The following is a 114746-nucleotide window of genomic DNA, read 5'->3' on the forward strand; positions in this document are numbered from 1 at the left end:
TCTTATAAAAATGAGGGTTGACTTTGATTTTACCAGCTTTAAAAAACAAAACAAACATTTGCATAGCGTTTATTTCGTAATTATAATAAAAGACAGATATTACATGTGTTAAAGCTACACTGTGTAGGATTTTCTCCCATCTAGCGGTGAAATTGTTTATGACTACCAACTGAATATTACTTTCTAGCCCCTCCCATTCCGAGGGCGTTTTAACTCATAATGGGCCTTTCACACAGGACGCGGTATGCGCGGCGCTTGCCGCTGGGTTCAGCGTTGCCACTCAGATACAACGTGAAAAAACTGTACACACATTGTCTACCTACAAGTTACCTGACTGTTAAAACACAACTATTTTTAATGTAAATCTGTCTGTCTATGAGACGATCGTTCATACCATACGATGTCTTAATATAATTTACTTTCATCCATTTTGATGTCCGTGCTTGTTTGGATCCCCCGATTCTATTGGCCGCGCTGGTAATCGTCACAGAGCGCAGCGGCAAAAGTTGAACTATTTTGAACTTTGACCGTGAACTTTTATTTCAAATCTGCCGGCAGTCGCGAGTAATCTCCCCCTCGCATTCGTCACGGTGCCACTGAGTGTAAAAACGCGGTATGTCCCTCTTTGGCTAATGTATTTTCAAGATGGAGGCCCAACATGGCTGCCGCCATTCGAGCGACTCGCTTGTATATTCTGAATGGCAGATTCTATGCTTACGAAAATACTTGATTAGTTGGTAGAAGTAATTACACATTAATGAGCACATATCATTTTGAAAGAACAAAGTGTTTTTTGCTAAGAATCAACTTAAAAAATGACACAGTGTAGCTTTAAGAACATTCTAGTGATCATCTCTAATTCTCTTCTAAGTTTAAATGTTTGTGGAAAAGCTGTTTTAAAACTAATGCTATTGTAAAGCTGTTTTGTCCAATGTTTAAAGAATCATGTGTCAAAGGGCATTTCTGATGGCATATTTACTCTTGTTATAATCTGTTGTGCTATTAAACATCACCATTTAAGTCCATTTTGACCTAATAGTTTTGTTAATGAAATGTAAACATAAGGGCCATACAGATTCGTGCGATTAGTTGATCAATGGCTTTAGGAAAACTGCCAACTACTTGATGTTTTTCTCCCCTCCATTTACCCTTGGTGTTTACATTTTCAAGAGTGATGAGATATCCAGCCCAGGAAGTCTGTACTGGAGAAAAAAAAACACCTTCTTCCAGTTCAGATACTTACCTCTCTCACCTTCATCCTCTGACCCCATCAAGGTCGCTAGAACCACGAGTGAAACGTGAACCACTGGATCTTTAACTCTGGCTTTGCAGTGATTACAGCTGATCCCCCTCTGATCGCTGCTGATCCACTTTAGTTGTGAGCCCATCCTTCTTATTCTGTGCACACAAACTGCAATGTTATGTGCTGTTGTAGCACTTCACTGGAACATACGGATTCAGGAAGTTGACTGTGTGACCTGAGGTATGTTTGTCAGTCATATGATAAGATTTCCTGGATTTGTCAGGCTGATAATCCTAAATGTGAAAATGTAATTCTTCTGAAGGTCTTCTAGAACAGAACTTGTGTCTATTTTGGTGGGAATGCTTGCTAATGCTTGATGTGTAATCTTTGAGGGAAGATTTCATAGTAATGGCTTGTGGGTGTCTGTAAATGTCGCTTGAGATTATAACCGAATTCATGTGACTAAATAGCTTGCTTCTACTTGCCTTCTAGAACGCTTCTTGTCTGGTAGGGACGACGTTGTGTTTTGCTTAGCTTTGATGTTATATTTTCCCTGTACAAATACTGGGATCATTCATTGTTCTTATTCACACGACCCAGCCATGTTGGCGCATTGCTCCATCTCACTTCATACAATTTGTCACGTTGAATAGAAGAAGATCCCCTGCCGGAATGCTTTGTTAAAGTCTTGCTCTAAGTGGCCTTGTCTAAACTTGCTCTTTACTCCATCTCTTTCTCTGTTCTTCCTTTCTCACCCCTTTACAGACATACACACTCAGACAAACACACTCAGACAAACATCTTGTTTCCATTTGGCCTGAGCAAATGGAACTTGTTTGCTTTGTAGACAGGCATTATTGCAGTTCCTTTTTCAAGAGTATCTTAGACTGCATGACTGAGGGAATTTCTAGCCTTATACGACTGAGTCAGGCAGTAGTGCACAGACGTAAGCAAACCAGCAGATTCCCTCAAAGCAAAGTGCTGACTGGTGAAAGAAAGCGGGAAAATATAATGCAACCAAAATAAATCTGCTTAGTATAAGGTATCCTGAAGCCCTGTTTGCAAAGGTCTGTCTCGCACAGTGAAAGGCCCTTTTTTGGTGTAACAGTGACTCTGCTGTTATGTCGTGTCTTATGCTGGCAAAGACCTTTTTATCATGTGGTATTCAGATGTATTGTTGCTGCTCTGTCATCATCCCCTTTGAAAAACAATTTGGAAAACTAGAAGTGTAGCCATGATTTACACTTGCTGTTGCAGAAGATCATTAGATAAGACGCCACCTGGGAGATGGCCTTTTGCTGCAGAGCAGACCCATACAGAGAGGACATCATTAAAATTAAGCCCTTTTCGGACGGGACTAGTTTAACATGGAGAGGTGGGGTAAAGTAATAATTACCAGAGCTTCTCAGTGATTTTAGTCCCGTCCGAATGTGCCATCTCAGTAATAATTACGATCAATGTCATTAAAGATTACGGCGACTTTTACCTTCAGTAAAAAGGTCCGGAAAAATTACCTCAGGTAATACTAATCCCGTGCGAATAGACCCGCTGTAAATATGTACGTAAATATTTAGTCATTTCGTGTTTAAAAGTTTTCTGCGGTTTTTCAAGTATGGAGGCGCTGGCAAAAGTCTCTGGCAAAACTCAAGTGTTTTCCACATACCATTCAGATCAGAAAGAAAATTTAAAGCACTTGTTAGAGGCACGAAACATCTTTTAGCGTTAGGTAAGTGCCTATTACCAACACAATCCATTATGAAGTTAATTAATACATCGTTCGACCAGGCATAACTGTTTTATATATATAAATATAGGTTATATGTGTTTGCGCACGTGATATCAGGAAGCAACGTAATACGCACATGACGACAGGAGGGTGACGGCGATGCGCAAATCGAGTTAACCCTCCCACTTCTAGTTTTACTGAGATATCTTATCCCGTGTGAATTGGTCATTAATATTACAAAAGTTTTGTGGTAAAATTACATTACTCCATCTACCCTTGTAAAGTTAATCCTGTCCGAATAGAGCTTTAGTGTGGTTTGAAGACTTTCCAGGGCTCAAAGTTAAGGATTTGTTTCTAATGGCCTGGTTCAAATTTTTACTTGCCCTGCTAATTTTTTACTGGCCCCACCACAAAAAAGTAATAAACACATAAAATAGGCCTAGTTATTGTCTTCGTGATTTTTGTTTTTTAATAAATAAGGTTGTGAGTGTGACACCAAAAACTACTAGGCTAACTCATATAAATTTCAAATATAGAGAGTTTTAACTAAACGTCATCAATCCGGAAGTTGGCCATTTTGGAGGCACTGAACTGAACGGACTTGCAAATTTGGCTGATTATTGGTGCTGAAAAATGGTCGTGTTTTAGTCTGTACTAATCAGTCGCACCGAGAAAAAACATTGAGTTCTATAGACTGCCGAAAGTTAAAGAGAAGAGTGCAAAAAAACTGATGAAAGATGTCGTTTGTGGTTGATAGAGGCACAGCATCAGCCACATGTGTAAATGAAGTGTTGGCTATGGCTAAAATGTTGACGTAAAGTAGTTCACTATGGCTACATTCACACTGTCAGTCCAAATCCGATTATCTTTGTATCTGATTGGAATAAGATCTAAAATGATGTCCACACTGTGTATCGCAACTATTCAGATCCGATTTTTGTGTCCACGCACTCAGCTCTTTGACAATACGGCAATGATGTTGCGTTGATGGATGGGTTTGCACTTGCAATAGAAATGTCGTCTTATTTAAATTTTACAACATGGAAATGTGTAGCCACCGCGCTGGACTACTGCATCTTGAGCCTGTTGCAGAACTGTAGGAGGCTGGTATGCACAACTCTTTTTCCGCGCCGGTTTCAAAATACGTTTCAAAAATAATAATTTTCTGCTCGTCCGGCACTTTGCAACAACACAGCCTTGTTTCGGCAGCGACTTTCAGCATGTTCCCTATAACAACGTCTGATGTTTACATTTTACGTGGCGTGAGAAAGTCACATAAACCACGCAAAATCCGATCAGAGCATTCAGACTGAAGTGGATTTCCTGATATGTGATTTAAATAGGATTTCAAACCACATATGGATGTAGATTGAAACGGATTTCATGTGCTTTTTTTGGACTGACAATCTGAACTTTGTAGCTGCCTGGTTTAAGAAAGGTTGAACTCGTTTACTGATGATTCCCACACACTTTATTTGAATGTCCGTCATCACAGATTCGATCACCGTTGGACGACATGACTCGTTGAGAATCAACGTAAAAGCTTGTACAAAAGAAAACAAAATACCAAAATGAATAAACCTTGAAATAGACATACATCAAAACCACATAAGTAAAGATTAATGACTTAAACATACCTAAACATTATACAAAACAACCATTAATTTTAATACAAAGAAAATAAATCAAAACAAAACAAAGATAGCAGGAAGTCTATAACCGTACCTTGTTCTCCATTTAAACCAGGAGCTAAAATCCTTTTAAACTCCTTGCAAACCGTAAACCTTTGATACCACATCCATGTACATTTGGGTCTCGTTCCATACTGAAATGTTTGGACCATATGCGCATTATATCCGCTCACGCGGGCGAATAAATAATAAATAAATTTAAGGACTATATTATTTACATTTCAAAACAGACAATATAACAGTCATTAACACTCCCACCAAATTATGAGTGCAAATCTCATACCAAAATGTACAAGCACAAATAATTTCCTTTTATCCCCATTTTTTTTGCATTTTTTTCTGTTTTTCACCTTTTTCTATTTTTTTTTCCTTCCCTTTTTTCTTTTTTTACAACTCAACCTCAAACCAACATTAAAAATTCTAACCCATGAGTTAAATTAAAATGATACTCATTGACCTTTCAATATCTCAATGGGAAATGTTCGAATGAAGAACACTAATGTCCCTCCATTAGTAAAATTAATTTTTGCACTGGTCTTTCAATTATGGACGGTTTGTTAACACGCTTGCCTTTTGCATTAAGCTTTGGGTCGCCTAGACAAATCTTGGCTCTTCTTACAAGCCCGTCGTCACTAGAAATAATTTCCATTATTCTGCCAAGCCTCCATTCGTTTCTAGGCATTTCCTCTTCTTTGACGATAACAAGATCATCAACTTGAAGATTTCTCTTAGATACGTTCCACTTTTGTCGGGCGGCTATATTCGCAAGATACTCTTTGCGCAAGCGACTCCAAAATTGTTCCGCTAAATACTGCACGTCTCCATCTTTTTCGTGCAAATACATCCTCCCTGACGAAATTTCCTGGTGGAGGCAAAGCAGTAGTCGATTTTAACGTAAGCAGATGATTTGGAGTGATTGGTGCTAGACTTTGAGGATCAGTCAGGCAATCAACAGTGAGCGGCCTATTATTCACAATAGCCATTGCTTCATACAAAAAAGCTCGTAAAGAGGAGTCATTTAACCTTCCCAGATGAAGTGCAAGAGTAGCATTTAGCACAGATCTGATTGTTCTAATTTGACGTTCCCACACGCCGCCAGCATGACTTGCATGCGGTGCATTCATGATAAAGTCGCACTGCTTCTCTGATAAGAAGGTTTTCACTCTTTCCACATCCATTTCCTCAAGTGCATTCTTTAACTCATTTTTTGCTCCCACAAAGTTACTTCCTTGATCGGACCTTAACTGCTGCACAGTGCCTCTCATGGCAATAAAACAACGTTGAGCATTGATGAAAGAATCCGCTGTCATATCAGTGAGCATCTCAATGTGCACAGCACGGGAACTGAAACAAGTAAAGAGAAGACCATACCGTTTATGAACACTTCTGCCCTGCTGGATAAGAAACGGGCCAAAGCAATCCATGCCAGTATACGTAAACGGAGGCGACGGAACCACTCTTTCCATGGAGAAATCCGCCATTTTCTGTTCTTCAACAGGTCGCCTGTGCTTTCTACAAACAATACAACTCCTAATACAGGATGTCAAAATCTTGTTGATTCCTGGTATCCAAAAGCCATTAGATCTTATCTCATTTACAGTAAATCCTTTGCCTTGGTGCGCAACTTTGTTGTGAAAGTGAGCAACAATCATTTCTGTGATCTGATGATTTCTTGGAATTATTATAGGATGTTTTACAGAATCTGGAAAGGTTGAGCGGCAAAGTCTACCTCCCACCCTGAGTAAACCATCTTTATCCATGAAAGGGTCAAGAGAGTACAATGCACTCCGAGATGAGATATTTCTTCCACTCTTAATCACTTTCAGATCATCCTTGTAGGAAGTATCTTGCAGACATTTGATTATGTGAAGTTCTGCCTTTTGACGCTCAAGCATAGTACTGAGATGATTAGATTTGTCTTTGTTAGCTCTCCTTAAAAGACGAGCTATAGCTCTGATTGCTTTTGACCAAGAAGAAAACTTTGAAAGAAGGTCTATCAAGCTTAGATTCCTTGTGCAATCAGTATTCAAAGTACAACATATTTTTACCTCTGGATCTCCAAGCAGAAGTTCAGGAACATGTTCTTCTGGTACAGACATTTCTTCATCCCACAAGAACTTAGGACCAGTGAACCAGTTTGAGGTGAGTAACTCCTTCGCTGTTAAACCTCTGGATGCATGATCAGCAGGGTTTTCCTCTGTTGGAACATATTTCCACTGCTGGGGAGTCGTACTGAGATGTATTCTTTGCACTCGATTGGCAACAAAAGTGTGAAATCTGCATGCCTCATTACTTATATATCCCAATACTACTTTGGAGTCTGTCCAAAATGTCTCCTTGACAACAGCATAGTCCAGCTCTCTCTTAAGCATACTGCTCACTTTAACAGAAACGACAGCAGCTGTTAACTCTAATCTGGGGATTGTTGTAACTTTAAGAGGTGCAACTCTTGATTTCCCGACAACCAGTGCACAGTGAATATCTCCATCCTCATTTTTAAGTCTCAAATATGAACATTGACCATATCCATGGACACAAGCATCAGAAAAGTGGTGCAATTCAATTTGAATAGCTCTTCCGAAACTAGAGGGTGCATATGTTCGTGGTACATCTATTTCCTGCAGATGGTTTAAATCTTGTCTCCATCGCTCCCACCTTAGATTCAGTTCATTTGATAGAGGGTCATCCCATCCACTGCCACGCTTGCATACATCCTGCAGTATTCCTTTTCCACTCAACAGCACGGGTGCAATAAGCCCCAGAGGATCATAAACGGAAGCAACAGTAGACAAGATGCCACGTCGAGTAACAGGTTGATCTTTTAACTGAACTTTAAACTTGAAACAGTCCGATTCTCTTTCCCATTGTATGCCAAGAGTTCTTTCCAGGGGTAACTCATCAAATGAAAGATCAACATTCTTCACATCAGAGATTCTTTCTGAGATGGGAATGCTATCCAGCACTACTTTACTGTTTGACACAAATTTGTGGAGCCGTAGGCCACCTATAGCACAAAGCTGCTGTGCCTCATCTGCAACTTTAACAGCTTCTTCAGCATTCTCCACACTGATCACTCCATCATCCACATAGAAATTTCTTCTCACAAACTGTGAACCTAGTGGATACAACTCGCTGTTTTCAGTTGCAACATGTTTCAAACCATAATTTGCACACCCTGAGGATGAGGTGGCACCAAAGAGATGAACCTTCATATGAAACTCACTTGCGGGCTGATTGAGATTGCCATCTTTCCACCATAGGAAGCGCAGGAAGTCTCTATCAGATTCGTTGACATGAAACTGGTGGTAAATTTTTTCTACATCACACGAGTGCAACGGGATGTTGACGAAATCGAATTAAGATGCCATTTAGACTGTTTATCAGGTCGGGACCTTGAAGCAGGAAATCATTTAAAGAATACCCCTTATACCTGGCGGAGCAATCAAACACTACCCGCAATTTATCTGCCTTTTTTGGATGGAAGACACCGTGGTGCGGTATGTACCAGGTTTCCCCCTCCTTGCCGTTGTCACCTACTTCCTCCGCATCTCCTCTGCAAGATTTCATTCATGAATTCATTATAACGTTTTTTATACGTCTCATCTTTAGTCATCTTTCTTTTGAGATGGTTGAGTCTGATAATGACACCTTGTTTATTGTTTGGTAAGTTAGGTCTCACTTTAAAAGGAAGTGGCATTTGGTAATGGCCATGAACATTCCTCTGTATACCTTCCTTTAATTTTTCAAGAAAAAGGACATCGTCCTGGGAAACCTTTGCACTCTCTTCTTCAGTATCTTTAAAATCACTCTCAAGGACACGAATGACATCACCTGGCGTGATAGAAGGGAGCTCCTTAACCGCAATGCGGTGACACAATCTACTGATTTCAGGTAGATCAAGGTGTGGCGAAGAACAACCTACTATACTCCATCCTAAGTCTGTCCGAATGGCGTAGGGTTCATCATCTCCTCCCACTATTACTTCTCTGGGGATCATTGACCTTGAGCAATTGTAACCTATTAAGAGAGCAACATCACAGTTCTGTAATGGAGGTATCCTGTCCGCAATGACGGTGAGATGATTCCAGTTTTTAGCGACTTCACAAGTTGGAACATGACTACGATTAGCTGGTATGCAGTCTTTGGTGTAAGCAGGTGGTAAATCAATATAATTACCAGATTCGTATGCTCTCACTTGGAGTCCTGATACTCTCTCACTCTGCAGGATGGTATCTTTTCCAAGCATGGTGGTAAGCTTCAATTTTACTGGAAACGTTGTTGCCTGTAGAGCATCGCTCACTTCTCTGTCAATAAACGTAGTATCACTCTGAGAATCCAAAAGTGCATATATCAGTTTCTCACAACTTGGATTTTGTTTTACAGATACCCAGACAGGTACAATCATTGAAGTATAAGTATTTCGCTCTTCCGTGTTTACATTTAAGGCCACTGCATTCATTGTACCATCAGGGTCACTTTGAGTCTGAACTGTAGAAGATAAAGTCTTTACCACTTTTACAAAGTTGTCGTTGTGTAAACTAGTTGGATGCTTCCTTTTACAGGTATTACAAGTGAGACGATAACGACACTCCTTTGCACTGTGACCAGACTTCAAGCATCCATAGCAAAGCCTCTTCTCTTGAATAAATTTCCGTCGCTCCTCCAATGGTTTACTGAGAAAGCTGAAACAATTGTCAAGTTGATGGTTATCTTTCTGGCAAAGCATACACAACATTTTATTCACTGGTTTGACAGCTTTTTGACTCGATGTTTGCGTGAGTGGTGAAAACTTTAACTCTGTTTCTTGTAGTTTTCAGATTTGCCTTTTCACTGACAGGTTCTGCAACGTGAAGGGCATGAAATGAGGTAACTGGGTTGCAAGCAATCTCTGCTTCAGTAGACACAAAATCAGTAAATTCTTTAAAAGTGGGATACTCATGATTTCCAGAAAGAGATTGTGTGACTTGACGATTCCATCTGCCAATTGCCCAATCGGGTAATTTCAGCACAAGTTTCTGATTTTCCTGATAGTCATTTAAAATTTGAAGGCCTTTGACATGTGGCATGGCACCTTGGCATGCATTTAAAAAGTCAGAGAAGGTTTGAAGACCAATGGCATCCTTTTGATGAATTTTAGGCCAGCTTGCCAGCTTTTCTCTGAACGCTTTTTGTATCACGAATGGTTGGCCATAACGATCGTTCAGTCTGCTCCACGCATCTTTATAGGCTTCATCATCTGTTCTGAAGAATGTTCCTTCCAAAGCTTTCCTAGCAGGACCACTCACATATTTCTTGAGGTAAAGCATCTTATCAGCAGGAGAGACAGTTTTCTTGTCAATAAGTGCAGTAAAGGATTGCTTAAACTCAATAAAATGAATGGGGTCACCAACAAAAACAGGAGGCTCTGGCACCGGCAACTTACTCATGGTCAGGCCATCTTGAAATGCTTGAACAAGAAGAGGTATATCAGTTGCTGATGCTTTAACTCTCTCCCTTTTAGTTTCATGACACACCCTTTGAAACGTTTCTTGCTTTTTCACATTTGTTTGAGAGAAATCTGATTCTGATCCGTTTATGCTGCTACAATCTTTGGACAAGTTAGTCTTTTCTTTCTCAACCTCTTGATTATAAACTTCTAGTTTAGCTTGAGCTGCTTTCAAATCCTTTTGCGCTTGAATCTGTTCTTGTTCCTTCAACTCGACGTCAAGAGCCCTTTTATGTTGTTCTTCTAACTGCTTTATCTTTTCTTTTTGCTTTGATTCTTCTAGCAAAACATTATATGCAGCTTGCTTAGCTGCCACTTCTGCTGCAGCGTCTACACGTTTGGCTTCTAAGCTTGATACAACAGAGTGATGACTAGAGTAATTACTAGTTTTCTGACTAACTCGTGAAACCGTTGAACCAAAGATTGAATGGGCATATTGATGGTCTAATAAGGTACGAAGACGACTTCTCTCCCTTTCACCATCAAAATCTCCATCTAAACCTGTTATTCTTTCATAAATGATTTCAATGATGTCAGCTGTAACTGCTTCACAAGCATCCATTTTTCTCCTCATTTCAATAGCAGGTGATACACGCTCTCTAAAGTCTTTGTAAGCACTCAGAACTTTGTTTTTGGCCGCCTCCAAAGTATCAATCAAAATAGCTAATTGAGTCCCTAGTGCGTCTGATTTAAGATGCTCACGTGCACTATGAGCTTATATTTTCCATTGATTATATAAAGATACAATCTTTTTCTCCTTCTTTGATAGCTCTTCTTGCTAATACGCTAACATTTTTTCAGTAGGGACATGCGTGCGCTTTGAATGGCGTGTACTCTCACTTTGAGTTTCTACATGATGGCTATCAGTTTGCCTATCTGCCTCCTTTGCACCTGCATCTGATTTTGACATTTTCAGTTCACCAAATTACATAACATTATTCACATTTAAAATTCAAATCGATTTGTTAAAGTATGTTCAGCAAGTTCACTTTAACCACATGTGCTGAAACATAAGTTAACCCTTAAAAGTGAAACTCGTTTGATACACTTTAACGTTAGTCCTTTAGTCCATTAATAGACGATCTACACGCGGCAATGTCCATTCAACCTTTAAATCAGACACGATAAATGAGAAAAGATTTCTCTTCAGAGTTCATTTCATATCTTTGTCTTTGGTACTCACTGCGATCCACCAAACAATTTGGAACAGTTCACTTCCCTTAATCAGTTCATTAAATCACTTCAACTGCTGCCCGTAGGTTTGTAGAGCCGTTCGCTTGAACTTCACTTGAAACTTGATCCATATAGAAAACAGTCAGTCACCTAGTCCACGACGAGCGCGCCGACATTAAAGTTCCTCCATCAACCATGGCGTTCCTTGAAGCAGTACAGCGGTTTGATGATGGCAAGCTTTTACTGTAGCTGCCTGGTTTAAGAAAGGTTGAACTCGTTTACTGATGATTCCCACACACTTTATTTGAATGTCCGTCATCACAGATTCGATCACCGTTGGACGACATGACTCGTTGAGAATCAACGTAAAAGCTTGTACAAAAGAAAACAAAATACCAAAATGAATAAACCTTGAAATAGACATACATCAAAACCACATAAGTAAAGATTAATGACTTAAACATACCTAAACATTATACAAAACAACCAACAATTAATTGTAATACAAAGAAAATAAATCAAAACAAAACAAAGATAGCAGGAAGTCTATAACCGTACCTTGTTCTCCATTTAAACCAGGAGCTAAAATCCTTTTAAACTCCTTGCAAACCGTAAACCTTTGATACCACAACCATGTACGTTTGGGTCTCGTTCCATACTGAAATGTTTGGACCATATGCGCATTATATCCGCTCACGCGGGCGAACGTCAAAATAAAAGACCTCTGTTACTATAACACAAATGAAACCCAATATAAAAAATAAAATAAATTAGATACCATACAAAAATAAATAATAAATAAATTTAAGGACTATATTATTTACATTTCAAAACAGACAATATAACAGTCATTAACAAACTTAGCCAATGTCAGGATTAGAAATAGAAGGAAGAATTGCAGTAAGGACTAGAGAAGCTAGCTCGTTCGGATCTTTACCACATATTAACTTAAGTTTGTCAAAATTTCGTGCTCTTTCCTGCTTACTAAGTCCTTCTCTATATGATTTTGCAGCTTCCATGTGTTTTTTCCGTTGTTTAGACATCATAAATTAGTGTAACAATGTGTTCAGTAGTACATAAAACAGTGCAATCCATGCCGTTGTTTACATCCGAGTACCTCCAATATGGCCGTGCATCCGGGTAACTGACCAAATCGTGACGTAGGTGCAAACCCTCTATTGTTAAAGACAAGTAAACTGTCAGTAATAAAATAAGAACAAATACTCAAATTACGAGCAATAGCACTATACAGTAGAACAGACATACCTAAAAACATGAAAAGCAGTGTTTATTTTAATTTTGAGTCTAAAAGTAATTTTCAGGTAGAAAAAATAATTAATAAAATGTAAAATAGCACTGCATAGTCTCCACTGTATAAATTAAATAGATTAATCCTTGTTATAGTTACAAAAGTTATTCAGTCAAGAGCAGTGAGTGATTTTCAATTTAGCATTTGCACGCTGTCTGAGAAGCGACTTTCTGGGCATATGACTTCTCACTCTATTGAACTGATTTCTGTTTTGCGTCTTCTTGCACTTGAATATTTAAATTGGCAAGGCTTAAAAACTTGTGCAAATGATGAACTTTCGTGATGCAACACTGGCCCGATTGGGCAAGTGACCGTTGCGTCAACTGTTCTGAACGTCGTTTACGCTGGCCATGGCCATCGGGCAGTCCTTATTGTCGAGCCCTGCATTCCATTAAAATATGTCTCTAAAGTGTGCTACTTAATATGGAAGCAGCAGACCATCTGGGCCATGAAGTCATTGACTATGCATGGAGTTAGAGCTGCACAATTAATCTAGGGCTGGAACGACGCGTCAACATAATCGCAAATTAGTCTATTTGCGTGGAATGCGTCGATTCGTCGCACTGTTTATGTTCATCTCCAGTGATGATGGCTCCGACTCCCGGGCATGCTGAAAAGTAGCTGTTATTACAAAAATATCGAGCCTGATCTAAAGTGTGGAAATTTTTTAAACAGAGACCGAATAAAATGGTGCTCTGTTAAACTGAAATGGCATAGGCTTACCATAGCAGCACAACTTCCATACAGGAGCATCTGAATGGAAAACATCCGGGGCTGTCCTACCTCAAAATGACAAGACGCCAGCGTAAGGATTTGGACTATTATAGTGAATTTTTATACAACACTAGAATACGGTTGTTAGTCCCATATTTTGTGCTCAATACGGCTGCGTTCATACAGCAAATTGTTTTTTACGAGCTGCCGTGGGTGCAAGGCACTGCATTTACTTGTCTTTTGTGATGAATCGTATCATTAGGTAAAATTAGGTAAAAGTTCATACATAGATTATTTACGGTTATTATTTATTGGTAAATTAACCAAAGGATTATTCGGCTATTCAGAAAAGGTAAATAATCCGTTAGATTATTCGGTAGAAAAAATAATTGTTAGTTACTATTACATGTTATTTTGTTTTTGTCTGTTAAGAATCATGGGAGAATCGTGATCTTTGCTTGAAACAAAAAATCAAGATTCTCAGTTTATCCAGAATCATGCAGCTCTACTGTTCGTCTGCTTTTTATGCAAAGAAAAATTTGGGTTAAATGTAATTTAAAGGGCCCCAATTATGGATTTTTGAAAATGACCTTTCATGTAGTGTGTAACATAGCTCTAAGTGAATGAAAACAACAGTTTTAAATCTGAAAGTTCACCGTATATAAAGTTATTGTCTTTCAAAAGTAAGAGACGACTCTGAGTCAATGAAATGAGTCGTTTTTCCAAACGAGTCATAATCCGTTTCGTTGTGACGTCGAGATGAAACATTAGCGTATTGCGCGCAGACACCAGGGAAAACTTGAACCTCAAACCGGCAGCTGATTCCTATGGATACTGGTCTGGATAGCATCATGTCGAGAAGACGCTGTGCTCTACAATGTGAAGGTAAAGCCAGTTTTTCTCACTGCCCAAGGACGAGCATGTGAAGAATCACTGATTAAAATTCATCTTTACCATGATACCACAGCAGTATAATCCTAAACTTTTGCTGTGTTCCCTTTATTTTACTGATGACTGCTTCTCAAATCTCAGAGTTCAATGCAGGATTCGCAAACCGCTCGCTCTTGAAAGATGGTGTTCAAAATACTTAGTTTTGAGTTTTATATTGTGTAGGTCTCCTGCTAACTGACTAACTCACTGAGATACTTCTGCTGCTCAGTTGTGGGCCACTATTACCTAAAACTGTGTCTATTAATGCAGATTGTCTGTCGTTCTCACTACTTTGAGGAAAGATTAAGCATGGAGCAAGATTTGTTTTACCAACGTTTATGTTACATCAGTCATTCACGCTAGAGCTCGGCTAATGTATGCACTGTTATTGATACAGTTTCCACATGTTCACCGCAATAAAAGAAAAATACTCGGTAAATAATTAAGTATAAGTAAAATAATCGGTTCGTTGATGGACATGCACTTGTTAATGCTGATGGTGAGGAATTACAGTTGCAACATCCCATAATGTACCTCAAACTGAGTAGCGTATCACTGAGAAACACTTGAGTCCTGCTCGAGTCGTCCTTGCGATGGAGGTTCGGGTTGAATGAATAGTTCTTCCAATGTTTCATCATCGGACTCGTGCTTGCATTGATATGGTAAAATTTACGTCATTGTTCGTTACTGTGTTTAGTTTCCGGTGTAGGAAGCCTCAGGACAAGTAGAGCTGACGTTCTTATGGCAATGGGCATGTTGACCAATCACAACAGACTGAGCTGTCAGGCCGAGCAGAGTAGCTCACGGAAAGGAGGGATTTAGAGAGATCGATTCATCTGGCGAGTTGTTTGAGAATTATTGAAAATGTGGAGAAAATTAAACAGTTTTTTGACCTTTGATGCATGTAAACCTGTTGTAGGAGATTCCAAAACAACATTAGGAAACTTAAAAATGGCATAATAGAGGCACTTTAAGCATTTTGGTGCAGAAAATAATTTTCGTTGCCTACAGCAAAGGAAGTCAAAAGCAGAAATGTGACTTGCATGAATTGTTCAGTAGAAATGTTTATTAATTCATTTGTGAAGTTGTCTAATGCAACCATTTGAGGTGGGGCTACATTTTTCCATTTGGTTGAACTTCTGGTTATATTTTACAGAAAGACAAACATTCAGTGCAGTAACATTTAAATTTTAATGAACAGCTGTTAATGCCTCTGTTAAAACTCGGACATTCGGCTGCTGTCGATGCAACTTTTTTTTATTTTTTTTTATGTAGAGGTGTTCTAATCTCTTTTCCATCACACTATGGAAAATGTTGGCCAACCAACCAGTAAGTTTTGCGCTTTTTGTCACATGCCCAGGGCAACTGCTCTTACATAAAACAATGGCTTGGTGGCACTCTAGAAGTATTTCGACTAGTGTTTTTGTGGTTGTTCAATGAGTTACATAGACATAGACATGTTGGTAGACCAAGTGTCAACCTACAATTGTTATAAGGCAAATTAAGTAAGAGAATTACACAATACTATTAGAAGTATTATTTTGACTGAAAAATTGCTTTGAACTTAAATGAGTGTGAACTATAGTTGAATCTATTATAGGTTACTGTGAAAAAAAAAAAAAAAAAAAACCTTAAGTCCTGAGTGCTGACTACATTGATTGATTTTGCTTTTTGTCAAAAGCCTAAACCTCTCCCTCATCTCACAGCGAAATTATTTTCCTTGTACTGAACACATGTTGGAAATGATAAATAACTGTTGTTTTTTTTTCTTCAGTTGTTGTCCTAAATCTCTCTCTATATTGGTGTGTGGTGTTAGGGCAGCAGGTTGGCTCTCCTGTGGACTATTTGGACAGCTGAATCAGAATCCATAACAAACAGTTGAGGACACAGAGCTTTAGCTAAAGACATGACTGCTTCCTGCACCCTTAGTTTAAAGTTCATTCGCAGAGAGGCAGCTTGGGCTTGCACTGTTTTTATTGCTTTAAAGGAATGGTTCACCCAAAAATGAAAATTTTTTATTATTTATTCACCCTTATGTCGTGCCAAATCCAAATTAGTATTCTCTTCCATGGCACAGAAAAGGACAATTATTGAATGAAGAATCTTCACACTCTCTTCATTATGATAAAACTAGATAAAAAAGAACCATAAAATAGTCCTTATGATATCATCAGACTTCCAAAAAGAAGCAACTCAAGTCTCATTTTATTTCCTGCATATTCAAATGGCCTTCTCTAAATTAGGTAAAACCTGGCATTAGGGCTGCTCGATTATTGCAAAAATCATAATCACAATTATTTTGGTCAGTATTCTAATCACGAACACAAGCAGCCTATGTGTGGGCCATATGACCAAAACCTTATAGAGTAATTTATTTAATTATATCAATAAGGGGTGTAACGATACATCGCTATATCGAGATATCACGATATAAAAATGCGATATGTATCTTTGATGTAACGATTTGATTTGCGATATAAAGTTATTTTTTTCCAAGACTCTGACAGCTTACAGTATTTATAAGGTAGCTATGATTCACCCAAAATTTTTAATTCCGTCATTTACTCACCCTCATGTTGTTTTAAAGATAAGATTTTCGTTCAACTCCCAAACACAAATAAAGATATTTTTTATGAGATTTCTGTCCCTCCATTTAAACTCTAAAACTTAAAAGATCCAAAAAATGTCGCAAAGGCATCTTAAAAATAATCAATTGAGTCGTGGTCTAATCCAAATCCAAGTCTTCTGAAGAGACACGATGGCTTTCTATAATGAACAGATTTACGTTCAACAGACGTTCAAATGCTTGTGTGACACGCGAAATCAACATGAGAGTGAGTAAATGCAGATTTAAGAGCCTTGTAAAAATTCTTCAAAATATCATGAGGGTGAGTAAATAATGACAGAAGTACAAGTTAGTCTACATAAAACATTAGTGTATGAAAACCGTAAGTTTTTAATGTTGATGCATATAATCATTTCAGTCTAGACCCCACGTCTGACTCTAGTCTCTATCAGACAGATACATTTTTTTCATTATAAATTTTGCAATCAAAATGTTTTTTTTGTGCTGCATTAGCAAGGCCAGCTAAGGACGCACCACTAATAAACGTGGTCATCTCTAGCCGCTGTTTCCTGTTTTCCTGTGCAACGCAGGATCTGTGCCAGCATGCGTGTCTGCAGGTTTCTACCCAGCTTGACATGTTATTTGCTTTTTGTCTATAATGAACACTCTCTTCTCTGGCTCTCACTCTGGATATCTACCTCTGGCCATTTAATGGGTTGCTGGAAAGTGTTGTGTTGACTTCAGCATGTTCAAAAGTCCATGTAGTCTGTTTTTTCCTTCTTCTGAACCACCAGCAGTGCGGATAGAAAGTGCATGCACATCACTTTCTTGTTCACCTTCCAGGATGAGCTGAGGTTTGCCTGCCAGGGTTTTTTGACAGTATATCATTGTCAGCTGGAGATTAGTCTGGGGTCATGACGGAGGCTTGAAGTCATGAACTAATTTGCCTCTGTCCAATACATACACTTCTATTTCTCTAATGAAAAAAAAAGAGAATTGGGTCACAGTATTTTTTTATTTGTTTTATACATCTCTAATAGGAATGGCAAATTATTCAACCTTTACATTTATGAAAAATGCAAATTCAATGATCAATAAATCAAAAAAATCTAAATAATAACATAAAAAATATATCAATTCCGTTTTTACTAGTTCTGCACCAATTACTCATGCACATCCCAAACTGTAAAGTGAATTATAGCATTTTTATACTCAGTCTCACTTTAAAAAAATGGCGTGACTTGCAATTAATCATTTCATTATCATCTATAAAATGAAATGGTTGTTTCCTTCTGCAGTATGTTGTTGATTGTGCAAGAAGTTCTGTTTTTCACAACGCCCTTTCACAGAGATGATATTTCTTGTCTAAAAATTGACTTCTCATTGTGGCCCATGGCGCACAGATATTACAGATGTGTCTGTGTCGCCTTTCATGTGCCCGTTTTTGTTGTTGTACTTGGTAGATAATAATTCCACTGTTCGAGGACGGGAGATATCTTTGGGGATTTTCATTAAACATAATGAAAATGCATGAGGCCTGACCTTCCTCTCTCTTTTTTTTTTTGTCTTGTTCAGCAAACACAGCCCAGCACCTCTGCATGAATCATTTAGAAGGCCAGGGCAGATGAAGTGATATTGTTATTCTGTTTCCTAGCAGTTACTCTTCTCCTCTCAGGGTATGAAAACACTCATTCCCCTGAGAGGATAAGTTAGGCTTAACCAAATTATGTTTTTATTACAGTATTTTATATACAGGAGTTTATACCTGTGTGATCTTATGCTGTAGCCACATTGGACCAGCGGTTTGGAAAATGGATGGATGGATAATTCATCTGCGGGCGCCATCTTCTGTTCAGATGCGGGAATTCATTCGGTGCGCGACTCTCACAGTGCATTATGGGTTTTCTCTAGCCATTGAGCGTACATCGGTTGTATTCTTTTGCGGTGCATTATGGGATTGAATGAGTGCAGTGCACTCAATAACGTGCACTATGGTTTCGGACACCACGACAAATGGCTGTCCCCTAAAATAGTTCCATATTTAAGGTTATAGGGGGCGATATAGTCACAGTTGTGTGAGTTTAGTTCCTTTTGGTTTCTTATTTACATGTTGCATGCATGATATTTAAAAAATGGAGCTAATTTGTGGATCAGCGGACTAGAGTCTGAAATCTGATTGTGGTGTATAAAACCAGGCAAATTGTATTTTGCATACTGTATGTGTGTAGCTCCTAATGCACGGAAACAGCTGTTGGCATAATGAGAGACGCAGATCTCGGATTAACTGACCAGTTCTGTTTGGTGAACTGAGGTTTTAAAGGGGTGGTTGAATATGATTTCACTTTTCTAACTTTAGTTAGTGTGTAATGTTGCTGTTTAAGCATAAACAACACCTGCAAAGTTACAACGCTCAAAGTTCAAAGCAAAGGGAGATATTTTCTTTTAAAGAAATTGCTTTTTAAGGACTACAACAAACGGCTGGTAGGGACTACACAACATTCCTCCCGGGTTAGTGACATCACTAACCCTAAAATTGACATAAACCCCGCCCCCGGAACACAATTTATAGATGATCAAGACAGAATATGCTAATCAATGACTAGAAGATAACTACACATAAGCTACATAAATTCATCAACTTACCATTCAGAAATGTTGTCACTTCTTCTTGAGTCTCTCCATCTTTTTGACTTCGATTTGAACATAAAAGGCTAAAAGATTTTGAAATTTTCAGTGAATGTGTGTGGGAGGTAAAAGGACAAAAGCTGAAGCCCCGCCCTCTGTGCCGGGAGCAGCAGCTCATTTGTATTTAAAGGAACAGACACAAAAACGGTGCGTTTTTGCTCACCCTCAAAAAGTGACAACTTTAACACGCTATATAAAAATATCTGTGGGGTATTTTGAGCTAAACCTTCACATACACACTCTGGGGAGACACTATTTTTTATTGTGAATAAAATTTGTAATTTTTTTTATCCCTTTAATGTAAATTTGGGAGTGATTGCAGCTGACCATATTTAGCTGCAGTGTGGATGTGGCTCATTGTTTTTGTTGCTGAATTATTGTTGTGATTATTATTATTATTATTATTATTATTATAATAATATTTTCAGTATCAGAACATGCAAAACTGAGATTTGCGTGAAGAGGATGAACATTTTTAACAACTTCAGCTGTTACTGGTCTTGCCTGTGCTACAAGTGTAAATAATATTTTACTAGAAAGCTTTGACCAGACTTTGTATGACTTTTGAGTTAAATTTGGGATGAACTTAATTAGCAAAAAAAGTGTGTGTATATATATATATATATATATATATATATATATATATATATATATATATATATATATATATATATATACAGTGCAATGCATAAGTGAATACACCCATGCTAAAGTTGACTAAAAAGAGGAATAAAAAATCATATTTTGGACATTTAACTTAATGCCTTAATTTAAAAAATTAGGAAAAATCCAACCTTTAAGGACACCAATTTTCTTTGTGAATGAATAATGTATCGTAAATAAATAAATGTTCTTCCTTAAAATACATGGTGCATAAGTGAGTACACCCCTATGTTAAATTCCCATAGAGGCAGGCAGATTTTTATTTTTAAGTATTTTTAAAAAAAACATTTTTGGATACTATGCATCCTGATAAAGTTCCCTTGGCCTTTGGAATTAAAATAGCCCCACATCATCACATAGCCTTCACCATACCTATTGGCATGGGGTACTTTCCATAAGATCATCTCTCAATGCAAATCAAACTAGCTTTTAGGCTAACTGAAATAAAACCATGCCAATCTCTAGGTATGGTGAAGGCTATGTGATGATGTGGGGCTATTTTAATTCCAAAGGCCAAGGGAACTTTATCAGGATGCATAGTATCCAAAAATGTTTTTTTTAAAAATACTTAAAAATAAAAATCTGCCTGCCTCTATGGGAATTTAACATAGGGGTGTACTCACTTATGCACCATGTATTTTAAGGAAGAACATTTATTTATTTACGATACATTATTCATTCACAAAGAAAATTGGTGTCCTTAAAGGTTGGATTTTTCCTAATTTTTTTAAATTAAGGCATTAAGTTCAATTTCCAAAATATGATTTTTTTTATTCCTCTTTTTAGTCAACTTTAGCATGGGTGTATTCACTTATGCATAGCACTGTATATATATATATATGTGTGTATATGTATGTGTGTGTGTGTGTGTATATGTATATATATATATATATATATATATATATATATATATATATATATATATACATACATACATACATACATACATACATACATATATATATATATATATATATATATATATATATATATATATATATATATATATATATATATATATATATATATATATATACATATATATATATATATATATATATATACATACACACACACACACATATGTATATATATATATATGTGTGTATGTGTGTGTATAATATTATATTGTAATATTACAAGGATTCAGTGTATCTATAAGTAGTGAATGTATACATTTTATTTATATCAGATACACCTGCTAATCCTTGACTGCTCCTCCTTTTGTATCTGCACTTTGTTCCTTATCTTCCTGTCTATGCCTCGCCTCTTTCTGAGTCACTCTTCTGACTGTAACGCTATCTAAGAAAGGGTGTTTCCAACTTTGACTGCTTTGAGTCATTTCTAGGCATTTTGCTGGGGAATACTACAACATTTTGTTTTTGGTGGTTTGTGAAACCACAGAAGTCATGCATAGGCGTGTGGTCATAATGATTTGTCAGAAATGGAGATCGCAAGAGGAAACGTGATCTGTCTTATAGAGGATTCAGAGAAGTGCCACATGCAAATGAGAAACCTGCTTTGTTGTAAAGAGGTAGACTTCCCCTGGGTTTATCATTACAGCTCACTTATTTTGCAAAGCTCGGCGCGGTGAGCTCAGACGTCACAGAGGTTTTACAGGGAAGGATTTTTTTCTCTGTCGGGTGAATTCCAAGGCATTAATTAGTGTTACAGCTGTAAAAGGGAAGGCAGAAGCTTATACAACTGCTTCTGTCTACTTTACAGCTGCCTCTTCTACCTGAGCACTTTGACCCCAGGTGACACCTAGACAACAGTGTAACTTTGGAATCTACTAAACGTCTCAGAAGGCCGCTGAGATAAATCACAAGAGAATCCTGTCTTCAAATACCGTTATTTCTCCTGTGGATTTGTTTATGGAATTAGCGAGGACCTCAGTTAGGGTGACATCTTTCTTCAGGTAAGAGCAAAGTACACCTAGGAAATCCTAGATGGAGTAGGAGGATTCTTGCCTTTCTAATGTTACACTGTCATGGGCTGCTGCTCCTAGTTGTCTTAAGGTTTTTCGTAATGTCAGTTGACACAAGATTCTGCTTTGCGCCTTTTTAATGTCTTCACTAGGTTCAGTGCGATTCAGTTTTAGTGAGTCAGTGTTTTTACTACTGCCGTTCCGGTGGAAAGTACACAACTGTCCAAATATTCCCTTAGTCCAAACCTTCTAGAGGTCATCTTTTGAAAATATAGAATGACATGCGGCATCGGTTTCCAATCTACAGTGTACACACCTAATGAATGACCTAGTAAACCATTTTGCTTTTGTAGCTGTAAGGTATAAGTGTTTTATAAAACCCTTTACATAGCAGTTTAAAGAGCACTTGAAATGGCTTCACAAATACAGGTTTCTTTCCTGTGCTGATGTAGCCTATTTTTCATTGAAAGAGGAAGGTGGTCCAGGTCATATGTAAGGGTTTGTCCCGGGTTTTTTTGGCCATGAATCATGGTTTGATACTTGCTTTGCTATGTTAAGTCAGAGACAAGTATTTGGTTTTGGGGTAAGGGACTTGCTCATTTTAGGTGAATAAGAAATACAGCAAATTTCTGTATCTGCTAAACTATTTTCCCAAGTTTTAGGAGTACACTAGCATATATATGACCTCAAAGCTATAGACATGGAATAAAAGACATTAAAATCAAATCCAAGTCTTTCAAAGAGACACTTTTGAAGAGGATGCCAAACAAAAGTGACGTCTGATGTCATGGATCAGTTTTTGTCTGCAAAGGCTGTCTTTTATTGTCAGATGATTACAAAGGGTGATTTACTTATTTTTTATGGATGCTGTGCTTTTATGACAGATGAACAATTTTTTTGCCAAATATATTCAATCTTATGAGAGAAATGTGCTAAGACCAAAACTTCACTGACTTATAAAAGCCTTAAAGCCACAGTATAGGCTATAATGAATGCTTAATTTTACCAGACGTTTTTTTGTTTAAGACATTTTACCACCTATCCGTACAATGAAAGTTAGTGGTAACCAACATTCTTCATAATATCTCATTTTGTATTCTACAGAAGAAAGAACTTATTTAAATTGTTGGTTGAACTATTGCTTTAGAGTCTTAAAAATAGTGCTTGTAGGATTTTTTTGTTTTTTAGCACATCAACAAAAAATGTATATAAGGGAAACTGAACAATGAAACTGTAGGGTCCAAACCAAGTATGAAAACCAGTGTGTTTGTTTGTGGTAATATAAACTTTGCCACATTCAAATCAGTCTACATGCACATTTTGGACAGTGCAAAGCTGTTTTCACTGACCTGAATTTTTTCATACACAAGAATGTCTGTGTAAGGGAATTATCGGTCTTTCAGGCCATCCCAGCATCCTCACCAACAAAGCTGAAACCATTCCTCAAGTTTCAGTTCTTAAAACATCTCATTGCAGAAATGGCCTCAGTTAGTTTCACAGTTTGTAAGATTGCAGTAACACAAACACATTCTGCACAGATTTTGCTGTAATTATTTTATCCAGGATTAATTTAATATACACTCTACACAAGATAAAAGATTGGTAGTGTTGTGGACATCCTGCAACATTGTTGAGATTGTTTCCTAGATCTAATTCAGATGTTCTGATATACCCTTTTAATTTGTGTCTCATTGTTCAAAATATGAAAATGTAGCTTTACATTAATGTAGCTTACATAATAATATTGTTCTGGTTGGTCAAAACCTGCAGTCGCTCCTGTAGATTTTTATAATTTTTTCATAAACAAGAATGTCTGTTTTAATTTGTGTCTCATTCTTCAAAATAGCTTACATAATATTAGCATTATATTTAGTGTTTGCATCATTGCATCGTGTCAGAATCAGTTTACAATGGAAAAAAAATGTAAAGCGGTCTAAAAACTATGAAGTTGCTTTAAACACACTTTATCTAGAAGAGCATGATGATGTTAATTTTAAATATTAGTACATTTTTAGGCTAAACCCTGAAGTTTTCAAGTGATTTGACAAATCATGTATTATATAAAATCAAGAAGCACAATTTATAACAAGAAACGTCTCATAACATATCATTAGTTTAAGTTTTCTAAATTCAATGTAACAATTTTGTTTTCCCACTTAAATTAACGTAATTTTATTTTTCCACAGGTGGCGACAGACAAGGTAGCAGGCAAGCTGAGTTCGACTCTTTCATGGGTGAAGAACTCAGTGTCGCACACGGTGAGTCAGATGGCTAGTCAGGTGGCCACGCCCTCCTCGCTGCACACCACTGTGGCTTCATCCACTGCCTCACTGTCCTCGCCCTCCTCAGCCTCCCCGTCCCAGCTCAGCCCAGACGATGTGGAGCTGTTGGCCAAACTAGAGGAGCAGAACAGGTACGAGTGCTTCACCCAATGTCATCGAGATGATTTTTGTATCTTTAGTGTTTACCAAAGCACAACACTTTTAACCATTTTCCCATTAGTGAACAAACTCCATCGCACACCTGCAAGTGATGGGTGCGTAGGATAACAAGACCAAACAGGTAGGTCGTTTCAACAGATAAGGAACTCCCGCACACTATCGTTACTCGCAATTTAAAATAAATATTTATTAACACACAACGTTTCGGTCACACGACCTTCATCAGGAGTGTTGAAGGTCGAAGGCTCCTGATGAAGGTCGTGTGACCGAAACGTTGTGTGGTAATAAATATTCATTTTAAATTGCAAGTAACGATAGTGTGCGGGAGTTCCTTATCTGTTGAAACCATTTTCCCATTACCAGAAGCATTTTGGGAGCACTGTTTTTTCGGAACATTGCAGTGCTTATTGGGTATTAACACTGTCTATTTGGGCTGTGTTCGAAATATTGATTCGCTGATGTACCGTCACATACTCCTTGCTGATATGGATATGAATACCGATACAGAAGCAGATTCCGTAGCACATATGCACAGACTTGTTGGCTGCGCTTAATTTGAATACAAGAGCAGCATTTATAAAGGAATTGAAAAGTGTAGGGTTTCTAAATGAATGAACATAATAAATAATAGGGACGTGCGATTAATTTAATTTTTAGTTTCGATTTTGACTTCCAACGATCATTAAGATCGATAGTCGAGATAAAATGATTATTGCGCCTCATTCTGTTCTTTGTAGTGTGCTTTCACCCCTCATTAAAAGTCCAAACTTAACGTCCAAATTAGTCAAATCATGTAATGTGACTGTCTTGTTATGAAGTCTACTGTGGGATGTGCTTGATAATTAGGGCTGGGCAAAAAAAAAAAAAAAAAAAGATTTGTCAATTAATCGTTTTTTAAAATGTGGTCGATTCGATATTGATTTGCAAAAGCCATGAATCGATATTTTTTTCTGTTAACATGACAGATGCAGGTGCACCTCTTAGTGTAAAAGACATTCTGGACAGTTGAAGGAGCTGTCACTGTCCCAAATCAGTGAACGTAAACCATAGAGAAAGACAACATTATTTTATGCTGAAAAGCAGAAAGTTGAAAAGTCTCCAATTTTTTAATTTCTTTTTTTAAAGGAAATATTTTTGTTGTATTTGTACTTACAATTTGCCTTCAGTCTTGGATACTTTCCTTTTAAAGGTTGTCCAACCTTGTGTTGAGGAGCTCTAGTCTTGTCCAGCTTCTCTTCTGGTGTGGTCCAAATTTAGCCTGCTCTTTAATACAAACAGTGATATGTCAAGAGCACTGACATGATGTTAACACAGTGAAGCCTTTACTGGGGTGGCTGTGTTGTGTTCTCAGACAAGTGGTGACACAGTACTTTTCCAAATATAGAACCTGGGAGAGATAAAGGTCTGTGGAGCTGTCAGTCTATCAGTCTTCCTTTTTTGTCTCTGTCTTCAATTGTTTACATTATAACATGTATGAGAATAGCTCAACACAGTTTGAAAATTTGCTCCAAACTGTGATGTTCATGCGAGTGACACTGGTTTGAGTCTTGCCGGTGATGTATCCTGATCTTATTCTACCTCTCACTCTGCAGTAATATATATATATACTATCAAAGTTTAGGGTTGGTAAGAGAATGTTTTTGAAAGACGTCTCTGCATTTGTTTGTATAAAAACAGTGAAATTGTGAAATATTATTACATTTTCTATGTTAATATATTGCAAAATATAATTGATTCCTGTCAATAATAATTTATTCCACTTTTTTTGTAACAATGTAAAAGTCTTTATTGTCACTTTTAATCAGTTTCATGCATCTTTTCAAAAAAGTATTTATTTTGTAAAAAAAGAAAAGAAAGTCTGAATGGTAGTGTAAATGTTAAATGAGTAACTAACATTTATGGTAATGGAATACATGGGCCAGTATTTTAACTTATTTATTGCCAACTAATTTATACAAAATTTCATCCATGATTTGCTACACTTTTCACATTGGTTCGGATAACTTGTAGTTTAGTCTAAGAAAACATTTGTTTACCTGTACAGTTTTGCACAGCAAACTAAGGGAGGGAAAAAATCAACTATGGATGTGCAGTTGTACTTTTTTCCATCTTATTATTCATTTAACTTCCCTTTACCTCTGTACAGATAAAACGTAGTCAAAATGATTCCAGTTTGCATGGATCCGCGGAAGCGACTAGAAATTCTGCATTATGCAGGCCAGACATATAATTTCTGTAATGTAACAAATGCCAATTTGTAAAGAAAGACTACGCGCCTGCGCACATTGGCCTATATACAGTATTCAAACACGCATACACCTATAGACTAAACACATAATATGCATGTGCACGCCGTCACCATTTTCACAGATTCACGCTTTTGAAGTTTACACGGAGTTGATAACGTTTTTAAAAATATTTCTAAACTTGCACCTTGGAACCTATTTTAGGGTTTGCAGAATGCAAACGAGCAACCAAGCACTGTTGTCGTGTGTATGAGCGGCTGGAACACATTAAAAGCTTTCTGTTTTCAGTTAAAATGGTGTTGTGTAAGCGGCCCTTAAGTTAATAACTAATGATCTTTGCAATGGTAGTGAATCAATAAAAAACTAACTTTAGATGGACAATAACTTTATTCTAGAGCTGCTGTAAAGCCAACACAATCTCTGTTACTTTAATTTGTAATTAGTGTAAAGCTGCTTTGAAACAATCTATATTGTTAAAAGTGCTATATAAATGAAGGTGACTTGATTTGACTTGACTTCAGATTTAGTACATTAGCCCACTTTGACCTGCAACCTTTACTAAAAAGCAGAGTGGGTGTGGTGCTCAGGCTGGCTGACCTTTGACCCTTCATCAGGACAGCTGGAGGCCACAGCTGGTCCCAGAGATCACTAACAATAACCAATCACCCGCTGTCTTTCACAGTATGCATGCCATTAGTGTAATGCTGCCTGGCACATGTCAGAGAGTGTGTCTTCTCTCAAGTCAACATAAGCCTCAGCACTTTCATAATGCTCACGTTAGGCAATTCATCTGATATTGATAGCAAAGCAGAGTAAAAACGATATATATTTGACAGTCAGGCCTTTTAAAATCAGCTGAATTGACTTAAACTGCCACATTAGAAACCAGGAAGGAGACCTGCAATTAAATAAAGGCCTTTTCCTTCCTGGTTTCACATAAGATTTTTGTTACTGTATCAGCATCTGCAACTAATTTCCTAGTCTTTTTTAAAGTGTTAATGGGCATGTTGAACTTTTCGTGAGCATTTATTTGAATTTGTTGTTGGCAGATCAAAAAACCCTCCCCTTTCCTCATTGAGTATTGATTAGGTTGGAGACCCATTGCTTGCACCTTGTTGTTTTTGGTATCACAGACTGGTTTCGGTATTAGAGCGGAATCAGTGTGATCCGCTTGGGCGAATGCAACACCCACACAGAGTTCTCTCTGCAGCTCGAAAAGTAGGGCAGAGGATCTGTGGACTGTTTGGAGCTCCGATTCTTTACATGGCCATTTGAGCTTGTCTTACCACTGCAGAAATAGGGCCTCGAGTGCCACTGATGAATCTAAGTTAGGGCTGCGCTGATACAATCAGATATGGATATATCACAATTTAATTTCTTACAATATTACATTGATACTTTCATTTCTTATCCATATTTTTATTTATTGTTTAATTCATATTTTCAAGAATTCAAAAAAAAGCAGCTAGTCTAAACCAACATTTCTCTGTGAGGTCAGAGATACTTCTAAGACATGGCACTCAACAAAACTGAGGCACGTACAGCATTATTAGAGATTGATGCCACAGATGTGCTCTGTCTCTCTGACACACTGAGACTCTCTCTGGCGTATCTGGAAAAGTTTCAAACACAATTATTTCTTGACGTATTCAATAGTGACAAGTCTCTTACACTCATCAAGACTGATAATATTTTATATATATGTATGTACTGACCCTAAACTTTTAAATTGTAATTTATAGGAGCTTACTTCTACCTCTGGATAAAAAATAAAAAAGGTAATTGCTTCCTCAGAATTGGACTTTATAACTTGCAATTGCGAGTTTATATCTCACAATTCTGAGAAAAGAAGTCAGAATTGCGATATAAACTCTCAATTGTGAGGAAAAAGTCAGAATTGCTAGACAAACTCACAGTTGCTAGAAATAAACTTGCATTTGCGAGAAAAAATGGCAGAAATGCAAGATGTAAACTTGCAATTGTAAGACAAAAAGTCACAATTATCTTTTAATTGTTTTATTTCGTGGGGGAAATAAGCTTCCATAGTAATGTACATGGTCAAGACACTTCATACCATGGTCCAAAATGAAAGGCCAAATTAGAGAAAACAATTGACTGAGTAAAATGGACATTTTGTAACAGGTTATGTTTTACAGAGAGACAAAAAATGGCTGAATACAATTGAATATGCAAAAGAAAAAACTGCTAAATAATTCTGTTGTTTTAATGCATAATATGGGTTCATAGCCATTAAGAAATAAAAGCCAGTAATTATTTTGAATTCACCCACCATTAGCAGGTGTGGCAAACAGTTCATTTTTGAGCCTTCTCCATGCATACTCGCACAGATTTTAAACTCCACTGGGATTTTGCTTAGCCGCTGCACTGGTTGAGGGCCTTTGCACTTTAGATAAGCAGTGTTTGTGTGTGTGTTTATGTGGGCTCAGAGAGAGAGAGAGTAGGGTGAGACGGAGACAACAAGAGTGTGTGAGAGAAAATCAGGTTGTTTCACTTCTCACAGGCACATTTGGGATTACTTGGAGGAATCCGAGGAAAGACATGTGGATTGCAGAATGAACTTCCCATGGTGAGCAGCTTCACAGTAATACCTTTGATCAATTCTCTATCGCACAACACTGCAGATGCAGCGGAGCTGAAATTCACAGCCAGTTACGAATTTTAGTAGCGCAGTCTTTTTCGCTGTCAGTCTTGTTTTTTGTTTGTGGTTGCTTTAATTCATTCATAGAAAAAGTGCTTGGCTTTCTATCTGCTTTTACAAAGTAAAATATTTTTATATTTGTATTTGTTGTGGAATGTGTTGTGTTTGTTTCCTGTACAAGAATTTGCTTTGCACTTTAACCAGCAGTGAATCATTAACACAGAAGCAACAATTGGAATGCAAATTGTCTTAAATGCTCACTGAATTCATCAAATAGGTATATCCCTACAGTACATGTACTTTATTTAACATTTAACATAAGATGTTTTTTTACTTGCTTTGTTTTATTTGCATTTAATATAGCTTCTAAACATCTTTATGATGGCTTGCGAGTGGACATAAATGTGCAACCGTTTGCTGGGTTTTCCCAATGTAAACTTTCTGACCTTTGAGTAAATACCATCTTGATAGAGGTTTGCATCAGGGCTGCAGTGCAGTAGTAGCAGTGCACGCACATACTCTTGATACATTGGAGACAAGCAGGTGATGCAGGTTCAAGCCCTGCAAGTGACTGCAAGCCCTGCTCTTTCTCTCCAGTATTATTTCCCGTCCCCTCTTCACTGCAAAGATTTTGCTATTTCTAGATTTTGCATCTTAAACAGGCTTTCTCATTTGTGCCCACACAAATGCAAGCTTCATCTTGCCCCAAATATTATGTAGATTGTCTAGAGAGCTCATTATACACCTGAAGGGATAGTTCACCCAAAAAAAGAAATTTCAATGAAAATGAATTTACTCATCCTCAAGTTTTTCCAAATATGACTTTCTTTATCCTGTGGAAAATAAGAGAAGGTATTTTGAGAAATTGCCAAAACTGTTTGGTTACCATCAATCTTCAAAATATATATATTTTTTTTGTTAAGCAGAACAAAGAAAGTCATACAAGTTTGGAACAACACAAGGGTGAGTAAATGATAAGAGAATTGTAATTTTTAAAAAAAAAAAATTCTTTAGTAAACTGTTCCTTTAATAATAACAAATGTTCTTCAGAGTTTCCTTTCAGATATATTTTGGTATTGACTAATGGAATGCATGTTGTTTGCCCAATGCCTTGATATAATTATTATTCATACTAGTTAGAATAATCAGTTGATCCAAGTTTAGAGGTGACTAAGACAACCACAACCAATTGTATTACATTCCCATGTATCCCACTGCAACTTGTGACTGGAATTTAAAGTAACCTTAAGTTACTTTGTTTGAATGCAGTTTACAGTGTGCTTCTATCAAACATAGGTTTGAAAAGTTACATTTTGGAGGATTAAGGGCCAGAATTTGGAGAAAAACAGAGTCTTTCTTTTTCCCTTTCTGCCCACCTACCACCAGTAACTCATTCAGCATCGCAACCCCTCAGCTGTGAACCCCATGACTCTCTCTCACTGCCTTTCACCCCTAACAACCGTGGCCCCCCTTGTATGACCCAAAAGCGGCTGTAACTGGATCCTGCCTCAGAGCCTTGGCCATGACGTCACCTAGTGCTGCCTTTAGAAGCCCGGGGCCCCTCTCTTTTTCCGAGATCAGGTTTCCATGGCCTTGTGTCTGTGCTGTCAGCTCTTAAATTTTGAGGTTACTCACAAGCATTGTCTGCTTGTCTTCCAGCTGATCCAGGGTCAGGTTCACAATGATAGTCCTACCCGCTGACACTCTGTCAGAGGGGGACAGTTTTTAACTATTTAACATGCGTTTTACTACTTTACTTTTAATTACTGTTTTGGAGTTTCATGTTTTGCTGGAAGTGTCAGAAAGATTTAGAAAGATTTAGTCAGAAAGTCTCTTTTTTCATGCCTTGTTTATCTTTTTTCTTTTCTTTTTTTGGATAGGCTGTTTTATTATTGTCCTGTGAACATGCTAATGTGGTTAGCCTTGGCTTTTTTTGGCATTAGATATGCTTTAGAATCTTAGATTGGGTTTCCATTTATAGCTGTCTGCCAATGTTCCCAAGCTAGCACACTCATTTGGCAAGCGGCCCCCGTTTCATAAAAAAATACAGAGTTGTTAATTCTGAATTCTTGACTTTTAAGTCTTAAAATAGCATCACTGTAATGCTACTGTTAACACCCATTAAGCATTTCTATCTGCTCTGAATTGTAGGTTTTTTAGAACTATATCGAACAAACAAGCGATCCAGTGTTTTTTTTTCTCCCATCAAGCAAAAAGACTACTTTAGCCACAGCAACTGCTACTGTTGCCCGAAATACATCATTAATGTCAACATGAACATGTCGGTTCCCTAAGTTTGCCAGCAGTGACATCACAAATGTACAAATGTTTCAAAATGTTTCACAAATATAGAATGGCTGGAAATGTATTTTCTTTTTGCTGGCATCTTGCCCTCATTCCTGCCCCCAAAACCAGTTTGCCATTCAGTTCACTGATTATCAACTTAGAACACTTCCCTGATACTGGAAGGAAAGTTGACATAAAGTGTTGTGACTGTTATTGTGTTACTTAATGTGATCGCTTCTCTTATCTCTGTTCCATTTGTACACCAAGACTTCCTTTAAGGCAATACAACTTTTTCACTGTATCAATATTTAGTTTATGGTGGTTGGTATTAGGGTTGCAAAATTCTGAAATTGTCAAAGTTGGAAACTTTCCAAGGGAATTAATGGGAAATTATTTTATTCAACATTCATGTTTTTTTTTTGTTTTTTTTTGTTCAATGAAAGAATCAATTAAAGTTCTACTACTCACAAATAAATAACTCAAATCCTTTTTTTTTCTTTTTTTTTTTCTTTTTAAACATTTGTATTAGTTAACATGCATGTCTGCTTAAGACCAAACACAATGTTTATATTTTGTTTGTGTATATGATACAGTTTGTCTAAATTATCCTATATTTCCAATTAATTCCAGTAAATTCCTGTTAAGTTTCCAAATTGGAATGTTTTCAAAACTTCCCAGTTTAACTTCCAATGGAAATGAAAATTTTATCAAAAGTTTCCAGAAATTTACCAAAAATGTTCTGCCCCTTTGCAACCCTAGGTTTTTTAATTATGCAAATAAATTAAATATTTTCTAGTTTATCGTATTATTTGGAAATTTATCCAAAAGATATTAATAACAAATGAAGAATATTTATGACACCAGTGCAATAACCACTGCCTCATATTGTATAACACTTGAGTTAAAAACAGAATAATTCAGATTTTCTTATTGCTACATTACTTGTTTATTGAACATTTGATTTGTATAATGCTTAAGCAAACCTTCACCATGGTAAAGTCATACTGTCCAGGTATGCTTTCACCTGATGTAGGTTAACATTGAGTTCATATATCAGTTTTTCGGTTTTCTTTGTGCTTCTTTTAAAAGAACAAGCAAAAATGTTAATTTACTTTTGTATTAACTATTATCTGCTATGATTGTGTCTTTCCAGGTTGTTGGAGACGGACAGTAAGTCTTTAAAATCTGTGAATGGCTCTCGAAGGAACAGTGGCTCCTCACTGGTGTCTAGTTCCTCAGCCTCCTCCAATTTGTCGCACTTGGAGGAGGATTCTTGGATCCTGTGGGGACGCATAGTCAACGAGTGGGAAGATGTGTGGAAGAAGAAGGAAAAACAACTAAAGGTAAGCAGATATATTATACATCAAGCTACAGTGTGCAAATCAGATTTATGCCATTTATTATATGAACTGAACATATGGAATTCCAGCTATTATTATTTTATTTAATCACAACAGTACATGAGATTTAGAGAACAGCTGCAGCAACATCAAATATAGTGCACAAGTACACAGCTAAACAGATTTATTGCTGTTACAAAATAGTGAAACGCATTACAAAGAGGGTCATAAAATATATGGCCCAAATGAAATAATATGTGAGTGATTTATCGGTAATGCTGCTGTGTTCATGAATTAAAGAAAAACTGTAAATGTGCATTGCCATTGCTGAATGAGGCGACGGACAGAAGTAACAGGAAGGTTGGCGCACAGAAAGAAAGGATTGTATTTACTGATGACAGCCTCGGTCACAAAGTAGCTTTTTTAGAGCAATTATAATGATATATTTGAATAATAAATATTCAACATTTATTATACAAATGAGTTTATAAAAATGTGTGATGGAATGTGGTTTATAACCTTCATGTGTTGTTTGCTCCTGGTATGTAGCACATTTAGCGCCATATGAATGTTTTGACACCAAAAATGGCGAATATTTATAAGTAGGTCTCCAGAAACATAATCCAAATGATAAAAAATATATCATAAGATGGTTTTAAAACTTTCCTAACTTTCGAATGGCTGATTGAAATCTTTTTATCAAGTAGCCCTTTCCGAAACATTCCTCTAAAGCTACATGGAAACTTAGGCCTTCTGAAATATTTTCCATTTCTTCCTGAATTAATATTTCTACAGTGTTTTACACATCTCACTCTTACAATACCATTTTCACGGAAACGATGGGGAGAAAGAAAATTATTTAAATCACATATGCAAATTTTGCAGTTGCCTACACAATATTGCCACTTTCCAACAGAACTTACTGAGCTCAGTGAGACTGAGAAATGCAGTTTGTGTTTACTGTATGACTTCTTACAAGCCAAAAGGGAGGATCTAGGGCTCTTCTAGCAAAGCAGCAACAGAAGCCCTTTGTAAAGCCTGGCGTTTTAACAAAGACACAATCTCCAGCACACCCCTAGAGTGCTTTTGAAGAATCTCAGTGCTAACAGTGTATGTAGGTGGACTCGCATCTCAGACCCTCACAAGAATGAACAGCTGTAGATATCAGCCGTCTGAGCTGCGCAGATGAGCATAGGAAATCAGGTCAAACATAATTCGCTTACAAAAATATCGAGCTGTGCTGTAGAAGTCTCTGACAAGATTATATTTAGCAGCATAAAATGGTCTTATCCTGTCTGAGTTACAAACTAAACCCTTGGGAGAACATCTGAATGCTGACAATCTTGAAACCTTCAGTCATTTTAAGGTGTAATACTTCAAATAAACTAATATCTTCTTAAAGGGGTCATATAATGGTACATGCACTTTTACAAGTTGATTGTACTGGAATGTGTGTTGGCAGTGCCTGTACACAACCATCATAAAATGATAAAAATCCATCCAGTGTTTTTTTTTTTTAATCTTCTTATATGTTTTCCCCTCTCTCAAATCAAGCCATTCGACCGTGTGACGTCACACAGTCGGACGCCCCTCCCACGATTGTTGATTGACAGTAGCGTTTCAACACAGACCCGCCCTCGCTCGTGAGCGAGCTGTCAATCATAGTCCGCGCGTCATTGTTGATACGCTGGAGCACTGTCTATGAGCAGTTGTGGTGTTCTGTTCTTGGGTGTAATAACGAACACAGCAGTCATTTTGATGTTCCTAAATCCGAACCGCTGAAGACGCAGTGGCTGAGTTTTGTTTTCGAAGGGAATATTCCCTACGATCAACGTCAATGCTCTCATGTTTGCGCGAATTGCTTTATATATGAGAACATTGAAAAAGGTATTAGCTCCTGTCTGAGTATGTGTTGTTTATGTGCCTAATGACTGTCATAGTCTCACAGACTGCTTATTTTTTAAACAGATCAGTAAAATTTTAGTGCTTCAGCCCTGACAGTTGTACCTAACACTGCATAGATAACGTTACGCATCACTGACAAGCCTACATTTACCGAAAATAAGTTTTTCATGACCATTAGCTGTAACATCAATCTGTCAATGAACTAACGTATACATCAGTAAACACATAGCGTTCGTATCTCACTACTCTACTCTGCCAGTACACACAAAGATAGATTAAAGTGACATTGCGTTAACCAACCATTCAGAAACGTCCTGTTTTCCGACTCCGGTTCAAATTGATACGGTTGCACAGTGTCCTCAGAGACTCCCGCTGCCATTCTTCAAAATATACCCTCAACTGTTGTCAAGGCAACACTCCACGTGTGTTGTGGCAAAACGCCCACAGAACAGAGGGTCGGGGTGAGCAAAGCTCATTATCATTTAAAGACACATGCACTTAAACGGCTTGCTGAAAACAGAGCTGTTTTTGACCAGGTAAAATTAGTGTTTTCTTACAATACTAATGAGAATTTTTAATTAAAGTATATTACAAACTTTTAAAGAATCATATTAGCTTGTACAAAAATGGCATTATATGACCGCTTTAAACCCTGTAGATGTGGCAAGTCTGGGAACATGAGAACTTGCTCTTAAAGTAAGGCTGTTATGTCCTGACTTTCAGTGTTAATATTTTAAAGTGGTTTGTTGTTGTTGTTTTTTTTCATAGGAACTGGTCAGGAAAGGCATTCCGCATCACTTCCGAGCAATAGTGTGGCAGCTGTTGTGCAATGCCCAGAATCTACCCATAAAGGAGCAGTACTCTGAGCTGCTGAAGATGACCTCGCCCTGTGAAAAACTCATCCGCAGGGACATTGCCCGTACCTACCCCGAGCACGAGTTCTTTAAGGAGAAGGACAGTTTGGGTCAGGAGGTGCTCTTTAATGTTATGAAGGTAGGTTTTCTCCTTGCTTGGGCAAATGGAGCAATGATTTCCATTAGAGATTGAAAGAGAGAGTTTGAATGGACAGGGTGATAGCCAGGATGTCGACCAATTCATCAGCACATTGACATGAAATCTGATAATTTCAGAAAAAATAAAGACAAGAAATTTACTCCGGGACTGCTCATCAGTAAATTTAGTAAGATTTACTGCATCAAGATTCACACTGCATCTCTGTAGTTTCCCTAAAACACCTTGTATGCCAGGTTATGCATATAATACGGTGGCTGAGAGAGAGCTCAACGCGCTGCAACTGAAGAGAACACGTGCAAATAGAAAAAACACCCGCAAATTAAGAAAACATCTTCATCAGTTTTACAACACATGTGTGCTCCAAATTCTCAAAACACAACCAAATACAGAAATGCGCCGCAAAAGTTCACAACACAACCAAATACAGAAATGCGCTGCAAAAGTTCACAACACAACCAAATACAGAAATGCGCCGCAAAAGTTCACAACACAACCAAATACAGAAACGCGCGGCAAATAGAACAGACTACAACGGAAATGTTTCCAGGGGACCCCAATAAGTGACGAACCCTGCTGGGGCGTGCTTACTGCTCGTGAGCATCACCCTACCAAGCCATACCAAGGCTTCTAAACTCTTTGGCCCTACTCCCTTCGAAGGGCAGAGCCCTTGAAGTGGGGACTTTGGAGTGAGCAGGGCACTTGTGTGCCGTTATGTAGCCGTTTGGAACGCACTTGGCGATGGGAGCAACTAAAGACAATGTAATTTCCTCATTATTTTCACCTGGGATGTTCCCATGACAATGCAGCACTGTGTCCATCAGCTGAATAGCTGTTTTTACGACAGAAATGTCTTATTATTGCTGTTATCATAACTGTTGCAAATAAATATACATTTTATACAAAAAAGTTTTTAAAATATGCGTTATATATCTTTGTGTGAGTGTCTCAACTTTAAAACTTGCCGTCTCATCTTTGGACCCTACATTACCTAACATTTCTTAAGAAACTTATTTAAACATTTTTTTTATTTTTTTTATAAGCTCATTGTTAACTCTTCTTTTCTCATTTGTATTCTGATGACATTGAACATATTGGGCCCTATTTTGCACCCAGCGCAATTGACTTTGTACACCGACGCATGTATCATTCCTATTTTGCACCCGCGCACAGCGGACCTTTCCCTCCACAGACGCACGTCGGTAAACTAGGAAATACATTTGCGGTCCCCGGGGCGGTTCAGCGCAAAGAGGAGGTGTGTTCCTGCGCAAACATTCCCTGATGCTATTTTGCAGGTTTAGAAAACAATTCTGCCACTGACCAGGAAAAACCTAGTCTAAAGTCAGTGGCGCGTTGCGTATGTTATTCAAATGCTATTTTAAGGGCGCATGCTTGGCCATAATCAATGTAGCGAGTGCACAACACGCATGCACTTTGATTCTCTCATCTACACAGAAGCAGCAGTTTCCATTTTTGCAAATCATACATTATTACAATAGATAGATAGATAGATAGATAGATAGATAGTTTATTATAAAAGCATAAATCTAGCTTACACATTTACCCAAATTATCATACGCCTGTTTAACCGAAGTTAATTTGGGTAGGTTTCTCCATCCCCAATGTCACTTCTCTGTGTTTTACGGCCCTGACGAGAACGCCGGTCTCCTCGGCTGTGAAACGCTGCTGGCGCGCGCCTGCCTGGCAAATCCGCCGTTATAATAGCAATCCGCTATACAACAAGCGTGCCTGCTCTTAAAGGGGCATTCCACCCATAGGAACATTGTTTTTTATTGAAAGTGGGTCATATATGTAGTCGAAATGTAAAATAAATTTTGAATTTGGTGCCTTCGAGACCGAGGAAAGACAAAAAATAACTTCAGGACGCATTTGTATGAAAGACAACAACTCCCACAATGCACCACATTGCACAGCTCCGCAAGCCACTCCCACTAATCCAGAACAGCGCATATCTGCATATAAGAGAAATCACTCTTCCGTCTACAAGGCTAGCTACCACCAGAGCTTGAAATTCATTTCACACAAAATGTCTAGTTAGTTGGCGAACTCATTAGTGCATTACTCCTCGTTTTTATTTCTTTCGAAAAGGTGAATTATTGCATGGTACAGGGATGTTCAGTCAGAACATATGCGGTGCGAAACTAGGATAGTTCACAACACAAACGTCCGTGTCCTCGTCTGATTCAGAGATTTCGTCCAGGCGAAATTGTCATCGTTGAAATTCTTTGCCGCAGACGGACTCTATCTCTGTGTTCGTAGTTGCATAGTGAGATCACCGGCGCCACCAGTCCGCCCTAACTCGAGCCAGTCTGGGCTCCTCGTCCGCGGTAGGCAGGTCTTCTGCCTCGGCTGCTCTTCGCTATAATGCGGCTTGTAAAGGTAGCCACAAACACCTGATTCAAGCATCAGACTTCCGAAATCCTCTTCTTCTATATCATATTGAGTACTCTCCTCCGCTATTGTCATAACTTTACATCTGTCTCCACAGCGCCTGTTAGCTTAGCTTCAAACAAGATGGAGGATATTGCTTTCAGTTTTAGAGAGTAAAGTCCCACCCACTGATCTGTAATAGGTCTATAGCGTGAGCGGGTCCCGCCCCTGGGAAAGATTGGCGAGATGAGGAACTAGTGCTTGTAGTCTCAACAGAAATCCCCCCCTCTTACACTTCCTCCGAAAATGACGCAAAATGACGATTTTTGCGTCATTGTGGGAGGAAGTGTAAGAGGTAAATAACGGATTTCTCCCGTCTCAGGGGAAAATGAGAGAGTGTTGCACGACCATTCAATAGTATGACTGGGTTTCTAACAATGCAAAGCTTAGTGCAAATGGGTGGAGTGTCCCTTTAAAGGGAATGAGAGATGTCGCTCTGATTGGTTTATTTCACGTTATGCCCAAACCACACCTATGAATAATGAAGCTACTTTAGACCAACCCATTTTAGATTTGCTTCGGGCGCAAGAGTAATTTATCCCGCCGGTATAATAGCAACAGTGCCCAAGACCCGTCCACAAAGTTACTTGCGTTTCGCGCTTGATACTTGCGTTTCAGACCGTTAAAATAGGGCCCATTGTATACAAAGTTATATGTCATTAACATGTCATCTCTGTATGTTTAGTTTTTTTAAGTATACTTTGAGCAATAAGCACGTCCCAGCCGGGTTCGTCACTTATTGTGGTCTGTTCTATTTGCAGCGCATTTCTGTATTTGGTTGTGTTATCAGTATTTGGAGCACACGTGTGTTGTAAAACTGATGAAGATGTTTTCTTAATTTGCAGGTGTTTTTCTATTTGCATGTGTTTTCTTCAGTTGCAGCGCGTTGAGCTCTCTCGGTCACCGTAATATAAACATATTTTGAACATTAAAGTGGTAACTCAGAATGATGAATGCTGTTTTTATTTTCTTCCCAACATCATCAGGTCTAGCACTGACAATAATTGATATTATCCAATATTGTGTTTTGTCCATCATTAACAAAAATTGTACAAAAAAAAATGTTCTAGTTGTTTATATTCATGATTTAATGTGATGACACAGACAACAGCAGGAATATTAGGCTGCTGTCACTTTAAGACTGAATGCATGGACCGAATATACTGACACACATCCGGTTTCTTTCTCAGCTGTTCACTTATGACATAACTGTATTTTGTGTGTATGTGTCCGTTCAAGCCCAAGTAAATGCAAAAGAGGACTCAATTCGGTGTCCGAGCGCTGTCTGAAAAGTGCCTCTCTCTCTCGATCTCTCTCTCTCTCTCTCTCTCTCTCTCTCTCTCTCTCTCTCTCTCTCTCTCTCTCTCTCTCTCTCTCTCTCTCTCTCTCTCTCTCTGCGTGTGCGTGCTTCGGGTGTGTAAGGCTGTGCGCACAGATAACAGCGTGTTTCCCGATTTCCGCCTCTTCTTCCGCGATTAAAATCGTTTGAATGTGTAAATTGGCAAGAAAAACCATGTCCAAATGATAAACTTTCACTCTATGATGATTTAACTTAGTTAATCCGCGATTCACATGCCGTGGGGCCTGTTCCGTACATGTCACAGATCAACTGCGATCTATTGCACCCCTAATAATTAATGAACACACTTATCATCATGATTGCTATCTTACCAGAGATGGAGAAAAATCCTACTCCAGTAGGTAAACGTGTACCTGTCCAAAAAATGTTGGTACTCAGAAGCACTTCCCTCCACGTTTTCTGCTGCGCATCATTTATTTTTACCACCCATGCACACCTGCGCACCAGTTATGTACACTAGAGTGGCCCTTATTGGGGGATTTTTATTTATTTATTGGAAATGTTACGTAATGTATGCAAAATACATTATCTGCCTGTCATGTATCTTGTTGCCTCTATTTGGGTTTTACATAAAAACAGCATGTGGTGTCAATTAGGTACTTTTATTTTTTTAATTGACATGGCAAATTGTAGCAAAAAATGACAGTGCTCTAACAACAGTTGTTAGCTGAATACATTTATAAATAACAATTGACATTGGACATGATATAGATGTAATGAAGACCAGTGAAATAACTTCACAATCCTCTTTATGTCCTTCATTTTATGTGTATTCTGAGTGGCAGTTTCTCTCTGCAGATTATGAGGTTATGGTACATGACAGCATCTGAAATTGATCTGAAAAAATACACAATTGAGTTTAAAGTTACAGTGTGTCTCTTCCAGTTGATTATGTAAAAACAATTATGTTTATGAAGGCCAAAATTAGCAAAAATGGACAGTATGTGAGCCCTGTACCGTTAAAAGGAAGAAAAGGTTTGATTGTTTTTGTGACTTGGTTTATTTAGACGTAAAATAATAATTTAAAAAAAATCGAACAATATGGATCATAAATTCAATACCTCTGTTACTTACTTTGTGGAGAAGAGAAGATGAATATCCTTAACTGAACAGAGCTGCTCAATTTGCATGTTCTGTTAAACTAAAAAGAAAAAGAGACATGATTGGTAGGAAACCAGTTACAATTTTTAAAGTTATAATTTATTAGGGATGCAACGATACCATTTTTTCAGAACCGATCCGATCCGATACCAAAAATTCTGAGTATCGGCCGATCCGTGCCGATACCAGCGCAGTTTTTTTTAAATCAAGTAGAAACTCTATAACTCTGTGTTGAACTGATAATAAGAACTGAAAAAAAGAAAAACAACAACAAAAAATATATGATCATAATCTGACATAAATGCTATTATAAACTAGATTAGTGGATAATTCAGCAGTAAAATTTAGTCTAGAAAAATCACGAGTGCACAATAATTGTATAAAATGTGAACATTTTGTGGAAAAAAATGTTTAGTGGGGAACAAATTAGAGACAATAAGTGTAACACTAAATCTGGTAAAACTTTACACATTGCTCTTTGTATTGTTGTAAAATACATTCATGAAAAACAACAACAAAAATCAAAATTTTATAGCCTACAATAAAATTGAGACATTTTTTAAATGTATAGCACAGCTGTTTAATGAGGTACCAACATAATAGATAGGACAGAACAAGAACGGCTATTGATAATGTTTCATTGCGTCACTTATGATATGAAAGGCTCCAATATAGTGCGGCACAATATAGTGCGACTGACAGCGCAGCTGAGGGAAACGTTTACGTGATCTTGAATTTAACGACTTAAATATTCATTTATATCTCACATTATGATATAATGGCTTCAGAACACTTATAATATTGTGCACGAAAACTTATGGTGCTTTATAATGTTTGTGTGTCTTTTGTGGGGCTTAACAATAACACTGAATAGTATACGCACAATATCGGATTTGGATCGGCCTCGTCTGACCGATACCCGATCCGCCAAAAATGGCAGTATCGGAGCCGATACCGATACTGAGTATCGGATCGGTGCATCCCTATAATTTATAGACATTTTAAGAAAGAAATAATTTACCTGTTGAGAGTGTGTTGACAGTCTGTGTAGTTGACATAGCTGCGCTCCAGAAAATTAGTTTGAGGTGGCTTTGTCAGTTACAGATTTGAAAAACAAAAAGGCGGGAATAAACAACTCTTAACAGGAAGAACCATTACAGCATATAAAGGGTTCTTCAGGAAGATACTGTTCTAAATAGAACTGTTTATGCGACATTAAGACGGAATTTCAATTTCGTTGAGCATATCCTAAACGTAGTCCAATCTCAGTGAAATTTGGTTTGTTTCCATATCTCATGAAGGACAGCTGATTGGGAGGGTGAGAGCAGAAGATTTCAAAAGTCCAAAAATAAGGGCCACCCTAATATGCACCCCTCTTTACAGGAATAGGTCATTTGGAATATGAACCTCCAGATCTTTAGACACTACACCACCTGACAGTTTAAGTTTAATGTCTTTTAAAGCCAGCTCACCCAAACAAAACACCTAAAGATCACTTGAGGTTGTTTTTAAAGAGTGCATGGGTAACTCACAGGCTTGTCTGGGGGAAGAACAGAGCTGATTCTGCAGCTCTCACCAAATCTCACTTTTGTGTTTACAGGCTTATTCCCTGGTTGATCGAGAGGTGGGTTACTGTCAGGGAAGCGCTTTCATTGTCGGCCTTCTTCTAATGCAGGTAACAGTCAAATATATTCCACACATAAAGTATAATATGTAAGATAATGCTGAATGAGCAATGTAAAACATTCTTAATGTGATATGAATAATTCTGTGATGTTAATTTTATATATATATGGTTTTGCACTTATAATAATGATGATGATGATGATAATAATAATAGCTATTACATAATAATAATAATAATGGTTATTATTATTTCTTCAAATAAATGTATATCTGTTGGTACTAGTATGTTTCTAGTCTGTAATTATATGATGTATAATTGTCTTCTCACAGATGCCAGAAGAAGAGGCTTTTTGTGTGTTTGTGAAGCTGATGCAAGATTACAGGCTGAGAGAGCTCTTTAAACCCAGTATGGCTGAACTGGGCCTCTGCATGTACCAGTTTGAATATATGATTCAGGTCAGTGACTGTCTGTCAAAATCGGACTTTTAAGCTTAGCTTAACGCTCCCCAATAAATTAAATCAGTTTGTTTTATGAATTGCATTATTGCTTTCTCTCTGTGATTTTACAGTCTATTTTGGTTTCTCCCTGCAGGAGCAGCTCCCAGAGCTTCATGTGCACTTCCAGGCCCAGAGTTTCCATACCTCCATGTATGCTTCATCTTGGTTTCTCACCATTTTCCTTACCTCGTTCTCTCTTCCTGTAGCTACCAGGATCTTTGATATATTCATGTGTGAGGTAAGACACACACACACACACACACACACACACACACACACACACACACACACACACACACACACACACACATTTTAGATGCTAAGCTAATTGAGAACACAGAACACTGGTGTATTTTAGTGGTCTGCTATCTCCCTCTGTTGGCTTCACAATGCTACTGCAAATATTTTTGGATCATGAGTTTTCACCAGTAGGTGTCCTTACAGGGTTTAGAGGTAGTGTTTCGTGTGGGGATGGCCATCCTGCAGATGAATCAGGCTGAGCTCATGCAGTTGGACATGGAGGGAATGTTGCAGGTGGGGTATTTATCATCATTTTCCTTTCAAGGATAAACTTGTATTTGTCTTAATTATAGTGGTTATGTTAGCCAATACTTTCTGTAGAAGCTACCACACCATGATTAGAGACTGTTATCAGTTTCCGCTAAGCAGTATGCAACAAATATGCATAATTCAATAATAATACGCAGTTTTGTTATTTTCACTCTCTATTGCAGCACTTTCAGAAGGTTATCCCTCAACAGCTGGATAGTGGACCAGACAAAGTTATCCAGGCTGCTTATCAAGTCAAGTACAATGCCAAGAAAATGAAAAAGTGAGTTTACAATATGTTAAGTGAATTTCTTTTTTTAGTATGATTTTGGACACAAAAAAATTCTGAACTGTTTCTTTATGCCTTCACAGATTGGAAAAGGAGTACACTACAATCAAAACCAAGGAGATGGAAGAACAGGTGGAGATCAAGGTGAGACAGTCATCCCACCGTCCAGCTTGCATTTTGCTAAAATGATGCCTTTCCAAACATTTGATGATGTTTTTTTTTACAGTTATTGACATTGTCTATTTTTTTTACAGTTATTGACATTGACAAGTCTAGCAAAGCTTTTATTATTAAAAAAGTTATAACATTATACATTGTTTTAAAATACCTTGGCATTAAATTACAAAAAAAACAGCAGCCGAGGGAGCAATAGTAATATTGACAATTTGACTGTAATCAATCTCTCTATATTTTCTCCCTCTTTTGGAAAGTCGTGGAAATTATATATGGAATTTTTTTTTCTTTCACCACTGACATTTATCCAACTATGACTGCTTCTGCTTTTGAGAACCCCGGATATGTGAAAAGAGTCAATTGTCTATACTTGCCTCTTATTTTCTTTACCAATTTTAAAGTAGAAAATAATTTAAATACTGTTAAGTATGTTTAATTGAAACCCACACTAAACAATAACATTGTCAAATAGCTCATAGCATTGTCTAGTACATTGCAATATTTTATTGGTGTATTGCAGTCTAACGCTGTTGATGTTGACACTCTATTACAGAGACTACGCACAGAGAACAGACTCCTGAAGCAGCGAATAGACACTCTGGAGAAAGTGAGTGATAAATAAGAGGCAAAGCAAAACATTAATCAATCAAACACATCCATACACCATTGTCATCCAAGATTTGCTTATCTTGAAATGGGTAATCTGCTTGCGGTCAGTTACAATAACAATAACAAATGCTCGTGCACACACCCTATTGAATGCATCATAACTAACTGCTTGTGTGCATGTCATTGGATAACCTGTTGTGTTTTTTTGAGGCTGGTAAGTACAGTGCTGACAGAAAGAAACATATTTTGCGTGCGCACATGGGTATGAAATGTTTGTACACTACATGTAGTTATTTCTGGCCAAAGTGGTTGTCTGACAGACTTTTTTGAGCATGGGTGAAAACCCAAACCTGCAGTGGTGCATGTCAGAATATTCTCTGCTTGTAAAGGCATGTTTGTGTCATGCATGAAAAGAAAGCCCACAGTGCAGGTCATTTAAAATAACAACAAGCAAAAAAAACACGTCCACTTGGTTTTCATCACCTCTCAGCATGGAACCATTGTACTAAAATAAAGTACTAACGCCTTCAGAAATTCACCATTCGTAACCCAGGGCTGCGTTCGTCACACAAATATAGTAGACCTAGAGCCTTTAAAATAACACTAATTGCGTTTTATTTATTCTCACCTTTCTGACTGTCCTCTGCTTGACCTCCTTCTACACTTTTCACCCTGTTGTGGTGCGCAGCCTTGCTTTATTCCATAGCCACAGCATGAACACCATGCACAAACCATGTTCCTTTTCTACCCCACCTCACTATGATGGTTTCAAAGCTGCATGCTTATTCTGATATAGCAAATGTTCAATTAGAACAGTGTGTTTTTATTTAGGGGTACGAAAAAGAACACTGTTTTCTGTCAAATCAGTCTTATTGTTTTGTTCTGTGTTGTAATTTCCTTTGGTCTCTCTCCTCTCTTTGCTGTTTCCTTTATGGATTTTCTCCGTTTTTAGGAAAGTGCTTCTTTGGCAGATAGATTGATTCAGGTACAATTTTCACTTTCCTCTCCACCCTTCAGCTCTGTTTTTCCCCTTTAAGAACCCAGCAGTTCTATCTTTAGCTTTGCTTCATTTCTTTGATTTGCTTAAATATCTCACACCTACTCACAATCAACAGTGAAATAAGGCAAACTCTGCCATTTCTGACTTAAGGGAAGAGGTGTCGTTGTGCTTATTATCTTTGGGTTGCAATCCTGATTATTGGTGACAATAATGGTTACAGCTACAATAATCCCCCCTTTGATAGTCGAAGCAATTTTAAGTGCTAAATTGAAAGCCTAAAACTGCTAACAGCATGACAGAGCTTGAGATCCAGCATTATTTTTCTCCATCAATACATCCGTTTCCACCCATTCCGATTCTCCGCTCACCCCTCATCCATAATTGGTCACGTCAGGGTCAGGTGACACGAGCCCAAGAGGCGGAGGAGAACTACCTGGTCAAGCGGGAGCTGGCCACAGTCAAACAACACAATGAGGAGACCAGTGCACAGCTGGAGCAAGCGCAAAACGCCATCAGACAGCTCCAGCAACAGCAGCCGTTTGCGGTAAGGACAGTTCAGAGACAGCGCCTCCTCCTGGATGAGAGGCCTGCTCTTCGAATACAGAAACCGTATTACACTGAGAAATGTTTTGCTCCCTCATGCAACAGTTTGCGGTGGCAGCTGTACTTGAATCTTTCGCGATTGCCTAGCAACAAAATCTCAGTGACCACAGAGCTGCAGACGGCAGCTCTTGTAATGATGCTCTTTGCATGCATGACTGCAGATCAGAACAGCAGAGCTGGGGTCATTTGCATGCACAACTTGCCAAAAAGGGGTTTATGTATGTGTAGGAGTTTGTCAAGTATGAGTGTAACTTTAGCAGAGAGTCTTGAAGCCGCTGCCTGTTTGATAAAATCTACATTCTCAACAGGAGGATGGGATATGGCTCATCAATTATTAATGTGCACATGCTCAACACAGAGAAAAAGTGGATAATGTGTCATGTGCTGTGGGGAAAGTGCTGTTTTACATAATGTTGTGTTGCAATCTCATTATGTTTTAATGTGGCAGGTGGTAAAACCATGAGCATAAGTGGAGAGAACATTTTATGTAGTTGGTAAAATCAAACCACAAGAGCTGTTCAGATGATATGTCAATGAGTATTCGACATTATTACACTGACATTAATTACTGACAAGTTGGGATTTAATTGACAGAATTTTTAATCAAACTTTTTTTATTTAGAAGGGGAACCCACGCTATTCTGAGGAGTTCATCCTGCAGTTGGAGAGAGAACTGGTTCAGGCCCGACTTAAGGAGGCTGAGTCTCAGTGCGCACTGAAGGAGATGCAGGACAAGATCCTCGACATGGAGAAGGTGGTAGAACTTTATTACCATTCACAATCACACATATTCGCCTGTAGGCAGTTTTGTTTTTCCACCATAGTGGTGCTGGTACTTGTTCATGTTTGGTCAAGAGGCCTTCAAAACTCTCAGAACCGACATTTCAAGGAACCAAACAATGTGACTGGCTACTTGGCTACATGACCTACTCATGAAGAAATATGCCACCCCATAGTATTTATTTATGCATATTTCAAGTTTTGAGTATATATTTTATCATCCTATATTGAATTCTTATGTTTTGATGCCATCACACACTGCTTTCAATAATCATAAGTTATTTAAATATATTAAAATTAGGGATGCACTGATGAAAAAAGCAATTATTTTTACTATTAGCCATTGGCTAATTGTTTAAAAACAGCCGATGATCAGGGCCAATTATATCCTGTCAATCAAAAAGTGGCAGATTTTTTTTTGTTTTGTTTTTGTGTAATTATTTTATCTGAAAATAAATAGCAGTTGAAAATAGTAGTTTGGGATCTGGTGTTAATCTTAACCTCTAAAATTATAGTAATGTACCGAATGAGAGGGTTCCCTGTGTAGTTTACAGCATTAGTTGGCAGAGATTTTTTATTCCTTAAGAAATTCAAACTATCGGTATCAGCAGGGAAATATGGTATTGGTGCATGTCTAATTAAAATTCTAGCAATCAATTCACACATATGATATTGTTATAAAAAATAAATATATATTTTAGATGGACGGTGTGGTTGGAGTTGCTTTGCAATTCATCACATATGTTGTGAAAGAAGTATAACAAATGTTCAAAAGTTGGGGAGTGGTACTTTTTTTTTTTTTTTTTTTTTTAAAGAAATTAATATTTTTATTCAGTAAGTATTATTAAAATTGATAATAAATAACATTAAATACTTACTTTTTTTTACAGAAATTCTGTTGCAAATAAATACTGCTGAACTTTCTATTCATCAAAGAATCCTGAAATAAAACGGTTACCACAAAAACACAGCACAACTGTTTTCGGTATTTATAATATTAACATGTTTCTTGAGCAACAAATACAATATTAAAACACCAATATATATTGCTATTTGAATCAATTTTATATGATATAAAAATGGAAAAGTTGTTTTAAATTGTAACACTTTTTTATTTAAAAAAATCTTCTAAACTTAAATGTTGCATCAGATGTTTCTTGCATAGACTGCTTCAATGATTTTATTGAAAGTGACCAAGTTTGGTGCAATCTCGATTTCTTTTGCATTAGCCAGGCTGCTGTTTTTCTGAAAACTATACTGTGTCCCAACACCTAAACTATTTCAGTGGTTATTTGTTTATGCTTGTTTTTCTACACATTGAATTAATTCCAGGTTTGGCGCCGACTACAGCAACCTGACTGCAGAAAATGGCTTTCTGGTGTATAAGCTGACTTTTGTGTATATTTGTTTCTGTTACAGAGAAATACATCCTTGCCAGATGAGAATAATGTGGTACGTCTTCAGGAGGAGTTAATTGGTGTAAAGCTGAGGGAGGCGGAGGCTCTTACAGGGCTTAAAGAGCTTAGACAGCAGATTAGAGACCTGGAGGAGCACTGGCAGGTGAATACACACACTCACATAGATAGCTGTTTCATTCTCAATATTACAATGTGTGTTATTCCCACAAGCTTACTGTGTTGCTGTTATACCATATGCTCTCCTTTTCATGCTTCCAATTAACACACAAATGTTTTAGTAAGATATTTTTGCCGTTGTGTGCAGAGGCATCTGGCACGCACAGCGGGCCGCTGGAAAGACAGTCCGCGGAAAAATGCAATGAGCGAGCTTCAGGATGAGCTGATGAGCGTGAGGCTCAGAGAGGCAGAGGCACAGGCTGAGCTCAAAGAGACCAGACAGAGGATGCTGGAACTGGACACCCAGGTCTTGACACACGTCCCTCACACACTCACACCTTTGCAGTGTGTCGCTGCAATTTCTAATCCTATTTTCACATCTTTACTCATATTTTTCAAAGAATCATAACTTAAGACACAGACTTGCTTAGGCAGACTTTTTTCCTGGCTACATCTACATCTTTTGTTATGTTTAGAATGGGTAATCAGATATTGCCAAAATAATTGACTGCAGTGCAACAAAATGACAATTTATTTTATTCTAATAAAACTACTGAAATGATTGTTTTGAGCCCTTTACTGCTGGCCACTGAATTTAAAGAGGAAATAAGTCAGAACATATACCTCCGGTTTCACAGACAAGGCTTAAGCCTAGTCCCTGACTAAACTGCATGTTTTAACTGAAAGCAACTTGCACTGACAATCTTAACATATGTCGGTGCCATTGTTTTTCTTAGGGATGTTTATAAAAGCTACTTAAATGTCTTAATTGAACTAAGGCCTAATCCTGGCTTAATCTAAGCCCTGTCTGTGAAACCGGGCCATAGTCTCGCGCAGCCAGACCTTTGCCTAACGACATGTGGTCTGGGCTCTATAGCCACTGCAATTGTCTCAGGGAGAGGCCGTCTGTCTGACTGACATGTAAAGTGACCAATCACAGTTTTGTTTTGTTCAACATCATGTTTAGGAGTGGGCTCATGTGGTGACAATTACAGACCTTTGTGCTATAACTACGGTGGCCGAGAGAGCTCAGCGCGCTGCAACTGAAGAAAACACATGCAAATAGAAAAAACACCCGCAAATTAAGAAAACATCTTCATCAGTTTCACAACACTCCAAATACTCACAACACAACCAAATACAGAAACGCGCTGCAAAAGTTCACAACACAAACAAATACAAAAACGCGCTGCAAAAGTTCACAACACAACCAAATACAGAAACGCGCTGCAAAAGTTCACAACACAAACAAATACAAAAACGCGCTGCAAATAGGACAGAACACAACGGAAATGTTTCCATTATTGGAACCCAATAAGTGACGGACGGACGACTAGGACGTGCTTATTGTTCGTGAGCTTTACCTATGCCCTACTCTCTTAAAAGGGCAGACAGCAGAGCCCTTGAATTGGGCACTTTGGAGGGAGCGGGGCACTTGTGTGCCATTATGTTGATGAAGGGAGCAACGAAAGACAACGTAATTTCCTCATTATTTTCACCTGGGATGTTCCCATGACAACGCAGCGCGTGTCCATCAGCTGAATAGCTGTTCTTACCAGAAATATAGTATTATTGCTGTTAACATAACTGTTGCAAATAAATATACATTTTATACAACAAAGTTTTTAAAATATGCGTTATATCTGTGTGTGAGTGTCTCAACTTTAAAACTTGCCGTCTCATATTTGGACCCTAGCTGCATTCCAACATTTCTTATGAAACTTATTTTAACATAACATGACAAAATGTGTATAATGTAACTGATGTATAGATTAACTCATGTTCTTTTTCTCTATCTTTTTTTATTTATTTATTTATTTATTTTAGTCTTCAGCTCATTGTTCTTTTTAGTATTCTTATGACATTGAACATATTGTAAATACATTTTGTATATTGTATACAAAGTTGTATGTTATAAACGTGTCATCTCTGTATGTTTTGCAAAAAAATAAATAAAAGTAGACAGCTGTAAGCACGTCCCAGCCGGGTCCGTCACTTATTGGGTTCCCCGGAAACATTTCCGTTGTGTTCTGTTCTATTTGCAGCGCATTTCTGTATTTGTTTGTGTTGTGAGTATTTGGAGCACACATGTGTTGTGAAACACATGAAGATGTTTTCTTAATTTGCAGGTGTTTTTCTTTTTGCATGTGTTTTCTTCAGTTGCAGCGCGTTGAGCTCTCTCGGCCACCGTATATAACAGACTATTGATGCACTCATTGTTTACCTGTATATGCCACATATATTTCCTTGATCTTCCATTTATAGATGAGAACACTAATAACATTAGAACAATTGGGAATCCAAAGGGTTAGCCAAGCTTGGAAAGGAATACTTTCTCTGTATTACTTTCCACATGCGAACACATCTGTTTAAATTCAACTAAGTGTCACAAATAAAAAGCTCTGTCTAGAAGTTTCTTTTAGCTTTTTTTTTATTAAATCCAGCTTTTAGTTGCTTTCTGAAGTGTTAATTGCTACAGTATCAGAACTTTAAACACAGCTTTGTTTCCTGGTGGACAGTTAAAGATCACCGCACACTTGGCTCCCAGAAAACCTGTAGAAGTCGGCCAATCAGATTCAGACTTTTTCCTTAGAAAGTGTTTCCAGTTTTGTGTGCCATATGCATCAGTTCAGCTAGTGCGTAATGTCTGAAGTGTGCAATGTCTGAAGCTGAGACTAGAGAGCATACACAGATTTTTAAGCCAGTAGAGGGAGACAAAGATAATGCATTTTTACTCTGACGTGATGGGCTGTATCTGTTATCAGAGTCGGCACTGCTGTCTTTTTTTAAGGAAAACTGCAAATTCTTTGAGTTTTGAATTCATAATTATTTTACTCACTTACAGAATCAAAGACATGGTAATCAACTGCGGCGAGCAGAACTGGAGGCACAAAATCTACAGGAGCGACTGCAGGTTTTGACCAACCAGAACAAGATGTTACATGCAGAGCTGCAGGAGATGAAACGGAAACAGGCTGAAATAGAGTGCAAGGTGATGATCATTTACATGACATTAACTGAGTAGTCAAAGTCAATACCACAGCAAAGTGCAAAAATGTAGCCTTTATCCAAATAGTATTATTATTTTACAGAAGGATTTATTTTATTCTAGTTACCATTAAACCTTTTATGCAATTAGTAATCTGCCAAAAATAAAAATACAAAAAAAAAAGCAAAATATGCCTCATTACCACATCTTTGTATGATTTGGTTGCATTTCCACATTCATGACTTAGCTTTAAATAGGGTTTAGTAGTTCCTGTCAGCGCTTCAGTTTTTAGAGATCAGCAGAGTAGATGCAGAGTGTGTTTCTGCTTTCAGTTAAACATACAAAGATAAACCATTCAATAAAAGCTGAATATATATATATATCATTTCACAGTTTTTTCTCTTTCTCTCTCCAACAGAATAAAGAAGAGGTAATGGCAGTGAGATTGAGAGAAGCTGACAATATTGCTGCCATGGCTGAGCTTCAGCAGCAGATCTCTGAGCTTGAGATTCAGGTACAAATAAGCAAAGAATCACATTCCATCAGTCCTATTAAGTCTTACACAGGCCAGCCCAGCACATCACAGCACAGTCTGTCTGTCCAATACATGACAGTAGTCTCTCCATAGCAGAGCTGCTCATAGTTCCCTTTCATAGTATTGCTTTTTTTTTAGTTTCTTAGTTTCTAGAATACCCGTTAGATATTATTTTTTAAAAACGTGATAATATTTTTCTGCTATCATATCATTTTGAGTATATTTGTCCACAATATTTAAGCTCTAGTGTGTAATTGAGGGTTTTTTGTTTGTTTTTTTCGCACAGGGATTCTTTGTAAACATAGTTCATCATGGTTCAGTCTGACTGTAAATTGACTGAAAAAAAAAAAACATCCTGAGGATGGTTTTTAGTCAAAAATGGTGCATTGCTGCCTTTTATGTATGAAAGGCCCCATTTTTGTATTGTGCGTTTTCAAAACATTTCTTGGTAGATTTGGTAAGATATGTAATTTTTGTAAATAATTTTGATTGAACCAAAATTCACACAAAAAGTGCAATAATGTATGTTAGATGCCTTCAAATGTTATAAATAACATCTGTAATTCTTCTTATCTAGCTTTGCAACATGTTAAAAAAACTTCCTTTTTCAGCATCAGTAAGATGCGGACACTCTTTTCAAGTAAATCAGTTGAAACTTACTGCAATTTCTGCAGCTTTGACATTACAGTAAATATGAGCATACATGTATGGTAACCGTAATTGAAACGCAGGTGTGTTTTGATTTGAGGGAAAGATTATATTAGTAAGATTTACTGGATTAAAGTCAGAAGTGAGATAAGCGTTTGATCTCTTCAGAGAAAATGCTGCTGTCTGAAAATGTTGCGTTCCCCATACAGGAAGACAAATTATTTTAAAGATTGCCTATGTATGTCATCAGTGCTTTTTTATATCAGTGTGGGGTGTTTGACTTTACTTCCTGAGACAGATATAAAGCGGGCTTTTTTGTATTCGAAACTAAATCTCACCTTTATATGAGAGTTTGTTCATTTCGGTTGCAAGCTTTTCTCAATACTTTTTTTTACCTGTGTATGAAGTGTGATGATGTTGGACAGTCTGCGTAATCTAACATTTAGCTGTTTCCTTTCCTTGAGAGATTTGTATTTTGCTAGATGTATGCAAGTGATTTATGTATGCTGAAATTGCATCAAGTTCGCAATATATCAGATTAGACAAGCATGCTCCTTTTAGGCATGTGCAGCTCTTAGCTGTGGTTCTGTGGTTTTGGCTACCTACATGGCTTTTACCCTGAGGGCTGTGGGCAACATATCTGGCTCACCATACTTTAATTCACTTTTTGACTGTTGGTACAAGACAGTGAAGATGAGAGAGAATGAGAGAAAGAAACTACCCATTGTTTCTTTATCTATCAGTCAAGAACACACCAAATGAAAGCTTATTTTCATGATTGAAATCTATTTTAATTCAGGCTAACACAGTTATTGAATGCAGTTTATTATAAGTTTCACACAGTTTATTAGTGCTGTTAATGCATTTATTTTACATTTATAACTGTTTGTTCTGTTCCGTGTTATTTACTAAAAACTGACTTAAATTTACTTAAACCTTAGATTTACTAAAACCTTTTGTAGCTAATAAGAATTGGAATACAAAAAACAAGCATAGCAGGTCAGCAACATCTTTACACATGCAAGATTAAGTCCTAAGGGAAAATTCTGCATTATTTTGGAGTTCAATGTTTTTTTGTGTGTTTTAAAGCAAATTTAAGCTATTTGTCATCGACACAAGTTGCACACTCACACTCAAATAAGTTAAATAATTTGATTATATTTTGAAGCATTTAGAATTTGCATATCTATTCGTCATTGTTACCAATCGCTTATCTGTTCACCTTTCGCCCACTCTTAATTTGACATGACCCATTGCTGGAAAATATAGCACCATGATGTCACCACAGCCTTATTCCTCTGGACTGACTCTGAGTCACCTGGTGTGAGTGTGGTTTTTATTTTCACTGGAAAGATCCACTATAAAGCAAACCTACAGGTCTGTCTGACACCAGACACCAACACACTAACCCAGCTCCCCAGCATACAGGAGATGTAGACACCTTTCAGAACACCCACACAACGCATCAGTCCCGAGTCTGTTAATAGTTATTGTGACTGATGTGCAAGTAAGACTGAATGAAGCCTTCACAACGAAAATGCAGAGCATCAGCATTGCTTCTTTTCAGCATTGTTATGAGCTCTTGCTTAACTAAGAGTGGAGTGAAGTGGGTTTTTTTTTTTTTTTTTTAACACCTAGCAGAGCTCAGGGTTGAAACGGCTGCTTGCATGGCCCATGGGACCGCAGCTTAGCTATCTTCATTACCAGATGAGAAACCACTTCCTATCAGGCAGAGAAACGCACTAAGCAATAATCACAGCTCACATTTTGCTTTATGCATTACTGCTCTGCATTCATATGATCAACTGTATCAGAGAGATTTAGCTCAGAACGTGTTTGTAAGATGCATGCATAAACATGAACAAAGAAAGGGCAATAAGAGAAATCTCAGTAGTATAGTTATGAGTTGATGCAGAGAGAAAAAGTGACATTTAGTAGAAGTGTTTCAAATCACAAGCGCCCGAAACACTGAAATGACAGTGTTTGTTGCCATGCCAACCTGATATAGAACAACAAATACTGTATGCCCCGAACATTTTTTTTGTTTTTGTTTTAACATTTAAGGTTATTTTCAATATCTGATCTGCGAAGTTCCTTATAAAGTTACAGGTTAAAAACATTTAATTAGAATATTTTCAGTTTTACATTTAGCATGCATCAAATTTTCAAAAGGAGTAATGTCACAATAGAGTTAGTTCCATCAGATAAGAATTGCTCAATTTAACGAAGTTTAATTTTCCCCAGAATCAGGCCAACAGTTCAACTTTAATACATTAGTTCATCAGCATCACTATTTGATCGAGTCATTGTGGCTCAGTTCTGTTCTGCTTTTTGCGTGAAACGGTTATGCTGTTTATCTATTGATTTATAAAGAAAAGTTGTTGTGCTAACTCAAATCTTTGGATATGCTGTTTTTAGGAAGTTTTTAGTTTTTACTCTTTCTGAATGTATTTTAGCTTCTGATGAGAATTGTTTAATTTTTACATGTAGATATATTGTCATGGAAGGCTTAAAATTTTGTAGTTTCATTTTAAATAATTTAATACAATTTGCATTAAACTGGGACTCATACTTGCATTGTAGTCTACCTCATACTTCACAAATTAGGGATGCACAATATTTGGTCCTATATTGGTTATCGGGTGATATTACACATATTTCAAATTAAATGATATCAGTTAGCATGGGATATATCCATTTACATTTAAATGATCTTTTCCATCATCTAACACTCACTTCAAGTTAATCTTCAAACACACTAATCCTGTAGTAAAACTGCTTTAGCAAATCTCATCATAATGTTGTTATGCCTAAATTTACTTTGCATTTAAAATATTTATTCTAGTTTTTAGTAGGGCTGACTATTGACAGATTTTATGATTTGATTTGATTTCAATTCACAAGCTCTTAATTTAATTCCTATTTAATAGCATATACTGTATATCCGACAGTTACAATACATGTCAGTTTTTCTTTGAACAATTCTTTCTCAACTAAAGCTGTAAACTTTACAGGGAACCCTGTCAGTTGGTACAATACTTTAATATTTACAGGTTAAAATTAATTAGGGCTGCAACTAACGATTATTTTCACTATAGGTTAATCTGTTGATTATTTTTCGATTAATCTGATGGAAAAAAAAAGATTATACATAATTTTTTAAATAATTTTTTAAACAATAATATTCCACAACATCCTACCCAATGCTGTCCTCCGAACAATGTGTACTATAAAGCCTATGAAAACAAATATAGTGCATTTATGTAGACTATGCTGTATAATATAAGCAAAAAAAAATTCAGAGTGCCTTTACTGTTACTGCATATAAATATGATTACTTGTGTTACATGTTGAATTTTAAACCTACACTTAATTTCTAACAAAAAATATTTTAGCAAAATGTATATTTTAGTCAGAATTATTGCGCTCCTAGTCTACTACGCTCCGTCCGTTTGACGCACATGCATCCACCGGCGCTCGTTCATTGAAGTATGTGATGTTTCACGACTAATACTTGTGGGACTTTCTAACATTTACAGATAAGAATATAACCATAAAATGTAAGTTAAAACAGAAAACCTTATGCGTTTTGGCCGTTCATTTACACGACAACAGCATACCATCCCCATTGAAAATGGTGATGTCGTGTATATGTATTATGTGTTTAGTCTGTGCATAGTGTTTCTTTACAAAGTGACATCACAAACTACTGGCCTGGCATAATACAGCATTTTTAGTCGTTTTCACAGATCTGTGTGAATGGGGATTGTTTTGACAATGTTGTCATCTTTTCAAAAATGCAAAGGAAAACTTTTTTCCTTTTTTAGTACGTTGTCGTGTAAACACTCTTAAGAGGTTGAGTGAAAATGTAATGAATGTTATAGACCTTACGTAGCCCCGCCCCTTTTCAGCGCTGCGCTCGTTGTCTTTTGACTTCCGGTTTTATTTTCACAGCGATCTTGCGTATTTATGAATGAACGGCTCGTTTTAAAATCTTCCCGGTTGACTGACATTTGTTAAGACATCTGGTTTAAACATTACAATCCTCATGATAACTTTCGTTAACTTTTGTTAATTTTATATTAAGTAAATCCACTTCAAAAGCTAATTACTCCTGGACAGCAATGCCATAGGAATATACAGAGCGACCGCAAAAACGGAAGTTCAAAGACAATATTCTAAAGATGGCGGTGTGATGAACAATCGGGTCCGGCTGAAGAAACGGCACCCTTGTTTCTCTGACGCATAAGGTCTATACAGTGCATATATTTAGCAAAATGCTCCTCTCTAGATTTTTTCTGATTGGCTAACGAGCTATGTAAAAAGTTGGCTGAATGGCTTGCCTGAGGTAAATGCAATGTTACATGACATTTGCAAGATGTTTCAGTCGGTTGAAACACTGATTGAGCTCTTACATTAGACATAAAACATTTCAGCAAGTAGTATTTCTTTCAACATACCTTCTGATGTTTTTGTGATATAACTAGTTGAAGAGAGGAAGAGATGATCAAGTCACTTGCACTATGCTGGCATGACCTCAGACCTCAAATCTTGCCCAAGGTTTTAGTGTTTTGTTTTTATTTTAAATAGTATAGAATATTATTGACTATTGTATAGAATTTTAATATCAACTGTAACATAAAAAATTCTAAGCTTATTATATCAGCCAGAATTGGTGCATCCCACAAATTTTAATTTTCCATGCGTGTAATGCAAATTTTCTTCATTTAGGGGTCACACTTCGCTCTGTCGTGGTCAAAAGTGACCGAAGCCTTGAAATGTAACTTCTTTTTTACCCAGGAAAACCAATGAAAGTTATTTTTTGTTCAATAATATTTTTTGATTATTATTTAGAATTTTATGATAGCCTACTATGCAATATTTAAAAAATATGTATGAGATATTTTTTCCATTAGATATATATATATATATATATATATATATATATATATATATATATATATATATATATATATACACATACATATATACATATAATAGAGTGGAATTCTTTAAAATGAATTTTTTTGAAGTGAGAAAAGTGCCATCTGGAGGCGTTAAAAAAATAAAAACTTGTGTAATGTCCTGTAACCACCTGTATAGCTCCCTATATAAATATATAGAGGCTTTTTGATTCCCATTGTTTTTTAGGCATAATTTCTTAATTTTATTAGGTTTTGCGTTTAGATATATATTTAGACATTCTAAAAGACTACTTTTTGTCAAGGTTTAGATCTTTTTTGGTTAGAAAAGTATCAGGTTTTGCATTATGATTACATTCAAACAATAATATTTGGTTAGAAATGGGTACACATGGAAAGCTTTTTTGTTACTCAGTATTTTACTCAGTATTTAATAATTGGCCTGGTGTGTGTGTGTAAGAGAGAATGAGAGTCTCTTTTTTATTTATTTATTTATGATTTATTGATTTTATTTCAATAAATGCAGTCTTACCCATTCATTTCTGTGTCTGTGTCTGTGCGTGTGAGCGAGAGAGAGTCTCTCTTTTTTCATGTATTGATTTTATTTCACATATTCTCAAAATTTGCTCTGTTGCAGTCTTACCAGTTCATTTCTCTTTCTGTGTGTGTGTGCACATGTGTGAGTGTGTGGGTGTCTAATTTGCATTCTTGATATTTTAGAGTGTCACCCCTTCATTGCTGTGCACTTTTATTTCTGCACAGTGGCTGATTTGTAGTTTGTACCACCAAGAGTTTTTGTATTTTTTCGTATTTCCCATTCATTTCCTATGTCGGTCATTTTTTACCGCAAAGGAGACAATTTTTTTTTCTTTTCTTTTTTTCCGACCCTTTAACATATCCAAATCATGTCCATGATTTTTTTTGTATGTTCACATAGCTAATGCGACAAAAGTCACCAAGTGTCATCCCATTCTAATGAAGCAAAAAAAAACATTTACATTTCAAAACATTCTGTCATTTTTGACCGAAGAGGCTCAGAGGGTAAAGTTCTGTATTAGGGGTTGAACGACTTGATTAAAGTCAAGTTGAAGTGACCTAGTCGCTGATGAGGTCATTAATGAACAAATCGAGCTGAGAGTCGAACGCGGGTTGCCTTATGAACAGCAATGACATATGACACAGCGCTGCTCACAAGGCTATTGCTCCTACATAACAGCTTATTTTTATCGGTTCTTTTGTCTTTGGGTCGTTATATTTCTCTCAGATTTCTGCTCGTTCTAAATCAGATACTGATAAAGTAGCACAGTAAAGATCACATTTATATGAATGCATTAGTGAGAGAGCGATTGCTTGTGAATTAATTCTACCTGGCACTGTGTCTCTAAATAGTGAAGCTGTGTGTTTTAGTTACTAAGAAATATATGGTAGAACTTTACAGTTACTAAGCTATTTTATTGATAAATCACATAACAGTGTTGACAATACATGTCTGCGCTACTGAATGTTTCTGTGTGTACGCGGTCTGCGAGCTACTGTCTGTATGTGTGTGCGCGTTACAATGCAGCAGCACATTAGATCAGAACGGCGATTAACTTACGTGTACATTAAGCTGTTTAAAATGTGCATTCACCCGATTAATTTTGAGCATCCAGATGGTATAATCAAACATATCTTGTGAAGCATTCTCGGAGTATGCATTTAATTGATATTTTAATTATTTCATTTTTTTTTAAATGTAGCTTATAGAAGTGGACTATCCTGTTGCGCCCTCTGTAGGCCATGATCAGTGACTAGTTGACGTCAAGCTTAAAGCATAATTTAATTGGGAAGAGCATGTTTTCGGGTTCTCATGGACCACCCCATTTACTTGGATGGATGGGGGGGGGGTACTGAAGTGAGGAAGCCATTACTCAGACGTTTGATGTCCCTAGCTGCAGTCTGCCACCTGTTGATTTCATGCAGCTGAGCGTAAGGAAGTCAGCTAACTGCCTTTCCCTTATCACAACACTATGAGGGGGGAGGGGGAGAAACCTCAAGAAAAACACAAATTCTTGGAAGAACACTTTAGATCCCTCTCCATCCCCATCTTTGGCCTATCAGAGCACTGCATGCACAGCCGAACGCAGACCACAGGAATTGAAAACACCCATCCCTGCTAGGGTGTGTGTGCATGTGTTGATCTCACCTCAGTACCTATATAATACACCCCTCTCTGCTTCTCCTTTTTCATTCTTCACTTTGTCCTGTGTGGCTTGCCATAACTGTACCGATACAGAGGAAAACGGCTCTTTGCAGCATGTTTGTAGTGTATGTTTTGATTTCCCTTTTTAACAGGTGTGAATGTGGTGGGTAAACATGTTATGTAGTGTGTACACATGTCTTTTCAATACCGCAGCTCCCCCAAGGTATTCAGCAGCAGTGAAAAACTAGTGGTACAACGGATCACATAACTCACGGTTCGGATCATATTATGGTTTTTGAGTCATGGATCGGATCATTTTTTGAATCAGCCAAAAACAATTTTTTAATAAAAAAAATATGTGGGGGTGAAATGACAGTGTTCACTGTATAAATTAAATATAGATCTTTGTTAAAGCTGTGTTGTTTGATTTAAAATTAATGATAAAGATAGCAATAGGTATTTATAGGGTGCTGTCACTTCTAGACTTAATGATACACATCTGATTTCTCTCCACTGTTTACGTTCACTTAATGCAGTGGTTCTTAAACTTTCTGTAGTGGCATACACTCTGCAGTCTAAGTGGAAGAGGGGGTACACGCAGAAGGATGTTAAATTCCTCAGTCACACACACAGTAACCCAAAATGAAAATTATGTCATTAATTAATCACCCTCATGTCGTTCCAAACCCATAAGACCTTCGTTCATCTTCGGAACACGAATGAAGATATTTTTTATGAAATCCGGGAGCTTTCTGTCCCTCCATTGACAGCAACGTCATTGCAACTTTCAAGGCCCAGAAAGGTAGTAAAAACATCATTAAAATGGTCAATTTTTAACTACAGTAGTTCAACCTTAATATTATGAAGCGACGAGAATAATTTTTGTGCGCAAAACCCCCCCAAAATAACGACATTATTCACCAATCTCTTCTCTTCATTCTCCTACACTGTTGACGTAGTGTAAACAGTGCAGCGCTTCTGGGTTCTACGTCAGAACGTAGACTCACTATTGGCCGACGCTGGTCATGCGTGTGACGCTGGCCAATAATGAGCCGACGTTCTGACGTAGAACCCAGAAGGAGAAAGACGTGGAAGAGTCGTTATTTAATTTTTTTTAAATTTGCGCACAAAAAGTATTCTCATCGCTTTATAACATTAAGGATGAACGAAGGTCTTAAGGGTTTGGAACGACATGAGGGTCCGCATTAATGACAGAATTTAAATTGGACAACATTTGCCCCCTTAAATCGATTTTTCCATTTTTTTGCTGCAATACTGCTGTGGCTTTTGTTGGAACTATTATTTTGTTGCAAAATAGAACAAAAAATACTGACAATACTTTGTTTAAAATGAACATCACTTAATATTACCCTTTCGTTTTTTGAACTGTTGTTTAAAATCAATGTCACATTGCAATTGTGGGGATATTTGGGAAACATTGCATTCTTGCTCGTATAATATATGATCAACAATAAAAATAAGAACTCACACAGGGTATGTTTTTGTATCAAAGAGAGTTTGAGTCTTAAATCGATCTCTGTGCACAGTCTGTGTCAATATTTGTTCTTCATGCTAGTAAGTGCTGAAATCCCCACTTTTACAAAAGTACATTGTCGAGAATGGCAGTAAAGTAAAGCGTGATTTGCTAAGTGATTTGCATACTCTGCACCTAATCTGTCATGTGCACGCTACTTGTGTGGATGCAGTCAGTTTTGACCACGAAAGATGAGGTCATTTGATTGGATTTCATGTTTTTACGGCATTTTACCTGCTAGAAAAACATGCTCAATTTAAGGTGGGGTAGAATTAAATGAATGGCAAAACTCAGCATTTTGATAGTGATAGTTAAACGTATGATAATAGTTGAGTGTATATAGTAGTTGAGAATAGTATGATAGTTAAACTTATGATAGTTAAACTTTGCAACTAACCCGCGAATCACATGCGTGATGATCCGTAGGGCCTGGTCCATACGGATCACGGATCAACTACGATCCGTTACACCCCTATGAAAAACACAACAGCCTCACAATCTGTTCACATACATGTAAACAAATTTATAGCCATATTAGTTCACATACATGTAAACCAATATGGCCACCACAATAATCTCGCTTGGTTTTTCACTCTTTTTATATTAGGTCATATATGATATCGAAGAACGAAGTGATGTGATGTCATTTTGAACAAAATCGGGCCAAAACGAAGTTTTTTTGGAGTTTGTTTTGGGAGTTCAAACAGCTTGTCAAAGCGAACTTTCAGGAAAAATTCCCTCTGGCTGGTTAACACCTTTGTACCATCATTGGTCAGTGGCGATAATGTAATGGGTGCGCTTCTTTCACATGGAAATCTTCTCCAGTTCATTTCTTCAGTTCAGTCTGTTAAGGTCAGATGTCTGCAAATAAAAACATGAGCATGCTGGAGAGCTGCTTTATAGTAGAAAATACTATACTTGTTTCCACCAATCACTGCACAAGTTAAGGTTATGTATGATGACGAAAGCATGTTAGTGCGAGCCCTCATGGAACCCATAGAGAATGCATTGCAGTGCCTGCAGCAAATCTTTGTATGGAAGTCTATGGGAACTTTGCCCAAAAAGAGGCAGTACTCCACAGAACGTGACTTGACACTGATTGGACTATATCCAGAGGCAGAACAACAGTGACGGCTAGCGTAACTCTGTGGTTGAATACGAATGTGATTGAAAAAGTCCCGTTCGCACTTTGGTGGTGCATCGCCCAATTGCCCTAATGAAAAAAACACCCCTGATTAACAGTATACCACTAGTCATGTATTACCCCTAAGCAAAGAATGAAAAAATATAAAAAAATGAATATATAAGGAAATGGCGCTTTGTGGTGCCATCCCAAACAGGCACAAAATCACTTTCACAGACCTTTACCTTGACTGTTCCAAGCTAGTGGAATGACCTGCCTAACTAAACTTGCTATGTGTACTATGCTAGACTAACTGGGACTAGTCACATCACTTGCATTTTGTTGCCCTGTTGTTGGTTTGATTGCTTCTATTGCTCTCCTCATGTTAGTCGCTTTGGATAAAAGCGTCTGATTAAATGTAAATATTGATATCTGTCGTGGCTTTGTACAACATTAATGGAGAGCGGGTCGGAGTAATGGGCGTGCCGAAAGGTACACAAGGCTACAACAGAAACTTACAGAAACAGCTTTCGCAACCTATTATAAAGACCTTTTTGCATGGACATTATTCTGACCTGCAGACACCCACACTTGCATTAATGAGCAAAGTGATGTTCCACGAATACATGTAACACCGTGTCCTAACCAGATGTGACGTGAAAAGATTCTAGCGACACAAAATTTGTCTGTCCACACCAGATGCTACTTGACTACGAGACACGACAAATTTAATAAAAAATCACAGCCAATCAGGAGAGCACGTGGGCGGCTCTCTGCAAGAGCACTGCACTCGCAATGAAATAGAATAGTAAACACTAACCATGTATCATGGAATAGTAAATAATAAAAATACATACTGAGTGACTGATAGAATACGCTTGTTTGTTTACACTGAGTTCTTGTTTCCTTAAATTTATTTTCAAGATCTGACTCAAGATTCAAACTCACATTAAGTTCTTTTAACATTAAATAAAGCACATAATCAGTACCTGAGATTATCATTGTCATACTTTGTATGTTGTTGTTCCAGCTGAATTGGCATGGCTGGTTAGGAAAAAAACAATGATTAACATAAAAAATATACCTTTTATTGCGTCATGGCGTTGGTTAGGAAACTTCTCTAGGATCTTTTCAGTGAATAACTCATTCACAAATCAGACTGATTCAGTTCTCAAGTTACTTTATGATTCAGTTGCAGCAGTTACCAACCTGCTGAAGATCATGACACTGAGATGAAGACTCTTCATAAGACTTTGAATGTAGTGCGCATGAGTCATATGGGCTACTTAAATGGTACTCAATAATACTTTTATGGTGCTTTTTCAGGAAAAGGGTACAATATTCCTGAAATAATGTTTCTTTTTTTATTCACAGAAGAAATAATTTTGTAAATGATTGCTAGTTGTTCTAGGTGGTTTGCATATTCTGTAATTCCTTTTCTTTTTTTTCCATTTAGAAAGAGGAAGGAAAGGTCCAAGGTCAGCTCAACAACACAGACTCCAGCCAGTACATCAGAGACCTCAAGGATCAGATAGCAGATCTCAAACATGAGGTAATTTCAATGCGTTTATAAATATTTTTGCATATTGTTTCAAAATATTGTATGACTATGTACTTCATGTACCTTTAAGCAAAGTTTATCATAGTAGTCAAAGTCAACTAGGCGAGTGTGATGTTTTACCCACCCATTAGATGATGCTTTTCCTGCCTGATGTATGTTTTTGATCTTTACAATTTTTTTTGTGGTTAGCTTCTTATTTTTCACAAGCTTTATGAGCGCTTAGAACAGATTTGTTAGTTTATTTCACAGGGCTTTTTATGTGTTAACTACGCCCTGTGCATGGCCTCTTCCTGTACTTCAGTTTGCCCTGCACACGCCCCGTCGCACTGTAGCGCTACACCTATCCGCTCACAGGTGGTGTAACCACCCTGAAATCTGTTCTGTCGACCCCGTATTTTAATAAATCGACTGGACCTGTGACTCAAGATCAACCTAATCGAATTGACAGGTCATCATCAATTAGACAGACAAACGGTGAGGTACACACAGATTTTACAGTGACGCATGCTAGTGTACCGACTTAGCATTACCTTGGCTCTGCAGTCATTGGAGATGGCACACTGAAAGAATTCTAAACAAGTAGCAGTTAAATCTATTTTTATTTTTTTCTCCTTTATTCTCGTTCATGTGTTAAAGTGCACCTATTTTATTTTATTTTATTTTTTTTAATTTTTATAGCTGTTTGTGTACAAACGAGTGCACAAAGTCCTCTCCAGGGAGTTAATCTCTAGGCACTTTTAAGAAAGTAGTTCAAATATACCAAGAAAAAACAACAAAAACTTCTTGTGACAACTCTAGGTTGTATGTAGGTGGTGTCGTTTTTGTGGCTAATGTTTTGTTTTGGTTGTTGCCCACTTCTGGTTGTGGGAATCACTTCTAAACCATTAAACTTCTCTGTGTTAAATAGCTTGTTAAATGAGTAAGTATTATAAGTAGATGGCTTGGCGTCTTGAAGAATGTATGTTTAATCAACAATTAGTTATAATTGTTTTAAGGATAACTTAAAAAATAATCCATGGAAAACACTTGTCTGTCTGTCCTATATAGAGATGGTTTGGTTGTGGAATGATTCAAGGGCTCACAAGACCACTTGCAAAATAAAGTTTCCTTATTTTCGGAAGTAAATAAACATATTTCAAAAAGTAAATATAAATAACTATTATCAGATTTTTTTTAAAGACAACTGATAGGAGTGTTTTACAAAATTGTTAAATTATTCTCATCTATGCAAATATGACATCACTGTGTGGCGAGTCTGGCGACTGACTTCTGTGGTGGCGGCGGTCGATGTTCTCGTAGATGTTACTTTGAGTCAATAGCTTAAAAGTTTCAGAAACACTGCTATATAGAGCCTTTCATGTGTCTCTGGCTTATGGGAAATATGGATCATGCAAATATGTTAGTTAATTGGGCTAATTTACAGTAAGTGTTATTAGGCTCTGTGTTATTAAAGGACAAGTTCGGTATTTTACACTTAAAGCCCTGTTTTCAGATCGTTTCTGTTTTTTGGGCTGGAGTGTCTATTATTCAAGCTCTCACCGGAAGAATGTACGGGTGTGAGGCGTTTGGAAAAATGGGTCCACAGTTTTGGACACAGCATGTGTCCAAATTTCAATCTTAACCGTTCTATTTCATCAGAAACGATCTGAAAACAGGGCTTTAAGTGTAAAATACCAACCCGATCTCACGGGAAAACGTACAAATTCTACGAGGTGGCTAATTCGTACGAATTCATACGACCTCACTCGTACGAATTCGTACGATTTTTGCAAAATCGTAAATATTTTACGAATTGCCCAATTCGTATGAATTCATACGAATGACCTACCCCTGACCCCGCCCCTAAACCTACCCATCACGTGGGTTTAGACAAATCGTAAAAATTCGTACGAGTGAGGTCGTACGAATTCGTACGAATTAGCCATCTTTTTATCATTCGTACGAATTCGTACGAATTGGTCGTGAGATAACGTTGAAAATACCGAACTTGTCCTTTAAGTGTTATTAAGAATCTGGTCTAATAGCTTATTTTGCCGGTCAGTGATGTTTCTTATGTAGGTGGTATGGGTAGATATAGACTGTGTAATGTTTATTTGGAATTTGACATCACTTGCAGTTGTAAGCATTGTGTTGGGAAATGTGTTGACACAATATGTGCAGTGAGCATGACTTCAATGATGTTTCTTCCTTTGATGTATTTACGGAACAACCCAGTTTTAAACATCCCTAGTGTGATGTTTAAGAAAAAAAATTCTTTCTTTTTTTTCTTAGCTAGACATTATTTTACATGGTAAGGGAGCTAAATTGAATGTGGAGCGACAGAACAGTAAATGGAAAGCATTTAATTGATTTTACAGAGGGCAGGATGTAGTGTGATTTTTCTCCTCCTCCCTAATACTGACAACAAAAGGCTGGTGGTTTGCGGTCAAACAACTTTCTACTAAATCCATCTCAATCCCTATCTGCAGAGTGCAGCAAGACAGCTTTACCTCTTAAAACCTGCCAGGTTCCTCTTCGTACACAATCAAGCAGCAGCATGAATCCTGTCTGTAGCCACAAACCCTTACGAACAAGACTGATTTGGATGTTCGTGAACCATTTAATAATAGTCCAGTTAAATTAACGTTATTTTTTTTTGCTTCATGGAATGTTGTAAGTACAGTTCAATTTTTATGTTAATGTTTTTAAAAATGTATTCATTTATTCAAATATTTTGCCGATGCTTTCATCCAAAGTGAGTTACAAATGAGGAACATCACGAGCAATTTGTCAAGAGCCAACAATAATCAGCCCATAACGGCAAGTTTAGTAAAACCTCTCAGCTTTACACAATATATATCATTTATCTGCATAAGTTTACTAGAGATTTGTGGAATTAAGTTGTAAAGTTGGGCTTAAAAGATCAGCCACACTAAAGTCGGCTTAGTCATACTCATAACCTTAAAACAAAAGGACGGATGTCTGGTATCTGGTTGCTATTTAAATCACGTAGTTGCTAAACAGCGAGAGGTTTCCAATCAGCCGCATTTGCACCAAGCAAAACCATACTCAAGCTAATCTCTCAACATCACAGAGTCACACTTGTGGCCTCGCTTGCCTTTTTGACGCTGTCTTCCGGCTTGTTCTCTCTTTTTTTCTTTAGCCTCCACATCTCACACATCAGCCCTCTTCTATGTACACTGCATTCAAACCCCACATGAACACTGTGTTCTCATTTTAAAAACTCTTGGTTGTTTTGTACTTTGGGTAATATTAGTTGGAATGACTGTACATTGTGGAAGGGACATAAATCAGAATGTTACTGATTGTGGTTATACGGCAATACCCATGAATGCGTCTCTCTCCACATGTCTGTCTTTCTGAGGCAGAATGTTTCAGGTAAGAGTGTATGCATTTCTATCAACTGCGTGTTATACCACAGATCAAGTTTCTCAGTTCAAAACCACATTTCACACCAGGACTTTTATGTTATTGGCCTACGGTCGGCCATTTTTTTAGCATGGACTTTTATTTTAAATGAATGTACTTTGAAAGTTGTATTGTAATATATGATACATGGTTTAGCCTTCAAGTCCAGATGACCTCCTGACTTGTTACTTGTTTCTTAAAGGTATAGTTCACTCACAAATATTTTACTCACCCTCATGTTGTTCCAAAAAGCTATGCATTTCTTTCTTCTTTGGTACACAAAAAATGATATTTTGAAAAATTACTTTTTTTTTGGTCCATACAATAAAAGTCATTCTTCAAAATGTCTTTGAACATCATTAGGGTAGGTTAATAATAACATAATTTAAATTTTTGGGTGAACTATCCAACCTGATCTCACAGGAAAACATAACTATTTTACGAGATGCGAATTTGTATGAATTTGTACTATTTTTAGGAAAAAAAGTATGAAGGTCCGCCCTTAACCCCAACCCTAAACACAGCCATCACTGGGCCGTAAGCAGATCATATGAAAACATATGAAGGAGATTGTGCGAATTCATACGAATTAGCCATCAGTTTGCTAAAATGTAAACTAGTTCTGATTTGCCATGAGATTATGTTGTTGACTGACTGTAGTTAAAGTTGTTTGTGTAGAAAACTCATTTTGGCCCCATCATCCCACTATATGTGCTTGTTTAAATTGATGGTGCTGTCCAGAGATTGTGCATTGGTGTGTGTTTGGCAACTGTTACCTTTCCTATTATTATCTTTTTTTGTGAAGAAATGGTTTCCTGGTACTTATTTGCATGTTGTAAAATGAAATGTTAAAGTTTCAGTTGAGCTGATGTTCTCTTTCCTCTTCTCATAGATCCGATGCTTAAGAGGGCAGCAGGGATTACCCGACCAACCCAATTTTGATGGGATCCATATAGTCAATCACTATGGAGGTGACAATGAATCCTACCAGTCCTCTGATGAAGATGGAGTGAAGCTGTCACCCCAGCTGACCAGTCATCAGGTTAGAGGCCGGATCACACTACATCCAAACCTGGAGGACTCAGAAAGTGAGGGTGATGAGGAAGGAGATACCCTACGACTTACTGTGCCCTCAAATGGCAGCCATAAGACAACTACAGTATGATCGTATGGATTGGTGACACAAACTGCCATCAAAGGTCTGGGAAGGTAACATGGTCTGTAAGCTCATCCTACAGCATTGAGCATTGGACTCGAACTGGAGAACTTGAAAAGCCCTCATTCACCTGAAGGTCATGGTTTACATCTGCATTTGTTTTGTTTTTGCCAAAATGCGTCAGATGTTTGTCCTGGCACTACTTTTAATTTTAGCCACAATAAAGATGGCTAATGTGCCTTTTTAGGCTCGTTGAGACCCTTGTAATAAAAGTAATAATTTTGTGGCACGGGATTCCCAAACCTTAAAAGGGGGTGTTTCTAATACCCCACAATTTTTTTCACATTATGAGAAGCGACTTTGTATAGCGTAGTGTTTTATGCATTAAGATTTTGCATTGTCATAGCTTTTATTTTTTAAGTCATCTTTTTTAAGAAACCGTGAGAAACCAGTCAGTGCATAATTTTGAGGGATATAAAGGAATGGAACACTATCATCTTTATAAGGACATTTATATGTTCCATATTTATACAACGGTGTCATATCTAAAGTTATCAAGTCCTTTTTTCCCTGGCATGAATTATAAGATTGGGTCTTGAACACATTGTGAAATGTGGGTGAAGGAACCAGCATCTATGTAAATATGTACATGTTTTGTTTTTGTTTTTTTTGTTTTTTTTCATCTCCATTATTACTTGAAAATATGTATTCAGTGGATGTCATGTCTATATTGTAATGTATTGTACAGTTAAAGGACGTATTACTGAATTTGGGAGGTCTCTGGAGGCAACAACTCTTAATGGCACACTGCTGTCCAATAACTTTTATGTAGCTTTGATGTAGTCATTTCTCTTTCACAGGATGAGTTTTGATTTGTTTTTGTGCCTGGAAAGATTCTATGAAATTCTTGCTGATTTACAATATTTTCTACAAAATGTGGTATGCTGAGCATGTTATGAATCATGAATACCTGCAAACTGATGCAATTGGAGGCAGAGAGCGGTGTTTATCGGAACAATGTTCTCCTATCTCTGGCCTTACTCAAGCCAAGCACTCACGGCTATGAATACAAGTATACACACACTGTCCCTCCTTTTCTTTTTTACATACATATTCGTACCGACTAGCTTCTGAATCAGTTTGGATTTTTGCACAGATGACATGCATATGACTTCACGACAATGAAAAATACTACTAATCCCTGTCTATGGCAATATATTTAATTGAGCTTCACTCTACATTGTTGTTCTCCAATGAGTTTTTGTGTCCCAGTGGACTTTGGTAGTCATCTTCAAAGCAAAAGAATGAAGTCATTTCAGAGAGCAAGCCTTAAAACCTATCATGATGGATGTAAAGTTGGTACACTATTTGTCCACCTTGCCCACATACAAAATAAAGACTTTGCTAAACGAGCTTGCAAAGCACACAACACTAAAGTGATTTAAAGCAATTAAGAAAAACCGTTGTAATATAAACTAAAACCTTACAAAAGTTGAGTGTTTTACAGTGAATTCCTGTGGAATGTTCCTGTGGGCATGAAACGCTTTACAGACTGTTGACAATGCAAGATAAGTGTCTTGAAGATGATGGACGTGTTGATTCATATCACAATAAAAAGACCATTTGATAATAGCCTGTGACTGTCATGCTTTGTTCGCTATTTTCCATGCAGCAGCATGAAAAAGAGTCGATTATTCGAACGAAAATGTGTGGTAATCCAATTTATATATATATATATATATATATACACACACACATACATATATATATATATATATATATATATATTATTCACAACATTTAATACAATACTATTTTGTAAAAGAGTTTCTCTTGAAATCGAGAAGAAGAAAAAAAACTCGAACCAATATCTGGGCGTGTATTTTTTTCTTTTTTTTCTTGTATTGTAGCCTATTAGGATTTATTTAACTATGAATTATTTTATGGAACGCTGTTTTTCAAGACAAACATTGAGTGCACTGAAATAAACAGCTGTTGAAGGTACAGCCCACTTTACATTGGAATGCTATTGAGATGTGTCGCAAATAACGTTCTCCAGGAAGCTTTTGTTTGTGTGTGTGTGTGTGTGTAGATGCTCGTACGCTTAAAACCCATGAGAGGAGATTGGCTGTGCGCTCTTTGCCTTAAACGAAAACACATCAACTGTCCTGAAATCATCTTACAACGAATTGTGTTAGGCTATCGGGTAAGTAGGCTACTGCAATTCCTGTTGGGGAATGAGCTCTTGTTAAATTTAAAGTGACAGATAAAACATAATTCTAGAATCAGGGTTTCGCTAAGAGCAATCACAGTTCGCGCGTTTCCAGTTTCATACTGTACGTATTTAACATGAATAAAACTCGACTTGTCTCTGGAACGTTTTACCAGTAGCCTACAAATACAAATGTTTTAATTTGCAACGCTTGGTATTTCGTTGATGACATTCAACTGTGCAGGACGATAAAGATGATCAAATAGAAAAGCGTTATGAAGATTTTGGTAGCGTTATTTGGTTGCTCATAAAAATATTCTTTAGCCTATATCTTTGTAACTAAATAGTAGGCTCTGTATTTTAGAAGTACAATATTTAAAGCACATCCTTATATCAAAAAAAATAAAAATAAAAATAAATTAGAAAAATTTAGAAGAAAAAAAAGGAAGCAGCAATGGTCAGGATATTGCTTTTTTATCTTCGTTTGTTTATTTTGTTCTGAGAGTTAATTCATGTATCATGACGCAGGTCAATGGAACGACATAAAAGTAGGCTATTTTGTGCTGTTATTGAGCCTATATATTCCCCTCGTGTTCGGTATAGCTTGCCGTGTTTAGGTTGTCACTTTCGTTATGTGGTATAGCCTAAATATGATTGTTTCCTATGTTTCTCGTGATGGAGTAGGCTAGACAGTAAATGTGAGATAATGTCAGAACATCAGTCAAGATATTGGCAACAGCGTCCTTGCATTATCGGTATCCTATCTACCGGATAGGCCTACCCTGGGGTGGCATGTCTAATCGACGGAGGGCACATTGCGCTTTGATTTCCTGCGCTTCGCTGTTGGCAGTAGGCTATCAAACACACTCACTCTTCTGCGGATCCTGGACTGTGCGATTATAGGTAGCCTATCTGATGGGCGCGACAGATTTCATAAATCCATACAAACTGATCATAAAGTGAGCGAAAAATGTCCAAATAACAAGTTGAAGCAGTAAAGATAACGCTTAGCCCCACATCAATTTGCAATAGCGCTCTAGGTAGTGAAGTGAAGCGATTCATCTGCGCGGCTGTCACGAGTCAAAGGCAGGTGAGACGGAGACTGATTGGCTGGTGTATGGGCTCCCACTGATTGTCTGCCGCACGAGCTGAATGCGTGTCCCTGTTGTGTCCACGACAGATCACCAGCGTCCACTCTGAACAAGGACGCTCTGTTCACTGAGCAGCCACGAAACTCGAGATCACCGTGACCCCGCTGGCGTGTGGACAGCTTTATTTCATGTCTAGCCTACTAAAACCAAGTTTTACTTGATCACCTCGATAAAGTCCGGTTAATGAACCTATAGCTAGTCAATTATCAATTCAACAGCAGCGTTTTTAAGATTTAAAAACACGCATTCTAATTTCGGACATTAACTTTAGGGGTGTATTCTGGTTGATTGGGACACTTTTGCCATTGAGATGATTTGAATTAATAAGACTTAATACATAAATAAAACTTAATTTTGAAAATTAGCCTATTGAATTAAGAATTAAAAATTTAATCCAAAAAATAAATGATTTTGATTGTGTTATTGAGTTTTATTTTTCATTCGGCAGTTATTGGCCTTGCGCAATAAGGTCACGACAATTCAATGTTTTTATTAGAAATATAATTATTTGATAGGCTATATTTATCTTAGGCTATAGTTTTACAAATGACTGTTTTAAAAATCCAATTGTTTTCTTTAAAAAAAATCATGATAACGGACTTCAAAGGCCTATTTTGGACAATTGTAGCAAAACATAAGATACAGTGATTAAGAGAGGATATATTTGGCTTTGAAGAGTTTAATAATGATGACGTTTAGATTGTCATAGTGTTTAGTTTATTGAATTGTATCTGAGGGAGTGTTTTTGGCGCATTACCCGAAACTTGAAGAAAAAAAAAAAATATATACAGAATAAAATAATAAATATTTAATACATTTCAAATGAAATATTTTATCTAGACCTAGCCTACTTTTGTGTGCATATTTGCTAATAGCCTACAGCAAACAAAAATAAATACATAGTTTGCACGATTTTTGTTGATGTGTTAAGAAAAAAAGCTAATAACAATATAGGCTAGACCGATACATTTTTAACATTTTATATATGTCTATATGAAGGACCCAAATGCCCCCCTTGTGCATGATCCATATGTGAACGCAAAACAAATTAAATAAGCAGTCCCTATTTATCAAAAAACTGTGTTTTAGAAGAATATATATATATTTTTGGTTTTAACAGCAAGTCCTTAAAACAAAAACCTGCGCAAATCGTTAGCTGCAGAAGGCATGCACAGGCTGGGTTGCCGTCTCCTCGTTTCCTCTCCCCCTGCAGCTAGGGATTGAGTAACACATTGATAAAACAGTGTATCACTTATCCTGATAGCCACGGTTCCCCCCGGACCTGTCTGTCCTCTCATAGAGGGGCGGACCAATCACAGGCCTAAGGCTGGGTAGTTGTCCCTTTAAAGCACCTGTCTTCATAACACCTGGCAGACGAGAGAATTGCTTTACGCATGCTCCCACTCTGCATCCTCTATACAGACGCGCTGCTCTTCAACCAAATGGTCTTCAAATCTTTTCAGAGATAAAAAGCCACCGCATCTGTGGATCTGACAGATTGCCTGATCTTCACTAATGACCGAGGACATCGAAGGAAGGAACTAGAGGAGACACAATGCCTAGGTCTTTCTTGGTGAAGAGCAAAAAAGCACACAGCTACCACCAGCCACGATCTTTGGAGGATGACTACAAAAGACTTGATTCTATTTTAGCTCGCATATGCGCAGGTATGTCAAAATTACATTTAAAATGGAGAAATGAAGAACAAATGGAGAATGCATTGCAATTTTCAAACAGAAAATGTATATTTATGCAAAAGAAAAAAAAAGTCTAGTCTTGTCTAGTTACCTTTCTTGTATTCTTGTACGTTTCATTTATTCCTACATAAACATAATGAAATCATTGTTGAAAGAAAGTGATGGTAAATTACTGAGCGTAGCGTATGGCTACATTTGTGTGGGGGAAAACTCTGGATTCTAGATTTTCGTTGTAGCCTACCCATAGTTGTGAGATTCAGATTCAATAGCTTACAGCTGTGGTTTTGACGGGGAAAAAATCATTACAGAAAGCAAAACTTCAGACGACTCCGAGTGCTGTACGGATGCTCTGACAGGCGACACGACTGATGTTTGTTCTCCGGACTCTCACCTGGTGGATCGAGCTGATATTTCCTCCAAGTCTCCTCTCAGCTCTGGGGGAAGCGTGTGCGACCGCTCGTCAGATTACGAAGACTTTTGGCGACCTCCATCACCATCAGCATCACCGGGTACGGGTGTACTTTATTGGAGATATCTAAATATTTAAAGCCCATCAAATTGCATCTATAGTGTGAATGCATGTTTTTTATTTTTTTATTTATTATTATTTATTATTTATAATTTTAAAATGGCTTTCGTTCATTTCGAATTATTATCGGACAGAATTTGAATAAAACAATGTTTATCAAATATATATCACAAAAAAGTTTGTTTTGTTTTAAAAGTATACCATATAAGCTATTTGACCTCATCAAATTTTGGCACAAAACGTAGGCTACGTAACAAATAGCCTACCCAGATAACACAAAGGCCTACGTCTCTAAGATGTCTTATAGAGCGCTTAATCTGGAAAACATCTAAAAGACATTTTAGATAAAGTAGTTTTACATAGGCTACATTCTAAATCACACTAAACATCTTAAAGATATTTTCTAAATGTCTATTTAACATCTGACAGGAAACGTCTTTGAGACATCCTATTGCAGATGAGCAAGCAATCTTGCTGATAGCTGTCAATGCAGATAGCAATAGTCACTTTATAACTCTACAACGAATAACAGCATATTTAAAACACGGAAATCATTAGACTAATTGATCGTTTTTCTCTTTTAACAGAGTCAGCCAAATCTTTTTCACCCTCCGTTGAGGAAACACAGCCATTCGCCGTCCCTTTCAGGCCTTACGCGTGGAGCAGGTACTCTGGATGTGAAATCAGACAGCTGGTACATACTCTAAATCATCACTCTCACGAGCGGCCAACTCCTCCAGTCTATTACAATGAGCGCGTGCATGTCGAGCCCTCTCTTTTCACTGAACGAGGATCTGGCGCAGGCATTTACGGCTCCACTGCCACCCTATTCGAGCGCGCCACTGCCTCTGGATTTTATGACGACAGCAGTATACTGGGAAAAGGAACTGAGATAAAGTCCAGCTCCGATGCGATGTGTAGTCGTCTCCTGCTAAATGGCGCATACAAATGCATCAAATGCAGCAAGGTAATGTTTACAAGCGCAAATTAGCTTGACTGTTTTTAGAAATCACGATTAGACATTATTTATTAAAGATGGTCCTCTATGCTCCACAGGTGTTTTCCACGCCACATGGCTTGGAAGTTCACGTCCGGAGGTCGCATAGTGGAACAAGACCCTTTGCTTGCGACATCTGTGGGAAAACGTTCGGACACGCGGTCAGTCTGGAACAACACAAAGCTGTCCACTCACAGGTGCTCGCAACATGTTCATATTTAGGAATGAAAATCGTAGCACAAATGTTTAATTTGCGTAACTGAAATCGATTGAATTTGAACAAACACGCCTTTTATCCCACAGGAGAGAAGTTTTGATTGTAAAATCTGTGGGAAAAGTTTTAAAAGATCCTCCACTCTATCCACTCATCTCCTTATACACTCCGATACACGACCCTACCCATGCCAGTTCTGCGGGAAGAGATTTCACCAGAAATCAGATATGAAGAAACACACATTCATCCACACAGGTAAACGAAATAAAGGTGTAGCCTATGGAAATGTATCTAGAACTTTATCAATAAAAACAGAACTTTGGATGAAAACGTTGACGTGTGGATTTTCTCTTCTAGGGGAAAAACCACACAAATGTCAGGTGTGTGGGAAAGCTTTCAGTCAGAGCTCCAATCTGATAACGCACAGTCGAAAACACACTGGATTCAAACCGTTCGGATGTGACCTCTGCGGCAAAGGATTCCAGCGCAAGGTCGATTTAAGAAGACACAAGGAAACACAACATGGACTGAAGTGAGGAAACATTGGTTCACGAGTCAAGGACTTTACCAAACACTATTGGAAAACCCGTCGGGACTTTAACAAGCTTTTTAATATAACAAGCTACAAATGTTCATTCATAAAACATTAAATCAGTGTTTAAGAGTTGGCGACTAATAGCGTTTACATTAGTTGTAGAGCTGTTTATGCTTTGTGAGATTTGCCTACGAGTCAGCAGCAGGCCAGCAGGTCTGACAGCTTTCATGGTGATATTATAACAGGGTATCACAGGGTATCTTCATTCAAATCAATAGTCCGCTGCAGAAACATGTCAGCCATCGTGTCTGAACCCAAAATATTTTCACCAAAATAATCAGGGACGAAATATAACCGCCGCGAGAAAGGACACTGTATCACCCAAAATATCAGCTGAAGGAGAGAAAAATCACCGCATCTCAAAAGAATGTCACTTTGTTTTCAACGCTGCAAATGGGATGCTGGCAAAACAAGCACTACAATAGACTGCGAGATTTCATCAATACAAGGATTGTTTGTGTATTATAACCCAACTTAAATTATTTGGCTTCTCGAACCATTACAGTCATCATTTCTTCTTTTCTATTACGTTCGTTTTCTTAAGCGTAAATAAAATAGCCTTACTTAATATACCTTGTCAGATAAATTAAATTGACAAATACCCTATTTGTTTGATATAATTTACACTATTTATTGAAATAAAGAATATTACGAAGAGATATTTCTATAGCGTGTATTTTTGTGTGTGTGTGTAATAAACAAAGTTGTTGTTTCATACTGATTTTGGCTACCGCGCGCATATATATATCGGATAACTTGAGCTAAGCATAGGGCATTTCATTTTTATGATTGTAAATTAAAGCATTTCGTTACGTTTTAAATAAAAATAGCCCATAGGCCTATTTATTCGCAACAGAGCTGTGGGAAATTCCACTTTGTCGTGTTTCGCGATCAGTGCATTCGCATTATCTTATATGTTCAAGATAAGAATTATTGAAACACCATTAAATAGCATAAGTTAATGGGAATCAAGAATTATTCGATATTAGAAAAGAAAGGGACGAGAAAAATAAAGACACCTGATCAATTATTTATAAATCTCAGTATTTACTAGAAAGTGTCACAAAATAACATAGGCTAGCCTACACTGAAAAAACACTGAAAAAAGGGAAAGCTATTGAACATTTATGTTTGAAGAGAACATAATTAGCCTATTGTGTACAGTTTAAATGAAATTCAACACAGTCATCAAAGTGATATGATCATGTTGCAAATAATTGTTCTATTTGATTCAGGCCTGTTTTTTTTATACTGCTCTTCAGTTTACTTGATTAAAATGAGCGAATGCAGCACAATTCTTTTGAATTTTGTCTCAATTTAATTCATTGTACACTGACACTCCCTCTATATTTACTTAATTCAGCTGTGTTGGGACTAGTGAATAAAACTGCAAAAATTAGGATCTATTAAAAACTGTAGGCTATATTTATAGGCCTATTATTATTAGTTATATTTAAATATTAAATTCATGCTCATTGTTAATAAAAAAAATGACACGAAAATATTTTTCATCTAAAACTTGGAGTAACATTTTTACATCTGTCCATTTGGTTTCAGACTCTGTTGTTAATTTTCCCACTGATTTATTCCTCAGTCTGAGAAACATGCCGCATTTAAAAGCACTTTGATTCGTATTTATTTTTAATACGTAACAATATTTATAATTGCATCAAATCATTAATTATATGGCACAGTAGCCTAATTAACTATTAGTCCTCCTCAGAAAGTGTACCTGACCAAAATCTTCATACTTCTTATATCATATTTTTTATTTGTGTGTGTGTGCAAATGCTAAGCAAGGTGCAGATATCATCAAATCAAACGGCTTGATGCCTCGTCTTATCTGACCATGAACATTATTATTCCCTTTTATTTACACTCTAAACACAGTTGGATCTCCGCTGTTAACTAAACTAAGTGTAAATAAAGGGAGTTTATTCAGCAGAAACAGTTCACTCATGCCCACGGAATATGGCGGGTCAGTGCTTTCTGCTGCCCTGCAGTCTAAAATGGCCCCGGGATATAACGTCAGCTTATCTAGGGATCTGGCACATCAAGGTTAATAATATACGTTTTAAAATATGTTACGCAACCGCGCTGCATTAGCCAGGAAAAAAAACTTGATTTCTCATTTTCCAAAAGTACCCTCAACATTTTTCGAAATGCCATTTTAGATGTGTCACAACTTAGAAGCACAAGTTTTGGTATAGTGCGAAGATACAATCAAAGATTGAAATCACTGACTTTTTATAGCTCAAATCTTGCTGCATTCAGGCCCGCGAAAATACTGAATATTTTAAAACCCCGAAGATTTGACTGAGAGGAACAGGAAAATGCATATTTATTCTAGAGAAAAGAGAGATAAGCACACGGCTGTGGGATTTACATGTCCTGCTGCTGTGAGGGAAAATCGAACATGCCTTGAATTAGGATAATATTTAGAAAATAATATTTGGAATGAAACCAAATATTCCATCATTTCACATGCAGAATTCGTCATTTCCCTTCACAATTTTTTTTTTTTTTAAATTATAGCCTACTTTTAATAATAACTTTGTATCTTTTGTCAAATCAAGTAATTAATGTGGTTCAGATAACATAATATTTTGAGTTTCTATTCATTAAACCAATCTCCTCTGTTTGACACGAAAAAGGTTTTTTCCTCTGTACAGATGAGAACGTTATCAAAATGATTCCCGGTCACGAAGATCTGCTGAAACGACTAAAAACTCTATTATCACTGCAAAGCTGTTGAGAAAAAAAAAATGGTAAAAAGCCTGACGACTTTTAGTAGCCTAACTAAAATTTTTCATTTCAATGAACTCAAAATTTTAAGGCAACCAGGTAGCCTAACTTACTTTAAGTTAAACCAACAATAATTTTTTATTACAGTGGTCTGAATTAGAGTAGACAGAGTGGCAGTGTGGGTGTTGTCCAGAGTGCTGCAGGGATTGCAATGCCTTTACGCAGGTCAGTATCCACCACAGTTTCAATCCTCTGCAGTTCACTCAGAGGGAAAGTGCAAGCTTGGACCATTAGGCCAGGCCAGATTTCAGTGAGGTTTTTAAGACCGTTGCCCCACAGCCTCCAGGCATATCAAATATGAATAGAAGAAGTCCTGGAAAGAGCCCAATCAATTTCAGTGGGCGAGTAATCAGAGCACTTCATTCTCTGGTTTACACACACACACACACACACACACACACACACACACACACACACACACACACACACACACTCACACTCACACTCACACTCACACTCTCACACACACACACAATGGGGACTTTCCATAGACATAATGATTTTTATGCTTTACAAATTGTAAACCTATACATTAGAATTTTTCACCATTTTTACATTTTCAAAAAAACATCACAGAGTATGATTCATAAGTTGTTTTCCTCATGGGAATGTCCTCATAACTTGGGGTTTACCTGAACTTTCTTCTGCAGAACACAAAATAAAATATTTTTGAAGAAATAATTGGTTACCATTGACTTTCATTTTATGAAAAAAAAGAAAAAAAAGAACAGCACCCTGCCACAGTGGTCTCAAAACATGTTTAATGATAGACAAACAATGTTTCTATATGAGAGAGTGAAATATCACCAGCACACTCTCCTGATTTATATGGTCGATAAGACAATATTAACGACTAAATCCTAGCTAGGAATCCTCCAAATTCCCAATCATCATGACATCATCATCTGACTTGAATAATTCAATTCAATTCACATTTATTTGTATAGTGCTTTTCACAATACTGTGTTACACATATGTGGAAAAAGACTGAAAACCAGTGAAAAAAAAATAGGGAGATCTAAATAGAGGGAAATCTGGATTGCTTGGTGTATTGTTTAAAAAATAATTTTAACATTTCCCAAGCACAAGTATCACGCAAGCAACCAAGCATAAACAAGTATGTATCACCTGTGAAACATATTCTGGTATTTTGATGAATTACTCAGTAGTCTCTCACTTAGAAAGATAAACAGAGGTGACAGAAGAAATGCAGGGCGTCTACACCTCTGTGACTGGAGAGCGGTGGAAGGTCTCAGGGAGACAGGGCTCAGATACTGTGTTCTTTTGTTGTGGCGCTTTATTCATTATTTACTTGATCTGAAAAATAGACTGCAAGACAACTGCACAGCTGTCATCAGGCAGTAGGGTGGTGATACAAATTATTCATGATTTTAGAAAGAACGGTAGAAAAAAAAGTGAGAAAAATACATAAGGAATTTGGTTGGCACACATAATAGACCCTCACACTATCTGTGAGAAGAACAATTTGCACAGGGTTACATGAACTATCCTTGATAAAAAGATTTATGCTTGATTTTATGTACTGTATATGAAATCCATAAACTGCAAAATTCCCGTAGTAAATGAAATGGTTTTGTGAAAATGTCGTGCATCGTGAAAAGTGCTATATACAAATATAACTTGACTTTTTTCATAAAACGGGATATATAATATATGCAAAAAAAAAAAAAAATAGATACAAATATTAACTTTTTCATGTTTACTGAGAATAAAACTGACTCACTAAGTACATAACACAAAGAAATACAAAAATTAAAAAGTTATCTCAATAGAAAAGTCTGATTTGTCTTAAACTGCATCAGGTTACAGTGTGTGAGGCCATCAGAGTACAGTGTCTGTCTGCTCCTATTCATCCTATTCCAGCTTGACATGACACTACAGCACAGACTCAGGGGAACAGGGAGCATTTTTCCAGTCTGCTCTGGGATGTCCCAGCTGAGCCTGAGTACCACGCTTTTACTGCCTAAATTCTGCACACTTTTGTTTTGCGGTCCTTGTTGTTTTCAGGACTGTTTAACAAGGTAAGTCTCCAGAGTCCTGGCACGCTCTAAAGTCAGTCATTCCAGAGTCCAATGGGGCTGGAGTATGAGTGTGTGAGAGAGTGTCACAGAGAAAGGCTGCGTGTGTGTGTGTGTGTGTGTGTGTGTGTGTGTGTGTTTGGGGGGGGGGGGGGTCATGATAAAAATGGGTAAGAGCAATGGTGATTGCCACAATTGGGAGACATTAGACCTGGGTGAGCGGCCAAATGTGAGCTGACGTTTTCCTTCAGGTTAAAGCCCTGAAAGCTTTTCCATTAGTTATCTCGCAGTGGGGCCCACCAACCCCTGCACAGCACGCAGTCGGGCTAGTCAGCTGCTGAAAGGTGGGTGCAGTAGGTCGCTGCTCATTTAAAGACATGTTTATCTGCTTCATTTAGCATTACATATCACTACCACTATTTGGATGCTAGCTGTCGCTCGAATGGAGACGTAAGGGGATGTTTCATATTTGTTGGAGTTTTCAGTGCACCTGTAAAATTTTGTTTAAATAGTATGTTCATAAAATATATATATATATATATATATAAATTGCTAGATATGTGTAAATAGCATTTGATTTTACATTATCAGATAACTATTTTTTTTATAATCAGTTTTCCAAATCAGAGAGTTTCATGAGATGGGATTGAGACTATTAAGAACGGAAACTACACCTAAAAATTTAAACATTTCCCAGAAATCTACCCCCCACTCTTATTAATAAGTCAAATTTCCATGACATTATTCATCATGCTAGGCAGCAATCTCTTTAGCCGTAGTACATCGGTTTAGTTCCGTTTCATCAACATTTAAAGAGTAATCTAATAGCATATGAATCCTGACAAAAGCACTAAAAGGATTCATGTTGGTAAAAGGTTGAACAAAAAGAAGCTTTCTGGTCAGAAACAAATACAATGTGACAGACAGGCCCAGGCTGCACAGTTACAGTAGAATTAAAAGCTATAAATATGTAAGAGTCTTTTTTTAACCACTCTTTTACCAAATCCCTTGTCTACATTTCAAGAAAAATACAAATAAAGTTCAAGTGAGTTTCGTAAGGGAATGTTTTAGTATATTTAGAGTGTATAACACAGTAATATTATCAGTAGTCATCCATCATTATCGGCCAGCATAAATCCCTCTTCTATAAAGAGCGTGATTTTTGAAAGTGCGCACATGCAGCCTAAAAGGTTGCGAATTGATACAATCCTCCACTTAACCAGGCCTGGCTAAAGCAATGAACCTCTCTGAAAAATTCATAAGATCCATTTCACAAAATACCATGCCAAGCAAAAGGATGTATCAAACTAGAAGAGAGAAGGAGAGAGGGATACGGGCAAGCTGATATGCAGAGAGAGAGAGAGAGAGAGAGAGAGAGAGAGAGAGAGAGAGAGAGAGAGAGAGAGAGAGAGAGAGAGAGAGAGAGAGAGAGAGAGAGAGAGAGAGTGCAAAAAGAGACAGGAGATGGTGGTGGTGAGAAAAAAAGACAAAAGATTTATTCTCAGTAATAATAAAAAATTGATGTCGAGGCATTCAAGTAAAGTTCCTTTTGATGTTCTGATTTAATGAATGATTTGAGTCTCAGATGTAGGTTTGCTGAAGCTTGTGCTAATGTCTGTTCAGGGTCTGTGTAGTCATGTGTCAGTCTGTAGCACCATCAAGCCATTGCACTGCTTCTCAACAGATCAAGCAGTCTACAGTGAGCTGGTAAGTACTTCCAACGTCCCCGAGGTCCAGCACGTACACGCGCTCGCATGCACAGCCTCCTCCCATAGACACATTCTGACACTAGATGCACAAATACACCAACACGTTTGCTCACTAACTCAGACACACTGATATGTTCCTACTCTGTTTAAAAGCACTAGAGATAAAAGGCTGTTTCATGTAATGGTGTATGTGCGAACAGCTGTGATGTTTTTCTGCTGTTGTGTGAATGTGGTTGGTGTTGACTCTCTGATGGGCAGTGAAGTGTAAACGGAACAAAAGAGCAAGCTTTAACAAAACTAACGCACCATTCATTCGTGTAGGGTCCACTCTATTCAAAAAGATATTATTTCCTTTATGTCAAACATGATCTTTTGAGTGGATAAATCTCACACAATCTAATTGCATTAAATAATAATGGTCTCATGACTATGAAAAGGCAAAATTATACACAAGAGTCAACATGTTAGAAATAAGTACTTTAAACAAGAGTGTAACAATTAGATAGTAATTAGTAATTTATTTCTGACTCAAACTATTTTATACAATAAAACTGGGGGCTTATGCAGCTACACATATTCCTATAAAATGAATGCGTCACACATTAAATATTTCAAAGAGAGAAATTAATCTTAAGGTCCAAATTAGAGACTGCTTTTGATTCTGGTCACTGTAAAAGACTACAGAGATCTGAGGACAAAGATCTGGGTTGCAGGGGTAGATGAGACTGGCCCTGCTCGTTTCCCTGCTGGTGTATGCTAAATCATTAATGATCACAAGCAGTACCTGATCTGCTCAAATCAACTCAGAGTTTTTCCAGCCTGCTTTCCACACAGTCCAGTTATAGATGTTTGCACAACAACAGCGTGAAGAAGCAGGTGTGGCTAATGACCTCCAAATCACATTTACTTGATTTATCACATTCACTTTGTTGTAAAAGAAAACTCAGCGAGAGAGAGAGAGAGAGAGAGAGAGAGAGAGAGAGAGAGAGAGAGAGAGAGAGAAAGGTAACTGCGAGATAAAGCTTAAAAATAATAAATAAATTCACATGGTTAGACAGAAGTCACACTGTGAGATATAGAGTTGCAACTGTAAGAAATAAAGGCAATTTCATGAGAAATAAAGTTGCAATTGTGATAGTAATATTGGTAACATTGGTAGAAATACAGTTTGAACTGCAAGATATTGTCTCACTGCAAGATTTAAAATGGTATTGATGTAAGATATAAAATCACAATTTAAGTAGAATTTATGCGATTTGAGACATACAGTCATAATTGTGAGATATAAAATCACTTGGCAAAAAAAGGAAACACTTTATTTTGATGGTCCCTTTTGAACATTCTGTTGACTAGAAGTAACTTTGCAACTACATGTCAACTAACTCTCATTAGAGTATTAGTAGACTGTCTGCTTAATATCTGATAACTCTTTATTGTGATCGTCCTCCAACAGACTGACTATAAGTAAATTTGCACCTACATGCCAGCTTGTTCTAATCCTAACCCTACCAGTCTACTAATACTCTACTCACAGTCTAATGAGTTAGTAGACACTTAGGTGCAACGTTACTTATAGTCAACAGAATGTGTTAAAGGGACCATCAAAATAAAATAAAATAAAAAACACTTGCTGAATATAAACTGAAGGATATAGCCACATTGTAAGATTTTAAAGTAATATTGTGAGGTGGAGGCGGAAACAGACTTCCACAGAAACATTTTGTGGTCTGTTGTGGTCAAAAAGTTTGGCCCAAATATTTGACAAAAGACCTATATCACACAGCTTGGCAAAGTCCAGACCAGGAACAGCTCAATAAGTGTCAATAAAAATCATTACCTGTATTTACATCACACAAGTTATGCTGTTGATTAAAAGTTAAACTCCAAAAAAAAAAAAAAAAAAAAAAAAAACTGATGATCTGTTGACCTGAATGACAGGCAAACAAGGTGCTTCAGAGACATATTTGGCAGGAGGAATAAAAATTAAAACACTTGTACATGTACTCGTGGATAAAAGGAGAGAGAGAGGGAGGGAGGGAGGGGGAGAGTGGAAAAAAACACGCCTAAAAGCTTCCATCACCTTAATAAAATCATGGGAACCAGTACACAGTGTGTCAGCATCTCTAAACACCAGAGAATGAGCAGACTGACAAAATTGCTTTGACAGCCTGTTCACATGTAACATCCCAGCCTCTTCTGCCATTGGGGGTTGCCTACAGAGATGAAGGCACAGGGTACCAGAGCACACAAGTGGACTGTGTCGTGCTGGTGAGCATGGTATTGATCAAAGGCAGACAGGGTGTCTCTCCTTCAGAAAAGGGGCCAGCGTTATCCTTGTCAATTAAGGTTCACACACTGTACGTATTGATTCGGAACAACTCAACACAGGTAATCGCCATCAAAATGCCGATTTACAAAAGGGCAAGCAGGCATCGGCAATAGAAGCACCTGTATGGTTGTATGGATCTGTTGTTTTCTTTTCCTCATGATCCCAATCACTCTGACAACACTCAGATCTACCATTTTAGCATTACAGATGCTGCTTCCCCCTTGAAGATTGAGCACATAAATGTGACCCTGGACCACAAAACCAGCCACATGGGTCAATTTTTGGAAATTGAGCTTTATACATCATCTGAAAGCTGAATAAATAAGCTTTCCAATTTATGTATGGTTTGTTAGGACAGGACAAAATTTGACCGAGATACAACTATTTGAACATCTGGAATCTGAGGGTGCAAAAAAAACAAAACACTCGAAACTCGAAAACACTGAGAAAATCGCTTTGAAAGTTGTCCATTTATGTTCACGATTGTGCTGCATTCACTCACAAAAATAAATGTTTTATATATTTACGGTAGGAAATTTACAAAATATCTTCATGGAACATGATCTTCACTTAATATCCTAACGATTTTTGGCTTAAAAGAAAAATCGATAATTTTGACCCATACAATGTATTGTTGGCTATTGCCACAAATATACCCGTGCGACTTGTGACTGATTTTGTGATCCAGGGTCACAAATACATATGCTGCATGTTTTCATTTGCACGTTTTAAATAAGGGAGTTAACTTAAGGGAAAACACTCATTTGTTACCTATGATATACCATACATCAAGGACTAGCTGATTTTACTTGACTCTGACCTCTCCTCTGTGTGGTAAAGGTTCAAGCAGGGGCTTATAGCTATTAGTTGAGTAGTTTCCATGAATCACAATATTTATTGTTTTTTTTTTTTTAATCTTCCTGCAGTTACCAAATCATGGGGAATGGAAAATCTGAGCCATGTCTATATAAAGTGCACTGTTGCAAATCAAACGCACAAGTCCATCTGTAGGCAAGGCAGTGAAAGCTAAGGCACAGACTCAAGGGAGTGACCCCTAAACAGTACAGTTTTTCTTGACATGCTCGCTGGGGTTTAGGGAGGGATTTTGGCAGACAGCTTCAGCTCCAGACATGGCCTCTAGGGGCCTTCAGGGGCCACTCTATTGCCAAGAAATAGGCAAGAGAGTGGCAGAGTAAATAGTTCTGTCAGCAAGCCATTATAAAGAATAGCAAGTGCAAGAAAAGCATAGTGTCTCACAGTATGTGTCTGTGATGGAAGGTGCATTAAACTCAAATATACTTTGTGAGATATGATTGTTGTTTATGTAATTTTATAATATTTAATGTTAGTTTTCCTTGTGCAAAAGTTTAAAAGAAAAACTATTAAAGATAACATAATGCATTTCTCTTTGCTCAGAAGTCTAAGCCTGAAAAGCTGATGTGTCCATCAGATAGTCAGGTTACACTTTTGTTGTCCTGTTGCTGTTCCCTATTAAAAATACATGGATATATGATAGTAGTGACCTGGGACAGGCCTATAACACACATACACTCAAAGAAATGCTGCATAAAAGAGGCTTCAAGTGAATTTAGTGCATCTTATGCAAAAATATTCAAAATTTTAACTCAAAAGTGTCACCAGAAACAGTATACAAATGTCATCATACTTCTGCCAAGGCAGAACCTTTCTGACTAAATGCATGTTAGTTAACTAGCAAATGTTTCTTCTTAAAAATATTTTATAAAAATGTGCTTCATGTGGTATCATATAAATAAATAAGTCAAGTCAAACATATTATTTCATATCTGAAATAACTTGGTGACATGAGGTTACATCAACAATGTGTTAAGGGCCAGAACAGGAAGAAATTGCTCCTAAAGATATTGATTTGATTTATCACTTTTTTACAGTGTATTCTGAAGCGATATTGTGGCTTGTTTGTTAATCAAAATTACAAATGAATGACTGATTCGTCAGTATTATATCTGCTTCTTTGACGTTTGAAAAACATTAGACTTCATCCCATGCTATATTCATATTTAATTAAATAATTGCATTCAAATTCCCTTTGCAACACCTTGTGAACATACAATGAGTGCAAAAGGATATGGGCTGACCACGCAAAAACAACAAACCTGTTTGTCTGTCAACATACTGCGAGAGATCTTTTTTTTTGCACTCGACTTTCATTACACACAGTCTGTTCACTGTCAAAACACTAAATCAGCAGTCTTCAATTAGCCACGGGCAAATCTGAAGCTAACAGGCAACCAGCCTGTCCTTTCCTGTTATATTTACATTGTGCCTTTTGTTAAAGCCTTTCACCACACTGTAATAGACAGAGCAAACTTCGCAGCTGCTGCTTAAATCCTATTGCTCAAACCTGGTTTGTCTCCATACACCTGAAATCAGGGTCTACAATACTTGTCCATGCAGGAAGTCAAAGACATGGCTCATATCAGGTTACATGTCCATTGGAGCAATGCTGGACTTATTAGGGATTTAGCTAAGGGATAGTACACACATGCTCGCCAAAGATTAACTAAGCAATTTCTGATGCGCTTTCATTATTTTCATGGCATGACTTGTTTAAATAACGCCAGGGTTTATTTGAGAGCAGTCTACTATGGGTTATAATGAGTCAGCGTGGTCTTCTGTATAATCCTGTGTATGAGAGCGAAATGTTTAATCAGTTCTACTTAGAGCCTCTAAAAGTCAATTGAACAAACAGAATTTGTTTGAGTAAATATGAATTGACTGTAAATTATAATGAGAAATCTCATGACTGTTTTCCAGGGCCTTCGAGAGAGTTCTGTCTATCTATTTTAGATTGCTTCTTAATCCTATTAGCAGACACTCAGCTGCAATGCTTACTAAGAGGTTTACAAGGGTCCCCTGTCAGATTTCCTCTTGCTCGATTCTTTTCAAACATTCTGACCTCCATTGTAAACCTAGCTATCCGATTCTTTTGTGCTGAATTTTTATTGCAGATGTCATTCAGATCTTGAGCAGAAAAGCCTTGGTTATAATCCTGACCTTGAAGAGTCACTTGTATGGACTATTTTTGAAAAGACCAGCTCTGAAAATGGCAGTGAATCAACTAGAGGATGTAATTCAAAGATGGGTGAGGAAACAGAAAATTAAGTGTCATATTATTTTGATGCATTTTTAATTTGTTATAAACAGTTTGTATTTATATCAAGTTAGGCATAAATGTACTGTGTGTAAATCAGTATGCATTATGATAATGACTGTAAAGAGCATAACCAAAAGGGAACATGCAAGAGTGAATATGCTCTGAATGGTTTGTACATTTGTTAGTTATTATTCATTTTAATCCCATAAACATGACTTCAAAGATTTACAGTGTGATTGTTCTATTGTCTACTCTTGTCCATGTTTTCAGAGAACAACTGAAGACTTTAAACCAGAGGACCATGAGCTCTTTCTGAATGCTGGTCGTACCTGCATTGCCCAAGGTGACAGCAGTCAACTACTGGACTTCATAAAAGAGGAGGCCAATCAGGTAAATCTGGAAGCATTGGCATAATGCTTTTAAAAACTCATTTTAGATCTTGGTATTTGAAAGCATTGGAAAGTATTTCTCACCCATTTTATGATTTAAAGCTTTTTGTATCAACTCAGATTCTATAACACACTACTGCAAACAAGAAGGTATCCTTAAGAGACAGACAGGTGCCACAACATGTTACACAGATATATCCCGGGCTCATTTTTATGACATCAATCCACTGGGATTGGTAGAATTTGATGGGCTGTATCTGTATTAAACCGCCACTTTGTCCTTCTGCCAAACTGACAGGCCCCATGACCCTTGGGTGTATGCAGTTTAGTGGAGAACCAGTCAGATTTCTTGCTTCACTGGAAGTCCTCTCAGGAGCAGCACTCCATTAAGTGCTGTTGATTTACCAATTTCTTGCACTGCTCCACTTTTCCGTGCATGTAGCACATACTAAATAACACGCCATTGCGGTTTTAAAGCAGAGCTTAAATGCACCAAATAAACAAATGACTGATTTCAAAATAATAACATCCAGTGTCCATCAAATGCTAAATAGTCATGAAAATGATTGTGAATCATGTGAAGAATATAGGTCTAATACATGTGTGTAGGCATACATATGTAAATACATACAAAAAGTTTCAAAAATACAAAAATGTTTAGTAAAAAATAGTAAAAATAGTAAAAATGTAAAAGGATAAATGTCTTTCTAGCACATAGTAAGGTCTATGGGCAGTGGCCTACTGCCTGCACTGGTGAATGAAGTGCTGAGAAAGGACCGGAGTCCTGCCCACTGTCAAGCTATCCTCAATCAACTTGTACAGGTAAGATTGTGCTTACTCAAATATTTGACACTGGATCACAAGCCAGTCACATGTCGCACGGGTATATTTGTGGCAATAGCCAACAATACATTGTATGGGTCAAAATTATTGATTTTTCTTTTATGCCAAAAATCATTAGGATATTAAAGGTATAGCGGAGGATTTTTTTACTTCCGGGTGGAATGCCTATACTATTGGTCCTCCTAATTGTCAATCATTCTGGTGAATCAATCAAACTTTTCAAAAAGTGGAGAGGGCAGGTCTTATCTAAAATTTGGAAAGATCCTCCGCTATACCTTTAAGTAAAGATCATGTTCCATGAAGATATTTAGTAAATTTCCTACCGTAAATATATAAATCAGTTATTTTTTCTGAGTGAATGCAGCACAATCGCGAACATAAATTGACAACTTTACTGCCGATTGTCTCAGTGTTTCGATTTTTTGCACCCTCAGATTCCAGATTTTCAAATAGTTGTATCTCGACCAATTATTGTCATATCCTAACAAACCTTACATCAATGGAAAGCTTATTTATTCAGTTTTCATATGATTTAAAAAAAATGTACCCTTGTGACTGGTTTTGTAGTCCAGGGTTACATATGGTTCTTAAATAAGAATAATAAGTTGATACATAAGCATAACTTTAATTGCAGATCTGCAATGTGAAAGAACTCCTCGATATTTTACTTCACCAAGTGGAGAACACTGATCCAAATGCCATCTCAGACTCCATAATTGTTCTCATGCCTCTAATTCAGTCAGGTAACTGAATTAAACCAGTATAAAAAGCATGTTTGTAACTTAAAATTAAAGGCGAAAACAAACACGGCTGCCTCTACTGCAACTATAAAGAATTAACACATTTTCTGTTTGTTCCCTTTCCAGTGCTATTGAGAATGAGCGAGTCGAAGGCCCCTGGACTGTCTTTGGCCCTTGATTCTTTGCAGAAACAGATTTCAAAACTGCCTGTACCTTACTCACACAAACAGGAACAGGAAGATGTGTATGGGCTCTGCCGATGCTGCACTGCAGTACTGACCTTTGTACAACCCTTTGTACAGGAAGCCAAGAATCAAGACACAAACTCAGTGTCCACCAAACTAAGGGCTGCTCTTCTGAAGTTGTATGTTTTCAAACCTGTTCTTACTAATGCAATCACAATATATGTTTAATGGAAAATACGTACAGCTTAAATTAGCCATTCATCCAAGTATGTCAAGTCAATTTATTTGTATTGTGCTTTTCACAATACATGTTTCTAACCGCTTTACTGGGCTGGGCAATATGACAATATATACCAATGATAGAAGTAATCCTCTCAATTTAAATCTAACTATACTGTATTTATAGTGCTGTCATACTGTATATCAGTGCTGCAGTGACGCTACACGTCTAAATGTTCAAAGGCATTTAACCGATATAAATATTGGTTGGTATTGTTCTATAAATAGATTTTAATATTAGTTGGTTTTGTTCTAAACAAGAGTAATCTGTAATCAAAAAGTACTGATGAAATGAAAATATGATTGTTGTCACAGGTGAAAAGTCTGAAAAATCTGAAAGCCTTGCTGAAAACCCCCCCAGCATAACCACATGAATTCCATGTTGATCCAAGCTGGTTTATGCTGGTTAGGGCTGGTGGACCAGTATAGTCATGCTGTTCCCAAGCACACTAGAACTCCCGCTTCCCATGCTGGGGACAAGCAAACCAGCAACCAGCATCCCATGCTGGTCCCAGCAACCAGCATCCCATGCTGGTCCCAGCATGCAAATCCTACCTTATACTGGTGACCAGCAATGCTGGATTTTTCAGCAGGGAAGTCTGATGCCCAGGCACATGTCTGAGCATTCAAAACTAATGGATTTGGACAATGTTCAGTTTTGTCCTAAATAAGAATAAACAATCATTTATCTTAAATGAAAAATAGCCTGTTGTCAGAGTCTGATGCGAGTGAAAATTTAGCAAATTTCATTAGCAGTCATTTAAGCAACAACGTGGAGAAACATGTAACCCTCTATAGATTATAAGCATGCGATCTTAACCAATATTTTACCTAATTCTTCACAATTTTCTTTCTTTCTCTAATGGCTCAGTTGCATGAAGAGTCTAAGCGAACCTCTCCTCCAAGTTCAGCTGGACAGAGAGGCAAACATGACAGAAATTTCACCCCTGTGGAATTTTGCGACAGAAATAATGGTAATGATATCAGTCACATTCGTGTTATTTTTAGGCATGGTACTTTTTGAAGAAGAATGACCTTCTAAGTGCTTCTGTGCTTCTAATACTAGGCAATCTTATCAGAGATCCAAGAGTCTCTGCCAAAAATGCTGTTCTACGATCCTTTGAGGGCGAAAGATGATGATATACTGGAGACAGGTGATTGTCATCCAAATAAATCAAGAGCTTGCATGGCTTACTTGCTGTTTGTCCAGCTTATTGCCATAGAAGTGTTTCCTGCAGTTTTTAGGTAAGTTGCAGTTAGACCTCAAAACTTTAAATATGTGTTTTTCCCCTCTCGCCATGTGTTTATCAGACTCAAAGACAGTGTGAACTGTTGAGGCCACAAATCTCGTGGGATTTCAAAAGCCGTTTAAAATCCCCTTCATTTGAGAATCTTGTTTTGTGCTCAGGCCTTCAGATACACCAAATGGGTTAGGAGCTTCAACAAGTGTTTTTTTTTGTTTTTTTATGGTACACAATAACAGTGTCTTTATGAAAATGGTTTACAATGGTTTACTTTTAATGTACCAGAGCTTTTACATAGGTTTAATTTGACATTTTATTTCAGCCCTGTTTTCGTCCTGCAGTGCAATATGGAATACATCAATCTTCTGTTGAGTAGGTGTGTACACAATGCAATTTTTATTTTTTATAAAAAAAAAAAAAAGCCAACATAGTGTACCATGTATTTAGTCCAACTTCCTTTCCTGCTTTGTATCCCTATGCAGAAAGGATGAATCATGGATTTTGAAAGGACTGGTAAAGTGAACTTCCACCAAAAATTATTATAGTTAGTACAAGTGCTGAAAATTATGTACATACTTAAATTTTCAGTACTGAGTTGTAACTTACTTGTGATGTCTTTTTGCATTTTAAGGACTTATATGTTAAAAGTTTGGAAAGGGTAACAGACTACAGTCTTCCAGCGGATCTCTTAGAGCTGAGACCGTTTCATGAGGTTCCACAGGTATGGAATAAACAAAATAAATAAATTTTGAGTTGAAATGTACTATTGTGTTTTATACTGTGTATGTAAAACTAAACATCACCCCACTTCTTAAAACCTACATAATTTCATATTGGTGAAAACTAAGGCTGCACAATATATCGGTACCATATCAGTTTTTCTTTTCCCCAGAATTTTAATAATTGACGAATCCCTGGTGAAAACAAAAGTGTTTTTCAGCAATGTTTACTTTTTTAATGACATTGTTAACTTACAAGAGAACTTTTGTTATTTGTTCACAGAACTTAATTAAAATTATGATTGACTGTCCTATCCAGCATTTGGTGAGTATAGATGAGACACAACTTGCATGTAAATCTGATCTACAGACCCTTTCCAAAAAATTAGAATATCATGGAAAAGTTTATTTATTTCCATAATTCCATTCAAAACGTTAAACTTCCATAGATTATAGATTCAGGGCCCACAATTTAAACGGAAGGAAGCATGAAGTGCTCTGAAAATGTCCTGGTAGACGGCTGCGTTGACTCTGGATTTAATAAAGCACAGTGGACCAAAGTCCTCTTTTCTGATGAGAGCAAATTTTGCATCTCATTTGGAAACCAAGGTCCCAGAGTCTGGAGGAAGAATGGAGAGGCACACAATCCAAGATGCTTGAAGTCCAGTGTGAAGTTTCCACAGTCTGTGTTGGTTTGGGGAGCCATGTCATCGGCTGGTGTTGGTCCACTGTGCTGTCCACTCAACGCAGCCGTCTACCAGGACATTTTCAGAGCACTTCATGCTTCCTTCATTTTCCAGCAGGATTTGCACCTGCCCACACTGCCAAAATAACCAAAACCTGGTTCAGTGACCATGGTATCACTGTGTAATTACTGTGTGATTTCATGTAACATTCTAATTTTTTGAAATCCTGTTTTCATGGGTTTTATGAGCTGGAAGCCCAAATTATGTACAAATAAACAACTAAATACTTGAAATCGTTTAAGTTGTGGGCCCTGAATCTATAATCTATGGAAGTTTAACGTTTTGAATGGAATTATGGAAATAAATAAACTTTTCCATGATATTCTAATTTTTTGGAAAGGGTCTGTATGTGAATTAAAGCCAGTTTTATGTTTGCTGTCATTTGCTGTCATCTCTTCTTTCATGAAGAGAGCAAGAAGTCTTGTGGTGTTTCAGCTCTTTATAGAGAAGCTTAATGGTGAAGCGAAGCACAAATTTTTCAGGTATGGTATCTAGATGTTTAATTAAAAGTGCTATCAAAATTTGAATGGAATCTGTTGGTGTGTGTAAATATAAAAAGTCGCTGGGTATTAATGGCTTATTTCTTCTTTGTGAATGCTCTAAGACGCATCGTGAAGACTAGCCATCATGCAGGGGTAGAAAGTATCATCATCAAAAACATAAAGAATCAAGTGGAACTGTGCAGAAAGGTAGTGTACAAAACAATCGGATATATTCATGAATCACATGCTTAAATGTCCACTTCTCCAATTGATACGATTGTTATCAACTCTGAATCACTGATGTTAGAAATATTTATTTATATTTGTAAGGATGGCTGGTTTGAGGGGACATGGCTCATCTCATTGCTCAGAGACACCATCACTCTCCCACAGGGCCATGAAACTGACTTGCTACATGGGATGGACAGGTGAACAAGACCTGTATTTTTACAAAGCTTTTACTAAAGGAAACAATTGCCTGACAAGCCACTGAATGCACATAACTACATCTTGAAGGATCTAATCAACTTTCATATCAACAAATCATTGACATGAATCGTAACCCAAGTACAGACTCCACATATGGCAGCTGTCTCTATTTTAAATGTTAGATCTCCCACTAACTAAATACAATCCATCCCTAACTATAATTTATTTATGAGTGTATAGTCCAGGTTTACTGCCACGATCCCACAATGCAGAACAGATGGTGAGTAGTCCAATTTTTGAGGCAGATCCTGTGTCATTCCTAAAATGATACTAAAACCTGAGTGATTGACATACCTCGTCTGGATAATCTGTCCCTGATAAATTACTTAGGCCTTGCTTCATCCTGCTGATGGTCAGCTTTTACCATTATATGCACCTCTTGTGTGTAAATCTTTCTGTATAAAGTACGAGAATTATACGAAATTTTGACTAAGAAATAAGAATTATTTGTGTTTGTTTTTCTTCTTTATTGTTTTTAAAGGGTCATGGAGTCTCTGAATCTCCTGCGGTATTTATTGATAAAGGAAAGAGAAATTTCCGTAAGATTTTTACAACAGTTAGTCAAAACAACAATATACTGTATAATATATATATAATTTTACCTATATTTTCATCATGTTCTGTTAATAAGACCCACCCTGTTATTTTCAGACTGGAATATGGATAGACCTGTGCCACATTGCAGAAAGTTACACAAAATTATTACGAGTATGTCTAAGCATGTCAAAATCATACTATGGAAAAGAGTTAAAAAGACTTAGAGAGGATAAAAAGATCAAGGCTAAAGGTAATACATGCTTTGTGTTCTATCTCAGTTAAATGTATATATTACGTAGTGATAAAAAATTGAATTTGACTTGTAGTAACATCTTTGTTTCCCCACAGAATTTAAGGAGGCCTCTGGGAAGAGATCAGTTCAGAGCTTGATTGTGAAAAATGAGACACTTGGCAGCATGCCACGCGAGGCACAGGATAAGGTTAGATTATCAGTAGGCCTACGACTTATCTGAATTCAGTTTTAAAATAGTGACAATAAGTCATACATAACACTAAATATATCATTTGCAGGTCTTGCAGTGTGCCCTGGTCACATTGGACTTAATGGAAAGCCTTGTGGTTCGTATAGAGGAGATCATTGAGGAGAGTCAAAAATGAACAAGTGGGCACAATTACCGTAGTCTGAACTGAATAATGTATTTTTATTTATTTACGTTCCCTGTACCATGCTGCATTTTGCAATGATAAAAAAACAATGTGAGAGCTACAAAATCAATATTTTCAATACTGTATTTGTACTCTGAAGTCTTTTCCATCAAAGTTTATACTTTGTTTTTTAATGGTTTATGAACCGTTTTGCTATTATGAAGGAAAAAAGTATTTACAAGGATATGAACAAAGCAGGAATGGCAATTAACAGTTTTTACACAACTTACTGTGAAACAATACTGACATCTGCTGTTAAAAATAAGTATAGCAAACATTAAGAAGATAAATGGACTTTTTTCTTTTTTTTTCTTTTTTTAAGATAAATGGACATGAACATAAATACCACTAGAACTGTATCTCTTGAAGCATCCCCCAAACTGGGCTATGATCAACGATCTGAGCACAAGCCAAAGACATCTGATCTCTCAAATTCTCCACATTGGGTTTACTTGTGGCCTGGAATAAAAAGGCCATTAAATCTTTTGTAGGCACCATGCTAATGTACTTCTTATATATGGAAAATAAATTGTGATTTTTTTGGTATAAATGCTTTAATAGTATAACATGAACATTAAAAACCATAACTTTATTCACCTCTAGACAACATTCATTGTGAAATAAAAACATTACTAGAAAATTATGACAATAAAGCAAAATCAAACTGAAGTGCAAGACATGCAGGTTACCTTAGCGATGATCAGCATTCCCTTCACTACATCAGCAGTACTATGCACGGGCATGACTCTGAGGTTACAGCCAAGGAATCTGTTGCAAAAATTTAAATATCAGAATTACACCATTTATCACATATTCTTTTGTTTTTCTTCCCCAAAATAAAACATTCTTTGCTGCTGGCCAGAACTGAGCTCTTCCACAAAGTGTGTTCATTAGCTATTTATTATTAATCATCTTTGGAAAATAATTGTGCCACACGGGCATCTTATTCAATGAGTCTGAATGAATCTCTAGATGCCATGTCTAGAATTGGCTGATGCTTTCAAAATAATGTTGTACATTTGTAGATTTTAAATGATCATGCACCTGTTCTGCACTGATGAGAATATGTCCCACTCTCTTTTTCCATAGACTGGGGCTTGAAGCAGAAGAAAACTGTTTCTATGGACCTCCATAAACTTTTCAATTCTCTCAAAAAGTTCTGTATTCTCAAGCTTAGCTGAAAACTCCTCCAGTGTGACCAGCAAGAAAGCCGTACCTGTGCAACAGAAAAGTGAAGAGAAGGCAACTCTTCAGCGTACACCTGGGATCTATTTTCACAGACTGTGTTTCCACAGTTATTAACTTCATTAATGTACTTTTTTTATATTTAAATTTTGTATTTATTCATGTACATTTACAACACTATACTTATATACGTAATATATCCTTGGCATGAAATTACAAAAAACTAGGCATCACTGCTGCAAGGGTGTTTCTACAACTGAAATTTGACATATTTTTCCCTTCTGACTGCCGTAATCAATCTCTCTCCCTCCTTTGGAAAGTCGTGGAAAGGCTATTGTGGATTTTTTTTTCTTTTAATATTGGGACAAATGAGAATGCTAAAATCATATTTGCTGTAGTCTTCTGTTCACCACTATAGAAGTTTACTCAACTATGACTTCACTTTTGAGAATTACAGAAATGTATAAAGGGTTCTTAATAAAAACAGTGTGTTGAATATTTCTGTTTTTGGCTTTCTACTATAACTGATTAAAAAAAAAAAAAGAAAAAAAGATGTATGCATACTTGACCGAATAAAACTTCTGTCATCTGTACTTTTGTAACAGTGTAAGTGCTTGCCTGAACTTCTCAGTGGTTTCCTAACAGAGAGTATTACATGTTTCTGTAGTGTAGGCCAAACCACAGAAACAAGTTAGCATTTTAGCACTTCCAGCTGAAATCAATAGGTTTTTTAAAAATAGTTTTGTGTTAAATGCCAGAAATAAGGTCTGTGGTAAGACAAGATAAAAAAAAAAAGACCCAGCCTAAATATCTTAGACAAAAGACATTTTCACATTTTATTTTACAACATGAAATAAATACATCAGTAATACCCCTTTGAGTTTTTTGATGATTTGATTTTTGTCTTGAAAAAGGCAGTTGCTAACAAGTGGCTAAATGGGACTATCTCTATAGCCTTCATCCTAGGTTTAGCGATTCACTTCTGCCAATTGAATTTAGGGTTCAAAATGTATCATAGTTGTGTTCATTTGTGAAGATAATCATGATATTTTGGGGATATTTTGGGGATATTAATTTAATTTTATCAATCAATAAATTTACACTAGAAACAACCTTGTTGTGTTATTTTGGTTTAATGCTGTGAAGCTGCTTTGATGCAATCTGTATTGTGAAAAGCGCTATATAAATACACTTGACTTGACTTGACTTGATTAAAAAAAAAATGTTTTGGTCACATAAATTATTGTCTGCAATAATCCAAAAGCCAATGAAAAAAAAAAATCCTATTGGGTTTTTTGTCAAGGGAACCAGGGTGACTTCCGGGTTGGCCTACAAATATTGTAATCACTGCAGCACTCTATATGGGTTGCATAATGCATTACGTTTAAAAATATATATATATATAGGCCTATATATATATATATATATATAGGCCTATATATATATATATATATATATATATATATTTTTTTTTTTTTTACAAAGTTTACTTTCAATATTAGACACTAACAAAGATCTATCCACAGTGAAAAACGAGTAAGAGAATCCGATATTTAGCCTACCCCTCTCGGGTATATTTTCGCAGCGATGTGGCCTGGCTACGGCTACGATTTCCCAAGCGCATGTTAGTTCGAACTTGCAGCATAACGTTACATGTTCTCCGTCACATTTGGCATTGTCCTATTTAAGTTTATACAATTACATTTTGTTGCCAGGCTGATTGCTCTACACAGGCAGGACAGCAGTTCTGAACTAACTTAGCGGAAGCTTCTGCACATTCATTGAGCTGCATACAAGTTTTCGTTCGTTACTGCATTGAAAAAATAAAAATAAAAAAATAAGTAGGACATCATCTATAAAGTATTACATTTACCAATGAAGTTTAACTAAGTTACTTTTTTACCTGACAAGGGGAAAACAAAAGAAGAGGACAGAATGTTGTCCGAGCGGCGAACCCTGTGCTGCTGCGCAAGAATCTGTGAGGGTTCATCACACTGCGAAGACAATACAAAATAAAAGCAGATACGCGCATAAATAAGTGTGATTCAGTCGGTCAGTAAGTCAAATTAGTAACGTTACAATCAAAAACAGAAAAAAATATTTTACTTAAAGCTATGACAACTACAACCTATAAACTTAAGCTATTAGCAAACCAACGTAAACACGGAAAACCAACCTGAGGTGAGGTGCTGATTATAACGGTTGTTTTCCAAGAGGTGTTGGTATCGCTTGCCATTTCCAGTTTGTTGGCTTGATATTCAGTTACGGTGCTAAAAGTTTTCTTCAACAAAGTAGCCTATATTTATATATATATAAAAAAGGTTTTAACCAGTCCGTCAACTGACGCCAATGTAAGAGCGGGCGTGGGCAAACTGTGACATACAAAGTCAAAGAAATGCTGAATGTTAATTCACCTAGTTACTCATATATATATATATATATATGTATATATATATATATATATATATATATATATATATATATATATATATTTAACAACAATTATTTTATTTTATTTAGGTAGGCTATATATGTAGCCAGGGTATAGCATACATACACAATAGAAACATAAAATTAAACACTACACACCACTGAGTAAATGCACCTTTCTAAACCTCAGTTCATTTGATCTATTTTATTTTAGCTTATTTGGCAGGAGAAAAAAAGACACACATTGGTAAACTGCTATGAAATTATGTTTTTTAAAGGACATTATATTTTTACTCACAATGACGTTCTAAATTGACGAAGAATTAAGATTCTAAATACACAATATTTTTACAAGGAGTAGCCTAAAAATGTTTTTGGTTTTTTTTGTTTAGCAGTGAAAACTTTTATCTTTTCCAAGTTGTATTTCTAATAAAGCTAATCAACAAAGGAGAAGTGATGGCAATTGTTGGATTTTGTTGGTTTCTTTAATAGAATCATACAAATTAATACAAATTAGGCTATACAATGCAATGGCCAATTTACAAGCTACATTTCAGGTCACATATTGGACTGAGATCTCAAATAAACAGGGAAATGTACACGCGTAAACCATACTTCTTTTTGTTTTAACTGTTACAGTTTTTTACAATCACTTTGCTACTATTTTCAGAACCTTGATGTCATTTTTCAAAACTCTAGACACAAAACTCACAACCAATGATCAAAATGCACATTTTTCAAAACTCTAACCCTTTTCTCAATTGCTTGGAACCATTACACAACATAACAAAAGTGTTTTTTAAACCAGTTATGGACAATTTATTGGTGGAAATTTGGAGACAATCTGGGAGCTAGCATAATGGGAGCTGGGAGCTAGTCAGTTGTGGATAGTCTTTTCCTCCTGCAAGTGCCTTTTGTCACGGTCACCAGCTAGTCACCACCTCCTCACTACATTTCCCATCATCCTCCCTGGCCCTCACCTGCATGCACTTCCCAATCACAGTCAACCGTCAACCGTCACCTGTCACCAATCTTCACTGATCATCATCCAGCACTATATACAGTAACTCTTCCCTCTGCAGTTTACCATTGTCTGGTCTTCTTGTTCCCTCAAAGAACGCGAGATCATCTGCTTCGATCTCCATTTCAGAACCTGCAACATAAGACCATTACTCAGCCAGACATCCATCCTGAACACTATCTTCATCAGTTACTGCTTCCATCGTTGTGATCACATACCTCTGCAAATAAACCTGTTGATTACTTTACATGTGTGAATCCTTCTGTTTCATGACAGAAGACCAGACCATAAACTTAAAGTAGCCTATGGTCGTTTCTCGCAGCCATCAAAACCCAACCGATCATCTGATACACTGTTTCCAGGATGGCCGCCCGATCGAAGTATATGTGAAAGAGTTCCTAGAAATTTCACAACAGGTCAACTGAACAGATGACGTCCTAAAGAACGTCTTCAGGCTTGGACTGGACGATCCTCTGTACCAGCCAGCTTCAGCTGCAAAACCACCCTTCCAGAGACTCGTCCCGCCGAGACAACCCTTCCAGAGCTTTTCACGTCATGCCTGTCAAGCCTGAGATTCACGCCACACCTGAGCCCTCACCTCCAGCCAAGATGGCTGCCGCCACACCACACCAGAGTTCACCTGTCACCTATCTTTACTGATCATCATCCAGCACTATATAACTCTTACCTCTGCACTTCGAATTCATTAGCCACCATGTAGCCTAAATAATTTGAAAAATTACAAGGTGCAGTAAATGGTAAAACTACCAGTTTGCATTATCAAGTAGCATAACGGGCTGTTTTGTACAACTAAAAATAACTGGAAGCAGATGATACCGGATGCCAAGCCAGACGCATTATTGCTCTTATGTTTAAAATAAGGATACATTGATTAAAAATACGTACACAAGGTTCAGAGATTTAATAAACAATCAAGATTTAAGTTTTTTTTTTTTAAATCAAAATCTGAAAAGTTACCCCAGGTGAAAAAGATGTAGTATTAAATGTATTAAAAATATACTTGAAATTCAAGTTTATAATACATTTGTATTCCCAACATGCTTATTTGAAGTGCATTAAAAATATATTGAATTGCATTTTAATATATTTCTAAAAAGTATACTACAAGTGCATTGGTAATAAACATTTGTTTCGTTACACTTTTGGGGGGGGGGATACACTTTCAAATATGAAAGTCTTTGTAAAGTTAAATTAAACTGTCATCTTCCCCTGTATAAGCATCAGTAGCCATGAGTCGCATTGGTGTGATGTCAACTCCCCTCTTCGATTAATTGGCTAGAGGAGGAGCTGTCAATCTAGAACTAGTGGACCAATGGTGACGCTTAAGCCCGCCCTAATTTACATGAAACTCGAATTGCAACATTTTGGAAAGCAAGCGCAGACCGTGGAAAGAAGAGCGAAGAGAAAAACAGCACAAGCATACAAAAGAGTAAAATATGAGCAGAAAATGCAAGAGAGAACAAAGTACAGAGTAATAAAACCAAGGAAAACATACTTTTTAAGAACGCATGACTATAAGTTTAAGTTTTGTGCAAAATAACTTTTAATGCGTTTAAAAATTTTTATTCATGCTTGTTATTTCTTGATTCACACTTATTATATTTTGATCCGTGACCACGTTGTTTGCTATTCTGATCATTTTGCATAATTTTTTTCAGTTTGTGCAATATATTTTTACATGTGTTTTAAAATTTTTGATTCACGCTTATTATTTTTTGATCCGTGGCTGCAATACTTTAGGCGGGAAATTGATCCCATAGTTTTTCTCCTGTTTAAATGTTATTTTCTTTATGCTCGTTGTATATGTGATATATACCTTTGACTTAAAAGTCCAACATTGCTTGGAGATGCTGGGGATTGAACCCAGGACCTCATACATGCAAAGCATCCGCTCTACATCCCCTGAGTTAGCTGTTGTTTTTCTCCTGTTTAAATGTTATTTTCTTTATGCTCGTTGTATATGTGATATATACCTTTGACTTAAAAGTCCAATATTGCTTGGAGATGCTGGGGATTGAACCCAGGACCTCATACATGCGAAGCATGCGCTCTACCACTGAGCTACATCCCCTCATGGTGACAAGTGTGTTCTGTTGTTTGCTAAAATGTGCCTTTAAATCTAAATTAATTGGTGATAAAGTTCAACACTGGAATGCATGCACATGCAGTTCAAATGTTTAAGAAACAAATGGAAAATTCCATATTGCTTGGAGATGCTGGGGATTGAACCAAGGACCTCATACATGCAAAGCATGCGCTCTAGCACTGAGCTAAATACCTTGATTTAGCTGTTGTTTTTCTCCTGTTTAAATGTTATTTTCTTTATGCTCGTTGTATATGTGATGTATACCTTTGACTTAAAAGTCCAACATTGCTTGGAAATGCTTGGGATTGAACCCAGGACCTCATACATGCAAAGCATGCGCTCTAGCACTGAGCTAAATACCTTGATTTAGCTGTTGTTTTTCTCCTGTTTAAATGTTATTTTCTTTATGCTCGTTGTATATGTGATGTATACCTTTGACTTAAAAGTCCAACATTGCTTGGAAATGCTTGGGATTGAACCCAGGACCTCATACATGCAAAGCATGCGCTCAACCACTGAGCTACATCCCCTGATTTAGCTGTAGTTTTTCTCCTGTTTAAATGTTATTTTCTTTATGCTCGTTGTATATGTGATATATACCTTTGACTTAAAAGTCCAACATTGCTTGGAGATGCTGGGGATTGAACCCAGGACCTCATACATGCAAAGCATCCGCTCTACCACCGAGCTACATCCCCTGAGTTAGCTGTTGTTTTTCTCCTGTTTAAATGTTATTTTCTTTATGCTCGTTGTATATGTGATATATACCTTTGACTTAAAAGTCCAATATTGCTTGGAGATGCTGGGGATTGAACCCAGGACCTCATACATGCGAAGCATGCGCTCTACCACTGAGCTACATCCCCTCATGGTGACAAATGTGTTCTGTTGTTTACTAAAATGTGCCTTTAAATCTAAATTAATTGGTGATAAAGTTCAACACTGGAATGCATGCACATGCAGTTCAAATGTTTAAGAAACAAATGGAAAATTCCATATTGCTTGGAGATGCTGGGGATTGAACCAAGGACCTCATACATGCAAAGCATGCGCTCTAGCACTGAGCTAAATACCTTGATTTAGCTGTTGTTTTTCTCCTGTTTAAATGTTATTTTCTTTATGCTTGTTGTATATGTGATGTATACCTTTGATTTAAAAGTCCAACATTGCTTAGAGATGCTGGGGATTGAACCCAGGACCTCATACATGCAAAGCATGCGCTCTACCACTGAGCTACATCCCCTCATGGTGACAAATGTGTTCTGTTGTTTACTAAAATGTGCCTTTAAATCTAAATTAATTGGTGATAAAGTTCAACACTGGAATGCATGCACATGCAGTTCAAATGTTTAAGAAACAAGTGGAAAATTCTATATTGCTTGGAGATGCTGGGGATTGAACCCAGGACCTCATACATGCGAAGCATGCGCTCTACCACTGAGCTACATCCCCTGAGTTAGCTGTTGTTTTTCTCCTGTTTAAATGTTATTTTCTTTATGCTCGTTGTATATGTGACATATACCTTTGACTTAAAAGTCCAATATTGCTTGGAGATGCTGGGGATTGAACCCAGGACCTCATACATGCAAAGCATGCGCTCTAGCACTGAGCTAAATGCCTTGATTTAGCTGTTGTTTTTCTCCTGTTTAAATGTTATTTTCTTTATGCTCGTTGTATATGTGATGTATACCGTTGACTTAAAAGTCCAACATTGCTTGGAGATGCTGGGGATTGAACCCAGAACCTCATACATGCAAAGCATGCGCTCTACCACTGAGCTACATCCCCTCATGGTGACAAGTGTGTTCTGTTGTTTACTAAAATGTGCCTTTAAATCTAAATTAATTGGTGATAAAGTTCAACACTGGAATGCATGCGCATGCAGTTCAAATGTTTAAGAAACAAATGGAAAATTCCATATTGCTTGGAGATGCTGGGGATTGAACCAAGGACCTCATACATGCAAAGCTTGCACTCTACCACTGAGCTACATCCCCTGAGTTAGCTGTTGTTTTTCCCCTGTTTAAATGTTATTTTCTTTATGCTCGTTGTATATGTGATGTATACCTTTGACTTAAAAGTCCAACATTGCTTGGAGATGCTGGGGATTGAACCCAGGACCTCATACATGCGAAGCATGCGCTCTACCACTGAGCTACATCCCCTCATGGTGACAAGTGTGTTCTGTTGTTTACTAAAATGTGCCTTTAAATCTAAATTAATTGGTGATAAAGTTCAACACTGGAATGCATGCACATGCAGTTCAAATGTTTAAGAAACAAATGGAAAATTCCATATTGCTTGGAGATGCTGGGGATTGAACCAAGGACCTTATACATGCAAAGCATGCGCTCTAGCACTGAGCTAAATACCTCGATTTAGCTGTTGTTTTTCTCCTGTTTAAATGTTATTTTCTTTATGCTCGTTGTATATGTGATATATACCTTTGATTTAAAAGTCCAACATTGCTTGGAGATGCTGGAGATTGAACCCAGGACCTCATACATGCAAAGCATGCGTTCTACCACTGAGCTACATCCCCTAATTTAGCTGTAGTTTTTCTCCTGTTTAAATGTTATTTTCTTTATGCTCGTTGTATATGTGATGTATACCTTTGACTTAAAAGTCCAACATTGCTTGGAGATGCTGGGGATTGAACCCAGGACCTCATACATGCAAAGCATGCGCTCTACCACTGAGCTACATCCCCTCATGGTGACAAGTGTGTTCTGTTGTTTACTAAAATTTGCCTTTAAATCTAAATTAATTGGTGATAAAGTTAAACACTGGAATGCATGCACATGCAGTTCAAATGTTTAAGAAACAAATGGAAAATTCCATATTGCTTGGAGATGCTGGGGATTGAACCAAGGACCTGCAAAGCATGCGCTCTACCACTGAGCTAAATACCTTGATTTAGCTGTTGTTTTTCTCCTGTTTAAATGTTATTTTCTTTATGCTCGTTGTATATGTGATATATACCTTTGATTTAAAAGTCCAACATTGCTTGGAGATGCTGGGGATTGAACCCAGGACCTCATACATGCAAAGCATGCGCTCTACCACTGAGCTACATCCCCTGAGTTAGCTGTTGTTTTTCTCCTGTTTAAATGTTATTTTCTTTATGCTCGTTGTATATGTGATATATACCTTTGACTTAAAAGTCCAACATTGCTTGGAGAAGCTGGGGATTGAACCCAGGACCTCATACATGCAAAGCATGCGCTCTACCACTGAGCTACATCCCCTCAGGGTGACAAGTGTGTTCTGTTTTTTGCTAAAATGTGCCTTTAAATCTAAATTAATTGGTGATAAAGTTCAACACTGGAATGCATGCACATGCAGTTCAAATGTTTAAGAAACAAATGGAAAATTCCATATTGCTTGGAGATGCTGGGGATTGAACCAAGGACCTCATACATGCAAAGCATGCGCTCTAGCACTGAGCTAAATACCTTGATTTAGCTGTCGTTTTTCTCCTGTTTAAATGTTATTTTCTTTATGCTCGTTGTATATGTGATATATACCTTTGACTTAAAAGTCCAACATTGCTTGGAGATGCTGGGGATTTAACCCAGGACCTCATACATGCAAAGCATGTGCTCTAGCACTGAGCTAAATACCTTGATTTAGCTGTTGTTTTTCTCCTGTTTAAATGTTATTTTCTTTATGCTCGTTGTATACTGTATGTGATGTATACCTTTGACTTAAAAGTCCAACATTGCTTGGAGATGCTTGGGATTGAACCCAGGACCTCATACATGCAAAGCATGCGCTCTAGCACTGAGCTAAATGCCTTGATTTAGCTGTTGTTTTTCTCCTGTTTAAATGTTATTTTCTTTATGCTTGTTGTATATGTGATATATACCTTTAACTTAAAAGTCCAACATTGCTTGGAGATGCTGGGGATTGAACCCAGGACCTCATACATGCAAAGCATGCGCTCTACCACTGAGCTACATCCCCTGAGTTAGCTGTTGTTTTTCTCCTGTTTAAATGTTATTTTCTTTATGCTCGTTGTATATGTGACATATACCTTTGACTTAAAAGTCCAACATTGCTTGGAGATGCTGGGGATTGAACCCAGAACCTCATACATGCAAAGCATGCGCTCTACCACTGAACCCCTCATGGTGACAAGTGTGTTCTGTTGTTTACTAAAATGTGCCTTTAAATCTAAATTAATTGGTGATAAAGTTCAACACTGGAATGCATGCGCATGCAGTTCAAATGTTTAAGAAACAAATGGAAAATTCCATATTGCTTGGAGATGCTGGGGATTGAACCAAGGACCTGCAAAGCATGCGCTCTAGCACTGAGCTAAAAACCTTGATTTAGCTGTTGTTTTTCTCCTGTTTAAATGTTATTTTCTTTATGCTCGTTGTATATGTGATATATACCTTTGATTTAAAAGTCCAACATTGCTTGGAGATGCTGGGGATTGAACCCAGGACCTCATACATGCAAAGCATGCGCTCTACCACTGAGCTACATCCCCTGAGATAGCTGTTGTTTTTCTCCTGTTTAAATGTTATTTTTTTATGCTCGTTGTATATGTGATACATACCTTTGACTTAAAAGTCCAACATTGCTTGGAGATGCTGGGGATTGAACCCAGGACCTCATACATGCAAAGCATGCGCTCTACCACTGAGCTACATCCCCTGATTTAGCTGTCGTTTTTCTCCTGTTTAAATGTTATTTTCTTTATGCTCGTTGTATATGTGATATATACCTTTGATTTAAAAGTCCAACATTGCTTGGAGATGCTGGGGATTGAACCCAGGACCTCATACATGCAAAGCATGCGCTCTAGCACTGAGCTAAATACCTTGATTTAGCTGTCGTTTTTCTCCTGTTTAAATGTTATTTTCTTTATGCTCGTTGTATATGTGATATATACCTTTGACTTAAAAGTCCAACATTGCTTGGAGATGCTGGGGATTGAACCCAGGACCTCATACATGCAAAGCATGCGCTCTAGCACTGAGCTAAATGCCTTGATTTAGCTGTTGTTTTTCTCCTGTTTAAATGTTATTTTCTTTATGCTCGTTGTATATGTGATGTATACCTTTGACTTAAAAGTCCAACATTGCTTGGAGATGCTTGGGATTGAACCCAGGACCTCATACATGCAAAGCATGCGCTCTAGCACTGAGCTAAATGCCTTGATTTAGCTGTTGTTTTTCTCCTGTTTAAATGTTATTTTCTTTATGCTTGTTGTATATGTGATATATACCTTTAACTTAAAAGTCCAACATTGCTTGGAGATGCTGGGGATTGAACCCAGGACCTCATACATGCAAAGCATGCGCTCTACCACTGAGCTACATCCCCTGAGTTAGCTGTTGTTTTTCTCCTGTTTAAATGTTATTTTTTTATGCTCGTTGTATATGTGATACATACCTTTGACTTAAAAGTCCAACATTGCTTGGAGATGCTGGGGATTTGTAAGGCCCGTTATATTGGCCCAATTGCCGGTTCGCCAATACACGGGGAAGGTATCACGTGTTCTGTCCTCACTCATTCAAAGTATTGGTTGGTTAAATTTGCAATACATTTAGTTATGTATTCTCTCATTATTTCATCTGACTCCATAAATGAAAGGTTTTAATAATATCTGTGCCTCACTAAAAGTGAGCGAATGTTTGACTATTCCTTATAACCATTAAAGGAACAATGTCAAAATCAGTTAGAATAATCACATGTAACAATTTAATATTTCAGATATCAGAGATCAATTCCACAATCAATTCAAATATCTAGAACATGATTATACATTGGTTACACCAAAGAATCTTACCCAGCTTGTACCTGATCTAGAGAGAGAGAAAGGGAAAGAAAGAGAAAGAGAGAGAGAGAGAGAGAGAGAGAGAGAGAGAGAGAGAGAGAGAGAGAGAGAGACCATCTATTCCATTCGTGACCAGCAAAGAAGCCCCGAGAGTCAGAGCACACCTTCCTTTATCCTCTGACCAGGTGACATGGGGGATGGGCGAGACCACCCTCAAATGGCTTCTATTCAATGAAAGGGGGGCTGGCCTATCTGGCCTTATCTCTAAACCTTATTTCCTTTTATTTTATCTATCTGGATATGAGATATCTGTACCACTCACTTTGAGACATTTCAAATGACACCAAAAACGCAAGTCAATGATAAACATTCACATTAAACCATGTTCTTGTGTGAGTTCTTTGTTGTTTCTGAGGGGAAGAAAGGCTGTATGGGGAGGTCGAATGTTAATTAGCCAGCAGGGCCATTTTGTCTCATAGACCAGGCCTCAACCAGTATTTTCAGTCTTACAGATTCCCTCCTTGATCCCGTGGGTCACATTCTGATGAACACTTACGGGGTCACAGTAAGACGTTTGTTATAATCCTTGAAGATGTAGCACAATAATTGTCTTTGCAATGACGGTCTCTGTAGAAGCTCAGTGGACTGTGTTCACCTGCAGAACACCTGTTCTCTTCAGGTGTATAGCTTGAGTCCAGCACGTGGATGAATGCGTTCAGATTCTCTTCCTGTAATCCTGTGACGTGAGCAAAGTTCATAGAGTCAATCTGGACCTCTTGTGACTTGATCAGTTGACGTGTCATTCCTTCATGGAGAAACTTCCGCTTCCCTGGCACCTTCTCCACGATGATGATCTTACCCTCCTTGACCCACCCTGTCACCTCCAGCGGTACGGTGGTCTGGGCAGACCTCAGTGGATGAAGGGGTTCTCCTTTGACACCTGAAAAGCCTCTTAAAAGTCCGCTTCACGATTGAGCACATATGAACTTACAGTCGTAAGGAAATGCATAGGAACGCATAATGCAATAAAGCAAAATCATGTCATGTTCAATGTAAAATACCATGTTCATGTCAGCGAATGTGAGTGGTACATTTGGTCTCATTAATTACCTGATTTTTAATTACCATGCCAATAATACTCCTATAGAGGGTCAAGGAAGGACAAAGGAAGATCTTACAAGCTCTTACCCTGTTTCTAGAAACATTTGAATAAATGTCATTCTAACAAAACAACCAGTGCTGGGTTAAAACAACATTTCATGAAGAGTGTCAGCAAAATTTTGGTGTAACCAAACATCCAAAAACATTGTTGCGAGTAAAATGGACAATATACAAATAAGCAGAAATCAAAATAAGTTTCAGAAAATTAAAATCAAAATAAGTTTCAGAAATTAAAATCAAAATAAGTTTCAGAAATTAAAATCAAAATAAGTTTCAGAAATTAAAATCAAAATAAGTTTCAGAAATGTTTTTCTGAATTACTCAAAGGAAAAAAATGCAGAAATCAAAATAGTTTTCCGAAATGCAGAAAGAGGTCGGTGTAAACCAATCAATGGTTTTGTGTGTTTGTGTGAGAGTATTTTTTAGAATGTCAGAGTGTGTTTTTGTCTGTGAGCGTGTTTTTGTGTGTGTGTGTGTGTTGGTGTGTGTGTGTGTGTGTGTCTGTGAGAGAGTGTGTTTGAGAGTGTGTGTATTGATCTGGCTAAGTCACAGTCGATGACAGAGTTTAATTGTAAATTTTTTCTACTTGGTTGATTTATCCATTTTAATTATGTTTCTGTTATTAGTGGTAAGTTGAGAAATCAGGGGCCCTCTGATCTTCCAACTCCCACCAACAATCATAGAGTTTGAAATTTAATGGTAGGTCTGCCTTAGAATTTGTCTTGATTTGTGACTGTAGCCATTCAGTTGTTCATGTGTGTTACATTAGTTGTCAGTTTGTTGTGAATAGCGTATGCTATTCTCTGTGTCTCTGTTAGACCATGATCATGAGATCAGCTCCACCCTATGTGTGTGAAGCTATCTGGATCTGTTAGTGTGAAGATGACACATCTTCGTCTGATGTGCAGTGTTCAGCCTGGATAGACCATCTACCCCAGGTGATGATGCTGTGAGGGTATAGTGATGGAGGGGTGTGTTCAGTGTTCATGTCTAGGAGATGGGTGGAATATAATCTATAACAATTGTGTTGCAAATTTCGATCCAGTTCTAAACTGGGAGGCCATATTTATGCAGTAATGTGATAGTGTGACGTGTGAAAAGGCCTTTTATCATGTCTTTTCACCCATCTCCCTAGTCTCAGGTTATGTTCTAACAATTCCGCTGTCCTGGATTTGCTCCAGGTGGGCTCCACCATTTTGCAGAAGAAGCCTAAGCCTGAGACAGAAAACAGAGGAGTGTGAACCACAGATAATTCCAATATTTCAAAAGCATTAAATTCAGACGTGTGGAATTCTTTTACTTGTTCCATTATCATGTCAGTCGGATATTTTTTGACCTGCAAAAAACTGTGGTACTTCTGTCTGCTGTTTAGCATTTCACACCCTCCTCGTAAATTTACTTATCTTATCAGATTCAATTCAGTTGGTGCACCCCAGTCAAGGACTATTTAGCGTGCTATTACCTGTGCCACACTCCTAGCCGTGTTTTCTAACGGTGAAAAATAAAGGCATACTCCGCCCCTTTTTGGCACTGGGTAGCACACAAATGAAATTCTGTTTCAGAAATTCAATTTTAATGACGAAAGTCACACTTGCCCAATTATTGTCCTGCTCAGCGAGTGTAATAAAATGTTTATTATAATTCAAGTTATAATATAATTATAAGATCTACATTCGCTGTTTCTCTTTTTTCTAGGTTTCAAATACCTTTTCTTCTCATTTAGTCTTTTTAAATGGCCATTTTAACGTTTGATTATTCTATTTTACTCGTACTTATATTTTTCCGTTTATAGATCAGAAAACTATATCGCTTTGCAGTCCTTCTCCTAAGGATGCACGACACAATCTCGCCAGTCTGATTATCAAAACAGAGGTAATTGGCTAAATATCTGAGATTTGCCGTATTCACACGTACAAAATAACAGACACTTACATAGCCCCCTTGAATGCCACCTCAGGAACTTAATCAAATTGTTTCACTTTAGTAGAGGTCATGACCACCATAAAAGACGTTAGTCGATCAACTTACTTTTCTTAAAATGGCTTTGGTTTAGTCAAGCCCGTGGTATAACCACGTACACGTATCTAAAGGAGCATTTAAATGAGAACAGAGGTTATGGAGCGCACCCGAATCCAGGTTGATCAAATAGCATTTGCTGATTCTGGACGGAAATAACTCGCCCCCCCTCATTCAAGTACACTTGAATCTGATATCAGTATTAGTCGCCACTAATGTCTAGCGCAGGCTTGTGGAAATATACGAATCCGGTAATCTATTTTGGAAAAACAAATCTCAGAGTAATTCAGAATACATTCAAACATAACAATATTTAGTTCTCTGAAGCCTTAAATATGAAAAGGTTTTTTGTTTCAGGATTAATGAGATGCGTTCGCTGTTTCTGATTTTCAAATTCATTGTGAATCACATTATAGCCACCAAATTTAGCATAGACACACGTGTTTAATTCAGTTAAATACACAGGACACATGGCCTAGAATACAACATCTACAACCTTTTACCTAAGTGTTCCAAATACACCCACAGCAAAGCAATAGAATACAACATCTATATCACCTTTGCCTAAGTGTTTCAACTACACTTACAGTAAAGTAATCCTGTGTTTAAAGAATAAACTTTAAATTAGCCTATGTGCATGTTGTAGCATAAACAACCAAATTGTTCTATGTGCACGATGTGTAGTGCACGATGTGTTAAGCACAATTTGAATTTTGAAAATGCAGACAGGTTCAATGAATTTAGATGTTAAACTATTAAACCATTTGCTATTGGGCTGCTACCCGACTAGCAAATGACACTAATAGCTGAAGGCCTTGAGCGTCCAAAGTTGTTAGGTCAGTAAGAGTTTTAGAAGCATTTGAGCTTTGCTTACTTGCAGAGTGCTGGTTTGTGTCATTAGATTGTGATTGTCTGCGTTTTATGAAATAGGGTGGAGGTCTGCCTCTGCCCAGTGACCAACACTTTTCCTCTGTATGGCCTGTTTTGTGACAGGAATTACAGAATCTGTTCAGTTTGCCACAGTGTGGCTTTCTGAATTCTCCTGCAGATGGAGGATCTTCATGACATTCTAACACAGCTACCTCACCATGCATTTGTTTCCGTGACTCAATTCTTGTTGCCCAGTTAACAATACCTTCGAATGTATTTTGTGCTGGAGAAGCACCACACATGAGTGATTGCTGTACACGCGGCCCTGCATTTGTAAGTAGGAATTCAAGGAGAATTACATTGTTGTGGTTAACACCTTCAATTCCAGAATACTCCTCAAAAAGTTCAAACATATTTTCTGCATATGTCTCAAACGATTCTTCAGTACTCTGTTTCCGATTGAGAATCAATTCCCATCCAACAACACTACAACCACGCAGCTCGCGAAGGCATTGTTTTAGTCTATTCAAGATTTCGCTCTCAGGCTCATTTTGATGCATTGACTGCACAATGGTGCCTGTCATCAAAACCTGTGGTATCTTATAAATCAGAACATCTGGAATTGAGCTGATAACAATTTGCCAAATATCTTTTGGTTCGAGCTGAAATGCATGTTTTAGACTAACAATGCGTCTCCACCATGGTTCGAATGCCCCTTTCAAAGGGAATGGTCCGATCTCTGCTTTAAACAAGCTACATTCAGTTACTGTTAAAGGACGCCGAATGGTTGACTCTGTGCCGTTTGGGTGCTGTATCACCTTAATGGCTGAAACAGGCACTCTTTTCAGAACTTTGTCACGTGCTTCATCTGTTTGAAAAGACACAAGATTATTAGAACAGGCTGCCTCATCTAAGAAGTGTACATTTTTAGCCCAATCGCTGTTAAGCTTGTTGGGAGACTTGCTTTTAGCATTTAGCTTAGCCTTAAGATCTACAATGGTGTCTTTGTGATTTTTACACTTTTTAGTCAGGGCTAACAGCTCAGCTAGTAATTTCTCTAGCTGTGTTTGAAGATCTTGAATCTTTTCCTCAGACTTTTGTGCCTCTGCATTTTTAGAATGCACTTCTTCACATTTAGAATCCATAAGCGAAGACAGAAATTTTGTTGACTCATTTAGCCGTTTATAACTTATGAAGTTTAAAGCCTCAATTATTTCACCATGTTTTGATTTCTTCTGTTTACTGCCCACTGTTCTCCACCAAGTGGAAATTTCATTGTCAATAGCATCCATGTTAAGACCTTTTCTACTGAGTTTGTACAGTGTAGGCTCAACCTTTTCAGCCCATAATGTAAACAGGACATGATCAGTACACATGATTTCACAGCAAATTAAATTGAATTACTTTAATTTAATTTAATTCCATCGGTGTTAAAGTTTAAGCTTTTAAATGCAATATAGAGTTTGTCAAGATTAGTTTAGGTTTAGTATAGAATACTAATGTTTTCAATGTGGCTTTTGGGCCTACCAGTCAGCCAGTGAGACAAAACAAGGGTTAGCATGGCTTTAGCATTTAGCATTAGCATTTTAGCATTAGCCTTGGCCACAGCATGGCTTTAGCATTTGGCGTAGCCTTGAGCGTTTTGAAAGCAACATGGACAATAGCATTTAGCATTAGCCTTGAGCGCAGCATGGCTTTAGCATTTAGCGTAGCCTTGAGCGTTTTGAAAGCAACATGGACAATAGCATTTAGCATTATCCTTGATATTTGAGTTTTAGCCTGTAAATCATATCATCCTGTTTTCCCAAAATTTTTCCTTTCATAAACAATGTATCGATCTGCCTTTTTATTTATAAAATCACGTGTTTTCTGATCGTTTACAAACTTAGATTTTTCTTTCTCTGTTTTCTGTTAGTTTGCTCATTCTTTTCACGTGTTGCTGGTTTTAACAATGGCCGGAAAACATGCGGCTGATTTAAAAACTTTTTAGGCTTTACTTTTTCAGCTCTTCATCGAGTTATTAATTATTTGGAAGATGTTATTCTTAGTTTAGGTTTTGCTTCCTGTTGCTTAGGCAAAACAAGGAGATCTTTAAAATCGAATCATTCTTCATCTGGCTGCTGCATCAAACATTCCTTCAACACTTCTAAAAATGCAAAGAAAATTGACTTACCAAAACCGCAGAAGAAAGAGAAGATGTTCTCAACCTCTTGTTGATTTTAAAATCCCAATACTTGCTGGAAAGGACATTTCTCGTGAAACTGTTTTGATCTGTTTTGAGATCACGTCGCGAGGTCACCATTTTGTAAGGCCCGTTATATTGGCCCAATTGCCGGTTCGCCAATACACGGGGAAGGTATCACGTGTTCTGTCCTCACTCATTCAAAGTATTGGTTGGTTAAATTTGCAATACATTTAGTTATGTATTCTCTCATTATTTCATCTGACTCCATAAATGAAAGGTTTTAATAATATCTGTGCCTCACTAAAAGTGAGCGAATGTTTGACTATTCCTTATAACCATTAAAGGAACAATGTCAAAATCAGTTAGAATAATCACATGTAACAATTTAATATTTCAGATATCAGAGATCAATTCCACAATCAATTCAAATATCTAGAACATGATTATACATTGGTTACACCAAAGAATCTTACCCAGCTTGTACCTGATCTAGAGAGAGAGAAAGGGAAAGAAAGAGAAAGAGAGAGAGAGAGAGAGAGAGAGAGAGAGAGAGAGAGAGAGAGAGAGAGACCATCT

The 114746-nt window shown here is 37.3% G+C and overlaps 4 protein-coding genes across 10 annotated transcripts; 3 read left to right on the forward strand and 1 right to left on the reverse strand.

The window, feature by feature from the left end:
* Positions 1 to 15582: 15582 nt before the first annotated feature.
* On the forward strand, positions 15583 to 70302 carry evi5b (ecotropic viral integration site 5b; the record flags this gene model as incomplete). 6 transcript variants are annotated; one of them, XM_084129024.1, is made up of 20 exons in its annotated part: positions 15583 to 15600; positions 24299 to 24525; positions 32898 to 33087; positions 35758 to 35982; positions 42513 to 42587; positions 42869 to 42994; positions 43131 to 43274; positions 43481 to 43570; positions 43771 to 43868; positions 43958 to 44018; positions 44602 to 44655; positions 45610 to 45642; positions 46052 to 46201; positions 46883 to 47014; positions 48460 to 48600; positions 48763 to 48921; positions 51460 to 51606; positions 52022 to 52117; positions 64004 to 64099; positions 68409 to 70302. In XM_084129024.1, the coding sequence occupies 20 exons, from the start codon at positions 15583 to 15585 to the stop codon at positions 68679 to 68681; spliced, it is 2535 nt and encodes an 844-aa protein (XP_083985150.1). In that variant the 3' UTR covers positions 68682 to 70302. The 6 variants fall into 6 exon arrangements, with proteins under 6 accessions (XP_083985150.1, XP_083985153.1, XP_083985151.1 ...); XM_084129027.1 differs by lacking the exon at positions 68409 to 70302 and adding an exon at positions 66577 to 67486; XM_084129025.1 differs by lacking the exon at positions 45610 to 45642.
* A 436-nt stretch (positions 70303 to 70738) lies between these two features.
* On the forward strand, positions 70739 to 77364 carry gfi1ab (growth factor independent 1A transcription repressor b). 2 transcript variants are annotated; one of them, XM_084129030.1, is made up of 7 exons: positions 70739 to 70878; positions 73499 to 73702; positions 74041 to 74241; positions 74849 to 75228; positions 75318 to 75455; positions 75562 to 75727; positions 75830 to 77364. In XM_084129030.1, the coding sequence occupies exons 2-7, from the start codon at positions 73591 to 73593 to the stop codon at positions 76006 to 76008; spliced, it is 1176 nt and encodes a 391-aa protein (XP_083985156.1). In that variant the 5' UTR covers positions 70739 to 70878; positions 73499 to 73590; the 3' UTR covers positions 76009 to 77364. The 2 variants fall into 2 exon arrangements, with proteins under 2 accessions (XP_083985156.1, XP_083985157.1); XM_084129031.1 differs by lacking the exon at positions 70739 to 70878 and having other exon boundaries at positions 73408 to 73702.
* A 10436-nt stretch (positions 77365 to 87800) lies between these two features.
* Positions 87801 to 97182, forward strand: glmnb (glomulin, FKBP associated protein b). Its single transcript, XM_084129507.1, has 19 exons — positions 87801 to 88073; positions 88356 to 88475; positions 89186 to 89296; positions 89952 to 90060; positions 90184 to 90421; positions 91393 to 91495; positions 91588 to 91766; positions 92088 to 92141; positions 92248 to 92278; positions 92397 to 92486; positions 92768 to 92809; positions 93639 to 93712; positions 93835 to 93919; positions 94043 to 94140; positions 94683 to 94740; positions 94853 to 94988; positions 95087 to 95178; positions 95270 to 95360; positions 96494 to 97182. The coding sequence occupies exons 1-18, from the start codon at positions 88035 to 88037 to the stop codon at positions 95354 to 95356; spliced, it is 1746 nt and encodes a 581-aa protein (XP_083985633.1). The 5' UTR covers positions 87801 to 88034; the 3' UTR covers positions 95357 to 95360; positions 96494 to 97182.
* Positions 96302 to 98825, reverse strand: cUnh1orf146 (chromosome Un C1orf146 homolog; the record flags this gene model as incomplete). The annotated part of the gene is made up of 3 exons (XM_084129701.1): positions 96302 to 96656; positions 98493 to 98583; positions 98766 to 98825. 3 exons carry the CDS (start codon positions 98823 to 98825, stop codon positions 96433 to 96435), a joined length of 375 nt encoding a protein of 124 aa, XP_083985827.1. The 3' UTR covers positions 96302 to 96432.
* Positions 98826 to 114746: the final 15921 nt, after the last annotated feature.

Source organism: Abramis brama (assembly GCF_963993115.1).
Source record: "Abramis brama genome assembly, chromosome: 11".
NCBI classification, from domain to species: domain Eukaryota; kingdom Metazoa; phylum Chordata; class Actinopteri; order Cypriniformes; family Leuciscidae; genus Abramis; species Abramis brama.

Coding starts and splice junctions, on each gene's coding strand:
- gfi1ab (XM_084129030.1), top strand. CDS start 73,591: ATGCCTAGGTCTTTCTTGGTGAAGAGCAAAAAAGCACACAGCTACCAC. Junction 75,229..75,317: donor AATGCATCAAATGCAGCAAG/GTAATGTTTACA, acceptor TATGCTCCACAG/GTGTTTTCCACGCCACATGG. Junction 75,456..75,561: donor ACAAAGCTGTCCACTCACAG/GTGCTCGCAACA, acceptor TTTATCCCACAG/GAGAGAAGTTTTGATTGTAA.
- glmnb (XM_084129507.1), top strand. CDS start 88,035: ATGGCAGTGAATCAACTAGAGGATGTAATTCAAAGATGG. Junction 90,061..90,183: donor CATGCCTCTAATTCAGTCAG/GTAACTGAATTA, acceptor TTCCCTTTCCAG/TGCTATTGAGAATGAGCGAG. Junction 92,487..92,767: donor CGTTTCATGAGGTTCCACAG/GTATGGAATAAA, acceptor ATTTGTTCACAG/AACTTAATTAAAATTATGAT.